Source organism: Acomys russatus, chromosome 6 (assembly GCF_903995435.1).
Source record: "Acomys russatus chromosome 6, mAcoRus1.1, whole genome shotgun sequence".
Taxonomy (NCBI): domain Eukaryota; kingdom Metazoa; phylum Chordata; class Mammalia; order Rodentia; family Muridae; genus Acomys; species Acomys russatus.
Genome location: NC_067142.1, coordinates 59,468,578 through 59,612,756, shown reverse-complemented (window position 1 = coordinate 59,612,756; position 144,179 = coordinate 59,468,578). Strand labels below are relative to the sequence as shown.

The following is a 144,179-nucleotide window of genomic DNA, read 5'->3' as shown; positions in this document are numbered from 1 at the left end:
CTTTGGGTTTTTTTCTTTTTTAAGTTATTTTTGATAACTTGAGAACCTTCAAAAAAAACTTTCCCCTCCCCCGAATTCTTCTTCTTCCTTCCCTTTGAACCTCTGTCCCCCTTTTCTTCCTCTTCTGGCTAGAAGTGCTATCCAGTGACCCCTGGTGCTGATTAAAGTTTCTCGTGTGACCCCTGAATGCATTTTATTACATGGCTGCTCATAAAACCTGCTTAAACTACTGGCTTATCCAAACTCCTGCTTCTCCTGTGGAAAGTCCACAGCCAGTCTAACCTCAGACAGGAAAGCTACAAACAAGCAAACCAAAGAAGAGCCGAGAAGTCTGAAACAGTCTTTGTCAACGCCAGAGAGCTTCCAAGCACGTGGGCAGAATGATTACGTAGCACGAAGGCAGACTCTTGCAAGTGTTGAAGAGATAGCCAGTTTTAAGACAGAATAGCTGGGTGCTGGGTGGTCATGGGAAAAGAGAAAATTATGCTCTTTGTTGTGCTCCACGTTTCCCAAAAAGCAAGGTACAATATTGAAATAGGTTGCAAGGTACCACGATTTGGATCTAGACTACCTCCCAAAGGCTTTGATGCTAAGTGAAGGCTTCATCCTCCGGGTGGAGCTATTGAGAGGTGGGTTCTGGTGGGAGGTCTTTGGTCATTGAATGTGATTGTTAAGTCTTCAGTCCCATAATCAGCATCATTAATTTAAATATTTAACAAAGTTTTATCACTGTGTGTGCATGATGTAAATGTGTGTGGGTATGCATGCCACAGTGTAGAGGTCAGAAGACAACTTTATGGAGATGGTTTTCACTTTCCACTTTTTCAGAGGCTCCAGGGATTGAACTCAGGTCTCCAGGCTGTACAGCAAGCAACTTTACCCATGGAGTCTCTCACTGGATCCCACTATCATTTTTGCTTCCTGACCTTTGTTTCCTGCCACAACCTGCTATGTCATCACTGGCCCAGAGCAAGTGGGCCAATTGATGATGGCTGTAATGTCCAAAACTCTGAGACCAGAGAGCCTTTGCTTTTGATCTACTTGGGTGTTTTGCTATAGTGGTGGACAGCTGACTAAAACACAAGCTCAGGTTAACACAAGACATCTCTTAAAACAATGGCTCCTACGATGAACCCCAGGAAAACATTCATTTGGCTTTCAGGAACAAGAAGTGACCAGAAACACACACACACACACACACACACACACACACACACACACATACACGCATGGGGGAAATACCAGTTTATTTACATAACTCAGATATGAAACCTATGTACAGTTTTGTTGTTTATTTTCCTGGATTGCCATTTGCTGAAGGAGACAAAATCCATTCTGTTGACAGTATTTTGTGGATGGACTTTGTGAGGTAGCATAAGGGATGGTAACACTCACAGGGGGAGCTAAAGAAGTCAGTATTTGAAAGGAAAAGGATGTTATCGGTGAGCAAAATGTATTTAGGCCTGGGCTTCCTGGGACCTGAGACTGGGTGTATGCATGTGTGCTAAATCTAGTTTACCCCTTGAATGAAAGGATATTTAAAATTCCGTTTTTATTCACAAAGTATGAAAATATCTCAACAAGGTAGGTTTCGATGCCTGACACAGAGAAGAATAATAGGCTGAGTATCTGCTGAGTGATGGTCACCTGTTGGCTCTCATTTCGAGTTATGGCTTGTTGCCTCACGGGCCACAGGAAAAGGCTCTGTCTAGACACCGAGTCAGCCCCTGGAAATGCCTTTGGTTAGCCCCAACTGACCAGATGCACAGACCCTCAGCACCCTCCCCTGATCTGGTCCCTATCTTCATGGCTGTAATGCAAGAGCAACCCACACCCTTGCCAGGGCCTTTGGCATCGCCCATCTCCACAGTCGCAGAGTCCTGGAGAGGTCAGCAAATTTTCCTTTCTCCCATAGTTCACAGCCTTGGTCATTCCTTACATGCTGGAAATCTGAGTAAAGTAATTCAACTGCATCAAAGGAGCCATGACGTTAGATTACCCTTCAAATAATTACCTTTAAGTTGGCTTTTGAAACTCTTTAAAAGTGACGCACGAATTGAACAATTAGACTAGAAACTGGCCCTTTCTCTCTCTCTCTCTCTCTCTCTCTCTCTCTCTCTCTCTCTCTCTCTCTCTCTCTCTCTCTCTGTGTGTGTGTGTGTGTGTGTGTGTTTCATCTTTTGTTTTTAACTACATAAAGTCAAACATTCTGTCAAAGACATTTTTTGGGAAAGCTGTTGTCTCAGTGCCTTCCTAAAACAAACTGTCAAGTTAGGTTTCATTTATTTCAGTCTTAGTAATTCAATTCACTCAGAGACTATTCGTTAGGGGATGAAATCTCATAACCAATGGCATGAATGGCTATTTTAGTGGCTTTCTTCACTAGCTATCTTATGTATGTGTAGCTACTCACTGTAGGCAGGGCATCTTGGGCCATGAAATACCTGAAAGCTCAAGAAGACACACCTCATTAGCATCAGGACCCTGACAGCATGTTGCTGTTGAAGGAGTATCTAACGAGCTGAATAGTTATCAATGTAAACTTTGACCATATGGAGTATGCAGTTATTCCCTTTTTTTAATAGATAAGGAGAGTAGGGCTTAGAGAAGTTAAGGATGCACTAGCATTCAGACGGTCACACAGTCTTAAAGCGGTAAAGTTGAGAATTCCTTTCTGGGTAATCTGATCGCGTATAGTACTTTAAGTCTAAGATGCCATTAGTCAACATTTCTTACTTGGCCTTGCAAAATTCCAGTGAAAACACCCAGGAAAAATGAAAATCACAGGCTGTAAAAAAATGCACACTTGATGCTATCCTGTACTTTTGGACACTGAGCCAAGGATGGTTAAGCTACGACACAAGGTATTTCTTCTTTGAAGAGTTCTTGGTTGTGTTAGCTAGTTAGCTTTACAACAACAACATAATAAAGGAAAGACCTATTTAGGCTCTTGTTTCAGACCATGGTCACTTGGCCATGTTACTTTGGATCTATGACAACACAGTGCTTCATGTGAAGAGCATATGGCAAAGAAGCCCAGCTCACTTTATAGAGTGCAGAAATCAGAGAGAGGGGAGGCTGCTGCTGGTTCCAGTATCTTCTTCAAAGTCATGTTCCCTGATGCTCCCCCTTCTCACAATAATGCCATGGGCTAGGGAACAATCCTTCTGTACGATGGCCCTAAGGACCATTCAAAACTCAAAGATAAACACAGGTATTGCTAGCTAATTCTCTGTGTAACGCATCTGCTTCTATTTTCTTATTTACTGTATTTTCTAAGTTTGAAATTTTATATATTATATACACACATTTAGTTGATAACATATAATATATCTTCTTAAATCTGATACATTTTAGCCAGGCATGGTAGCACACACCTGTAATTCCACTGCTCAGGGAGGCAGAGGCAGGAGGATCTCTGTGAGTTTGAGGCCAGCCTGGTCTACAGAGCAAGTCCAGGACAGCCAAGGCTACACAGAGAAACCCTGTCTCAAAACTACAACAACAATCAAAACCAAAATCAATCAAACAAAAAAGTGGTAAATGTTTTAAATTTGAACTTATTTAATTAATCTACACAATTATTTATACATACCAGCTTAACGCACACACCCACTATATATAATAGATTATATGTACATATATATATGTATATAATTTTTACATATGTTTAAATCAGGTTAGAGATGTCCATGCCCTTAAATATTTAATGTTTCTTTGTGGAAAAAATTGAAATCTTGACACATAAGTACCACTCAGTAACTGATTGCACTACCGTGCCGGCAGTCCACAACATGGCCTCCATCTCCAAGCTCATCTGCTCCACCCTCATTCTTCACGACAACTGAGGATTAGGTGAAAGCGGGAGGGAGGGAAGAATGGGAGGACACAAGTGATGGGATAACAATTGAATTGTAATCTGAATAAATTAAATAATCAAAAAATAGGGCTTTATGACACTTAAAAAAAAAAAAAGATCAACGCCCTCATTAAAGCAGCTGGTGTCAACATTTCTGCAAATATTTGTTCGCAAAGGTCCTAGCTAATGTCAACACTGGGAGCCTCATCTGCAGAATATGGGCTGGTGGGCCAGCTCTAGCAGCTGGAGCTGCACCAGCAGGAGGCCCTGCCCCAGCCACTGCTGCTGCTCCAGCTGAGGAGAAGAAAGTAGAAGCAAAGAAGACCCTGAGGAGTCTGATGATGACATGGGCCTTGGTCTTTTTGACTAAACCACTTGTTAACATGTCCAATAGAAAGTTGAACCTGTAAAAAGAAACAAATTGAAATCCTTTCTTCTAGCTCTTTTGAAACACACAATATTCCAGCCCTATTTACAGCCATGTTTCTACACCATGAAAGAGCAGAAACTGTGTCTGCTGTTAAGATGGGGATTCCTTGATCTACTTTTCCTAATTTAACATCTAAAAGCACTCCCTCCTCTCTACTTCCATGAGATTATTTAGCTATACTCTTCATATAAGTGAGGTTGTGTGGAACTCGTCCTTAGCGGATGAATCACTTCACTTAACAACATTATCTCAATTCCTTCCGTGATGTCACAAATGAAAATCTTCCTTTCCTCTTTTTTTTTCTTCCCTTCCTTTTCATAGCCCAGCAACATTCCATTGCATATAAAATACACCACTTTTAAATTCACTCATCAGCTGAGGGATATTTTGGTTGTTCCCAGTTCTTGGCAGTTGTAAGTGGTACTATAATAAACATCAAAGTGCACATATCGCTTTAGCATATTGGTTTAATTTCCTTTGGATAAATTCCCAGGAAGCAAAATTGCTGCCTCATATGGCAGTTTGAGTTTTAATTTTTGAAGACTCTCTATTATGGTTTTCTGTAATGACTACACACAGTTTACATCCCCACCAACAGTATGCAAGAATTCTCCTTCCTCCTCAGCCAGCACTTGCAATCTTTTGTCCCTTTTGTAACAGCCATTCAAACTTTCGAAGGAGCATCTCAGTTGCAGCTTTGGTTTGCATTTCTCTGATGACTAGTGATGTTGACTATGTTCTTCATCTGTCTAGTGGCCTTCTGTGTGTCTTCTTCAGATGGATACTTAGGTCCATTACCCATTGCTTAAAATTGTAATATTATTTTTATTACTGGATTTCTTATGTTCCTACATATTCTGAATATTGACCTTTTGTCCGATGTGTGTTTAAAACATTTTCTTTACTTGTACAGAAGACTTTGGGGTACTGTAATTTCTTGTATCTTCACCTTCAGTTTTGTTTCTTGTTAAGTCCCCAAACAGTCCAATGTCCTGAAGCATCCCAAATTCCTTCTTTTTGTAGTTTCAGTTTCATGTCTTAAATTGTTTTAGGCCTAAATTTTGTAACTGGGGAAAATATAACCTAAATTCATTCTTATGCACCATTCATGGAAGACGGTACTTCTCTGCCGCGTTTGTGCCAACTTTGCTGAAGAACAGTTGGTTACAGACACGCGCTATTGCTTTTACCCACTCAGCAGTCTATGTGTCTATTTCTATGTCCATTCTAGCAGTATCATGCTAGAGTATTGTATTTCCTGCTTTATTCAAAATTATCTGTTTAGAGTTTTGGTGATTCCACATGAATGTTAACACCTTTTTTCTAGTTCTATGGAAGCTTGATAAGCATTGCACCGAATCTGCGTATTACTTTGAATAATATGGATAACTGAACAGTATTGTTACTTTTTCTCTGTTAACACATTTTCCATTTGTATCTATATTTAGTTATTTTCATCAAAGTTTTATAGTTTACTATGTGTCTCTGGTTAATTTACTTCAGATGCTTTTTTTTTATTAAATAAGTAAAATTGCTTTTTTGTTTTTCAGGAAAGTCATTATTGACATAGAGCAATGATACATTTATTTTTAATACCATATCACACAATTTTGCCAAATTCATTTATTGGATCTAATAATTTTTTGTTGGGATAATTGAGTGTTCCTGTCTATAAGATCATCCCACTTATACACAGTGCCAATTTGTCTTCCCTCTAGTCAATTAATGTGCCACTTAGTTATTTCTCATGCTTGATTCTTCTGGATAGAACTTCTATGCTGGATGACGGTGTTGCAGCAAAGATGTCTTGGTCTAGCTCTTAGGATGGTCTGAGCTCTTCCATGCTGAAAATGTTAGATGTGGGATACATCTGTTTGTTTTAAATATCCATATCTGTTCACCCACCCTTGTGCCCCCCTTCAAAAAAAGTAAAAATGAAAATAAGACAAAAAGAAAAAAACAAAGAAAATAATAAGTCCAATGAGTGTTCTCTATATACTCACGGGAGCATGGCCAAACTCTCCTTGGCTTGACACTTAAATAGAACTGCGTCCCTGTTCCCTGCCACAGCCACACACACACACACACACACACACACACACACACACACACCTGCCAGAAACTATTTTAGAACCTAAAATCAAAGTCTTGAGAATATTTGTATAGCCACACTCACAGAAACATCCAGATAGACAAAAATGTGGACATGGCACAAGTGTTATCAATAGATTCACGGATGAGCGAAACGTGGTATACACACTGTCAAACAGACACAGAAAAAATATTCAGACTTAAAAAGAAAGGAAATTCTGACATGAATGACAGGGACATTTTGCTAAGTAAAATAAGTCAGCCATACAAATGGTGTATGATTCCACCTGTATGAGATATTTATGATCATTGCAATCACAAGACAGAAATAGAAGTGTTTAGAATCTGAGGAAAAAGAAGAGTGGAGAGTCATAGTTTATTGGACATAGACAATTACAAGACAAAGAGTTCAGGATCTGGCAGAATTGGTTACCTATCATGCATTCACAGGCACAGTGACATGCACCTATAATCCCAGAACTTTTAGCACCTGGGTGGCAGAAGCAGGGGGACCAAAAATTTAAAGGCCAACCTTAGCTACTTAGGGATTTTGAGACCAGCTTGGACTAGAGGCTGCCTCAACCACAGCAGCAACAACAACATAAAAGTATCATGGAGGAGGATGGTAGGGACGGTTATACAAGAATATGAATATAATTAGTACCACTGAACACTTAAACAGCTATGAGTAAATTTTATATTTTCCATAAAAATTGAAATTTTTTCTCCGTTTTTAAGGCTATCAATTTTTAGCAAGGTGTGGAGGCACATGCTGTAATCCCTGCAATCATTCTGGAGGCTAAAACAGCCGACATATTAATATACATTCAGTGTGGCTAAAGCAGTGCCCAAGGAAAGAATGTACGTGTTTACAGTCCTATATCAAAGCAGGAGAGAGAGTTCTTTTTTGTTTGTTTGTTTGTTTGTTTGTTTTTTGAGTCAGGGTTTCTCTGTGTAGCCTTGGCTGTACTGGACTTGCTTTGCAAACCAGGTTGGCCTCGAACTCACAGAGATACACCTGCCTCTGCCTCCCAAGTGGAGAGAGAGTTCTTAACACAACAATCCACCCTACCTTAAGATGTCACATCAGGGAGAACCAAAGAAATCTAAAATAGCAGAAGAAAGAAATCAATGAAAACTGGAGCAGTCATCTATGAAAGAGAAAATGGATTGATGAAAACAAAGGCTGATTCACCGAGATCAATAGAACTAATAAAAACCTCCATAAACAAACTAATAAAAGATACAAATGACCAATAGCCAAATAAAGTGACTTCCAGCAAGAGAGCTGACTGCAAGTTCCTTGTGTGACCCCCTCCTCTCCTGTGGAAGAGAAAGAGAAAAGAATAAACACTCTCACATCACTAGAAAGACTGAAGACCATCGCTGAGTCAAGTGGGAATGAGACAGACTCTGAAACACTCACCGCAGGTGAGAGTCGAGTACGGAAGCACAGCACATCTGTTGCATCACAACTGCCCCATCATCACTCCGGACCACACCAGACAGTGACAGGCAACAGAGCCCAAGCCAAACAAATGGGTGCTGTCAAACTAGAAGCCAGTAAAGAAAGAGAAAAAGAAAGAAAGAAAAGAAAGGAAAGGAAAAGGAAAATAAACAGCAGTTTGAGGAAAACAGAAGCCTATGGTGGGTGGAGGCAGAGGGAAAAAGAGTTGGGGACAAGATACATTTTTCTAAGGCAGGCCACCCCTGGTCTACAATCTGACAACAAGGGCCCCTCTTTTTTTTTTTTTTTTTTTTAAGCTCATTCTGCTAGGAATTCGTCATGTGACAAGTTCAGTGTCCTCAGGACCAGTTCACCTCTCAGCATCATCACCAGCTGGAGAGCAAGCCTTCAGACAAAAGCCCCACTCCCTTCCCGACCCACCCCCGCCATCGCCTAGAACAGTAAAATGACAACCACAACATTCTATTTTGTATGGTTAGATAAATCTGTTCTGAGAACTGGTTTTTAATGCGTCTGATGGCTTTTCTTACACTCCTGATAACTATAGATTTTGTACTACTTTGCCAAAAAGATTTTTTGGAAAGAATTTAACTGTAACATTTTCTGGGGGGGGGGGTTCTCTTCATCAACCCTTTTAACTTTGATGTTGGATCTTTATTTAAACTGCACAAGAACCTATAATTTTCTTTTCATCTCTTCATCATCCTTTGCACCTTGTTCTAGAAGTTCCATCATTCATTTACATGAGTGTGCATCTGTGAGGTTAAGTAAAGCCTCACACATAAGTGTGCACCGGTGAGGTTTAGTAATACCTCACCTGAGCGTGTTCCAGTGAGCTTAGGTAAAACCTCACACATGAGTGTGTACCAGTGAGCTTTGTAAAACTTTACACATGAGTATGTACCAGTGACTTTTGTAAAACATCACATGAGTGCGTACCAGTGAGTGAGATTTGTAAAACCTCACACATGAGTGTGCACCAGTGAGCTGAGATAAAACCTCACCTGAGGGGGCTGAGGAAATGGCTCAGTGGTTAAGGGCACTGACTGCTCTTCCAGAGGACCAGGTTCAAATTCTAGCACCCACATGGCAGCTCAGAACTGTCAATAACTCCAAGATCTGCTACTCACATAGACATACTTGCAGGCAAAACACAAATGCACATAAAATAAAGGTAAAAATTATTTTTAAAATGCCCGACATGAGTGGGCATCAGTGAGCTTAGGTAACACCTCACACATAAGTGTGCCCTATTGAGCTTAGTTAAAATTTAAGAGAGCTAAATTGAAAGGAGAGAAGATAAGATATGTTAAACAAGGTTTGTTTTTTTTTTAATTTCTCAGTATTTTGAAGAAATTTGGAAGAATACAGTAGAAGAGTGGCGAGGGCTGTGAAGAATCAGGGCACACCATCCAAATGGGGCCACTTTTCTCCATTGGGGGAAAAAAAAACCAAACCTTAAATCTACACTTATAAGAAATTCATTTCCACTTCAGAATACTGATGATTTTCCAAATTATGCTTGACAGCACCGAATGAAGCAAATCAACATGCGTGAGGGAAGAAGGTAACTGCAAGGGTGCTCGGTTTAGAGTTTATAGAGCAGGTGGTACTTTGGATGACGAATGACCATCTCCAATTTGGACATGGTAGGTGACCGTCATCGCTCTCTTTGGATGAGCTCCATGGAGGTGCAAGCACATCCTCCACTTAGTTTTGTGACGTGCAAAGTTCCAATGATTCCATTCAGCATATACAGGACATTTGGCACATAATTTATGAAATGAAGAAACACAAACTTTGGTGCGACTGCCAGAGACTTATGAGTCCATTGGCGTTTGTGAATATATACGGTACTTAAGTAAAGGAAGCTGATGATGGAGCTGTTGAAAATGAGTGAATCGGGATGGGAGGGGAAAGGGAGGACCTGGGAGGAGGGAGGATGGGAGGAGGGAAAATATAATTGGAATATATCATCGGAGAAAAAAATCTATTTTCAATATTAAGGAAAGTATGAAGGACAAGGCACAGTGTCTTCAAAAATACAGACTCTTGGAATTGATTTCAGTGGAGGTAAGTAAAATGTGCATTTTCTTGCTTTCTCGGAGACTAGAACATTTTCAAAATCCCAGCTGCACAACTTTTCTATGGCAAATGAGTAGCAAGACTGTGGATCCTATTTCATGCGAAAGCAGAAAGTTTTGTCCCAACCATGTAAATGTGAATATTTCATAAATGCAAAGCATTGTCCACTAAAGTCCAGGGATGAATTAAAAACAATGATTTCTCATTCCCTCCTTGTTTTCAATGCTTCTCTAAGGGAGTCTTACAGAGAAGGGAAAACAATGAATTCATTGTCCTGTTCTTTACAAATACAGTCTGAATATTACAATACTGAGGAAATAATTGCCTACAACGAGAACTAAAATATGACTTCAAAGTCAGAGGGACAAGAAGCAAAATCAGGTTTTGAATTGCAAGCCTACGTAGTGGTTAATTGGACTCGGATGGATTCTTCACCCTACCGCTGTCTGAGCAGGGCTCTTAATTATAACCTGCTTCTAGTTTTCCAAGATGACATCAAGATGTGTGGGATTAAGCAGACAGTACCAGGGCACACTGTGCAACAATTGTGGCAAATGCTGGGTTTCCTGAAGAGTAGGAGAGAGAATAATTTCCTGGGTAAAAATATTAATGTCTGGAGTTTCAAGGGAGCTATTGTTATTATTCAGAAAATAATAATAACTTGTTATTCTATTTAGTCATGGACCTATTATTAAACTCAAACTATTTTACTCCATAATTAAATTTTTATTAATTTAAATGTTTAATTTGAAAGATGGCTTCTGAGACAGATTATTATTAACTACCATGAGTGTTACCGGGGCCTCTTCTGAAGGACAGCCATATGAGAATACAGCAACACCACACAATTATTTATAATCTATGTGCTTTTAGAGAAAGGATTTGAAGTATGTCACTCTGAGTGAGCAAGATTCAGCCAGTTCTTTATGTCTGAAAACTCAAGGCTCTAGCAATCACGCCTGTAGAATGCCAAACATGGCAATTTTCTCGAGGACTGTCACAGCACTCTGCTCCCAATGGATCTGGTGCCCAGAGAGCTCCCAGCTGTCTGTTTAAAATTGACACTAGGGATACCATGTCTGTGGAATAGAACTTTTAAAAAGTATCACAGCTGAGTTTTTATATTGCATAAGTTGTCCATACAAAAGGCACTCCGGAGGTCTGCCTTGGACTACTCACACGTAAAGAGGAGGGAACTTACATTCATACAGTCAGCTGTCACATGCTGTGCTCAGACTTTAATGCCCAGCATCTCTGCCTCCCAAGACAGAAGCAATATTTTCTTTTTTTTTTTTCTTGTTTGTTTGAGACATTTCTCATTCAGTATATTTTAATCATGTTCCCGTCTTCCCTAACTGATTTTTTTTTAACTCTGTAAATTAGCAATGAGGCTTGGAGAGGTTCAGTACCTTCTCCGAGGCCATCCCCAACTGGTAATGACAGAAGGAGGAGGCTAGTCCAGGACGGTCTGTTTCTGATGCGTGTGCCCCTTCTGTTCCGTCTGGAATGCTTGGAATTCAGATTAAGTTTCTTTTAGTCCTGCATGAAAGATCTGCTCTGGGCATCTCTCAGAAGCCAAATAAAATAGAAGATGGTGAAAGAAGTTGACTCATCTCTTAAAGCACACCTTAGGTAGCAAGGGACAAGGCCTCACTACTGGAGAGCCCATCATGGCAGTACTGAAAATCCTGTCCTGCATCATCCCTTCTTTTAGAGATGACAGGGACCCCGAGTCGCTTTATGTGCACGTGCCTGAACCCTTGTGCAAAAAATGTCACCAAGAAGAGAAAATTACACATGAGATAACTGCACACTCAAGGGTTTTGAGCCTACTCGAATATTCTTTCTTCCAAGAAGAAAGGCAGCTGTGTCTTTGGTGCGCAGCAAATAATGATGCTCACAAACAGAAAGGAGCAGTGGCAGGAAATAGAAGACTCTTTCACTTCACGTTCTGCTCAGGTCTGGCCCTAGACATGGTATTTGGGGGAAAGGGAGGAAAGGCGGTTTTAAGGAACTCCCTCCCCTTGGAGTCTAGACCCTTGCACTGGGCCTGCAGCTCACAGCCCTGTTCTTGATGTCTTCCTGAAGACAGCCATGGTGCCTTTGCCCTATGCTAGTGTACACTGTTTATCTTTTATTATTTTAAAGATCGAGTTTTGGTATCAGGGTCACTTCTGAACTAGATACTTTCATTTTGATAATACAATACATGGAAAATACACTTTGGAGAGGCTTATTCTTACATATTTATCCTTTGGGTTAGCATACAGTTTGAAGTATACATTAAGACAGATATTATAGAAAAGGAAGGGAGACAACTCTGTGAGTTATTCGCCATCATTGGCTTCCCTGGTCCCTAAACAATGACAAACATGGTGTAAACGACTAAAGAATGCACCACAGCTTGTAAGGGTTAAAGCACCAAATTCCTGCCCATAGCTGGTAAAACACAGAGTTCCACTTTTAAAACAAGATTTCTAAAGAAAAATTACCCCCACTTGTCAGGAAGCAGTGTCGAAGGCTGTCACAATAAGACAAACTAAGGGACTTGGCAGCCATCTTGTGCACTGAAAGACGAAGTGTCTGGCTCTGGGCCAAGGAAAGCCAAAGTGATCAATATTACATTCTGAAAGCACCAATGGACCCTTTGTCCTAGAACTAGTGCTTCTGGGAGATGTGCCAGGAGATTCACGTGTGCATGTGTGCACACACGGAGAGTAACGTGATGATTCAGGAAATTCAGTCATATGGGAAGATCAAAAGCACAGCAGGGTATTCCTGTAACTCTGGTATTGGTCAGCAATACTTCAATGTCCACATCCAAATATGAAGGCAGTTTAAAGAGTCTACAGATGGAAGAGAAACAGACTTGAAAAAAAAGCACCAATTTATTTCTCTCCTGTTGTCCTTCCACCTACCATGAGTGATCCTAGTGAACTGTCAATCACTCCCTCGTACCACTTTGAAGTATGACTCGCTCCCTGAATCCTACAGAGTGGATGCCAGCCTGGCCTGAGCTCACCTCTTCAAGCATTTTGCCCTCCTGCACTCAAGTGCTTGGACCATAGAACGGGGGCTGAAGGGAATATGATCCCGGATCCAAGTCCAGACAGCTACTAGGACATGGCATGTGTCTGGCACTGAGCAAGAGTGCATTGCTTATTTAGAATCAAGTAAGTGACCTCGGTTCTCTTGAGAAAGAAGAAAGACATGTGCCTAGTGAGAATACAGTGAAAAGATAATGTCCCCTGTGCAGAAATTTATTTATCTGAAAATCAAGGTCATGTTTGGGGCCAAATACATGTTTAATTCATGAATAGTATTAACAGAAGGGCCTGATCAGGCATTCTCTCTACCCCTGTCTTTACATATAAACTTTAAGAATTCATAGAGCCAAAGAGGAAATGAATATTCAATTTAGAACTTTTTTTATACGTTTAATATCTGCTTCTCATGATGTTTGCAATTTTGACAGTCTTTGTTATGAATAGCTTCTCATCGCATTTCTGAGAGGGAAATCACTGTAATTACAACCGTATGTTATAGTGGAGCAGAAGGGAGTGACTTGGCAAAGGTCATGTGGCAATGCAATGTCCAAGACAGAAAGGGAACATGTATGTATGTGTATATATATATTTGGAAACCATTGCCAGTTGTAGATTCCAGTGTGCATGGCAGAAACAGGGCTCAGAGCACCGAGCCAAAGCACGGAGCTTATGCAGAGGCACACTTCTTGGTCTATGCTGTTGCCAAGAGGAAAACAAACTTTAATAGTAATACCTTGGACAAAAACCTTCTTGGAAGATACATCCTAGTTATCACTAGTCTCATAAGCATAAGTACCATGACAGGGAAGTATGAATTACTCTTTCACACTGTGAGAGTTCGTGCAGTATTTAAATGGCCACAAAATCTATTCTTAGCCGACAGCCTACTTTTTTGCCAAGGTGTTGTGGTGACCCAGGAAAAGATGGCAACTCCTACCTCAGACTCTCCAGATAGCTTTGTTCCAGGATCCTTGTGTTGACTTTGTGATGAACCTATAGTCTAGGATATTACATATTTTTAGAAGTGACACACCACAAAGTTCCTCAGCCTTCCCTTTATGCCAGGTTAATTGATAGACCCTATAAATGAGTCTGTCCTTCAGCTGTACAAGTCACCCTAGGATGCTTCATCTGACGCTCTGGACACAGCAAAGCAGTGACAACCCTGCTAAGTGTCAAAAGACACGCGGACAAGAGGCATGGTGACTCAAAGACTGGATGAATCACACCTTTATAAGTATTACCAAGTTGGTGATTGGGGGCATTTACTACGCATTCCACTCCACTCCGATATTTGGAGTATCCAAAGACCAACGGGAACTTCTCCTACTTTTTCCAGCCACTCACAGAGCTCAAAAGGGATAGAAGAAAAAATCTCCAGACGGTTTCAGCAGGTGTGTTTCTAAGACTTCAGAGTTTAACAGTTCATCCCAGGAGAACACTCTATCAAATTGACCAACGTGAAAGTTGTTAGCCTTAACACATTGTGTAACCTGATGCCTTATTATAAATCACAGGATCTGTTGTTTGTCAACAGCAGAACCCTCAAGAAAGACCCTTAATATTAAAATGAATGGGGTACTAGCACAAATGAGCCAATGCTCGGGCATTTTTTTTTTAATTTAAGATTTTATTTCAGTTTTGGTATATACATTAATATTATTACGTGTAAGTAGAAAAATTATATACAGCCCAGTATCCTTCACGTAAATGAATCCTGTATGCTGATGCCTTTCCTGTGCCTACCTCTAATTCACATTTATTTCGAAACTAGATGCACAATCTTCATTTGGGGAACTTAATTTCCTTTCTTTCCGAGGGTGGCTTGCCAATCAGAGTTTGGGGGTTACCGTGCCCTTCCTTTTCTGTGAAAGTTAACCTCTCTAGAAAGAGGGCTGTGAAGGTGAATCAAGATCAAGGCATATTTCAAGATCCGGTTCTGGTCTGTAGAACATGAAGTTCTAGAGAAAGGGTCAGTACGGAATAAGTGTTAGGGAGTCAATCAGGTCTGAAAGATAGCTTTAAATTTCAGTTAGAACTGTCTCCATGGACAGGTGAAGGCAGCGAGAGGGGAAGAGCTCACAAGGTGTCACGCCTTCCTGGGGATTTACAGGCCATCTGTGATTGCTGAGGGAAGGATGGGCATGTTCTGCAGTGGTGTAGCCACTGGTAAGGTGCCCATGCTCCTGTAAATAAATTCTCTCATGCCTTTCAATCAACTGTAGTGCAATTCACTGTGTCATACCCTCAAAAGACATAAGAGAATGAAGAATGACTGGGAAGGGAAAAAAGATCTGATAGAGTGTAACTACACTGATATTCTCTTCTGGTCTCTACCAGCCTCTGCACTCATAGGTAGATATAGACACACATATGCATATACACATACACACAGACACCATATAAATCACCAATTATGTATCTATATCCTGTTCTTATACATCATACACATACACATAAAAATAGAAGATATAAATCTGTAAAAAGAAATAGACACTTTTATGATTACTTTTCATGATTATGAATATTTAGTGATTTATAACATACAAGTTCAAGCTCATCTTTTGAATAGTCCATGTCATCGGTGACATATTTTACATTAATCTATTCCTTCTCTGACCCTTTCTTACTTTGCATAGGACCCAAATTTCTGGCCTATCATTTTTCTTCTTTTTGATGATTTTCTCTTAAATTTCTTTTGCACGGCAGATCTTCTGGATATGAATTGCCTTATTTGAAGGATATGTTTAGATTAGAAGAGTGTTTGCTTGGCGGGCGTGAGGACCTGAGTTTGAATTCCCAGAGCTTCCAGATCAGATAATACAGTTTAAAAAAAAAATACAAGTGATTAAATATGAACTGCTCATATGAAAATGCAGAGCTTTAGTTTGCACATAAAAGAAAACAGTCTGCCTTTATGTACAAATATAAGTGAAGAAAAAAAAAACCTGATTTTGACTTTTTTCGAGGCAGAGGCTTCTCTCAGCCCCAAAGAAAACAAGCACATTCCCAACTGTGATAGCACTTGCTTTCTGCTCCTTAGACAGCTGACTGTGGAACAAACATCCCCTAAGAGCTGAGCAGTGACAAACAGCAGACATCTCCCAACTCTCAACAAGGAGGCAAGGATTAATTAGAGAAACCTGTGCACCTGCAGCCCGTGAACACAGTGCACTCTGGGCACCTGCAGCCTGTGAACACAGTGCACTCTGGGCACCTGCAGCCTGTGCACCTGCAGCCTGTGCACCTGCAGGGAGAGTTGCCCCTGTTCATCTGTGCACATACTATGGGAGGACAGTCCCTGCTTACCTGCATGCTGGAGGCTGTCCTTTCCTAACTGTAGAGTATGGAGGTGAGGAAGTAACACCCTTACTATGGAGAAAGAAGGCACAGTGTTCCCTAAATTTCCACCACAATTGGCCAATTTCCCAAGATTGAGTCCTATGAGGGCCAATAAAGCCTCTCTAATTCAGAGGTAAGGGGTGGAGACAACCTGTGCCTTTCTTCACTTTAATGAAATATAATCAAAATGCCTCACACAGTTTAAGCCGTTTCAGTTGGTCACACAGTTGACATACACTAGATTAGAGATGCCAGTAAGGTTAGTCTTTCTCTCGATTGGTCCATCTTATACTTACGGCTACTAATAGGATTGCATAATACAGGGTAAGGCTGCAGAGAACGATGGTACCCTGGTTAAGAGCACTGCTGCTCTTGCAAAGGATGGAGCTTTAGTTCCCAGCTCCCACATGGCTCCAGCTCCAGGGGATCCAGCGCCCTATTCTGCCCTCCCCAGATACCAGGCACACAGACATGTAGCCAGGAAAGGTATCCATACACAGAAACCAGAGGAAGTAAACCTTTAAAAACATTTTTTAAAAAGCAGATTAGTGTTTTATATATTGTTCTTTAATGAAACTAAATTGAGTTTATTTATTCTGTCTTATAAATTATCAAATTCTGCTTTTGTAGATCTCTAGTTCTTTTGTCTTTTAGCTCCTTTCAGTTTAAAGTTTTCTAGTTACTTGGAAAAAGTAGATTGCTGTTCATCCATGCCTCCTGGTGAAAGCATCAAGACTATGGATTTGTTGTAAATTCAGTTTGGGTTGCATTTCTAGGCAGGAAAATATCTTTTGGTCTAACTCTCTGTCATCTCTCAATCTAGCTAGCTATTATCTGTCTAGCTGTCTGTCATCTATCATATATATATATATATATACATATATATGATGTATGTATGTATGTATGTATGTATGTATGTATGTATGTGTATTTGGTACACAGGATGTGCTATTTAAATGTACTTATTATTATTATTACTTTACTAAATGCTATATTTGTCATGTGTTCTTCACTCTTCTATTCTTTTTTTGGAAGAATAAAACATGTTGGTCATTACAATGGATTCTTTATGAATCTGTCAGTTTTTTTTTTTTTTTTTTTTTTTTTTTGTAGTTTAAATTGTTCTGAAGTCTATGCCCATGAACAACACTTAGTAATGCTATACAGGTATTTGAAACACCCTGCAAATGCTAGCACACTGATACATTCTTCTGTATCTTTCATGTTTGGTACTATTGTCAAAAGATATGTTGATTGATGGAGCTGTGTATAAACTAGAGCAGGTGTGTAGAAATATATTAGGGAGAGACTATTGGTTCCTAGACTCTTAGCTACTGTACTGTATTCGAAAGCTGGTTTGTTTGTCTGTTTATTTGTTTGTTTTTCCAGACAGAATCTCATGTGTAACAGGCTGGCCTTGAACTCACTTTGTAGCCGAAGATGACTTTGAACCTTTATTCTCCTTCCTCTGGCTCTCTAGTCCTGGGATTTATAGATATGTGCCAACAGGCTTAGTATATGCTCCTGAAGACTGAACCTGGAGTTTTTTGCATACAAGGAAAGCATTCTATCGACTGAGCTGCATCCAGTAGTGACTTTTTAATCCCTTCAGTTATTAATAGTCCACCCTCTTAATTTTCTGTCTATTGGCATTGTTTTGCTTTTAGTGTATCTTTTGTTCATTTTACAATGTTGGATATTTATTTCAAATATTTTCTGTCCAATTTTGACTTTTAATAATGATCATAATCTGTGTAGTAAGTACTGTGAGTGTTGGCATATTTGGTTTCATGTTTTATATTTACTGTGCATCTTTCTATGGTTTTATTCCCATATTGACTTTATTGGTTTTTCTTAATGCTTTATTTTCTTTCAGTGGTGTTTAGACTGTGTATTCAATTTATACTTTTAAGTGGTTAACCTCACATTTGTAATATATGAATTTAATTTAACTTAATTTAAAAAGTTAAAGGTTAAGCATTTCACTATCTTCCTCCCAAAGAAATTAACACAAAACTCTTAGAAGTATTTAAATCCACACTCTATTTTCTACATTGTTTTTCTCTAAATTTTTAGCCTTTAATTAAAAGTTTTCATGATTATTTTCACAGATAATCATCCAAAATTACAAATGTCACAATTAAGCAAACTATTTTAAGAGAAAATGAAGAAAATATGCAAATACTAAAACTTTTACCTTAAGTAATGATAATAAGTCAGTCTTAAAGATATTAAATAAATACAAAGTATTATAAAATGCGCATTAAAATCATTAAGGAAAATAGGCAGAGTATTAAAAAATCAATATTGATCTCCATTGAAATAAAATAATTGACAAGGTGGATTAAAAAATGATCAGGTAATAGATCTAAGGAACTAATTCAAAATACAATAAAAATTTTAAAAATACAGCATATACAAACAATTTAGGATATGTGAAGGATCAACTGTAATCATCCAATCACAGAAGTAGACAAAATACTTTTGACAGTGTGTGAATTATCTACCTTTTGTTAAGGGAGTATTAACCCATTCACTGATAAGGCTCCTCACACTTGCCTAAATACAGAGGCAGCCAGCTCAAAACAGTACTACAGAGCATGTTCTCTGTATGTACTCTAGAAGTTTTGGCAATACCGACTGTCTTTTCTACACTCAGATGTTACCATATGTCATCAAAGAAAACTCAGGGTTGTAACCTTTATTAGTGCAACAGCATTTTGCTGTTCAATTTTGTGAATTACTTTTCTTTCAGAAGCATGTAGACAAATTGAGCTGACTTGGAGCTCCTATGAAAAAGAGCAGAATAGCCAACAGCCCAGGCTCTAAGGTCAACAATTAATCAATGGGACCTCATGAACCTGAGAAGCTTCTGTAAGGCAAAGGACAGTGTCAATAGAACAAAACAACAGCCTACAAACTGAGTAAGGATCTTCACCAATCCCACAGCCGACAGAGGACTAATATCCAAAATATATAAAGAACTCAAGAAATTAAACACCACCAAACCAAATAACCCAATTTAAAAATGGGGTACAAAGCCAAACAGAGAATTCTCAACAGAGGAATGGCTGAGAAATACTTAAGGAAATACTCAAAGTCCTTAGTCATCAGGGAAATGCAAATCAAAATGACTCTGAGATTCTATCCTACACCTATCAGAATAGCTAAGATCAAAAATTCCAGTGACAGCTCATGCTGGTGAGGATGTGGACAAAGGGGAGCACTCCTCCATTGCTGGTGGGAGTGCAAACTTGTATAACCACTTTGGAAATCAATCTGGTGCTTTCTCAGAAAATTGGGAATAGTGCTTTCTAAAGACCCAGCTATTCCACTCCTGGGCATAAATCTGAAGGATGCTCCACCACACAACCAGGACATTTGCTCAGCTACGTTCATAGCAGCTTTATTCATAATAGCCAGAATCTGAAAACAACCTAGATTTCCTTCAACCAAAGACTGGATGAAGAAACTGTGGTACATTTACACAATAGAATACTATTCAGTTATCAAAAACAAGGAAATCTTGAAATTTGCAGGCAAATAGATGGAAGTAGAAATGACCAACCTGAGTGAGGTAACCCAGACCAAGAAAGACATGCATGGTACATATTCATTTAGAAGTCAATATTAGCCCAACATAGATGTCCTCTGAGAGACTCTACTGAGAGGGGAATCAGGACAGATGCTTAGACTCCCAGCCAGACTCTGGGTGAATAGCTGCAAGTTGTATGGAAGGGTAGGGGAATGAGAGGATGGGGAAGTGGGGATGAGTTGTCAGGAGCTTCATTAGGAGACTATCAAGGCTAGTGGATCTGGACCCAGGAGGGCCTGCACAAACCAATGCACCATCCAAGGACATTGCAAGCAGAGGATCTAGAACTCCTGATCAGATGTAGCCAGTGGTCAGCTCGTTCTCCACCTGGGAGGAGGGAGAGTGGGTACTGCCTCTGACAAGAGCTCTTCTGATGCCCACAATTTGATCACTGCCCTTAGGGGACAGGCTCTGTGGGCACACAGAGGAAAGGGAGGCAGGCTATCTGGATGAGACCTCATAGGCTGTGGTCAGCCTGTGGGGGAGGAGGACCCCACTTGTCAGAGGTTAGGGGAGGGGCATAGAATGAAAAAGGGAGAGAAGGTGGGAACAGGAAGATAAGAGTGAGAGGATTACAATCAGGATGTAATGTGAATTAATAATAATAATAATAATAATAATAATAATAATAATAATAATAATAATAATAATTTTTAAACTAAAAAAGAAAAAAAGCATAATAATAAGTAAGGTTTATGTATCAATACCTGGAACATCAGTGTATGAGCCTTTGTTCTAGCCTGTTTTTTCTTTTTCTTCTCCCAAATATAGTAACATTATTTGATTTCTATTGATTTTAGGATGATAGAGAAACTGGGTTGTTCTTTATTTTTTCCTGTAATGCCTAAAGGTTCTTCATCAGTTGATCAATTTTATTGTAGTTTACCACTTTATTTTTCTTCCATGCATGTGTGTGTGTGTGTGTGTGTGAGAGAGAGAGAGAGAGAGAGAGAGAGAGAGAGAGAGAGAGAGAGAGAGAGAGAGAGAGCCTGCGTGTTGCTAGGGAATGAACTCAGCCTTATGAATGTTAGATAAATATTCTATCACTAAGCTATATACCTAGCTCTCTGTAAGTTTTAATTTTGAGACAGAGGCTTCCTCAATTGCCCAGTCTGGCCTATAATTCACTCTGTAGCCCAGACAGTCCTTGAGTTTGTGATCCTCCTCCCTCAGCTCCTGGGTAGCTGTGTCACTACACCTGGCTTAAATCTTGATGACTTTTTTTTTTTTTTTTTTTTTTTTTTTTTTTTTTTATTAATTTATTCTTGTTACATCTCAATGTTTATCCCATCCCTTGTATCCTCCCCTTCCTCCCCCCCCATTTTCCCATTATTCCCCTCCCCTATGACTGTTCCTGAGGGGGATTACGTCCCCCTATATATTCTCATAGGGTATCAAGTCTCTTCTTGGCTACTTGCTGTCCTTCCTCTGAGTGCCACCAGGTCTCCCCCTCCAGGGGACATGGTCAAATGTGAGGCACCAGAGTATGTGAGAAAGTCGTATCACACTCTCCACTCAACTGTGGAGAATATTCTGACCATTGGCTAGATCTGGGAAGGGGTTTAAAGTTTACCTCCTGTATTGTCCTTGGCTGGTGCCTTAGTTTGAGCGGGACCCCTGGGCCCAAATCTGCCTATCATATTGTTCTACTTGTAGATTTCTAGGACCCTCTGGATCCTTTTATTTTGCTGTTCTCCCATGCATCTCTCATTTAGAGTCCCAATAGGATGCCTTCCCCTCTGTCCCAGTTTCCTGGTAAGTGAAGGCTTTCGTGGGACATGCCCCTTGGGCTAGTATGCAGATATAAGTGAGTATATACCATTTGATTCTTTCTGCTTCTGGGTTAACTCACTCATTATGATCATTTCTAGCTCAATCCATTTATCCACAAATTTCGGGAATTCCTTGTTTTTAATAGCTGAGTAGTATTCCATAGTGTATATGTACCACAGTTTCTTTATCCACTCTTCTACTGAGGGACACTTAGGCTGTTTCCATGTTCTGGCTATTATGAATAAGGCTGCTATGAACATGGTTGAGCAAATTTTCTTGTTGTGTGCTGGAGCATCTTCTGGGTATATTCCAAGGAGTGGAATAGCTGGGTCTTGAGGAAGCCCTATTCCCATTTTTCTGAGATAGCACCAGATAGATTTCCAAAGTGGCTGTACTAGTTTGCATTCCCACCAGCAATGAAGGAGTGTTCCTCTCTCCCCACATCCTCGCCAGCATGTGGTGTCGCTTGAATTTTTGATCTTAGCCATTCTGATGGGTGTAAGATGGAATCTCAGAGTTGTTTTGATTTGCATTTCCCTGATGACTAAGGAGGTTGAGCATTTCTTTAAGTGTTTCTCAGCCATTTGATACTCCTCTGTTGAGAATTCTCTGTTTAGTTCCAAGCCCCATTTCTCAATTGGGTTATTCGGTTTGGTGGTGTTTAATTTCTTGAGTTCTTTATATATTTTGGATATTAGACCTTTGTCAGATGTAGGGTTGGTGAAGATTTTTTCCCAGTCTGTAGGCTGTCGCTTTGTTCTCTTGACAGTGTCTCCTGCCTTACAGAAGCTTCTCAGCCTCATGAGGTCCCATTTATTAATGGTTGACATTAAGGCCTGGGCCGTTGGTGTTCTGTTCAGGAAGTTGTCTCCTGTGCCAATATGTTCCAGGCTCTTTCCCACTTTTTCTTCTAAGTGAGTTAGTGTCTCTGGTTTTATGTTGAGGTCTTTAATCCACTTGGATTTGAGTTTTGTGCAAGGTGACAAATATGGGTCCAGTTTCATTTTTTTACACATAGACCTCCAGTTAGACCAGCACCATTTGTTGAAGATGCTATCCTTTTTCCATTGAATGGATTTGGCTTCTTTGTCAAAAATCAAGTGACCATATGTGTGTGGATTCATATCTGGGTCTTCGATTCGATTCCACTGATCAACCAGCCTGTTGCTGTGCCAGTACCATGCTGTTTTAAGTACTATTGCTTTATAGTACAGTTTGAGATCAGGTATGGAGATTCCTCCGGAGCATCTTTTATTGTACAAGATTGTTTTAGCTATTCTGGGTTTTTTGTTTTTCCATATGAAGTTCAGAATTGAACTTTCAATGTCTTTAAAAAATTGTGTAGTTATTTTGATAGGGATTGCATTGAATCTATAGATTGCTTTTGGTAGGATGGCCATTTTTACTATGTTAATTCTCCCGATCCATGAGCAAGGAAGATCACGCCATCTTCTCAGGTCATCTTCAATCTCTTTCTTCAGAGTTTTGAAATTTTTTTCATACAAGTCCTTCACTTGCTTAGTTAGGGTAACTCCTAGATATTTTATATTGCTTGTGGCTAATGTGAAGGGTGTGGTTTTCCTAATTTCTTCCTCTGCAAGCTTGTCATTTGTGTATAGGAAGGCTACAGACTTTTTTGAGTTAATTTTGTATCCAGCCAATTTGCTGAAGGTGTTTATCAGCTTTAGGAGTTCTCTGGTGGAGTTTTGAGGGTCACTTATGTACACTATCATATCATCTGCAAAGAGGGATAATTTGACTTCCTCCTTTCCCATTTGGATCCCTTGATCTCCTTTTGTTGTCTGATTGCTCTGGCTAGAACTTCGAGTACTATATTGAAGAGATATGGAGAGAGTGGGCAGCCTTGCCTTGTTCCCGATTTGAGAGGAATTTCCTTGAGTATCTCACCATTTACTTTGATTTTGGCTATTGGCTTGCTGTATATAGCCTTTATTATGTTGAGGAAAGTGCCTTGTATCCCTGATCTCTCTAAAACTTTAAACATGAATGGGTGTTGAATTTTATCAATGCTTTCTCTGCATCCAAGGAGATAATCATGTGGTTTTTTATTTTCAGTTTGTTTATATGATGGATTACATTGATGGATTTCCGTATATTAAACCATCCCTGCATGCCTGGAATGAAGCCTACTTGGTCATGATGAATGATATCTTTGATGTGCTCCTGTATTCGTTTTGCAAGTATTTTATTTAGTATTTTTGCATCTATGTTCATAAGAGAAATTGGTCTGAAATTCTCTTTCTTTGTTGAGTCTTTGTGAGGTTTAGGTATCAATGAGACTATGGCCTCATAGAATGAATTTGGTAATTTTCCATCCATTTCTATCTTTTGGAGTAGCTTGAAGAGTATCGGTATTAGCTCGCCCTTAAAGGTCTGGTAGAATTCTGCACTGAAACCATCTGGCCCTGGGCTTTTTTTGGTTGGGAGACCATCGATGATTGCTTCTATTTCTGTCGGGGAAATGGGACTATTTAACTTGTTTATATGTTCTTCACTCAACTTTGGCAAGTGAACTTGATCAAGAAATCGTCCATTTCTCCTAGATTTTCAAATTTTGTGTCGTATATGCCTTCAAAGTAGGATCTTATGATTCTTTGAATTTCTTCAGTGTCTGTTGTTATGTCTCCCTTTTCATTTCTGATTTTGTTGATTTCAATACTCTCTCTCTGCCTTTTAGTTAGTTTGGCTAATGGTCTGTCTATCTTGTTGATTTTCTCAAAGAACCAGTTTTTGGTTTTGTTGATTCTTTGGACTGTTTTCTTAGTTTCTAATTTGTTAATTTCAGCCCTGAGTTTGATAATTTCCAGACGTCTACTCCTCTTGGGTGTTTCTGCTTCTTTTTTTTCTAGGGCTTCCAGTTGTGTTGTTAAGATGCTTATGTGCGATGTTTCCAATTTCTTTTTAAAGGCACTTAGTGCTATGAATTTTCCTCTTAGCACTGCTTTCAATGTATCCCACAAATTTGGGTATGTTGTTTCTTCATTTTCATTGAATTTCAGAAACTCCTTGATTTCTTTCTTTATTTCTTCCCTGACCCAGGTGTCATTTAGCAGAGAGTTGTTTAGTTTCCACAAACGTGTAGGCTTTTTGTTATTTCTGTTGTTGTTGAATTGCAGCCTAAGAACATGGTGATCTGATAGGATACAAGGTATTATTTCAATCCTCTTGTATCTGTTGAGGCTTGCTTTGTGACCTACGATGTGATCAATTTTGGAGAAGGTTCCATGGGGTGCAGAGAAGAAGGTGTATTCTTTCTTGTTTGGGTGAAAGGTTCTATAGATATCTGTTAGATCCATTTGACCCCTGGCATTGGTTAATGCTGTTATTTCTCGGCTTAGTTTCTGTTTCAATGACTTATCCTTCAGTGAGAGTGGGGTGTTGAAGTCTCCCACTATTATTGTGTGGGGATCGATGTGTGGTTTAAGCTTTTTTAGGAGATCTTTTACATATGTGGGTGCCCTTGTATTGGGAGCATAGATGTTCAGAATTGTGATGTCATCTTGGTTGACTTTACCTTTGATAAGTATGAAGTGTCCTTCCTCATCCCTTTTGATTAATTTTGGTTGAAAGTCTATTTTGTTCGATACTAAAATGGCTACACCTGCTTGCTTCTTGTGACCATTTGCTTGGAATATTTTTTTCCAACCTTTTACCCTGAGGTAATGCCTTTCATTATGGGTGAGATGTGTTTCTTGGATGCAGAAGAATGTTGGGTCTTGTTTATGTACCCATTCGGTTAGTCTGTGTCTTTTTATTGGAGAATTGAGGCCATTGATGTTGAGAGATATTAATGACCAGTGACTGTTAAGAGTCTTAATTTTGATGTTGTTTCCAGTCGAGCGTTTGTGTAGTTGTGTTTTTGCCATGGGATAGTTATCTATTTCCTGGGTAGTTTTGGTTGTAGCTTGACCCTTTGGGATGGAGTTTTCCTTCTAGTACCTTCTGTAAAGCTGGGTTTGTGGATAGGTACTGTTTGAATTTGTTTTTGTCATGGAATATTTTGTTTTCTCCATCAATGGTTATTGATAATTTTGCTGGGTAAAGTAGTCTGGCCTGGCATCTGTGTTCTCTTAGGGTTTGCAGGATCTCTGTCCAGGACCTTCTGGCTTTTATGGTCTCTGCTGAGAAGTCAGGTGTAATTCTGATAGGTTTACCATTAAATGTTATTTGGCCCTTTTCCCTTGCAGCTTTTAATATTTTTTCTTTGTTCTGCATGTTTGTGTTTTGATTATTATGTGGCGGGCAGTTTTTCTTTTCTGGTCAATTCTATTTGGTGTTCTGTAGGCCTCTTGTATGTTTATAGGCATCTCTTTCTTTAGATTGGGGAAATTTTCTTCTATGATTTTGTTGAGAATAGTTTCTGGGCCCTGGAGTCTGATGTCTTCTCTTTCTTCAATGCCTATTATCCGCAAATTTCTTCTTTTCATGGTGTCCTTAATTTCTTGGATGTTTTGTGTCAGGAGTTTTCCAGATTTGGCATTTTCTTTAATGGTTGATTCAATATCTGTGATTGTATCTTCTAGCCCTGAGATTCGTTCTTCCATCTCTTGGATTCTGTTAGAAAAGCTCACCTCTGTGTTGCTCGCCTTCTTCTCTGAGGTCTCACGTTCTCGTTTTTCTTCTGTCTGTGTGTTTATCATTGAATCCATTTTCATTTTCAGATCTTGAACTGATTTTTTGATTCTTTCATCTGATTTTTTGTATATTCCTGAGTTTCTTCCATTGCCTCTTTATAGGTCTTCAGAGCTTGAACCGTTTTAGCTATTTCTTTCATCTGGTTGTTTGCATTTTCCTGCAATTTTTCCAGTTCCACTCTATGTGCTTCTTTTATGTCTCTCACCTGTTTGTCTGCGTCTTCCTGCATTTGATTACGAATTTTATTTGTTTCCTCCATTATCATCCACATTACTAAGGATTTGAGGTCATTTTCTTGTATTTCCGTTGTATTTGAGTTCTCTGGGTGGTTTTCTTTGGGATAGCTGGAAACTGGAGACGCCATGTTGTTTTGGGGTTTTTTGCGTATGCTTTTTCGTTGTCCTTTAGACATCTTGCCGTCTTTGTTTTTGTTGGGTAGCTTCCAGAGTTGAATGGAGGGTGTCTGATGATAGATTCACTTGTTTTCTTACGATTTCCCTAGGCTGCGAGCTCAAAGCTTCACTGGTGTGGATGTTAGGAGGTTAGCCCTGTTGTTCTGGTCTCTCACAGCCAGTGATCCTCAGTCCCTCTCTGCTGTGGATCCTGCAATTGTTCTGGGTCTCTGAATGAGCGTTGGGTCAGGCCAAGGTATCCACAGCCTTCTGTGTTCCCTGCCAAGTCCAGCCAGGAGCACTGGGACCGAACCACGGGCAGAACTCAGCTAGATTCTCAGGGCCAGAACCGTCTGCCAAGCTCAGCTAGGGATTTTGGGCCCAAAATGCACACAGGGCCCAGCCAGAATTTTTGGGCTGGGACTACACACCAAGCTCCACTAGGGCCTTTTGGCCCAAAGTGCGTGCTGTGGTCAGTTATTGACTCAGGGCCCGAACTGACCACCAATCTCAGCCAGGAATTCTGGATTCAAACTGTACACTGTGTCCAACCAGAGTCTTAGAGCTGGTGGAACCGAGAGCTCTGTCCAGCCTGTGCCACAGCAGGAGAACTGCGGCTGCTCTGAGTTAGCGCCAGTGGTGGAACAAGTGCTCCGCCCGGACTGTGTCCCCGCAGGGGAGCTGCCGCTGAGCTGAGGTGGTGCCTAGGATGGAACCGAGCACGTCACCAAGCCTGCGCCACAGCAGGAGAACTGCGGCTGCTCTGAGTTAGCACCAGTGGTGGGACAAGTGCTCCGCCCAGACTGTGTCCCCGCAGGGGAGCTGCCGCTGAGCTGAGGTGGTGCCTAGGATGGAACCGAGCACGTCACCAAGCCTGCGCCACAGCAGGAGAACTGCGGCTGCTCTGAGTTAGCGCCTGTGGTGAAACCAAGTGCTCCGCCCAGACTGTGTCACCGCAGGGGAGCTGCCGCTGAGCTGAGGTAGTGCCTAGTGTGGAGCAGCGTGCTCAACTACGCCTGCGCCACAGCAGGGGAGCTATGGCCACGCTGAGTTAGTGCCTCAGGCAGAATTGTTTGCTGGGCCGGGCCAATACCCGGGACTCTGGGGCCGAACTGTCCGCTGAGTCCAATCTGGGTCCAAAGGCTCCACGCGACCCAAATCCTGCCCCGAGTCCCCTCTCCCGCAGCAATTCCCACCAGCCACCACACCAATCGCCTCCACCGGAAGGCTATGAGCTGCAAACCTCAGCCGCCGCTGCTGGTGCCGCTGGTGCTGCCGCCTCTACCGCTGCCGCTCCGATCAGAGAAAAACCACGCTCCTCCCGTGTGCAGGGGCACGCAGGTCCTCCGCACCCTGGTCCCTCCGAACCGTGGAGCACTCCCGCTGCCGTGATGTTCGGACCTCGGTGTTCCTGGCTCAGAAATCTGTGCAATTCCCTGAATTGTTCACTGGAGCCTCCAAACGCGGTCCACACTGCTCGCCGCCATCTTGGATCCTCTTGATGACTTCTTAAAACAGAGTTCACATCTCAGAAATTTGCATTAAAAACTTGTGTTCTATCATTGGAAACTCTAAGAAATCCTAGCAGGAAGGAACTTGTTTGTGTCTCTTACATCTGATTATCAAAAGGAAAACAATTCTAGCAACTCAACTAACTCTATTTCTGGAAGTCTATGCAGTGACATGTGCTTCTTTTTGTTGTTTCCATTGTAGCTTATAAGTTTACAGTGAGATAATATACTTTAAGATGTAATAGAAGTAGGGAGAATGGCTCAGTCTGCAAAGTGCTTGTCCTGCAAACATGAGAACCTGAGACTGAGCACCAGAACTTACATGAAAATATTGGACACAGTGTCATCCTGGGGTGGCAGAGACTGAAGACTAGAGAATTCCTGGGACTAGCCTAGTTGGTGAGCACTGAGCTAATAATAGACCATGCCTCAAAGGAAGTGAATGGCACTCCTGAGGGAGCAAGCCAAGGCTGTCCTCTAGACTCCACATACACCTGCATACACACAACATGCACACAAACATAAAAACATGAGCATATAAAATATAAATCTATACATGCTATTTTAAGTACAAAATACAGTAAATAGTTCATAATATAGTAAATCTTAGAGTACAAAAAACTTACATATATGTAACTCTAGTTATTCAGAAATATACATCTGCATAGAGGTGGAAAGGAGAAATAGAAAAGCTGATAATTGTCTGTATAAACGAGGGTGAAACTACCCTGTCAGCCAACTAGAGTGAAGAAAAAGAGAGGAGGAGCGAAGGATTAGCCTCCCAGCCTTAGACCTTCTCCTTGCCTGGCGTCCTTGCTGATTCCACCATCTTTCCAAAAACCCACATTCCCCCCACATCTTTGGAAAGCGGTGGCCTCATGTAACTCTATCCTGAATCAGAATGAAGCGGTAGAAAGAGTTGGCTTGTCTGAGTCCTGAGTTAGCCCGTGTTCTTCTCCAGCCTAGAGGAAAGGCCCTGAAGTTTGCATTCCCCTTTGGTGGAGTCAGGTGAGGGGTGTGGGAGACAGCTGAGCCAAGCTGTTAGATGGCGCATGGAATGTTTGTGAGACGAGACGGGAAACTTCAGCAAAGGTCTGGGTGCTGGGATGCAGAACCCACTTGGCTGAGACTGAGCAGGGATGGATAAGGTTCACCAATGAGCCTAAAAGTTAAAAGAGACTAGAAACACGTCTTACCAACGAGATTGTCAAAGAAGAGCCCAGAATTTGAGCCCCAACCCCTAAACATCTTGTGACAAAGGACCCAAAAGCCAGAGCAGAACCTTCATGCACGAATCACATATTTCTTCTTCCAGCCCCTGTGAGAACTGAGGCACCCTCCATGATAGTCTGAAATGCTAAAATGCCATCCCAGAGGAAGCCAGAAGGAAGCAAGCATGGAAGAAATGCCAGGAGATACAGACACGAAGTTAAGCTACCATCGAAGGATTTGAATATCTAGGAGTCTCAAGTACCGTGAAACACCAAATTAAACTTTCCTTTCAGTCCTGCAGACTGAAAAGCTAGGAAAATAGTTAATTAAAGAAACAGTAGAAATGCTATTTTTTTTTTAAAATTGCGAAGTATAATATCCAAGTATCGATCTTGCAACGTTTTACAAACACCAGTTTGCTTTTCTCTCTTAGCAGCCGTGAGTATTCTATGGGCACATTAGATTTCTTTAAGTCCTTGGGATGGTGGCCGTACATGCTGAATGCAGACTGGCACGAGGCCTTGTTTTTAAAACACACATTTTGGCGGTTACGGTTTTAGATAAACGGACATGAGGAGTACACTGGGGACAGGTCTCTTGTTGACAGGGAACCTGTGACTACCCAGCTTCAGCAAGTACAGAGAAATCAGGCCTTCATTGTTGTGCGAGCTGATTCTTTCTGAGCTTCAATCTCAAATCTCATTTAAAGCAACATGGGCAGTAAAAGATTTTGGAATCCTCACTTCCAGTGCTGTCCACCCCGGTCGTTATATTTTTTATTTGATCTTCCATAAAGCCCTCTTTGTTCTGATGCACGAGTAATGGGTTCAAGGTTTTTATGAGTTCCCGTGCTGCGGCAGGGAGCAGTAGCTCAAATTCTTCTTCAACTTGCAGAAGAGCAGATGTATATCTCAGCTGTAGCTATTATCTCCCAAAGAACTCAGTCCCCCAGACCAGTGCAGAAGCAGTCATGAAACCAGGCCTCCCCTCTGGGTGAGAACAAGCCTTCCTGGATGCTGAGGTTCATGTTTGCAAATGCTGCGCATCCCTGTGTGACATCCCGAGAGCCGGGGGATCCATGGCTTTCAAAGAGTGGGTAAGGAAAAGATGGAGGAGGGGCATGGTCGGGTGTCCTCTGACTTCAGCTGAGTGTGCATTTCGCAACCCCTTTAACATATGTTGTACCCAAAACTTCCCAGCAACCCTTGAATGCTGGATGACCTCTCCTCCTTTACACTGACACAGGAGAAGGAACCAGACTGGACAGGTTCTTTTTTTTTTTTTTTTTTTTTTTAATTTATTTATTCTTGTTACATCTCAATAGTTATCCCATCCCTTGTATACTCCCATTCTTCCCTCCCTCCCCTATGACTGTTCCTGAGGGGGATTACTTCCCCCTGTATATGCTCATAGGATATCAAGTCTCTTCTTGGTAACCTGCTGTCCTTCCTCTGAGTGCCACCAGGTCTCCCCCTCCAGGGGACATGGTCAAATGTGAGGCACCAGAGTATGTGAGAAAGTCATATCCCACTCTCCACTCAACTGTGGAGAATGTTCTGCCCATTGGCTAGATCTGGGTAGGGGTTTAAAGTTTACCGCCTGTATTGTCCTTGGCTGGTGCCTTAGTTTGAGCGGGACCCCTGGGCCCAAATCTGCCTATCATAATGTTCTACTTGTAGGTTTCTAGGACGCTCTGGATCCTTCTACTTTGCTATTCTCCCATGCTTCTCTCATCTAGAGTCCCAATAGGATGTCCTCCCCTCTGTGCCAGTTTCCTGGTAAGTGAAGGCTTTCATGGGACATGCCCCTTGGGTTAGTATGCAGAAGTAAGTGAGTATATACCATTTGATTCTTTCTGCTTCTGGCTTAACTTACTCATTATGATCATTTCTAGTTCAATCCATTTATCCACAAATTTCGGGAATTCCTTATTTTTAATAGCTGAGTGGAACTAAACAGAGAATTCTCAACAGAGGAATATCAAATGGCTGAGAAACACTTAAAGAACTGCTTAACCTCCTTAGTCATCAGGGAAATGCAAATCAAAACAACTCTGAGATTCCATCTTACACCCATCAGAATGGCTAAGATCAAAAATTCAAGCTGGACAGGTTCTTAAGCTAAAGTTATCTTGAGTTATGGGCCCTTTGGTGACATAAACACAGGCATCAATGCAGTTTTGTTCTTGATATTTGTGTTTTGCTTTTGTTTTCCGTTGTGTGGTTGTTGTTGTTGTTGTTGTTTTCTACAGCAGTGGGGCTCAAGGGGCATGAGCTCAAGAAGGGAAGCAGCTGCCCTCAAGGGTAAATTTATTCAAACCTTATATGTCCGTCCAGTTTCATGGCCCTGAACTAGTACTTCTCTGCACTGTAAGAGCTCTCATTCCAGCACAACACCCCAACTGGTGTTTCAGGCCATGGGACCAGTCATCAATGAGGGACAGATTTTAATCACGCTGTTCACACTCATCTAAAGACGACAGAATGCAGCCCTCTGCGTATAAAATTGAGAGCAGTGTGAAAAACTGCACAGCTGGTAGACAATTATTATGAGCTCACGTATTTTAGACAATTGTGTACAATGTTATGATCTTGGTATGTGTCCTAGTTAGGGTTTCTACTGCTGTGATAAAACTGCATGACCAATAGCAGCTTGGGAAGGAAAGGGTTTATTTCACCATACAACTCTCAGGTAATATTCCATCACTGAGGGAAGTCAGGACAAGAACTGAAGGCTTACAACTCTCAGGTCACAATCCATCAGCGAGGGCAGAAATCAGAACAGTAACTCAAGGCAGGAGCCTAGAGGCAGGAACTGAGGCAAAAAAAAAAAAAAAAAAAAAAAAAAAAAAAAAAAAGCCATGGAGGAATAGTGCTTATTGCTTGGTTCTTGTAGTTTCCCAACCTGCTTTCTGATCTAACCTAGGACCACTGTGAGCCATGCCTTCCTAAATCAATCATTAATCAAGACAATATTTCCACGGGTTTTCCTACAGGCCAGTCTTATGGAGGGTTTTTGTTTTTGTTTTTGTTTTTGTTTTGTTTTCAGCTAGCATTCGCGTCCCAGATGTAGCACAGTACATCATTTTAGTGGACCCAGAAAAGAACAGCTGAAATCATATTCAGTGTTAGGCTGTGACTTACAAAAAGCATTTGCTACTTATTAGACCGATTAGCAGGGTGTTAGAAACAGCTTGTTCATGCTCCAGCTCACTCGTGTAGAAACCTTCTAGGGTAGAGAAATGACATCTCAGTAGCAAAGCTAGGCCTTTGATTTCCTGTTTCGTTGTCATTTCTATGAGATAGGAGATGAGATATTTTTGGTTTAGGAAAAGTAATATGCAAAGAAGCAGCTCTTTCATCCTAATTAAGTGATATGTAAACCCTATGCTCTTGCTGGCAGCTGTTTTCAAACATCTTTGAAAAACTATCCGTATTATTGCTAGTATTCAATTTAATTAGCATACACATTTTTAATCTATAATACTGATTCTGGGTATTTGGAGTAGTTTGGCTTTGTTCTAAGTTGTGCTGGTTTGGGGGACTTTTGTTTGCTTGTCTGTTTGTTTTTGTTTTAAGATAGGGTCTCATTTTGCACGTAGCCAGGCTAGTCTTGAACTCACAATCATCTTGTCTCGTACTTCCCACTGCTTAGATTACAGGCATATAATGTTGTTTTTAAATACTGCATTTCTGTTGCGTAGTTACTTAGGAATAGAGGATTCGGGACATAGCATATATTTGGAGCTTGTAGATAATAGCAGTTTTCCAAAGTAGTGTCTGTGTGTGTTCCCACAGCAGCGCGTGAGTGTACTGAATTACCAGCGGGTGTGAGTGCTCTAGGACACGGGAGTAGAGTCGCTATTATTCTGGATCCCCGAGAGTACTAGTTTAGCCAACCATTTTTGAAGAATGTACTATGGTATCTTAATGTTTCTTTAGAATAGGTACGTTACGCTGCTCTTTTTGCATACAAAGAGAGCTATTTTTCTGCCCAGTATATTTTCCATCTCATTGCCCATCCTCTGCATTCAGACAAGGTTATATGTAAGTATTAGCTGTAGGTTCCTCATTCAAAACTCTAAGAGAAATATTCTGACATTTTACCAGCAAGTGCTTATGTGCCAATAGGCTTTTCCTAACTCTGGTTTATCAGAGCAAAGAAATTGCTTCCTATTCCAAGCTTGTTAAGCATGTGTCTGTGTGCTGGGCAGTGCTGATGCATGCCTTTAATCCCAGCCCTTGAAAGACACAGACAGGCAGATCTCTCTAAGTTCAGGGCCAGCCTGGTCTACAGAGCAACTTCTGGGATAGCCAAGGCTAGGCAGAGGAACCCTGTGTCAAAAACCAAAAAGAAAAAATGCGTGCACACGTTCACACACATACAGGCTAGCAGTTTGTTGGTTTTGGGTGTCTTCCTCTATTACTCATTGCTCACCACAAATTTTATTATTGTTGTTGTTGTTGCTGTTAATTTTGATGTAGGCCTCTCACTGAATCTGAATCTCACCATCTCAGCTATACTGGCTACCATTAAGCCTCAGTGATTGTTTTACCTCTGCCTGGCAGTGCTGAGATGGCAGGCACGCACTGTCATGCCCAGCTTCTCACATGGCTGCTAGAGATCCCAACCTGAGGCCGCACGCTCTCAACAAGTACTTTACCCACTGACCATCTCCCCAACTCCAGGAATTTTAAATATTATAATTCAACTATGAATATAACAGAATTAAATTATAGTTAGTGAATTTCACCAAATGCTTTGTCTTTATCATTTGTGATAAACATAACATGTTACTGTTTCACTATATTAAATTTTTGTTAAATTAAACTCACATTGGATGATTTTATAACGTTAAACTAGCCTTGCATTCCTGCAATAAACTCAACCTGATTGTGAAGTGTTTGGCTTTTCATATCTCACTTGCTTGACCTTTCTAAAATTTAAAGTCTACTTATAAAGACTCATTTTTATTTTGTGATTATTTTTCTTCTTGTCTTTTGGTAGTGGTGTTAGGATCACACTGTTCTCATGTAATGTTAAGAAGTATTTCCTCTTTATTTTTCACAAAGTTTTATAATGTTGCTGTTGTTTTGTTTTCTAAATTATTGGAAGAATTCACTTGTAATGACAGCTGAGCCTAAAAGTCTTTCTTTAAAAGGTGAAAAAAAAATTAGTCTTGTTATCTTAAGTCAATTTTGGTGAGTTATGTTTATCTATGGGACTCTCTGTGTCCTCTGAATTTTCATTTTTATTGTAATAACATATTTATAATGATGCATTCAGGCAGGGTAGGGATGCAGTGCAGTGGAGCAGTGCTTGCCTGGCACAGGTGAGCCATGGCTGTGACTCCCAACATCACTACTTTCTTTAAATGTTTACTGTAAGGGATTTGGATCACTGTTCCCAATATCAGCAGTTTCTTGTTCTTTTCAGTTCTTTCTTAGCCTTGCTATGAGTTTATGGTTTTTTTAGTCTGCTCAAAGCATCTGTGTTTATCTTTGAGAATTTTCATATGCCTTTTCCACTTCGCTGTTTTAGTTTTTGAGACAGGGTCTTTCTACATAGCTCTGGCTGTCCTGAAGCTCACTTTGTAGACCAGGCTGTCCTCAGACTCACAGAGATCTGCCAGTTTCTGCCTCCAAAAGTCCTGGGATTAAAAGTGTACATCCTCACTCTCAGACTTACTTTATTAAAATTTCAACTTTTACCTTTATTGTTTTGCTCTTGTACTCTGTTAGTCATTAAATTGAAGACATGTGTCTCCTCTGATAAAATTATATGACTCAAGGTTTTTGTTCTTTTAAAAATATATATTAATTATGCCTCAAATACCATCTGTAAGTTGGGTATATAGGCTATACGACCTAAATTGTTTGTAATTTGCATTTTATTTTTCCCTTGATGAACAGTCTGCGGGATTTAATACTTAATTTCTAAGTATTTAGAGACCTTCTAGCTATCTGTTTTATTGACAAATAGGTTAATCTCATTGGAACTCTATTTAGCTCGACGATTTAATTGACTTGTTTCAATATTTTCAATGATTTTGAGACTTAACTAATGCTCAGCTTTCTAGAACTCCTAACAGATGTACCAGAGTGTGTTTCATGGATTTTCTTCCTCAGCAAACCATAAATGTCAATCTTGATCTTCTTGGAACTATGAAGTTTCCAAAATCATTACTCTAAATTTTTACATAATGGTCTGTAGCCTCTTACCTGAGCTTTCTTATTGGGAAATACTTTTAAGGGAAATTGATGTGAGAGTTATTCTTGCTTGTCTCAGTTCCTGTTATCTTTGAAATTATGCTCACAAACTGACTTGTCATTCTCCAGAGCCATATAATTGTGTACATTGGTACTGTATTTTTCATTCCTTGCTCCTTTTTCAGTCTCTTCTTATATCCTGAAGTGTTGGAGACAAACAAAGGATATAAAGGGAGGGGAGAGAGTTTACTTCACCTCAGAGTATCTTTTTCTGGAATACTATTGCTCAAGTCTTGGCTTCCTCTTGGTATCTGAGGAGATGACAAGGACACAAATATTTCGGGTATTTTATTTGCTCTTGGAGGGAGCATTGCTGGTCTAGTCCAAACAACTACATCATAGCCAAATGTGGAGACTGAACTAACCTTTATTGACTATCTACTGTTTTCCTGGCGCTATTTTAGATGCTCCACCTGTTGTCTTACCATTGCAGAAGTAGCTTGAGATGCCAAAGCTCAGAGTGGGAGGTTGAGAGGGGACTAAGTAACTTCTTTAAGGGTGCTTTAAAAGGGCAGAACTGAAGACATCTGAAACTCCTTTCTTTCCTCCATCTTAGGCTCTACATGGGCCAGAGCAGGATGTCTAGAAGTGGATATAAAAATTAATGGTTAGCTTCCCCTATACAATCTAGTATAAAACAGACATAAATTTTAACATCTAAGGCTTTAGATAATAATTTAATGGAGACCAAGACACACAAATAATAATGACTATTAGAGACATCACTAAATCTGATGTTTGGGTTTGAGACTTTTGTTTGTTTTTTTGTTTGCTTGTTTTGTTATTTGAGACAAAAAAAAAAAAATGGCTATATAGCCCAGGGTGGCCTAAAACTCAGAATCTTCTGGCTTCAGTCTTTTGTGTTTTTAGATGGCAGGCATCCACTATCACGCCTGGTGTCACAGTTAGGGTTCAGAATGTCATACACGTTCTTATGATGAAAGCTTGGTCCCTAGTGCAACAATGCTCAGACACGGGGTGTTGAGAAAGTAATGGTATTCCCAGTAGCCCTAGATATTAAAATAGTACATTATTCAGATTTTTAAAAGTCAGGCTCCTTGATTCTACTCTTTAAAGCTTCCTGCTTATTTGTGGTGTAAAAAGCAAGGCAGGAATGGTAGAAAAAGATACTGATACTGATGGCAACTCAACCGGCCTCACATGCAGTTGCGACTTTTATGCCCAAGTTACATATACATTGCCCACAGCATCTGGTGGAGCCAGGCAAGGGGGAGGGACATCTCCAAATTTTTGTTGCCACTATTTAATCTGTGGCAGAGGTTGAAGTAAGACAGACCCAAGTGTGTTTAGCAGGAGAAAAACATAAAGAGGTGAGGGTAAAAATATATACTTAACCTAGCATATGAAAGCAGAGAAGCAATCTCAACCACCCAGTATTACAGGGTGAAGTGGAGAACTCAGGGAAAAGGAGGAAAGGGAGGCTGAAGTAATTAGAAGTCTATGGGAACATTCAGGGGGGAGAAAACAGGTAGAGAACTGGCCTAGGGTTGACTTCAGATTTCTGAGGGCAAGAATACATGGAAGGTTATAAAACATACCCATGGACATGCTGTAAATCAACATTACGTCAGCTGAAGAGACTAACCAGTTTTGGATGAGCCAGATTCACCTAGGAACAAGGCGTTTTGCATTTCTCCAATGGAAGTCCATGCCATTTTGGCCCAGCACATAACCAGATTTGTGGCCCAAAAGTCAGGGATCTTGCAGAGGCTCTAAGCCAGTTTGAACCTCTATACACATATCTTATGAAAGACCAAGAATCCAGTAATCTTGCAGATCCTTGAATTTCCAGGAGACACCCTTCCCCTCCCCACCAAAAATTAGCTCTCTTCTTACAAGGGATTGCAGGGTCAGTAATGGCTTTCTCGGTAGCTCTATCTATGTGCTTTCACTTGCCTACTTATCTCAATGTTAACATTGTAGTTAAATGTGTTCTGCCATCTCTAAAGGATTAAAAAAAAAATACAGAGCTAGCAAGAATCGGGCCGCTTATTATTTGGTGTAACCCCAAAGAACTTGTAGCCTGGGCCATTTGGATATGAGGGAAGAGACAGAGAAAGGGAGCTAATAACTGTTGGATATGATTATGATAAGTTACTTCCTCTTTGTTTTCTTCCTTAAATCCTCCAGAGTCATATGTGCTCCATCTGAAATGACCTGAGGATAAAGTTTTCCGTTCCTCCAAGGAGGCATCTGCACACATATTTTCCTGAGGGTATTTGGCCATGAATCTTGACTAGAGACTATATCATGTTTACACAATATAAATACACCCCAAATATCACACCTACACACTTTCATTAGCTCCTCTTACTCACCTACTCTGTTATTACTTAATCTTCCTCCATTTCAATTCCACCAGAATAATTGGGATTATTTTGTGTCAAGATCATGGATTGCTACATAAAACTGGTAGTCTCTTTTAAAAAGTTTTAAATTTTACTTTATTTTATGTGCATTTTGTGATATATATATATATATATGTATATATATTTCCTACATGTATCTGTGCACCATATGTATGCTTGTGGAGGCTTTTAATTTTGCTTTATTTATTTTGTGCTTGTGGAAACCAGAAGACAGCATCAGATCCTTGAAATGGAGTTACAGACAGTTGTGAACCATCATGTGGTGCTGGGGAAGGAACCCAGGTCCTTCAGAAGAGCAGCACAGACTCTTAACCACAAAACCATCATTTATGCAGGCCTAAAGCTGGCAAATTGATTACCTGGAGAAGTTAGGGGGTCTTGTCTGAGAGGGAAGAAGCTGAAATAGCTCATTTTCTATTGGGGAAAGAAGATTTCTATAGGCAGGAGGTACTGTTTTGAGTTTTGGAAATGTTAGCCTGGCAGCGTAGCACACCTTTAATCCCAGCACTCAGCAGGCAGAGGCAGGAGGATTTTTGAGTTTGAGGCCAGCCTGGTCTGCAGAGTGAATTCCAGAACAGCCCGGGGCTGTTAGATAGAGAAACCCTGCCTCTAATAAAAACAAACAAAAAAGTTTTGGACATATTAAATTTCACTTTCCTCAATAAGTGTGCATCATAATAAGGGAGACTCTGAGGTCTTTTTATTCTTGAGGTCTAGATAAACTAGATGGGTTAAACGCACAGTCATTTAACTTTTAAAGAAATGTGCAGAGCTGGAGAGATGGCTCAGAGGTTAAGAGTACTGTCTGCTCTTCCAAAGGTCCTAGGTTCAATTCCCAGGAACCACATGGTGGCTCACAGCCATCTATAATGAGATCTGGCAGGCAGTCACACATGCAGACAGAACATTGCATACATAATAAATATATAAATAAGTCGGTTTTTGTTTTTGTTTTTGTTTTTTAAGAAAGAAATGTGCAATAGGAGCCATGATTAGCCTTATGTTACTGACTCTTGAGCTTGGTCCTGATGCCACAACCTTGTAATCAAAGCAGTCCTTGTGGGAGGCTGAGACAGAAAGGCCTCCTGGTGTGAGGCCAGCCTGGGGTACCTCACCTGTCTTATTGTAACTGCTTTATGCTATGTCTGATAATTATCTCTGGGAGGCCTGATCTTCAAAAAGGAACAAAGTATGTGTGGGTGTGGGGGAGAGGGGAGGGGGAGGGGACCGGGAGGAGTGGGTGTGGAGGAGAGGGGAGGGGGAGGGGACCAGGAGGAGTGGGTGTGGAGGAGAAGGGAGGGGGAGGGGACCAGGAGGAGTGGGTGTGGAGGAGAGGGGAGGGGGAGGGGACCAGGAGGAGTGGGTGTGGGGGAGAGGGGAGGGAGAGGGGACCAGGAGGAGTGGGTATGGGGGAGAGGGGAGGGGCAGAGGGGAGGGGGAGGGGACCAGGAGGAGTGGGTATGGGGGAGAGGGGAGGGGCAGAGGGGAGGGGGAGGGGACCAGGAGGTATGGAAGGGGGGACACTGCAGTAGATTTGTATTGTATGAGAGAGTAATAAATTAAAAAGAACAAGGGATTTTTAGATTCATTGGTAAATCTTGTGATATCGCTCAACAGAAGAAACCTTGAAGAGGTAAGAGGGCAAGGACATCAAGGATAGTTTGGGCAAACAAGTAGCAGTGAACCTCTGAGTGGGTATGAAACCTGAGACCAACATGTCTACTATGAAAGGCAGCAAAGACAATGGGCATCGGTCAGGAAAACACCAGCGTTTAAGAAGGAGCAAGATTCTCCATGAAGACCAAGGGAAGCAGTCAGAGACACAGAGGAGCAGCGGGAGTTCCCAAGGGCACTTCTTCGTCCTGTCATTTATAGCAAAGGCTTCTAGCAGAGTAAGGTCTGAGAAGGGCTCACTTGTACTGCCTCAGCACGGGTTTCTCCATGGTATACACAGCTAGTTGATGTCTTGAGAAGCAAACAGGTAGAGTAAAGCTACACTAAGTCCCTGATACTGGCCTCACATACTATAGTAGAATGGACCATTATCAACTCACTGCTGGAAACTGTGCTCTTTTAATTCCTTTCATTACTGCAAAAAATGTTTCGAAACCTTTCAACAGAAATATTAGACAGAGTTGGTGGGTGGGGGCTAAGTCAGAAACATCCCCTCATGGGCAGAAGGAATTTTCCTAATAGGCCAGTTTGGGTTACAGGAAACAGAAATGAAAGTACACAATAAGGTCAAAAATTGTAAGATACAGGCACCCTGCAGAATCCAGCTAGCACTCTCTTTCCCACCTTATTTCTCTATTAATGACTATGTACTAGACTGTCAGTCACCATCAGGAAAGCAGTTCCACCCCCAGCATGTTGTTTGCACAAGGGTAATACTGGGTTCTTTATGTCTCATGAAACCTGTGATTTGTCATGTATGATTATCATGTCAGCAAATTAAAATGTCAGAGAGCACAGCTCCTGGCTTCTAGCTTGGGGGGTGGGTGGGGGTGGGGTGGGGGCTGCTTAGGGTGGGGGGACATCCTGTTAGCCAGATGAGGTGATGCTTTGCCAGCTTCTAGTGCCAGGGAAATCCTGGACAATAATCACTACCAAGCCTATAAGCAGGACCACCCAAGGTTACATGGCTGTTAACCAAAAGTCCTTCTTACCTTGCTCCAGTGTCTTGGCAACTCTCTTTCCTAGCTCCAGTTTTGCTCCCACCAGGGTGGAGAAGGGAGACTCTGAAAACAGGAATTCTTGTATTTATTTATTTTTTAAAATATATTTTATTAATTTATTTATATTATATCTCAATTGTTATCCCATCCCTTGTATTCTCCCATTCCTCCCTCCCTCCCGCTTTCACCCTATTCCCCTCCCCTATGACTGTGACTGAGGGGGACCTCCTCCCCCTGTATATGCTCATAGGGTATCAAGTCTCTTCTTGGTAGCCTGCTATTCTTCCTCTGAGTGCCACCAGGCCTCCCCATCCATGGGATGTGGTCAAATATGGGGCACCAGAGTTCATGCGAAAGTCAGTCCCCACTCTCTACTCAACTGTGCTGTCCTGTCTATTGGCTAGATCTGGGTAGGGGTTCGAAGTTTACTGCATGTATTGTCCTTGGTTGGTGCCATAGTTTGAGAAGGACCCCTGAGCCCAGATCCACCCATCATAATGTTCTTCTTGTAGGTTTCTAGGACTCTCTGGATCCTAACAGGAATTCTTTTAAAGGGGCTAGACCAGAAAGAATGGTAGAAAGAGGCTGTCGGATGCTGGATGGATTGCTGTGAGGAGAGCTCCCTGTGTGCTACATCATCATCCAAGGATACAGGCTTTTATAGATAATGATTGATGGGTAGAAGTCAAAGCCAAAGACAAAAGGAAGCCTACACACTGTCTAACCTTCTTATAAGGATGTCACATGGGAAGACAAAATAGGGCTTAAAGAATGACAGAGGCAAAGCCAGGCCACTCTCTTCTAGGATCTCCTAAGTACTCAGGCCAGTCCAGCAGCCCGTAGTCCCGGCTTCCCTGAGTCTCCTCCTCTCCTGGCATAGTTCTGCCAGATGGTCATGATGTTCTGGAATTCTGAAAGTTCTTGGCTCTACTGGTAATTGCAACCTGAGCCCAGAGAACTTGGTTCAACATTTTTCTCCTTGCTCCACCCCTGCAGCCAACAAGCCATCCTAGAGCCCAAACACAGAGGAGACAGGAGGCAAAACCTCCCCAGCCCTGAGCTGAGTGTGCTTGGTAGAGCAGTGACAATGGGATCTGGGTACACCTTCTCCTGCCCAAGCACACCTTTTGTTAGCTCTGATGTAAATGCTCTTTGCCTTGTCTTGAATTTCCTCCTAAGGCTATTCCACAGTTTTTAATTGTAATCCAGAATCTTAACAAATCACAAATGCCATATGTAAACACCAATCCTACTGTAACTGCTGGGTTAGGGGGGAGGGGAGAGGGAGAGAAAAGACTCTCAAAGGCCTGCAAATGCCTAGGGTAGAGTGGGAACTAGTTCCATGGGGTGCAGGTTTCCTAGAGGGCTTGCTTTAGAGGGGGTTCTCCCAGTGCAGCCAACCCTTCCTCTAAGCTCCCTAGCCAAACAAAAGGGCATGCAGTTGAGGCCTAGGAGATGTTCTAGGAAGAGGAAAAGGTCCGGGAGCCTTTTGAACTAGCACAGCCTCTAAGAATTCTAAACTTGGTTAGGCTGTGGCCCAGCTGCCTGCCTTGCCTTCCCCTGGCACAAAGAATGCAGGTTTCTGTGGAACTCTGCTCCTGAGTTACAGCTTAGAGAATGCTTATGGATTTCAAAAGACACCCTTCTGGTATGTCTCCCCTTGTCACTGGTGTCTAGAGCCAAGGTGGCAGCAAAGGAGGTGAGGCTTGTAAGTGGCGTAGCTGGTTTGCATTTGATATTAGGAAAATATCACACATTTGAATTTGCTATATGCTAAGTGCTCTAATTCGTTACTATTAAACAAATTTGGCTCACAAGTGTTTAGAAATATATGGAAAATTCCTGCAGAAACCATTGGCATCCTAGTTGATCTGTTGCAAGTGGTTGATACAAACATTGGAAAAAGGAGGCAGGTTTTAAAATCTTCCTTCTGCCTGGAGAAAAGGTCAAACACAAAGGAAGGCGTCTGACCATATCTCTGGGGATGGTCCCTGGTCTCTCTCTCTTCCTTGTGAATATTCCCAAGTCACCATCCATACTGGCTGCACACAGAAACAAGGCTACATCTCAGAGACTATGTCCCTTTTACTCAGTATTTGGTTACAAATGACAATTCTGGAGTCTGAAAGAAAAAGAATTCCAAATATGTAAGTGTAGTTGGAAAGTGTGAGTCCTCAGTTCTGGGAGAGACTGATGCTGTGGGGACCTAAGCTGCCTTTAGGAAAGAGAGAAAGGGTGGCGCCTTTCCCCTAACGGGATAGAGAGAGCTCAGGAGACATTGGTGGAAATATGCCACTTGAACCTGTCCTTTAAGTTGCTTCCACCTCAGCATCCTTAAGCTCTCTCAGCCTCACCATTGCCATCTCAGAAAGCACCTCTGGACACCCACGCTCCCACTCTGTCCGGCCCACCCACGCGCAAATCCGTCTGTCCTCCCTCCCCATCCCCCGACGCAAGAACCAGCTCTCCAGGCTTAGGCGCCAGCAGACAAACCTTGGAGCTCCGAGCCTGAGCAACCAGCGCACACTGGCTGGGTTGGGGGTTGAGGGTAGGGGGCACAGAACGAGTGGCTGGAGGGAGACAAGGGGGAGGAAGAATGGAGGGGGCAGCGAGTGGATGGACTAATGATGAAAAAGTCTCCTCCATCCCGGCTCCTTAATTAAATGCATGGAAAGAACCGAGGCGCGCACATCTGGTTTCAATCTACAACCCTTTGATGGCATCAAATGTTCTTTTCCCAGATCAGGGCTGGAAGTTCTGGGCTAACTATGGCCGTTTGGAGCCCAGAAACCATTTGCACACACTGGGACCCTTCCTCCTTTTCAATTCAACCCCATAGCTACAGGAGGAGGGAAAATCTAGCAATCAAGAGAGTGAGGGGAAACGTATGTAAGTGTGCTTAAAGAACATAAAACGCCACAAATAAGCACTTACTACTTTACTTACTGGCCATATAGTAACTCATTCCTAATGAGACTATTAAAGCTGTTACCAGATTCCAACAGGTCATGAAAACACCGCCCAGCACCCCTCTGTCCTCTGTCAAGACGAGTCCAGAGACTTCGACCCCTGGCTCCCTCAGTCTCTGTGTCCGCCAGGACCTCACTGGGCTGGACACAGATTAGCACTGATCCTACCCCCAGCTCCCCCAGCTCTCCTGGCTCCCCAACTCCTTCAGCCAGGGTGCTCCTGTTTGCTCCGAATTTGGTCAGCCTCTGTGCTTACCACCTTTGACTGGGAAAGCGACCTTGGCCGCACGTAAGAAATCAGAGCATTGGCAAGGGTAGGGGACCGATTAGGACGGACTCCTCCTCCCCTCCGCATTAGTAAATATGTAAATTTTCTACTGTCTGAAGCACGGGGATTTCTGGTGGCAGCGAAAGTCTCGAACCCAGTCGAAGCTAAAGACTTCTGGATCTCCCCAAGCCTCCTTTAGATCGTAGAGAGCCTCCCGTTATTATCGCTCTTGTCATTTTATTACATTATTTAATAGGCTGTCTCTACAGAGCCAAAGGAGCTTTAATAGGCTTGCTCTTTTGCCTTTCTGTCTCAGACTCTCCCTGAGCTCTCCGCCAAAACAAAACTGCAGGAAAAGTTGCCGGGGGCGGGGCAGCAGCAGATTTTTATTGTTATAGATATGCATTCTTCTTTTTCCTAACTTGTTTGCCCTCAGCTGTTATCAAAACACGCAAGTGAGATTTTCTAACCAGATCTCAAACAAATTCGGAGGAGTTAATGCTGAAACAAAATAACCAGCCCGTTTTAAAGTGACCGTGGGTTTCGGGCTCTTTTTTCCTCTGTGGCACTACAGCAAGAGCATGATAATTAGACCTTTATTTTTAAAATCCAAAGGGGCTCTCTCCTTTGCTTGCCTCACTGTTCTCTCCCTCCTCCCTCCCTGCCTCCCTCCTTCTCTCTTGCTCCCTCCCTCTCCCTTTCTCTCTGCCTCTGATGTTGGCAAAGGAGTTTTCTTAATCAGACTGTTTTTTCGGTCCGAGGGAAAAGGAGGAAGGAGAGTGTGATGGAGAAAGGGGGTCTGTAAAACGTCAGGCGCCGCACAAAGGCTTTGCCACGTAATTACAGGCTCCTATTAAGTGGAGATCTGCCCTCCCAGGGGTCTCCAATTTTCTTGTATTCCCTACAAAGCCTTCTCTCCATGCCAGTCTGTGCCTTTTGAAGTGCCAGAGAGCTTCTTGATCCAACTGAGAAGGGGAAAGGCTCTCGGCACGGAGAGGGGGAGAGAGAGAGAAGGAAGGGGACCCGCCACCCTCCGGCAGACTCTTGAAGCCCCGCTTCTTTATTTCTTATTTTTTCCCCCTCCTCACGAAAAGTAAAGTGAGAATCCTGCTTTCTAATACATCTGCAAGACATCATTCTCCTGAAATTCTAGTCACTCCCGAGAATCCACAGGAGTGCAGAGAGGGGGAACGCGCTTTCGTGAAGACATTTGAAAGCTGGAACAAGCCTTCTTCTGTTGGTGCTTGAACTCTTGCCGGGGAATAACTTTTTTTTTTTCCCTAGCCCACTTTGATTCTTTTCTCCACCCCTTCTGTCTTCTGTTTGCCTAACTCCCCGGCCTACTGGCCTCCCCTTTCCTCTCTCCCCCTTATTATTATTTTTAGTGTCTGCGTGTGGACGCTTTTTGAGAGTTGGAAGGAATTTTTTTCTTCCTGATTTAAGCATAAGGTTTTTTTTTTTTTTTTAAATTTTAACTTTTCGGTGTGGATTATCTCTCTGGACCGCGCCGGACTTGGTTTCAGCGAAGCAACCAAGGCTGCGGGGGAAAGTTACTGGTGCCGGAAAGTTCTGCTCTTCAGAAGGGGGTCCCTGCCCTCTGTTCTCCTGAGCGCTCTCTCTCTCTCTCTCTCTCTCTCTCTCTCTCTCTCTCTCTCTCTCTCTCTCTCTCTCTCTCTCTCTCCACTCCCCCCTCTTTCTTCCCCACTCGGCTCCTCTCCCCCCTCACGCCCACAGCGTTTGGTGTTGATTCGAGCGGGAAGAGGGGGGTGGGTGGGATTGGAGGGGAGACCATGACCTCCAGCTACGGGCACGTTCTGGAGCGGCAACCGGCGCTGGGCGGCCGCTTGGACAGCCCGGGCAACCTCGACACTCTGCAGGCGAAAAAGAACTTCTCCGTCAGTCACCTGCTAGACCTGGAGGAGGCCGGGGACATGGTGGCGGCACAGGCGGACGAAAGTGTGGGCGAGGCAGGCCGGAGCCTCCTGGAGTCACCCGGACTGACCAGCGGCAGCGACACCCCTCAGCAGGACAGTGAGTGAGGGGCGCGTGCTCCTGGGAATGTGTGCCGGGGACAGCGGGTGGAAGCCCGGGAAGGGCGGCGGGAACGTGTTCTAGGTTTAGGTTTCTTGGATAGGTGAAGAGGAGAAAGTTAAGAGTCCTGGGAAACGTGGCTGGATCGCAGAAATATTGGTGAGAAAAAGAGGGCTCGTCCAAGGGTGTAAGCCAAGCGGACGGATGCTGGAGAGAGGCCCTGGAGGCCCAGGGACATTGGGAGGCCAGGCGATTCTAGGCAGGGACTCTGCAGCCGCCGCCAAGGCTTCATTTAGGTTTTGGGCTAGAGAGGGCACCCAGAAGTCTCACAGGCAGGACGTCCACGCGGAGGTAGGAGAGATCTGGCCAGCGCATAAACTACACAGACAACTCAAGTTAGAGGAACCAGAGGGCAAAGACGCCTGCTGAGCTTGGGAGCTCCTCTCCTAGGCGCCGAGGGGAAAGCACTGTGTGCCAGGGGAACCTAGAAGATGAGGTTCAAGTCGCACCCCATATGCGTGTAGCGCAGGCCTGGAAAAGGCCTAGGGTACCAAGAGAACACCCCAGCCCTAGTCGCACAGGCTTGCTCTCTGCTCCCACCTGTCACCGCTACCTGCAGACTGGTTTGAGACAGCTAAAGGCCCATCTGTTAGGGAAAACCTCTTTAGAAGTAAAATCGGAGATTGTCCAGCTTGATCTCGCACCGCGCTTGTACTGGGGAATCTGGGCTCGAGGGCTGCAGGCCCAAGTCCTTGCACAGCATGGCCTTTAGACCTCCAGAACAGTCTATGTTCAAGCTGCCTTACCCGCCCTCAGTCACTGTCGATCTCTTCCTTACGGAATGTTCATATCGGGCTTATTACTTGGCTTTACAAAAAAACTGTCTGAAGGTCTGTATGTCCTGGTCTCTGAGGATGTATCACACTTGTCACCTGGTTCATCCCAAGTGGCCGCTACTCACATGCACACAGATACTCCCTTCCCTCCTGGAGACAGTAAGAGTCTGGACCTAACAGAAAGCCCTAAAAGGACCTCTTTCCTTGTCATTATACACTGATGGCTCTTTTGTGAAATTGGGAGCTCGGAGGGCCCTCAGGCACTCTATGATTCTCTCAAGACACTGTCCATCTTAGACTTCCAAATAACAAATTTTTAAAGACATTCAAAGCAAACTGACACCAGAAAACAGCTGGAGATGGCTCATGGGCACAGTTGGCTGGAGCCAGGCTCCCTGTGCCCTGTGCCAGGCCACAAGAAAGCCCTGTCTTGTCAGGGTACTGTTGCCTCCTAGTTCCACAGCTTTAGATACTGCAGCCAGCTCGGACTGGATTAGTTCAGATGACCATAAATCTGGGGGACAACCAACTCTGGACTGGGCCTCCACTGAGTGCCACAAGAGCTGAAGGAAGAGATTTGAACTAACCATTTGAATTACAGAAACCACTCCAAACCAGACCCAGGAAGAATCACTGTTCCCAAGGCCTGGGTAAGGGCTAGGTTTAGAATTGTAGTCATTTTGTGCAAGGTTTGGGGGGGGGGGAGTTGATCCTACTGTGCATGCCAGCATCTCATGGATAAAGTAGCTGAAGCTTGAATTCAATGGATTACAAAATGCTACAATTACTTAAAAACCTTTCACTAGGGAAGATGTAAAACAAAAGCTAGGAAGATAGCACCTAGAACCCCAGCTATCGCTGCTTTGTGACTGTCAGGACAGTTTGCAAATGGCTTATTATTGATTCCCAAAGTTATCACTGTTTGAAGAATTCAATGTTGGATACACACACACACACACACACACACACACACACACACACACGACTCCAATAAAAACCAAGCCTTACAGAAACTGCTGTGTTGAAGACCAAGGTGAGCAGGGAGAGGGGGTCATAGTGCTCTTGGCTAGAAAAGAAGGCTGGAGCGTCAGAAATGCAGCTCAGAGACTGGCCTCAGCAAGCTAGAGTGGCAGTCAGCATTCAAAACTGTGAGGCTAGCAGGGGACACAAAGTATGGTTTTTGCTTGTTTTTCTTCTTTAAGGAAGCCATAGGAGAAGGGAGCTTGGGAAATGCTGTGGTCTTACAGTGGGTATAGAGGAAAGCTAGGCTAAGGAAGCCATTGGGGGAGCTAATCTGGAGCACGGGTGTACTGAACATGGTTGAAATTGGGAATGGTTTTTGTGAGACCCAGGCCTAGGGCTACCAATGTCACACCATGCAGATGAGTCTCCTGGGCAAGCTTAAGGTTTTCACCAGAGTTGGGGGATCTTTTGCCCACAGAAAAAGAGCAATGAATCTATGACTCTGCTGGCATTGAACTCAGCCCCATCTCATACTTAGAATGAGTAGAGAGGGCAAAGGAGAGAGGCCCTAAAGAGGAAACCAAGCCCCCTAAGGCTGGCTTGGGGAAATGAACTGCAAACAGGATGGTTGCCAGCTAACACAAGTGCAGGGTAAGGTAAGGGGTATAAGTGACCAGCACTTAGGACACAGAAAGAATTCAGGGAAACAACGCCCAAGCACAGGGCTGACTTTGCCTTTCCTGGGGATGGCCTGCAGGGCTGTACTAAGACACTTGTGTTTTTTGGAAACAGTTTTTCCCCCTTCTCCTTAGAGAGTGATAACTAATGGCAGGACCCTTGTACAGCAGCTCTGTGGATGCCCATCCTTACTCTTGGGCACAGGTAGAGTGCAGAAGAAGTTGAGAGCTACTTGGGAATCAAGGCCTGTGGGGTGACACACTACTCTCCAGCTGAGGGTAGACAGTAGAGCTCAAATTATAGACAAGAAAGAGGGGAGTCTGGGATAGAGGAGGGCTGTTGCTGAGATCTGGCTGTAAGGGATTTAGGGGTCACAGTAGGGGTCACAGGAGATAGAGAAGTTCACAGCCAGTCAGGTGCTAAGAGCTGGGAAAGGAAAATATCCTTCAAAGCGGTGGAAAACAATGCATGGATGCTTTAGTTTCCCAAGTGTATGCAAACCTGGCCTCTCTATCCATCTGGAGGAAATTAGCATGCAGGTAGGGTCTAGAGATGACCTCAACAAGAGATACTTAATTTTGTAAAAAACCTGCATTTTAACCTGGTCAGTTATTGTAAAGAAAAAAAAAAAAAAAAAAAAAAGAGTCCTTCCTAACCTCTCCCATCATATGTCAGCAATCCTGTCCTCTCACACCTGCCCGGGTTGGGAGATGATACCCAATCCATTTTCTTTTCCATGGAAGGTGTGCTTTTTGATTATTTATTGATTCTCTCAGCCTGGCATATATTTTTTTCCCTCAAACGTTTTGGTTTCTTTAACACTGTTAAAAATCTACAGCTAAAGTAGAGGAAGAACCCGTGGCATATGAACGGAGGTGATGGCAGAGCAGGGATGAGAAGGAGGGGAAGAAGGAGTCATAAAAACAGGCAGACCTACTCTTGAGGGAACAGTTCATCCCGCTGTCAACTTCTTAATTTCAACTTCTGCAAACTCTTAAAAAAAAAAAAAAAAAAAAAAAAAAAACCACGCCTGTCTTCCACGTTCCCAACCTCTAAATTAGTGAAACCAGATTGTCTTAATAAGACCTTTTGTTGGAAACACATGTACTCATAAAAAGGTAGACAGAAAGTCAATTAGACACGCGCGCGCGAGCGCACACGCACACATTCACCAGCCGGCGCTAAGTGTGCACCCGGGCACAGCTGGATCCCGGTCCGCAGTGGATGGAAAAGTGGAACAGCAACAGCGGTGCGGGAAATCGATTTGTCACAAAGGGAGAGGTGTAAACGTGGGCAAAGGATGATCGCCCTCCACATCCACCAGCCCCATTCCCGCTGGCCCAGCTCCCCAATTCCTCTAAACCAGAGGAACGCCCAGGAGAGCAGGAACATTCTCTAGGGCGCTCCCCAGTTGGAAACTGCATCAAAATAATATCAATTCCCCCTCTCCCTGCAGCGCCTCATTTCGCAATAGCTGTGGCGCCAGACGCCTCTTTTCGCGGCACCACCCTGGGGTGTGTGCCCCCCGCGCCGTGCTGGCACTCTGAATTTGAATCCAGGCCCCAATGATCTTAATTCAAAATGGAGATAATAAAACGCCTCTTTTTAAGGGTGGCTGGAGAATTCTCCCTTTATAGGAGCAGCGGAAGAAATCCAGGAGCAAGGGGGTCCCCCACAGCAGCCTAATGCAAAGGCTGGCGGGCGAATTGCTTATTTTACAAACGGGCAGAGAGCATAGTGGAGTTCTCTTAAAATTTTCAAAGAGAACGACGATCCAGCAACTTAGAAGTTTGGGGACTAAGGGCAACTTGGGGTTGTAAATGTCAGGGAATTGAGACCCTAGGAGCCAAGGACTCAGGCTGACCAGACTCCTGGAGTCTCCAGATAACGAATTTTAGGCACCATTGTCCTTTTTCCGGGAGACCCTTCCCAATTCCCCTTACATCCTAGTCTTAGACTGCTCAGGGGCCGTCGATAACCTTCCTTAAGAGGCGCTCAGAGCGCTGGGCAGCAAGGCAGGCCCCCAGTGCATCACAGCAACCTCAGAAGTTGCTTTGTCTTTCCAGGGCAATCATTTTAGATTTTACAGCAGGAGTGAATAAATCATCCCTAAACCAACAAATGCCACCTCTTAAGCCCTCTGGGAAAACTGTCTATTCCAAAGCAGCGGGTGCTTTTCTATTACATGGACTCCGGAACCAAGTTTTTGTATTAATTCTGGCCAAGATTAAAGGAAGAATTTTGACCACCACTCCAGGCCAGTAGCACCAAGGAGCCCTATGTACAAACTGGCGGCTGTAGATTTTCAACTAGGAGGGTCCCTAGACCAATTGGATGTATTATTTTAAAGAATTTACAATTCTCTTCCTATGCGGTGTTTATCCGGGTTCACTACCACAGTGAGGGAGCCTCCACCAAGGCAGGCCCCTAACCCTGAGGTGGAGAAAACACTGGGGCTGCTGGCACCCGGTTGCTGCAAACTTTTGTGCGCTGGGTCTTGCACTGTGACCCCAGGGAGCCTCCAGTCTAAGGCTCCATCCTCTTTGCATGCTGTGGAATGTTCGTTTTTTATTAACCCTGTGGAAGAGCCACATGAGGAACCACTTTGAAACTGGAAGGGGTATTTATAGAAAAGGAGATAGGTTTTTGCATTGTGTTGGAGGCAGGCAAGAAGAGATTGCCCCCTACACAGTGTTCTCCCCCTCTCCAACCCACCTTCAGAATAAAACGTATGATATGGGGGGGGCGGCAGGATGGCACAGGCCTTTAATCCCAGCACTCAGGAGGCAGAGGCAGGTGGATTGCTGTGAGTTCAAGGCCAGCCTGGTCTACAGAGTGCATCCAGGACAGCAAAGGCTACACAGAGAAACCCTGTCTCGAAAACCAAGAAAAAAAAATATGATATGGATCTCAGCAGACTCTATCCAACTCTTGGATAGAGAAACATTTATTTTTAAAAAATTATTATTTTTGTTGTTGTTAAGTGCCCAACTCTCTATGGCCATTTTGTGTTCCAACAATCAGAGTTACCTTTAGAGTATTATTATGACTGGCCATCCCTTGCCCATTTCCCTGATCTACTCTGATGTTCTGAAGTATACCTTCCACAGATTTCCTGCCATTTTTCAAGAAAAGGAAGATCTGTGTGTCTTTGGTAATGGTATTGATGCATGAAAATTTGGATTCTTGGGGCAGGGAGGGGGGAAAAACCTTGGTGTGCAGGCTAACAACACTCTAATGAAAAATCAATATTCTGAAACAGAAGTGAACATGTCAACAACTCCCTATGGCTTCTTTTTTTTTTTTTTTTTTTTTTTTTTTTTCTAAATGCAGCTTCTGGTTAAGCCAGTCCAGGTGAAGCTATCAGGGGAAGGACAGCAGGATAGTCATGGATGTTTCTGAGTTAGCAATTTATTTTCACGGAATGATGTCTCCGCTGGTGATTGAATATTAGTAGATTCTTGTCATTAATAGATTGAAGTCTCAAAGAAGTATTTGTGCAGACCTTTATGGGATATGGATTTTTAAAATTACATATTTTATTAGCTTGACATCACTTAATTAAACAAAAACAAACAAACAAACAAACTGAGAAGCTGGTTCTGGAGAGTGACAGCCATGGCAGTTTAGAGGAGTGAAATCATCTCCACAGGTAATCTCTCGCAGGGGCTTTTTATCAACGGAACAAGCTTCTTGCCAACAAATAACACCCACAGTAACCTTTTACAGGAGTCTGAAGATGGTCCAAATTTTATAATTCTGTCATCTCTGGGGTCCTCAAATGCAGGGCAAGGGGTAGACTTGTGACCACATACATTCTTGGGTCCTCAGTGTCGAAAGCCCTTTGCAGCACTGCAGAGTGGGGAAAGCTTGATTCCTGAGAACCCTGGACTCCTTTTTATGATCATTGGGTTCCCTTAGGCTCAACTTCAACGTGAGAAGTAGTAGTGTTCTGGTGTGTGTGTGTGTGTGTGTGTGTGTGTGTGTGTGTGTGTGTGTGTGTATGTGTGCGCGCGCGCACATGCTAGGTACAGAGGAATTGCTTGAACAATTTAAATTTAAATTTAAAATAAAGCAGTTTTTAGCTGCTTTTGTCTCTGCCCAAACAGTGATGCAAACCCACCGACTCCACTTCCACTCCTTTCCTGATAGTCCAAAACTCCCTGCCTTTTGCAGGGTAGGACCACCAGCCTTGCCTGACTGGTTCCTCCTTGCCTTTTCTTTCCAATAGGGGGTGCAGTTCTCCACAGCTGAGGCTGTGAAGCACTCTGCCAAAACCAAAGCAAAGCAATCCAAACAAACAAAACAACAACAGCAACAAAAACAGCTCTAGACCAGGAGACACAACCTGTATCCATCTTCTCCATGAATGGCCAAACATAGGAAGGAAATGTCCATAGGTGAAGACACTGTTAGAAAGACCAGTTCTTCAGTTATAGGCTGCTAGAACTGGTGCCTGGGTTCTATGGAGGGAGCATGTGGAAATGAGTGTAATTGTGTGTGTGTGTGTGTGTGTGTGTGTGTGTGTGTGTGTGTGTGTGTGTGTGTGTACACTTGGCTGGTATTAGCAAGATGTTTCGAGTTGCAATATACGCCCTTGGAGTACCTGGAGTCTTCAAATAGGACAGGAAGTCTGGCACCCTGGAGTGAGGATAACCCTCTTCCCCCAAAGGAAGGCAATAACTGCCTTAATACGTACCCGACACTGAAATTTGAACACGGGAAACTACTTCCAGTCCCTAAGTCTGACCCTTTCTGGCCAAGCTTCGAGGACTTGAGGGTAAATTCTTAGCCCCCTTTGTAAATTTCCTAGTTGTTTTTTTAGTTCTCGTCTTACCAAATGGTGGCTGGAACAAGACGAGCCAATCCTCGGAGCGGCACGACGGAACGAGGCTATTGGTGTCTTAGGGTTGATGGCGGCGAAGACAGACTTTTCCAGATAATCTGACCTGAGGTGTTTAGTAGAAGTAGAAGCGGGAGGCGAGAGCGTCAGCGCGTGAGAGCATTTGGCTCCTGCAGCTATTTCCTCATGCCATTAGATTTTACAGGACCGCGCAGTGCTGGAAGGAGGTATAGTTATACACAAGCATAAAAACAGATGGGTGCTCTTTCGGTTATGTTCTGAGGATGCACAAGGAGGCCAGATCTTTTCAAAGGAGACTTAGAAATACAGCTTCAAGGCCGCAGGGCCCAACTCAACCAAAACCGGTGCCAGGATGTGCTAAGTTCAGTCAGCTTGACACTATGGGCAAAGTGTGGCCAGCAGTAGGGACATGCAGAGAACCACTTTCTCTCATGTTTTCATGCAATCTTTTTATGTTAGTCCAATGCCAGTGGGGATGGCTCGGGCCTGGTGGGTGGTGAGAGACTCTGGCTGCATCATTCTGCTCTTTTTACTCTGCCTGCTTTGTGTCTGCCTCAACAATCTCCATGCTAGAACTTAAAGCATCCCTTAAATATTATGTTCCAGAATCTTTGGAAAGAGACGGGGTGGGTGTTGAGCTTGAGTGTATATATATATATACTCTGCCAGATAGCTACCTGCATTTTTCCTCTCTGCTAATTCTATTATTTCATTTTTAATTGGGGGGGGGGCGGTTCTTGAGACAGGGTCTCACTATGCAGCCCTGAGTACCTGGGAGCTTATTATACAGGTGAGACTAGCTTTGAACTTACAGTGATTCTCCTGCCTCCAGCTCCCGTATGTTAGAATCATGGGCATGTACTACTATACCCAGCCTCTCCCAGTTAGAAACTTGTTGGTTATTATGGTTTGGGAGATTGTTCCTTTTCGGGGTAACTAGTTTACAGAACTGATTCTAAATCTTTGTCCATCGTCATTTTCACAAGTCACAATTAACCCAGAGCAGGGGATGGCAGTACATATAATTATGTGCATTCCAACTTTCTGTCCACTCTCTGTCAGCTTTTCCTCCACAAGTACTACCACGCACAGCTCATGGCAGCAACGACACAACTGGTTGTCTGGTTGTCTGTGCTCACTAGTGCTTAGTAAGCACGTGCCATACCAGGCCTTTCTTATCTGCTGACATGACTAGGCACTCACTCATCTCTCCTACCCGCTTCCGGCTCTTTGCCTAGGCCAGCCCTGCCAGCAGCCATGTGCATCTTATCACTTCCTGTTCCTAGCTAGACAGCTATATTAACGTCACCAATCTATGCATGCAGCCAGCTACTTGATATTCTTGTTCCAAGGTCGCAAAAGTGCTTTGGCCTCAGAAATAACAAAGTGTGGAACCCCTTCCTTTGATCCTCAGATAGGTTTTCCTGTTTTCCTTGGTGGCAACACGTGGCAGAACTGAAGCCCTTCACACCCATCCCGTACTCGCACTCTCCTTCCGTTATGCCTTTGCTGGGCTCCATCTCTAGTTCTCTGCGAGTTTACCTTTAATTTCCACCTAAATCCCTCCCCTTTAAAGTCCCTACCGTGTCTACCTGCACCTCCTCTTTCTTTCCTGCCAGCTCTCCCCACGTGCATGCTTGTCTTTCCCCACGTGTGGGTGGTGAGATGAGCACTGTGGAATAAATCCTTAAAGGCAAACCCACAAGGAGCCTCACCACAGTTTCTCCCACAAATACATTGTTTAAAATCCTTAGCTCCCCCATTTCCTTTAGTATGTGCAATGGCTTTTCAACCTTTTCAGCATCGAGGATGAATGGCTTACCTTGGTCTTTTTTTTTTTTTTTTCCCTTAAAATCATTCCCTATAATCTTTATTTCTATTCTTCTCCAGTAACTTTCCCTGTTCACAAGCCTAAGCCCTGCCTGAAAGAAGCTGGCTTGCTGCCGTGCCCTCCTATGCCTGCTGGGCAAGTGTATTCCTATGCGCCAGCCTCATTTCTGCGTCTCAGCTTTTTATGTGAAAGGAGCTGGTTCTGGAACATGCTACCTGCCAAGGTTCTGGTCCCGTGAGACTTCTCTGTGATACCCTTGCTTAACTGCAGTCCCCGCAAATCTCCCTGTAAGAGCTTTCCCTCAGTGTGTGTTCTAGAGACACTCAGTGCTTCCACACAAACTGTTTATTTATTTTCTAAGTGTTTTTGGATTGTGGATCTACCTTGGGGATTTTCGTAAGATTAAAGACTGGGGTAGGGCATATTTCCTTAGATCGGGTATAGACATGTCTGCGTGGAGGCGTTCTACTGACCTGTCTTTCTCGCTGTAGGGATTTTATTGTTGTTGTTGTTTTATGTTTATAAAATAAAAACAAAGTAGTGTACAAGTGCATTCTAGAAAACTATATTCATGTACACTAAAGTTTTAAATGAAAAAGTAAGGTTGCCATAATTTCACTACCCTGAGGTAAATACAATTAATATTTTGACACTGAAGTGTTTTCCTTTTAGTTTTGTTAATATGATTTTTTGATTGTATGGCATTAACATGTTTGATGAGTGATTGTTCTTTAATCAGTAAAAGAGTTTATAAGCCCATTTTCAAATATCCTGTTTCTTTTAAACAAGAAAACACATAAACATTTGTCCCACTTGTTCTCATCAGTAAAGTCAAACAAATAAACATGCAAAAAGCACACAAAGGTCTCTGGAGGATTATGCAAGCCTTGGCCATCACAGCCCATTCTCAGCTTTCTCAGCCTCTAGTGGAGGCATCTCCAGCCCAAAGTCTTTCAGAATGGCTTCTTTTTCTTTTCTGACTCTTCTAGTTAGGAATCTTCCCTAGACAAAAGCACACATTTCCTGAAGGTGAAAAATCTGCCTCGAATCTAAATGATGCCCCAAACCATGCTCAGAGAGAGGTTTTCCACAGGGCTAATTTTGACATGATTGCTAAGGAGAATGTCCACCAAGTGAGCACAAAGTGGAGATAGATATGGGGTCTTAATTGTAGGTCCTTGGATCTTGCATTTCCTTTTTATTAAATGTTGAAAGGTCCATACATTTATTTCTGCTTCCTAGAATAATAGTCACAGTGGCAGATTCAGTAACCAGTAAAGCATTTTGACAAACAAAAAAGCATTTAAAAAAAATAAGAACAAGGATAATGAATTATATCCAACCACAAAGTTTCGTTTAAAGTGATTTATTATAAGGAAGATAGGAATTGTTATTATGAAGCCTTTTAAAAAACCATTCCAAGGGAGAGTATTATTAAATTCTTTGCCCTGTGACAACAAACATTTTATTGAAGGGAAATATTAATAAGAATGCCATGCTGACTAAAAAAATTTAGTTTATGAATTAGAAGTATTTATATATCTTAATTTACTCTTTCTCTTTCACATTAGAAGGAATACAGCAAGCATCATTTTTGAGAATTAAAAAAAAAAAACAAACAAAAAAACAACCCACATTTACCAAATAAAAAAGTTTCTGGAAGTTCCCCACGTTGCCTTCTTCTGAAGGAGGAAAAAAAGAACACCCAGAGAGAGGCCTGCCTGTAACCAGATGTGCCTCCCAGCTGCTCTAATCCTCAAGACTGGGGGAAGGCCGCAGGATGAAGCCCCAACACATTTAAGAAATAAAACGTAATTTAGTTCATTAATCATGGAACCGAATTTTGCTGTTTAGCTAGACATATTTCAAAGACTGAATCCCTTCTGACAAGAGAAACAGAAAATAATATCTCTGCACACTGGTCTGTTACAATCTGTTCTGAACCGCCCCAGGGAAGGAGCAAGTTTCCCCAAGTGTGATCATTTTTAGGAGCTTTATTTAAATGTTTATCTTCATCTTTCCCTTTACCTCTGTTATTCTGTTTTCTTGAGATGGTACAAATATTTATTTTCTGCTGTGTTTGAGGTTTGTCTGTTTGCTTTTTGAAAGAACAACACTACTTTGAGAGAGGACATGGAGCCTAGGTTGGGTTGGTTAGGCCTGGTAGTGGTACCTGCCGTAACTTACGCTGCTACCTTATTTTACTCAGGTCCTTAATTACTTGCTCGACTTAACTCTGTCATAAGGTATTAATACATACAAAATGTAAAACTGTTTCACAAGTATCAAAGGACACACACTTGCTGCTTCATTCTATAAGGCCAATTCTGAGAAGTAGATGGAGCCAGGGTAATTTTTTCAGCTTACAGATAGGAGGGGTTTTTTTTTTGTTTGTTTTGTTTTGTTTTTTTTAATATATGAAATCTTGGTGCATTACTCACTCTCATGATCCCATTTTAGTTCTTTTTTTTTCTTTTTTTCATTGTACCCCACCGGGACCTTTGATGTCAACCAAATTGTTTTAGGTGCATTACTCGCTCGGGAACCGATGTCAATTAAGAATGAGGACTCAAGCAAGCTACTTCCCAATATGTGCCCAAGCTGTACAAATATTTTAAAAGTAATCACTTTCTTTGCTAGATCAGTGTCCTTTATGGGAATGCAGTAAGCCAAGGAGGAACTGTGCTTGTAAAAATAAAAGAAAAATAAACTGGGCGCAGTGGTGCACATCTTTAATCCCAGCACTCAGGAGGCAGAGGCAAGCAGATCTCGGTGAGTTCAAGGCCAGTGTTGTCTACCTAGTGAGTTCCAGGACAGACAGATAGACATAGTGAGACCCTACCTTGAAAAAAAACAAACAAACAAAAATAAAGTAAAATAAAGGGCTGAACATACATGCATTAAGGGATGGTAAGAGATGGAATCTTTCAAAATTAATTTATCAAGAAAAGATCAAAAATTTAAAAATACAATTTATTAGAGTTATGCCAAGTTCTCGAAATGTGAAGGATCTTTGGAACTGGCAATATAGGTCAATATGAGAGCATGTGATTATTAATATTCATGAGAACAAGCCCTATAAAACACACACACACACACACACACACACACACACACACACACACACACACACGTGCACGCACGCACGCACATACACACAAAGTGAGAGATGCTTCGTCTGGGTCTTAGAGGTATTAGAAATTTCTATGTATTTACTGTGGATTCAGAGAATTCTCTGTTCAATCATGATCCCACCATGCACTTATGACTTGATTTTAAAACAACCTCTAGGTCTCAGTGTCTGTGCCTATAATAGCACCACATTAATATGGATGACCAAGGTTCACTCCTTATTATAAGCAGTGAATGATGCTTTCACCGGGGTTGCCTAAGCCCATCGGAAAACATAGATACTTACATTAACAATTCATAACAGTAGCGAAATTACAATTATGAAGTAGCAATGAAAATAATTTTATGGTTGAGGGGTGGTCACCACATCATGAGGAGCTGTATTACAGGGCCACAGCGTTAGGAAGGTTGAGAATCATTGGCTTCGATAATGAGACTGCAAAGTGCTCAGCACTCCAGTACACTTCCTGTTGTAGGCACAAATACATGCTTGCCTTTTTCTTATTCTGCACTTAGCCCAAACATCTCTGACAAGTGTCATTTATCCCCAGCTTGGTTATATATTCAGTGTGGTTTTCCAGTTAATGCTGGAAATTAGAATATTCCCATACTTTGGAAGTCAAACCCTTCCAGGATGTCACTGACAGGGTGACTCAGGCGATATCCGTTTTTAATCCACAGTTAGAAGCTGATGCCTCTTGACTTTTCTTGTGATGCTCGTAAGGCTCCACCACAAATGCCACCATGAGTGCTAGGTGTGTGTCTGCCTTAGAACTTTCTGGATAGGATCCTCTCTTTCAGGCCCTGCTCACCCTGCAGTGAGTGCTTCAGGGGACACTGGCACTCTTTATCCCCACCGGCTTTGGTCACCGTCATGGGCTTCTGGATGGTACATAGATCATAGGACACACAGCCAGGGCACCAGGTATCAAGACTATTAGGCTAAGGCCTGACTTAGTAAGTTCCTAGGGACACACTGTGACACATTCTCCCTGTGTTGTCGCATTTCCAGTGTAGCTCTGACTACTCCGTCGAGATTTCTGTGGAGCTTGCTAAGCTTTTGTTCAGATGTAACACGACGTTTACCATGACTACACGTACATTTTCCCTTCCCTTACCCAATCTCAGCTTCCCAATGATTTGTGCAATATAAACACTCTACCCACCACCTGATATGTGACCTGCTCTCTTAACGTTCCTCATTGGCATCTAATAAGCCTAGAGTATGCAAAGACAGCACGTCTATGTCACGACGTACCTAAGACACTCTCTCTCTCTCTCTCTCTCTCTCTCTCTCTCTCTCTCTCTCTCTCTCTCTCTCTCTCTCTCTGTCTCTCTGCTTTGTTTTTGACCAAGCCATTAACAATCAGATCTCCCTGGCATTTTCAGGCAGTGGATCTTTATGACTCACAGCTGTGACACATGTGGAGCAAACCAGTTTCTATGGGCGAGGCATTTGGAGAACAGTTTATTGCAAGGCTGGTGTGCCTTCCCTGGTGTGGTCCAAGGAAGCAGCTTGCCATTTCCTCTTTTCAAGAGTGGAGCCTGATTATGCCCCCAAACAGTCTCAGTGACTGAGGCAAAGATCAGCTTGATATGCTGAGAATAAATGGCAGTCTTATTTGCTGAGACTCATTTGTGTGTTTTTTAAATAGTCTTCATTTTATGATCTTTGCGGTATGTGCTAGGGTACACAGCTAATTCAGGGTTACCATTCTCTTCAGAAAGTCCTGGAATTCTTTCTTATCTAGAAAAACCTTCTTTTGACCCTTGTTTTCATAATCTATGTGGTGTTTATATTATCCCAATGCTGGTAATTTCTACTATTCTGAAGAAAAGGAATTAAAAAGAAATGCACGCTCATCTGACTATTTCTCTAACATGGTTACCCTCCTTCCTAGACAAACTAGGTTCCTTGGGATCAGATGATCCAAGAGACACACTTAGGGCTCCATCATATCCAGGGAATGAGGCTCTCCAACAGCACACATTTTAAATGTCACAAGTGAGTTTTTATATGGCACCAAATTTGAAACCACTTAGACAATTTTGATCCATGGAAGTTGGTATCAAGTAACAGAAGGACATTCTTCCTTGTGACAATGGGTGGCTATTTTGCTCCAAAGTGTCAATCTCGTGCCATTAGCGAGATACATGCTGTTTGAAAGGAGGCACATGTTTTATGCCTCAGAGCACCTGTAATGATGCTTTTTCTGTAAGGGTTGCTTTAAAATAGCTATTGAGTAAGTGAAAAAAATTATGCACTCAGCATGCATAGGCACATAGCACTGTTCTAAAAAGGAAAGAAATACACTATAGAGGAATGGACAACTGTCCGAGTGCACACTGTTGTCTCAGAACTTAGTTATAAAGAAGCATGCTTTGGAAAAGTGGTGACCCGACACGCAGATAGTTGCATTTGCAGTTTAATTTTAAGTCTACATAATTCTCAGATGAAAGTGTGCTGCCTTTGGGAAGTGGGCACCCATCCTCTTCTTCTTTCTTTTCAAAAAATAAAGTCTTTCTTCACCTTTGGGTAGTTGTTAAAGGACAGATCTTGCAACACTTTGAAATTTTGATTTGGTTCAGCAAACCAAGTTTTAAATTACTGTCCTTTGGATTTATAAGAAGGCTGTATATGAGATGTCACCATAACTTCCCCCAAATGTAGCTTGTTCCATGGCAACTAAGTTTGTTGCATTAGTGACATACTTGGACTTGGCATATATTAGGGCTAGATCCTCAATGTCCCCCTTTAAGTATGTTCCAAGAATCTTGTCTCAAATTGATCTTCTATTAATACCAAGGAATGCTTTCTAATAAAGGATATGTCTGAGTAGATTGGTCTCCAAACGGTGCACTTGTTGGTCTTTCTTAACTGATACAATGTTGGCCTAATTAGAAAGAATGACTTTTAGAAAAACAGAGTGAGTTTGATTTCAGTAAGCTCAAAGGGAAAAAAAAACATCAAAAGTGGACCCTTAAAGAATGAGATGAGCCAAAAGCAGGGGCAGAGGCCTCCTGGACCCAGGTCTGTAGCAGAGTTTACTACAGAGTTCTAGGCCTCTAAGCCCATCTGGGATCCTGTGGTGACACAGCCTTTGCTCTGGTGGTCTATGACATCACCAGAACCCCCTTGGTGAAATTACAGCTTCATAATTCACAGCTCACTCCTGCTTATTTCACATTTAATCATTTGTGAGCACGCTGGCTGCCTACCCAGGGGAGCTACGTGGTTATGCTTCTGCACATCTCCTGGTTATATAACTAGGTATATCAGAAGCCGCTCACTGCGTATCATGACATCTCATGTCTCAAGTCTTGCAAATACTGGTCTGGCTTATGACTGTCCTGAAGTTAGCTTGGCTAACTGAGCTTTTCAGTGAGTCTTCTTATTTGAGACGGATAGTTACTAAAGCCAGATCCTGGCTTCAGGGCAGTTTTCTGAGTAGCAAGCGTGCTTCCATAGACAAATAATGTAATATTATCTTCTATAACACAACTAAGACACAAGAGTCTATCCATGTTAATCCAACAGGGTATAACATATCAATGGGAGCAAAAAATGCTTCTGGGTAAGCAAGGAAACTCTGGACTTTCCTTCATATTTCTTTGTGTTTGTCCCTGAAGCTCAGAAATAATTCTACTTAACTAGCACCTTTGGAGTTCTCGTTGGGATAAAAGTACTAAAGGAAAGAAACCGATATCTATTGAGCACGAGCACCCATCATGGAATAGACAGTGTGCTGGGTGGTTTATATTAGTTGAGTGTCTTAAGTGTTCATAACAATGTTAAATGGTAGAGATTATTGTTCCACATGTGTGTGTGTGTGTGTGTGTGTGTGTGTGTGTGTGTGTGTGTGTGTATGTATGTATATGACTCTTATACTCAATGGATGCTAAGCCTCTTGCTTGAAGCCCTGAAGCTAGTTATCGGCCGAAATCAAAACTAGTCTTGACCCCTCAGGTACATTAATACCCACTATCTTCCACTATTCTCTACCTTATCTTTTAGTAGCTGAAAAAGTAGTTGAGCTGGGCCTAATTTTTTTGTGGCATTTATTCAGTAGAATACTAAGCTGAACACTGTGATAGCAAGTTATACACTGAGATTACACATTTAAAATTTCAAAGAATCCTTTGAACACTAATGCCTTTGCCAAGAAAACCCCTAATTATTATAGAGGCTTTTATGTCAGGTAAATAGAAAACCTGAAGTTAATTACAGGCCTCAGTAACTTAAATGAATACATTGAGTTCTAGAGAAGAAGCCGAGGTGAACCAGAGAGACTTGACTTTGACCAACAATCTTGCCAACAGCATGACTATGAATATGTCATCAAGCCCTTTTGGGTTCTATCTCTATGAAACAACAGTGACAGAAACAGTAGACTCTGAATATGCCATTAAGCCCCTTTGGGGTCTAGGTCTATAAAAGAGCAGTGACAGAAACATTGTCTTGACAAGTCTACTGGAGGCTAAACAAGATGCCCATGACTTATCCATCACAGATGGATGTAACCAAGCTCTTTATTTGTTTCAGGTCTAATGTTGAGTTATTGAACATTGTGAAGGAAAAATGACATTAAAAATTTCTGGGTATGACTTTTGAGGGAGCTATGATATTTTGAATGTCTTGGACAGGATTTTATTTGACCTCTAACTTGACTGTTTAGATTTGCAAATTCATTTGTCCAAATGTGACGTTCTAAGAAGTGATTAGTTTCCAAGGAAACCTAAAATTATTAGTAAATGTATGGTGTACTTGATCTGTAGTGTTGGTGGGGGCAGCCAGAGTGCTGTGTCTTAGAATGAAATGATTTTGAGGATCCATGGTGAGAAAGAAATGGGTAAATGTCTCCTCTTCTTTGGTGTAGGACCCACACTAAGCCAAGCTTAGACTGTAGGGAGCTTAATCTCGGGATTGTCTTACTCAACAGTCTGTCTTCTGCATCTTCTGTGCACCCTCATAGCATCCTTTACAGAACAGTGTATGGTCTTTTGAAGCATACAGTAGATTTTAGTGCCTTCTTCTTCTTCTTCTTCTTCTTCTTCTTCTTCTTCTTCTTCTTCTTCTTCTTCTTCTTCTTCTTCTTCTTCTTCTTCTTCTTCTTCTTCTTCTTCTTCTTCTTTAAGATTTTTTATTTACCATTATGTATACTATGCTCTTCCTGCATATACACCCACAGGCCAGAAGAGGGCGTCAGATCACATTATAGATGGCTGCGAGCCATCACGTGGTTGCTGGCAATTGAACTCAGGACCTCTGGAAGAGCAGTCAGTGCTCTTACCCACTGAGCCATCTCTCCAGCCCTTCCTACTGACTCTTTTAGAGTTCACTATTAGGAAAATAAACACTTACAAATAATATATCCAATGGTCATCATTTAGATAAATACCTAGTAAACCAAATGAATCCCAGGCTTATAAAACTTACAGACACAACAAAATAGGAGGTCTGGAATCAACCCAGTAATAGTTGTATACTCCCATTCCAGGATTTCTTCCCCTTACTCATGGCTCCACACTGTTGGCAAATATGTCCTCAATACCAGCCATTTCATTCCTTATACCAGGTGTTAAAGCTACAACAGCCAACAGAAAAACTGCCTTTCTTTCTCATAAACTTGAAATTTTCCAGGGAAGAAAAGCAGTTAACAAGTAAATGAACAAATAACTAGATAAATAATTTAGTTATGATGACTATAGGTGAGTTCTCTAGAAAGAGAAAAGAAAAGAAACAGGCTTCTTTGAGCAAACAAGTGGATGAAAAGAAAAGGTAACCATGAGAAAAGGGAAGGAACAGGTATACATGTTCTGTGAGCATCCAGAGCACAGAAGGAAGGTCAATGTGGCCAGATGACAGTGCATGATGGGAACTTTAGAGAGGACAAGGTGAGAAGAATATGGCAGCAAGATGTCTAGGACTTGTAGGCTAAAGGCATGAGGTCTGTTTTCTAAGTATGGTAGCAACGGGAAACCATTGAGCAAGCTGTAGAATTTTATAATGTGATCCTGATTCTTTAAAAGAACAACAATGTGACTTTTCTATGAGACATGGACGTTAGAGAAGGAACACAAACCAGTTAGGACATTACTGTAAAGGTGAAGGAGAGGGTGATGGCAACTCGAAGCAGCCGTGAGGCGTAGCATCTTGAAAAGGCACGCTGGGCAGCCAGAATGTGCATACTGCAGTGGCATAGGAGCAGAGGCAGCTGGTCAGATTAGTAGACGAAAGAGAAATAAAGGGGGCATCATCGGCAGGGCTGTGCAGGATCCTTCCCTCACACCCACCTTCTCCCCATTTCTGTACCTGGATGTTCCCTTCACCGCTCCCGTGTGAGCAGTTGAGAGAGGAGAAGGCGACCATGTGAAATGGGCAGTTTCTGTCTGAAGTCCAGTACTTGAATGATTAGAGCTTGCTTCAAATTCTGCAAAAGCAAACTTCTTTGACATTTATCAAACACTAGCAGATAATATTGCTAAATATTTTAATTCAGATATGTGAAGACTTTTGTAACTGAACCTTCCCAAGAAGTTACTCATTTCCTGGTTGTGAGCCCCTCCCTTTAAGGGGTCTGAGATAGTGGAACCAAAGGTCCAAGATCCATCATATATTTTCTCCCAAAAACGAAACTGAAATCACACCTTGGATAGGCTGAAGCCAGGAAAGTCTGTCTACCAGCGGTCATCCCACTGGCATATTAATTGTGTTGAGCACCACATGAAGCATTTGGGACAACACTGAAGAAATCTATGACATGTCCTCTTGTCCAAGAGTACAATATCTTAGGAAGCCGGGCTTTAATAGTCCTATCCTGGGACTGCTGATACTCTAACTTGCTTTTCTTTTCCCTACCACTCAATGGTATCTCAAGATTTCAGCTAGACCAGCAGTTTTCAACATGTAAGTCATGACCCCTCTGGGGTCACATATCAGATGTCCTGCATATGATGTGTTTACATTATGATTTACAACAGTAGAAAAATTATAGTTATGACTTTTCTACAAAATAATATTACGGTTGGGGTCACTACAACATAAGGAACTGTGTTAAAGGGCCACAGCATTTGGAAGGTTGAGAACCACTGAGCTAGACACAGCTCAAAGCTTCCACACTTCCTCCGTTTTCTTCTTGTCTTGTTTCATTCCGAATGCCTGTGTAGCCTCATTTTCCAGGACAGGTTGTCTCACAGAAAGTGTGCTCAGATTTTTCTGTAGTACTTTCTGCGAGCTTGATATAATTCCCAACTATGTTGGTTTCAAATCTGTAAGATGCCACTAATTTGGAACCATCAGAAGAAACTGTGTAGCTTTCACAGAATATTTGCTATGCCAGATTTCTTAAGCACTCTGCCTCTTTTAGAGTATTTCAACAGAGAAGTAAGAATGTCTTGCTGCCTCTTCTGTCTTGGCATACTGAATCTTTTAACATGCTTTAAAATGTAGTCACTGCTCAGCACAGGAAATTTAATCTATATTTTGCCTAAGGCTGAGAGATCAGCTTTTTCATCAGGTCTTGTTTATTTGAGGTTCATATTTTCAGACTCTGAGCCTTCACAGATGTCTTCATTAATAAAAAATAAAGGGGGAAATTGGGTCAGGATAAGCTAGTTTACACCTACTGTGGCTGGACCACCCTGTTCATGGCCTGACACAGAAGAACATGAGGTGCTGTAACATGGGTCTAGCCTGCAGACTGAGATTGGGATATACTGTCAAAGGGTGACTACAGGCTGGATCAGCAGCTGGCTAGGGCCAGAAAGCTGACTCTAAGATAAGCTTAGTGGGTATGAAAGTATCTTCAGTTACTCTCGGTAGTTTGAAAAGTATTAATTTTGAGACTAAAGAGTTTAGAATTTGGAGTAAAAAATTTAGATTCCAATTCCACTTTTATTTCTGCTCAAGTATGCCAGCACTGTCCTCTACTTCATATTAAGAAAACAAAAAAAATATGATAATGCTTGCTCAAGTTTGTTTAAGCGAAGAGGACTATGTATGGTTTGAGGTCTGATGAAAATTTCTGTATAAATAATAAACCCTTCTACCTGAGATGGTAACTCTTTGTTTGATATTTATCAGAGACACAGAAGAAAGACTTCTTGGAGGAGGCGTCATTTGACTGGGGCTTGAGTATAGTACAATTGTTTTTCTTTTTACAAGTCCAAATGTTGTGCATTAAGAATAATATAAACACCAAACAACTGGTGAGGTATCTGTTGAATCCCATACAAACTCTCCCAGGACTGAGTGGTGTCTTGTGGGTCTCCTTGGCAATAGTTGACTTTGTGCTGTTCTGCCAAACTACAAATGTAGGGCCTTTACCTCTGGCTCTCTTATCTGTGTTAAACTCACTTAGAAATTATTTTCAGTAAGGCTGGGGATACAGCTGAGCTGTTTAGAGTGCAGACTATTCTTGCCGAGGAGTCAAGTTCCATTTCCAGCACCTACAAGGGGCAGCCTGCAACCATCTGTAGCTTCAGGTGGATCTCATCCTTCTGGCTTCCAGGAGTATGTACACTCACATTCACATACACACATACTCATAATTTTAAAAACAAATATATTTTTAAAATATTGTAAACAATAAATATTGACATATCTTTAGTTAAAAAGCACTTAATTTTTATGTTCTGGGTTTTTTGTTTGTTTGTTTGTTTTTACGTATAAGTTAGTGAGTGTATGATTTAGAGAATGGCAGCTTGGAAAAATCTTTTGGCCTTGGAGACCAAGAACCTAAGAAGGTAAAAGCAGGCAGCTTTGTTTTATAATTCACCTTTTCTTTAGAAGGCGCCATTATGGCTTGTAGGGTAGAATGAACAGGAAGGAAGAATGAACCATGCGGAAAAATATTTCTCCTGTGGTTTCAGCAAGGTCAAAAGTCTGAGAGTCCTGCAGTGCCTTGGGGAGTGGGCTAAGAAAGGTGGCTTGCTAGGGTTAGCCATTTCTGACACTTGAATTCTAGCCTTGTAGGGTGGCGGGAGCTATTTGATGAGGTCAGGGGAAGAGGTGGCAGAAATGGATGACATTTAACATGGTTAGACGACAGCAAGCAGCAGTCGTCTGTACAGTGGATTCCTTGAGAGACATTCCAGAACAGAGTCGCCTCCTAATTGCCTGCATATGGATCTCCTACCTCATGAATTCGCTGGCTAATCTACAGTAGACACGTCTTTCTTGTGTGCACATTAAATACTTTCTTTATCTCATTATCAGCCAACACAAAATTGCCAAGGCAAGACTAATCATAAGTGTAAACATCCCAGGAAAATACAGTAAACTAAAGTGAGGAAACTAGAATGCTTTTCAAGCACAAATATAGAACGTTTGGGCTATTGCTTATTTTGAGTAATGGAGCCAGAATTTGTTGAGTTCCTCAGAAATCATTATGTTTTGCTTCTTTGCTTAGGTAGAACAATGAAATATCAATTGGACATACCTCATCTCAAATGCAAATCATTTGAGGGTCTTTTTTTTTTTTTTTGCTAATAATTGCCCTTTTCAGTGTTAAAATGTTAAATAAAAAGCACAGTTTTAATAGAAAGAGCTTAATAAAAGATCATCTTGATCATTTGATTTCCTCTTTTTCTTAATAAGTCAGAATATTATAGGTAAAAAACAATATAAATATTTAACATGAACATTTCAGGGCCTCAAATGTAAAAACTGTTTTTCAAACATTCTATTAAAGGACTTTGAATGTGTATTTTGTGAACAGGTCTTTTGATGTTGCTAGGTAAAACTTTGGACTTTTGTTACACAGGCCTTCTTCTGGACTCTCTTTGGATAACTAGGGATGCCCCAGGACTTTTGTAAACACTCTCCCATCTTTTCTGTCTTAAGCCAACAGTTGAGAGTTTCTCCTCTGAGAAGTTGCAGCACACAGACGTGGCATGTGGGCAGGGAACAACGTTCTTTTTCTGACTCATTTGTTCTGAGTCTCCTTTCCTTTCCCCCAGAAGGAAGACTACACTATCTGCTCCCACCCCCACTTTATGGTGTTTTCATGAACACTGCATGAGCTAATGCATTGAATGTTGTGAGTACAATTCCTGTCCTGTAGAGAGTCCTTGTCAAGTCAAAGTTATTTTATCGTAAGTGCTTGGAGCTCATTTTACAACGAAACAGACACCATGGAGTTCTTTATCACTCATCCATAAAAACTGTGTGGATATTTCCTCGAGATATTTGTAAACATCTGGAAACAATTTAGTGTGAGGACACTTTAGGTAACTAGAGGGACTCGTTCTCAAAATGAGTATATAGTCTCAGAAGACTCTGAGGTCAAAGAGCAAGTGACCGAATATTCTACTCAATCCAAAAAGCTTTGTGGTGAGAGAAAAGGCATAAAGAAAGGAAAAAGGGAGGGACTCTGGAAAATAGATTTCGTGTAAAGTTAAGCCTCAAGGACAGCTTGATGAGAATCTGCTGCCCTCCTGTACATGGAAGTTCAGGCCTATAGGCACTACACCCAACCACTGGTGTGACCTTTGAATTCATTGTTCTATGTGCCAACAATTGTTGCTGTCATCATCATCGTCGTCGTCGTCGTCGTCACCATCATCATCATCATTAACCTAGAGACCTTTGAAAGTAAAATAAATCCTAGACCTCTAGACCTTCTATGGACTTTGAACTCACAAAGTAAAGTAGAAGAGGAACTTAGAGAGACACTGAACACCCAGGTTAGAACATGAGTTAGGAAAGTGTGATTTGTGTAGTGTTAATATTCGTTTCTGCAGCTGGACTACACTGGACTGAAAATTAAATTCTCTGACCAGCTCCTTTCCTTAAAAAGTACTTTTATTTTACCAACCCCTTTGAAAAAAGCAGTCAGATGGCTTTCATTCTTGCTTCTAAAGACAACTTAAAGTCATGCTTTCAGTGCTTTGCAACCTCTAATTTTCCTTGAAAATTAATTTTACATTTATGCTAAAGTTTACCCAGAATTTAGAAACCTATGTACCAGTAAAATTTGAGATTTTTTTTGAAAGTAGGAATTGCTTATGTAGATTAGTGAGGCTATTTAAATAAATCTACAATTTGCTATTTCATAGAACAAATTACTGTATAGCCCTAAAATAATAGTGAATTTCTTTTCAAAATAAAATGAGCATATTTATTTAACTTATGAAAAATGCTATTTGTACCTATTTTTTCCAATTTTATTATGAGACTTGAAAGTTGTCATTGTTCTGAGATGTGTGCACTGGAAATCACCAATGAAGATGTTCTTTGGTTACTGTCATTCTCTGTGTACTGGATAATTTCATTAATACAATGATGGGTATCCTTATTTTTTTCTATTATTTTAAAATTGGATCAACATGGGGAGACTCTGTGGAACTTTGCATAGTTCTTAGAATATGGTCAAGAAATGAATAAGCAAGTGAATCTCATAATGGCTAACACAGGCAACATGGCCTCAGGTTATGTAATACAATTACAGTTACAGTTTGCTTGATAAACAAGGCTTTGAGATCTGGAGTATGTTGGGGAAAGTAGCTCAGGTACTATAGTGTTCATATTATGGAGTGAATGGAAACAAGGTTGATTTCTGAAGCAGATTTATATATAAATCTCATTTGTGACCATATATTTATATCAGAAAATACCTGGGTTTTGAGAAACACTTTTAGCACGCAGTATAAGGTGTGAATATTTATCATCTTGAAAAATCATGGTAGCACTTGCCTATAATCTCTGTGCTTTGGAGATGGAGGCAGTGGTTCAGGAGTTTAAGGTCATCTTTAAGGACAATTAGGAGTTAACATTAATGGTATAGTAACTTCTTTGATTGCTTGCATACTTGCTTTTTTTGTTTGTTTTGTTTTGTTTGAAATAGAGTCTTACTCTGTAGTAGCTCAGGCTAGCCTTATATTTACAATGTAGCCCAGGCTGACCTCAAACTCCCTCCTCAACCTCTCAAACGCTAGAATTACCGGCTTACATCACCATGTCCAGCAGCGGCGTAGGTGTTGCATGTGAGAACTTGAGCAAACACAGATTTGACAAAGCTTAATTTCCTTATTTATCTTCATATATGAGTCTGTGTAACAGTTCCAACTATGATATAAATCGGGCTTTAATATTCAAATATTTTTATTGGGCCAGCTACATTAAATATGGAGATCTAGACTATGTGCCAGAGCAATGTTGCAAGTGTGACTGTGAGAATAAAATGAAAACGGGAAGCCATTCAGAGAGATCGATATTTCATAACGTAAGAGGTTAAAGAAGAAACAGAAGTGAACTTGATTCAGGCATTGCCAGGGATCAGATCAGGGAAATGACGATTTGTTTGTCAGTAGTCCATTAGCAGGGGTTTGATTACAGGGACAAACTTCTTGGTAAAATTTGGGTGTGTGTACTATTTACAATTTGAGCTGAGGGGCAGTGGAGAGAGCAGAGCAAAGCCTTCAAGTGTAGCTCGTATTTCACTCATCACTACTGCTCTCCCAGAGCCATTCACATAACTGGAAACTGTTGCTCACAAAATATTCATTAGCCTTGAATGAACGCATGAAATACCGGCAACGTGTTAGGTGCCAGCAAGCAAACATGAATTGGATGAAAAGTATTTATTAAAAATCTAGGAGTTAAATATAAAGTATTGACTTTTTGGGACCACTGACAGGGAAGCATAACCAACGGGAACGAACTTGCTTTCATAGAATTGCCCTTATAGGGATTTTGACATCACTGAGAAAAATGTCTTCTATTCTTCCCCTCTCTCCCTCTCTTCCTTTCTCAATAAATAGGAATAGCTGTCCTTGATTCATGCTTGTGTTTTATTTTAGAATGTAGCTAACTTTCCCTTGGAAAGGATCACCTTACATTATTATTAAATCATCAGGCATACTTGGAGACCAGTTGAAGCTGTATTTTGTTTCAGAACATTGGAGCTCTCTTACTATTTAACAATTGCATTGATCCTACCTACAGGATCTTATTTTTTCCCTAGAAGTGATAATCTATGACAAATATTGGGAGTTAATACAGATTCACTGAATAACATTCATAGAAACAAGAGAAAGAACCCCATTCTCTCTCTGTCTCTCTGTCTCTCTCTCTCTCTCTCTCTGTCTCTCTCTCTCTGTGTGTCTCTGTCTCTGTCTCTGTCTGTCTCTCTCTCTCTCTCTCCTTCTACCCACCCCCCACACTACTACTACATTTTTCTGCAACTAAGACTTTTGGAATTTTTATAACATCAAGAATGCTTACCTTCTGCAGAAAGTCCTTGACCCAGAGGTACCTTGGGAAATTTTAGGAGCTGGCCTAATCCTATATATATATTCCAGGCAAATTTTGACAGGCTTATTGCTTTTCATCATTAAGTGACCCTGGAACTTTTCCTAAATAGTCAGGCATGTTAACACTAGCGTCTTGATCCAGTTCCAACACAACCTTCAATTTATTCCATTTAAGCTAGTCATAGCATTTTCCCCTACTCTGTCTGTGACCTAAGCTATTCCAGGAGACCTCTGTGTGTGCTGTTAATATTTGTAGAGTTCTCAGGGGACAGAACTCCAGAAGAGCTACATAATGTGGCTTTATTATTATTACTAATCACGGGGCCCCACCTTGAGGGAATGAAAGCAAGAAGAGATGAAAAAGCATTGATAAATGACTTACAAAATAGAATATGCTGTAAAAAACAAAAAGCTCCTAAATCTACTATAAAAAGTGGAGACAGCATGCAAATGTGATTAGGGAGACAGGGTCAGAGGATGAGTGCTGGAATATGGTGCACTTAGGGTCAGGGTGACCAAATTCCACTATGACGTGATTCGTGCACATACCAATCTCAAAAGCAGACCTTGGGAAGGCATGCTATTTGATGTGGCAGTACAGCCGTGCTTATGGAGGAGCGAAGAGAAGAAGGATAATGCTTTGCTTTCTTGGAACGCTGGGATCACACTCTTCCTGTAATCTGACTGCCACTAAATTCAACTCTCACCATCATGAAAAAAAAAATGTCAAAAATATGTGTGTTAAGTAAAACCTGCTCAGCCAGCCTCTTAACAGAGAAGATTTGGCAATAACACACATTTCCTAGGACAAAGAGTATTATGGGAAAGTGGGTAACTCATTTACGATGGCAATTTATTTCTTATGGTTTCTTCAGAAATTTAATCAAAAAGAGGAAAGTTTTAGTTAGGCTTCAAGTCAACCTAGGTTTATAAGATGGGATAAAAGATAAAGGAAATATATTCTCTGAGAAATCTGATCCTGGGGGAACGGGAAGACGTAGTTAGACACAAAGCATCTGCAAACCGTGATGCTTAGGTGGGTTTATGTTAGGGATGATATTTTCATCTTATTGATACCTATCTGAGTCTTATTTTTCATGCTTCCTGCCTACAGGAAGTGAGGACTCTATTTTCCACCAAAAGAGTTCTAAGAAGCAAATAGAATTTTAATTTTTGGAGGCCTTTGTAGTTCCTGGACAAAAACTGCTGCCCAGAGGGACTTTATTACCACATACTCTGCTTTCCAGGTGTAAGTGGGTCCAGACCCCAGGTGCAAGGAGATCCAGATTTCAACACCATAAGTTTTCATTTTCTCACTTGCATTTGCTGTGGTACCGGCCACCGCCAGAAAGGCAGGATCAGTTCTTAAAATGAAATTAGGAAACACTTGTGACTTACAAAACTCTTAACGTCAAGACCAAAAGCGAACGTGTAAGCAACCAACCAAAACCTCGTCTGGAAGCTGGAATTCCTTCTCTCACACTCCTGGTAGTCATAATCCAACCTTGCTTAAAGATTTTCACAGAATGTGCTTTCTCACAGAGCAGTTGTTTCGTTCAGAGAAGGCAAGTTCCTGTGACAAAATTATATGAGAAGTCTAGGTATGCATATGTATAATCCATATGCCCAGCCAGGAAAGGCATTGTCCTACATAGCTGTATTCTCTCTCTCTCTGTCTCTCTCTCTCTGTCTCTCTCTCTCTGTCTCTTTCTGTCTCTCTTTCTGTCTCTCTGTCTCTCTGTCTGTCTCTCTCTCTCTCTGTCTCTCTGTCTCTCTCTCCCCCCCCCCACCCCTTTGGTTTTTTCAAGACAGGGATTCTCTATGGAGCCTTGGTTGTCCTGGACTCTCTTCTCCTGGAATAGCTGTGTTTTCTTTTTCAAAAGCTGGTCACAGGCCTGAGAAACACAGCCATACATATGAGGAAAATAAGACCAAAGTGAGACAGCACTTAACCCTGGGAAATGTGCCCATAGCCTTTACTGCTGGCTTTAGGAGGCATACTTCTTCTGCTAGCACCAAGCACATCTTTTTTTATTGATTCAGAATGTCTACCATTTTACAGCGAGAGTATATTATAAATAAAACAGTACCGATTTTCTTTTTCTTTTCTCTTGTAGCAACCAAATGCTTTCAGCCACCGGCTTCTAATGAGTAACAGCTGTGCTTGAAAGGGTCCTACAGATAAAAATCAAAAGTGTGCTAGCATCTTAGGTTTTTGTTGTTATTGTTGAAATAGGAGCTGGCTTGGGAATTAGGAGCAGGCTAGAAGCATCAAGTCTTCTAATTTGTCATCTAGCTTCTCCATGAAATTTGTTATGGACGAGAATGCCAAGGTCCTCTGACTTGATTTGTAGTTGCTGAACTTGTGGAGGTTGACCTCACTCCCTGGGAATGGTGGGAGAGGCTCTCTGGATATCTTTGGAGGCATGAGAAGTGAGATATTGGATGTTAATATGCCCAAATGCAGTATCTATAGCCATTGGACTATTTGAGGGAAAAGGAGGCAGAGAGGGTATCCCTCCAAACCACTTGCATCCAAACTGAGCAAAGGAAAGCGAGTTGCACGCAGTCCTCTTGCTAGCTTGCAGAACAGGGGCTGGAGTTTGGGTCCCTGTTTACAGCTCATTATATTCCATCAATGGCTTTACCACAGCTGGGTTGTGTTATAGCCATTCAGTATTTTGGATCCTATTAAATGCCGTATACTCAACATTACACACCTAAATGTTCAGTGTGATTATAGATTTTTTTTTCTTCCCTTTCTACCAAAACTACAGTGAAGCTCATTTAGACCTGGTAGAAGATGTAGGTGTTCTGAGTTGAGCTATTTTTTCTTTTATGTTGGGTGCTTCATGAGATTCTCAGCAATAGTCAGCAGAAAGTGGTTTCTGCTGGAGAATTAGAACTAATAGCATTCATGCCACTAGCACTGGGGTCTTTACACTTGGACATAACGCCCAGTTGCTTATATTTTCTACATTTTTCCAATTAGCAAGAAACCTGTCAGTAGCATGTTTTCTTACACGTAATCGCTTGTATGAAAGACATAACTTTGCTTTCCTCCCAGACATGCCTCGACCCTTTTTCTCTCACCCCTTTCCTGAGCAAACCCTTTGCTCTGCTCTGTTGGAAACTTTGCTGGAATCTTTGTTGCAGTCCTAGTCTGTGCTCTGAGAAACATTGGGTGTCTTTTCCTGGATATTCTAGAATCTAGATAGATAATCTAGCACCTAGAATCTAGCTGATCAGTGTGGAGGGGGAAAAAAAACACAAGCGGACTTTTCTTTAAACTACAAGAGCACTATGGTATTTTAGTTTCTTTTGTGTATAGCAATGGATGTGTCCAAAACCCAGTAGAGAAACAGGAGCAAAGAGGACACGCATAGGCCTCACACCTGCCCAGGTCACTTATTTCACAGACAGTGACACCCAGAAGGCCCAGGGTAATATAATAGTAAGGCAAATCAGGCATGTCAGTTTTGGCTGTTCAAAATCCCAGTGGTCGTCACCCAGAAACTGAGAGCAGCATAGACATTCTGAATTAGAGGGGTAAAGGTAGCTGCAGACCTTTTACTTTCTGTTTTATATTGGCTGGTCCCTAGTGTATAGATCTCAGAGGGGGAATATATCGCAGTATTCCAGCAGTTATGAAAAGATAACACTATGGGCAGCTGGGGACCCAGGAGGGATGTGGTTAAGACGTGTCAAGCTTTTTAAAGTAATTTATAAGTAGAAATCCTCTTTCAATGGCTCTTAGGAACACAGCTTTCTGGCTAAGAAAACGCGATGAACTTATTCAGCCATTTGTGCTAGAGGTTGGTGTTCCTTCATTTATATGCAAATTAGACTAAACGCTAGGAAAAACCTATAAAATTTTAAATATTCCACACCAGGGGCTTACACTAAGAGTCTTTGTCAAATAAAATGAGTTCTCACAGATCTGCTTTGAGCTACTTTGCCTCTAAGCACAGTCTCTCTCAGAGGAAGGAAACAGTAAAGTTCTCACACAGAGAGAAAACGTTTACCACTCAGTAAAAATCCCTGGGCCTTGCTGTATGAAAGCTTTAATTTAGCTCAGCTCGCTGCTCCATGAGGTAATTTAGAGTGCCAATAAAGGGAGATTATTTTTGGACTGCGAATCTGCCTGGCACATTCTTTGAACTTAATAGAGCTAAATAAAGCTATCCAAACTCGCGTGATTTTTGGAGAAGGTCGTTCACACAGGATATCCCTGTGATAGTTGTTATGAGCACAGTAGTGCAAACACCAAAGCAAGAGATTAGGGGCTGTACACATGAACGGACCCGCTTCTTAAACATACATTAACTAGAAAAGATAGGAACGCAAAGTAGCTAGTTGATTCAAGAGTAGCCACGCAGGCAGCTGGGAGATACAGAAAGGGCAGAGCGAATGACATAGGCCCCTGCCCCCCCCCCCGCCCCCCGTACAGAACAACTGTGCCTTAGCGCTGCTGGCTGTGGAGGAGAGCTGCTTTCTCCTGGACTAGCCACTTTGCCTCCTTAAGCCTCAGTCACTTTGCTGCAATGGAAACCAGCTTCCTTGAAGAGTTGTAATTGAGTCGGAGCCTATTAGCATGTGTTAAAGCTTCCTGCAAACCCTCATACAAGGCTAATATGTTAGTCTGGGTGATTTTTCTTGTAAATATGAACGGTTTCTATTTTCTTTTTATAATTGTGTGAGACAAGCTCACCATGGAAAATTAGAGAAAACTAGACGAAAGAAGAAAAGAAAATATCTACTGTATCACTCAAAGGTGAACACTTTTAATACATTGATTTGTTTCCTTACAAGATATGGTTTATATAGTTAAGAATATATATGCATGTAATCTAGAAGATTATATATATGATATTTATTTTTAATATGATATTATAATATATACTATTAATCTATATTATATATAATCTTCCAAGTTATATGTATATATGTGTATGTATATATACATATAAATATTTATAAAGTGTCCCTTTATAGTATTAAAAGTGTCCATGAAGGTGACTTTCAGCCCCATATACTCCCCTGCATGTCAGGCTTGCCTTTACCTCTGTCTCTATCATCTGGATTGTCGTGTCCTTAACACCCTGGAACACCATGCATCAGACTGGGTAGAAGTGGTTTACATACATTATGTTCCTTCACCTCATCTTTGGGCATTATTAATGTCGGTATACTTAGATAAATATGATTAAAACGAGTGAAACAGTTACAGAACACTATAGTTAAGCTGGAAATCTCATTGCTGGGAGAGGTACTTCAGGGTCATTTAACTAATGGGCCTGTAACAGTGTGTCAGAAACCCTGATCATGGGCCACTTGGGAAAGCTGAAGCTAAATAGGGATGTCTGTCTGTCTGTCTGTCTGTCTGGCCTGCCTGCCTGCCTGCCTGCCTGCCTGTGTATTACCAATCTCCCTGTGTTTCCTGAGAAAAATCTATTACCATTATATAACCAGTTAAGGAAATGCCCACCCACCCCCAAAATAAAACAGATATTGTTTAAAAATGTGAAAGACTAGAAAACAAACTATTTCTTTATTTTTCTGTTCTGGAGACATTAACTCATTTTAAGGTAGGTGTTAATGTGACCCTGCATTAATTATCAATAGACACCCCTCAGGGGTCGAGAGGTTAATTAGAATCAGTCACAGTAAAGACCTTCTGTTTATTCAAATCAACCATGTTTTCTGTTTAGCCTCTTGGAGCAGTTGAGAGGCATAGCCCCCTATTATCTCATTAACTTCCACAAATCAATCTTGTACTTTTTATTTGCATCATTGGACTACATTTGGAGCAGAACCAGAACCAGAGGAAAATGGCTGGGGACTGGATTCGGCCTTACACAGTGTTCACCTCTTTGCTGGTGCCCCAGTGTCAGCTAGCCTAGGTACAGGGAGAGATGAAATGGGAGGGTCTCTCACAGCTGTAGAGGAGAGTGGGATGGAAGGGCCAGAGCTTCTCCCTTGCCAGTCCTCCCTTCAGCGAGGCCCAGGCTGCCAAGAGTGTGGGATTCCTTGTGCGGTGTTGATGGTCCGTAATCCTTTGTCAGGGTGATTGACAGTGAAGTCTGCACTTTTGCAGCTAATGATAAATAGGGCTTTTAAAGGTTGTAATTTCTTGTTTAACCAATGCCAGTTGCAAATACTTTGTGCTGAGAAATAATTCCTTTCTGCCAAATAAAATACAGTGGACGTCTGTGGTGTGTTTTTCAACTTATTGTTAGTCATAGACTGCCTGACAGAGCACTTTCTACACAGGAGATAAATGCCAGGCTGACTGGCTGCCAACTTCAGCACAGAAAAGACTTTTCATATGAAAGGAAAAGACAGTTTTGTTTCTTTAAAAATATTAATAAAGTTTCTTCCCACTTATATTTTTAACCTTTAACAAAAGCCTTTCAGACGCAAACACTTTCTTTCCTTGAAATGAGGGTTCTCTGAGTGTTGGCCTGTGCTTCTCTGCTTTCCTCATTCAGTTCAGAGGCTTCGATCTGCACAAAGCCCCTCCACATGCAGGGCCAAGAAGACACTCCATAGGCAGCTCACAGAATGGTGGGTGACTGTCGGGTATAAAACAAGGAATAGATTTCTCCAGGGGTCTGCCCATCTGCCCACCTGCCCACCACTAGAATGAATATGAGGTGACAAGGAATGGTGACCAGCAAATAAATGGTAGAGGCAGGCTCCTTTTGGCTCAAAGGGAGATGGCTTGTTTCAAATTAAATTGTTATTACTACTCCCTCATGCACTGAGAAGTGCCAGCGTGTCTCACAAAACAAATAAAAGGATTTCAAGCGCTTTTGCACACATGTCTGTAATGATATTTGAATGTCATTGATGTTAGCAGCTTCAAAACATCCTGTAGTCTTTTTTTTTTTTCAATAAAAAGGAAGTGAATTGCCATATCTGCTTTTATGGTTTTGGAAATTATTTTTTGATGAATTAGGAGCCCAGGAAATTCACTAGGTCTCAGGTGAAATATTAGAGGCCAAGGCACATCCAGCTGGGCTAGAGCCATTGACGGCTTGTGTGATCATTTGTTGCTTATAGAGGTGAACATGGCCCTTTAGATATATATATCTTGACCATTTGAAAAATCTTTCAGGTCTCCTTTGAATTAAAAATAAAATTACAAGCCCTTTGAGTCTTGAGTTCATACTTGGCCTTTTGTGTGTGTGACATAGATACAGACACAATTCATAGGTTGGGATACAACATGACTTTGGAGACTTAAAAATGGCACAGCGCAGAAGAGGATACGGGAGATGACAGGATGATGGACAGGGCCCAGGTAGATATTTGGGGCTCAGAGAGGCATATGCAGGCTAAGCATTAAAGCAGCAGGGCAGAGCACGTTGCGAGTGCTAAACCTCTGTCTGGTCTTACAACAGAGGCATTTATCTCATGCCCAGACAAACCTGAACTCTACCCAGGCATCGTGATCTCATATGGAAGGTAAACGTGCTTGGGTGACTATCTCCTACCAGAACCACTTACTGACTTCCCTGTGCTAAACCGGAGTCTAAAAGCCTGAGGGTTCTGGAAAAGCCACTGCCACCCACCTCTACCATCTCCACCTCAGCTTCATCTTTCTTCCTTTCTTGAAGTTCCCAAATTCTCAGTGCCTGGAAGACTGGAAAACCACCTTCTTGTCTCCGACTGGCACAGCACTTCTGACAAACTTACTTCTCTGGACCTAAAATTAGGACAGTGTCACCCTTTTAGGATATAAATGAGGTAAAAATAAATTTTTAGCAATGAGCCACACTCTTTTTATCAATCTTCTCTACTCATTGCATAGTTTCCCCCCCAAATTAGTCAAAATATGTACTTTCTTTTTCATTGAAAATATAATTCAGTTAGTTCTTCTTTTCTAACATCTAACAAGATGTGGTTGATCTCTCTTCGTTAACTTTGTAGCATTACTTATAATTAAACTCATTGTGGAAGTTACTTGCTGACATAAGTTTTTTTCTCTTTGCTAAACCACGAACTCCTTGTTGGAGGGAACTCATCTTTCATAAGTACCCACCAATTGTTGTTCGTTAAGTGTAAGTTATAACAATCAGAAAGAAAACACAAAATAGAAATCTGAGTTGCGATTTGTTGTTGCTGTTGCTGCTGCTTAGTTTGAATTCCACCAGTTGCAAGCTTGCATACAGCTTGGAGGTGGACTCAGTTTAATCTGTGGGCATCTGTTTGTTTCATCTCTCTTCAAGGCAGATGTTCTCCTTGTATTTCTCAAGCATTATGGTTTCAGCAATTATAGAATTTTCTTGCTAAAACTTCTAAGGAGTAGAAGAATTTTTAGGAGCCACGTAAGAAGTAGATTTATCACACCTTTCCATATGGGTTTGGTACTATGTAATGGAAGTTTTAGGAGGGAGCAGACATACACTTCTGCTAAATAAATGTAATTTTCTTTATACAAAAGGACTAAATGTGGAGCTCTCTAGTCTAGTTTCATAAGCATGGGGCTAACTGGTTCTCAGATCAAGGCTATTATTTATGATATGTTGACAAAAGTTGTCACACTCTGATTTGTTTTCTGTGTTTTCCACTGTTTAACATCTAATCCCTCTGTAAACATGAACATTCTATTTTTTATTTTATAATTGAGATGAAGACAGTCCAATCTGTCTCTCCCATACATGGCGCTGGGAGAGTGTACATTATGATGCTGTGTATGAGGGGTAGGTACTAGGCCTGTGCAGTTAGCTTCTTCCCATTCTCACATTTATGCTCCCATGACTTCAATAAAGGTTTGCAATGTGAACTAGGAGAGAAATGGAAATATGGGCCAGAACTTCAGTCCTCAAAGGCAAACAAAACATGCAAACATATTTCTTAGAGAAATATAAGTTTTATAAAAATCTATGGTCACACCCAGATCAGAGGAAGAAGTTGGCTCAGTGTCTATTTCAGTTTCTGGGTTAAAATGACATCCAATATACTCAGAAAAATTCCTGTCTACTGAAAGAATTTCTTAATTTCCCTCTCTCCGTCTCTCTCTCCCTCTCTCTCTCCCTCCCTCCATTCCTCCCTCTCTCCCCCTTTCCCTCCCTCTGTCCCTCTCTGTCCTTCTCTTCTTTTCCTTTTTCTGTTGTTTGGAGACCAGGTTTCACTGCGCAGCCCAGAGTGCGCTTGAATCTGCAGTCCTCTTGTTTCTGCCTCCCAAGTGCTGGCATTAGAGGCATATACTGCCACACCCAATTTCTTCCACTTCTTGTTAGCTCTTAGGAATGAAATTTTATAGCCTGTGGGTTCTTTCAACATCACTGAGTCCTTGAATGTCAGGCAGAACAAAGCATTTCAGAGCTTGGGTTCTGCAGCCAAACTGCTCACTAGGTATCAGCTACATGCCCTCAGCCAGGATGCTCCTGGGAACCTCACAAAATTACCCTTGGAAATGTTTAGGGTTTTGTTTTCTTCATTTGTCAGTTAATGGACCTGGGCTTTAAAAGGCTATGTTTGCTGAAGTAAGTGATAGATACAGTCTAGCCTAAGGGTTCAGTCTTCCAACTAGTATGAAATCTGCTACAATGTGATAAACTGTTTGAATTAAATAGCAACTGAAAGGAGAAAAATATAATTAATGTGGCCTAGAGGTTGGGAATAAGAAAAAGAAAAATATGTATTGTTGTTGTCTTTATAGGTGGCACAAAGGCCACAAGTGGGCCTCAGAGTCCCTGGGACTCAAGTTACAGGCAGTTGTGAGTCACCATGTGTGTGCTAGGAACTGGACCTGGGTCACCTAGAATAGCCAATCCTCTTAATCACTGAACCATCACTCCAGATAAATTTTAATTAAAAGGTAGAAATAATAAACCTACTCATTGGCTAATTTTTCCAAAAATATTTCTAAGTGCTACTGTTCCCTGCAGTTAATTAGATAAATGTGACCCTGTTAATTGCATTAAAATATATTATCTTAGTCCTTTTTGGGAGGTTGAAATTTTATTAAGTACTCTTTTGTTATAGCAGAAACATTTGGAATATAAACGGAATAACACACGTTTTACGATCGTTGGAAGAAAAGACCTATGGAAACCTGACTTGACAAAAGCTCAGAAGTTGAGAACACAGTTCCATTATGCTTCGCTGATGGGACTCTGTTCCAACCACGTTAATAATAGAGTGGAGGGTGTAGGTCCTGTCGTGTTTTTCTGAGATTCCAAAATCTTGAGGCTGTGGTTAGCTTTTGGCTGAAGACCATGAAAAACATACTCCAAACAGTCATTGTGTCCATAGGTGTAGCTGGCTGCCTAAGAAGTAGCTGATTTATTGGCTCCGGGTCACAGCAGTGATGGTCTGGGGGCTCTCTGCAGACTTGCCTCCTGAGCTATATTATTTTCTTTGAGGAATCTTGAATAGCAGGAGAGTCTTCAAAAAGCCAGTGACATGCATGCTACCTACTGTGCTCTTCGCCCCCACATGTGAGGATCTTGGAAAAACCCCTATCAGAACAAACTAGATGAAAAGCAGGTTTTCCTCAACAGGTCTGCGTGTGTGTCATGCTCCACAAACAAGCATAATGTCAAGTAAGAAATTGGAGAATAAATTGTTTTTCTCCATCTTCTCTAGGAGGAGGCATCGGTTTGGAATCTAACAGGCCTCTATTCTGCTGTGACTGGATGCTTTATGCCATTATTTTTCCAGTTCTGACCAAAAAAAAAAAACCAAACCCAAAAAACCTTTTTCTAGAGGGACCCATAAAACTTACATAGTGGCTTAGCTCAGGACTTTGAAATATACTCCGCAAATGGCTCCAAAGGTGCATATATCATTTGGATTCTAGTGGGTCTGGGATAGTCTCAGTGTCAATGTATAAACACTAAGATTTTAATGGAAGAAGGTTGCCTGTGTGTGTGTGTGTGTGTGTGTGTGTGTGTGTGTGTGTGTGTGTGTGATTCGACTTTAATGTCTCCATTACCTTCAGTTTTTTTCCCATGCTTGAGTTGTACAAATGATTTAAGATCCCATTGATGTGGTACTTGGTCATGCCAACCCGTGCAAGATGCCAGTTGGCTTCACTTGGAACCCTACATACTCTGCCTTGCTTTATTTAAATCTCAAATGTCTGAAATATCTATTTAAATGTTCTTCTGTTTTGAAGCTAAGGCCAGCTGGCAGTGACATATGAGCCGTTATCTGGGAACTCCCACCAGCAACTAATATGTCAAAGTGAGTTACCAGATATAGTTATACCCAACCAGGTAATGATGATAGGTCTCAGCAGCTTTAGTGGGCTATGCAGACAGCCCAAATAAGTAAATCTTTTACAGTGCAAGAGCCTGGCCCTTTCTACCACCGAAAATTGGATCTGCTTTGAGTTATTATATTTATAGCACTGTAGTTACTAGTTCAGCTGTGGATTTTTCTGAACACACACACACACACACACACACACACACACACACACACACACACACACACACACACACTGCTGTGTCCATTTCATGTTTCTCTTATGTCTACAGGTTTAATGCTGACCATTTGGGCTGGGATTACCTAATGGGGGCTCTGGCTAAGATCTCATATGGCTTTTGCAAGGAACCCAAGTTCAATGTCGAGTACCCACATTGGAAAACTCATCCCTATTTGTAATTCTGGCTTTGAGGATGGAATCTTCTAATACTCCGGTGCTCTGCAGGGACCTGCACTCAAATGCACATACGCACTCATACACATAACACATAATTTTAAAAAGTTTTCAAAAAATTATCCTTAGCTGAGTGGTGGTGGTGTATACCTTAAACCCCAGTACCTGGGAGGCAGAGGCAGGCAAATCTTTGAGTACAAGCACAGCCTGGTCTACGGAGTAAGTTCCAGGACAGCCAGGGCCACACAGAGAAAGCTTGTCTCAAAATTTAAAAAAGAATCCTTCCCTAAAAGTAATTGAAAAATAAGAAAGTTTTAATGAGATACTGAAGCTGAGAAAAGGCCCCAGGATATGGAAAGAAAACTGTGTGCCACAGGAGGGAGGAACACCGGAAACCGATGCTGAAGGAATGCCCCTGTGGTCGCTGAAACAGTGACATCCTCTGCTAGCGTTCATTTTCTTTTCAATCAATAAAGCCTCCTATTATAACCATCCTCTACCCTGGCTTCTCCCTGCATGACTTCCTTCCACCAGCTTCCAGATACTTGGGTGTGGATGTGTGGTCATGATGTGAGTCACAGTGACACACAGGTCACTCACAGTCTCCACTCCAGGCAGACAGGATCATCAAACTAACAAGGGCTCCTTTAGGATGCTTAAAACCAGGGCACATGACTCAGTGGAATAAGATTATCTCACATGGAGTTTGGAGGAATTTTGCCCAAATTTAACTTTCTTTTTCTCATATGACCTTAGTGCATCAATTTTCTTACTAGTTGAGACACTCACAAATAAATCTCTCAGGAAAAGATCATCGTATAATTAAGGTTAGGCATGGTTGACAGACAGTCATGTTCCTGTATGTTAGAGAGTGAATTAGCTAGGCTTTTGTACAAGCTTTCCTTGCCAGGGAAAGAGAACAGCAAACACAGTGCCTGGAGATGACTTTGCCTTCTTCAAAGACCAAACTGGTCAGTAATTCTGTACTTGCCCCCATTATCAGAGTCTATCCTTTATTAAAGGCTACAGGGACCATGGTATAAAATTTCATCTGCCTTTGAGGTTCTATTTTTCAACTAATTATTGATCTACCAGATACCTTCTGATGCAAAGCTATTGTGAGAGAGAGGAGGGGATGGTACATGAAAGAGCTGAATAAATGCTAATCCTGAACTCTATGTGCTTTATAGACATTACAGTGAACCTTGGTCACTTTAAAATTTGTTTGTCAAGATTTCTTTTTAATAGAAAGGTGCCTGGAAGAGCTCTGTAATTGGCTCAGTAGCTGGCTAGGTCATGCAAGGTATTCTCACTAACCATTTAATGCATTTCTTCAGTTATCCCAAGGAAAGTTCCTAAATAATGCTAGGTACTATTGCTAGATGCCACAACATCACACTTAATTAGTCAGACAAAATGCTTGCTATAAGGGTTCGTTCATAACGGTTATGAAGTGGGCTAAAATCCTGGGACAGGGGTAAACAATAAAGAGAGGTTTATTGCTTGGTAGAGAAGGTCCTTGCTAAGAGCTGGCAGGAAGCTGAGGTTTCCAATAGGAGAAGAAACCACTGGTGTGAGTATATGGATAAGGGTAAGGCCAAGGGCTCAAAGTATGGAAACAAAGACATTGGTCACCAACCCACCCACCAAAATTTACCCTATGTACATGATATGCAGGGATAAAGATAGAGCAGAGATGGAGGGAATGTTCCAGCAATGCCTGGCCCAATCTGAGACCCACTTCATGGGAGAGAGCCAACTCCTGACACTATGAAAGATATACTGCTATGCTTGCAGATGGCAGCATAGCATAGTTGTCTTCTGAGAGGTTCCAACCAGTAGCGATCAAAACAAATACTTAGACTCACAACCAAACATGGGGAGGTGAAGTGTAGGGAGTCTTGTGGAAGAGTGGGGTTGGGGAGAAGGACCCCAAGGGGACAGGAGCTCCTTAAGAAGACCAACAAAGCTCCCCTGGGCCCAGGTTAGTTTGCTTTAGCAGCCAATGGGTAGCATGACTTTCATGTGTGTCCCCTAGAAAGAAGAGACAGGGCTGTCTCGGACATGGACTCTGTTGCCTGTTTTTCAATCACTTCTCCCATGCGAGGCTGTCTCACCAGGCTACAGGAGAAGAAAATGTGCTCAGTACTGGACTTGATTTGCTTGTGTGAGTTGGTGGCAGGGTGGAGGGCCTTCTTATCTGAGGAGTATGGAAGGGGGGATAGGGGAAAGACAGAGGGAGGATGGGAACAAGAGGAGAGGAGGGATAGGGCTACAATTAGGATGTAAAGTAAATAAATTAATTAATTAATGTAAAAAATTAAAAGAAAAAAAAAAGAAAACTTGATATTGGTCACCATTGGTGCTGTTACTGGAGTGGAGAGAAGGAAGCTCATGCAGATTGTCCCTACCCCAGCACTCACGTGATGTCTCAGCCCTCCGCCCTTGCCTGCTGCTGGCTCTAGTGGCCAATAAGTCACCTGGATATACTTTCTCTGCTGTTATTTATCTGTTGACCTACTTTCAATTTTTCTCTACCGATCGGTGTGACCTCTCCTAAGATCACACTCTACATTGTACCTCTTGCGCCCAGAGAGCCTGCTTCCCCGGTTGGCAACAAGAGATTGGTAGACATTTGGCCTGATAGTGAAAGGATGTGAAGTTCATGATAGGTTGGCTTTGACCACACTTTGTGCCACTAATTTTAGAAGTGGTCTTCCGTGTTTGATAGAAACAATGTTTGCAGCAAGGTGGATGCTCTCTAACTTGTGGGAAGGAGGTAAAAAATGGTGGAAGAAATGAAGGTGGTGTACAGTTATTACTAGTTCCTTTTCGTTAAGCTAAGGGACAGGGCAACTGACTGTTACATTTCTTCCTTGTCTAGATAATAATTGTACATGAATTATTTCTTCTAAAATAGCATTCACATCACTTTCAGTGTGGAAATTTGTCCCTGTGGGATTCTTCTGGCATTCAGGTGTTTGTCAATCACCCAGGATTTCCCCAGGCGTGCTAATAACAGTGCAGCCCCCATATAATTTATAATCCAACCAATGATTTTCTTGAAAAAAAAAAAAAAAGACAAACGAATACATACACTACTATCAGAGAAGCATGATTTAGTTGTCATGTAAAACAACCAATTATTGAAATCTCTCTATCTGGCTAGGTACTGGAAATATAAAAACAACCCCATGACCCCACAGTGAGAGGTTGGTGGTCCTGAAAGTTGACATTGCAGGCTTGGCCAGGAACTCCTTGAATTAGAATCCAACCCCCCTGTTTTCCAACCCACGCTCAATTTCCAGACTTACTAATGGTAACTGCTAAGACCCAATATACTTTGACCAGCTGTTATACCTGGAATCCTCTAACATGCAGCGCGTGAACTCTTTGTGTCAAAGCAGGTCTCCTGCAATAAACACTTGTCCTCACCCCTCCCCACCCTAACCCCAGTTCATGTGCTGTAGTTGTGATATTCCCTGTGACATGTTTGAAGGTCAGGTCTTGGGGAGCTGATTAAACTCAGATGAGGTCATTAGAGTGTCATCCTCATGATAGGATAGACTATGATCCTTGTGACCTCGTTACCTCACGAAAACACAGTCCTGCCCCCCTCCCCACACTGTTATTTTTAAGGAACTGAATAGGCCCATGCTCAGGCTCTACAGCTCCTCTCCAGTTTCCAGGCTGTGAGAGATAAATTTCTGCTTTGTAACTCCCGCCCCCCCCCCACCCCGGGAGGGTACTATATCATGGCACCCTGAACTGTCTGAGATAGCAATATATCTTACATATAAAAATATTAAAACTCAGAGACATTAAGGTGTAGTATCCACTTCCCACCCCGACAAGAAAAAAATTCCAATCTGTGAGCCACTATGTACACCTTTACTTTTCTTGTCCTCTAGGGGGAATTTTAATTTCCTTTCCTTAAACATTATTTTTAAATGTCAGATTTCCTATGTTGGGCACATTAGCATCCTCCTGCCTTCTCATTATTTTGGTACTCAAGACAAGAGTAACCACCCAGAGGGACTTAATCTCCCCTTCAGACTCCTTTGTTCACTGGCAGATACCAACAGTCCTTCCCTCTGTGCTTTATTGTGATGGACAGCCAGCTCTCTGTCCACGTGGCTTCTCTTCTAGAAGCATCTAAAAGCATTTCAACCTAAAATAAAAGCATTCAAGGCAATATGAACCATGCTCTATTCTAAAAGTTCAAATACCATCCAATTGTTACTATTTTTTTTTTTTTTTTTATCCAAGAAGAAGAGCCTCTCGGTTTTATTAGTCCTGTTCGCCCAAGAGCTGAGTTCCTTCATTAACTCTGGACAGCTCATTCATTGCACTCTGCTCCCCTGAGTGCTTTTCTTTAGCTTGTTTTGTTTTGTTTTAATCCACTTTTAGAGTAACATTTTAAAATAATAGAAGAATCATCTTTTAAAAATGATAGCCCAGATGATATCGCCAGCTCCTACGAGGTGAAGCGAAGCCTTTCTCAAGGTGGAAACAGTCTTTACAAAGGAAGAGGGTCACCAAGAAGAAGCAGAAACACACCTCACCCAGAGCGCTCTATGTAGGGAGCAGTCACCTCAGGGAATACTGAAAGTTTAGAAAGCTTTTAAAATCTGATTCAGAATTTACTCTGTTCCTAGAATTTTGCCTTCCTTTATGGTTTCTTTTTTTCTTTTCTTTAAAAAAAAAAAAAAAAAAAAGTCTTTTTAGAATTTCCTCAAATGCTCAGACATTAAAAGTAAAAAGAGGAAGAAAGAAAAGTCACTGAATAAATACTGAGTAATGTGACTTTTACCAACCAAATTAGTTAATGAAAATCAAATGAGCTGGGAATAATTGAATTTTCACAGCCTGTGTGTTTAGCCTTTGGCCTTCTTTTTCCTGTGTTTTTAAAAACACTAACTTCTGGTGAGATTGCTTACAAAAATTGTGCATTCCTTACCTTTTTGAGTACCGGCATTGGCTTGATATTTGGATATTTCTTTCAAAAGTGAATTTTAGGAAGAAAAGTTGGATCAGTGGAAAGCCAGGGGTTAACTAAGGGCAGAAGAGTGTCCCCGTGGGGGGAGGGTCTGGGACAAACTCTCTATTTCCTCAGGCTTAGTCCCTCCTGGTTTTTTAAGCTTTATGAGTCTTTTTCGCTCCCAGTCTGTCTACACACTCATCACACTTGGTAGATCTGTAGTTACCACATCTGGAGTGACTATTGACTTCCTCTGTAGCTCTTTTGTGATAGGATGGCTCATTAGGGACAGGGAGCAGAGGGCAAAGAGAACAAACAGCACAGCAGCTCTGATCAGACCATTTCCAAGGAGAAATCTTGCCAGAGACAGTAGCAGAGCAGCCCTTTACAAATGTCTTCTATGCGCCCCACTGACTGCCGAGGATACATTCCTGAAGGCCTCAGGCAGCCTTTAGAAGTAAGGCTTTTTATCTAGTCTGTTGTTTTGAAAACAGACTAAGAAAAATGGAGCACATTGTCATCAAGGCCACACATAAGAATGGGAAGGGCTTCAGGGAAACACAGTTATTCTTGGTTTCTAAGCTGCTAAACTTACTTGCATGGTTCTACTGTTACCCATCCCTCTCTTCCATTACAGTTAGGTGGGTCTGATCAAGGATTCTAATTTCCTACTTTGTTTGTTATTTTTTCTTCTTTTTCAATATTTCCCATAGAGAAATTGAGGGTCATGTACATATCTAAAGGCATCTCTTATCAAAGAGAAGCTGTTCTACCCAATAACTCAATATCTAGAATATATTGTTGTTGTTGTCATCTGGTGGCACTAGGAAACAAGCCTAGAGCCTTATGCATATTCTACACAGTCCCAGAAGAAGGTTAGAGCTATAACATAAGACTGCATAGGAAGGTTTGTCTGTACTGGATTCTCTCAGCAGTTCTGGTCATAAAGAGACAGATCTTGAGAGTTAAAGCACATGAAAGTGGTATGGGCTGTACTAACCGTTGTAGCAATAAGAAAATACATTTGCCTTACAGAGCTGAAAGAAAATAGAGAAGGTGAGAGATTTAAAGCAATACCATTCACGTTAAAGGTACTTCATAGCTTTTAGTGCTTTCTGTTTCAAAGAAGGTTCACTGTCATGAGAAAGCTAAGCGTGGAGATTGTACAGGCTGCTTGCCTTTAAAGTACCACTAAAAATATATTTCTTAAAAGATATGTTGAAAGAGACAGAGACAGAGAGAGAGACAGAGAGAGACAGAGAGATAGAGGGAGACAGAGAGAATGGTGTATGTGTGTCTGTGCTTGTGAGTCCACATGTAGACATGAGGAGGCCAGAAGAGGGCATCAGATTCCCTGGATCTCAAGTTAGGGGTAGTTATGAGTCACTTGATGTGGGTACTGGGAACTGTAGCCCTGTGCTGTTAATTGTGGAACCATCTTGCCAGCACCCCAGCCCTTTCCCTTTTGTGTTTTTAGGACATCCTTTTTTCTCTAAAGAACAATCACTCATTAAGTGTTTACATATTATTTCATAAGGCTAAGACTGATGCCTATCTAAAGGCGATCCTTTACCTACAATGGCTGAGTGCTTGTGTATTTGTCAGAGACCTACTCTTTCTGCAGAGTGGGTGAGATTCAGTGGTGGAGGACCATGCCAGGACCATGCTGCTGGGGAAGAGTAGACACACTGCCGAACCTGGCTTTGGTCATTAGAATAGCCAAGCTGCTCCGTTTACCCTGCCAACAGTGTCTCCACTTAAGTGGTACCTGAACCACTTATCAGGGCATGTATTAGAAGGATGCTGTCCCAATTTCAGTTAAAGCTAAAGGTGCCCAAAGAAATGCAGATGAACACCACAGTTGTGTTTCACTGCTTTTCATAGGCCTGGCAATCAAAGCAGAACAGTTTTTAGTGGCTTTTGCAATTATACTTCCTTTCAATTTTCTAAAGGTTATAGGGCCTGAACCACACAAATCCCATTAAAGTAAGTAGCTGTTGTGCAATATAAATTGCTTTGAAAACATTCTTCAATGCCCATAAAGTGATCAGCGGTCTGCACTTGAGACCCGCTTGCCTGCCACGATTTCAAGCCAGAGACAGATGACAAGCTTTGATGTGGTGGTTGGTTTCTGCTACCGAAGTTGGCATTTTATCTTCTTGCATCAGATTTCTTCCCAAATTGATGTGACTCAGGCATAGGGAGCACATTTTTACTGTGATTTTTCTTCCTAAAATATATTTTTTACTGTACCTTTAAATTACAGTGGAATGACCCTTGATCTTGGACTTCAGAGCATCCTTCCTTCTAGATGCAGCATGGCAGAAGGTCAGAGAGTGCACGGAAGGATGCAAGGTCTCAGTGCACAGGGGGTTAGCACAGATGCCCGGTCCTGATGCTTGAAGGCGTCACTTTCAAACCTTTCCCCTATATTACTAACACTCCAACCCAATGGAAATGCTACTCTTCTTAGCATTTCTGTCCTGTATGTGGTCCTGACTATTTAAGCTGCTCATTCACTTTGAAGATGCTTTTCACATAAAAGATGAAAACGGAGGCCTGAGCTCTGGCATTTACAAAGGAACAAGACCCCAAGGCTTTTCCTGTGTCTAGATCTGAAGAAGACTCACCATAAAAAGGTTTATTTTTTTCCCCTTTTATATTTAAAATTATCCAGAAACAAAGATGGCACTGACCTAATTAGCTGCTTTGCACTATTAAAACATAACCGAAATTCAGGAATCACTGAGCGCTTCAGGCCTCGGGGTTCCAATTCTTCCAGTCTTGTTTCTACACGATGGCGTAGATCTGACTCTTCCAACTTTTATTGTCCCCTCATCTATGCTGCCTATAGCTCTTTTATAGTAATGGCTGGATGCGCAAAGACAAGAAAATATCCATGTGGAAAGAATGGGACCGTAATTTTTACATAGTATTTGACAAAATAATAACATATGTATGGAGGTTTTAAAAGGCATAGATCAACATGGACTGAAACTCTTGGCCCAGTCTAACACGGGGTGTAAAGTGTGAGATGTGCTTCCTGGGCACATCAGTTTTAATGTGTCCCTTAAAATGAGAGAGCAGTATGCCCATGTGTTTCTGGGGGAAAGAGGGAAGATGGAGGTGTTCTGTTGTGTGTGAAAATAACCACAGGCATGTAAGGGAGCAACTGAAAAGGAAAGCGCAGAACACTTGGCCTCAACAGTGACTAAAGATGAACATATGGCCATTCTGGCAGGAATAATGGCACATGACACACTGATTCTTGTCCACAGACCTGCCTTATAATATTTTTTTATAACAGCTAGCATGATAAAACATTTCCCATGAGTAATTTTCATGGGGAGGTGCGTTTTCCTCGTGGATGGGTTCTTGTTTTCCTCTTGCACAGCATGTATACTGCCCTTTGCCCTTATGAATGGACTAGAATGAGGTGTCCTGGCCCCCAGCCTTGTGCAGAGATCGGTCACAGATATTCGTTGTCATATCTTGAGTCAATCACTTTGCTCTTCTAGGTCCCTACCCCATCTGCAAGATGAGAGGGATGGGTTAGTTCATTTCTTGCACTTTATTTGGTGCCAAGATTTTATGATTCATGATTCCAAAGTGAGACAACACCTGTCCATAAAGCCAGTTTAGTCATCTCACCCAGAAAGTAGCAATAACTACATACTTGCAGTGTACTCAAACATCAAACCTATAAAAGCCATAACTACCTTATATTTACATGGGATTTCTTTAAACATTAAAAATGTATTCACAAAAAAAAATAAATAAAAATAAAAATGTATTCACAGCTCAGGGTTATTCTGAGCTTGGTAAATCCTCCTCCCTTCAGGATGCCAAAGAATGATGCCCATCCCATCAGCCAGTTGGATATTAGCGTCCTTGGAGCACATATTTTGACATTAGCCTTCACTGTAGCTGTCCTAACAGAAAGGTGACACTCCTGCTGTGATAAACACTCGCTGTTTATCACACCGGAGCCCCAATTCTGATAAAGGTATTTATCACAGGTCTTTCAAGTACCCTGAATTTGTCAACTTCAGTAGTGTTTATTTATCCTCCTGCTGTGGAAGACATTGTACCCTGCCCTGTTCTTCAATGGTAGGGAAAACTCAGGCTGTGAGCAGTGAGCAGAGACAGATGAGCTGAAGGCCTGAGGCTCCAGCTGTCTCTGCTGCCTAATCATTGTCTCTTTCCATTTGCCTGGGGTTTTGAAGGACATTTGCCAGAGCCAGACTCCCGGGACCCTTGCTATTTGCATGTCTTTTTTCACCTTCAACATGATCTGAACTGATGTTTTCATTTGTTAAAAACAACAAGAACAGTTACTGGGAAACTTTTGCTGGAATCACTTGAGATCACTGTAGCTATTTATTCCCTGTCATAAACTGTAATCCTCCATTTCCCTGACTCCCATGTCAGGGGACTTGGTGGTTTTATAGTGGACAGTTGGTGGGATTTCAGTGAACAGTGGGAGATTTCAAAGAACTACCGAGTGATTATGTGGCAGGTTGTAGCACTAAGAACAAGACGTAAAATAGTCTTGATCTTGATCAGAGCTTGGCAGTACAAGAAGAAACAGGATTACAAAGCAGAACAAAGCATTAGGAACTCGTGGTTATGCAAGAGAAAGAGTTCTGAGTGAAGAAAACTCAGAGTATTTACTTAATCTGGGGTTTTCTTTATATGACAAAAAAATATTAACTTGTGGTCTGATTGGTGTCAAGTTTAGAAAAGTATAGAAGCTAACGACTCTTTGCACCTTTACATTTAATGGAAACATGAAATTCTTGATAAGGTTTTTCTCAAGGTCCCTGAAGACCAAGAGATACCAGAAGAGCTAGACATGTGGAACTTTGAACAAGAGATCTAGGGGCCGGGGGACAATAAAAACAATACAAATGCTTCCAAACAATTGAAAGGGAGGAAATTGTACATGCTAAAAGATTTTAGGTCCTTCCCATTTGAATCACCGTGGTGATGTCATTGTCAGCTACTTTTTCTAATAGGGAAACTGTACCAGCCATGTTAGCTTCATTGTTCTAGGCCTGGGGAGATCTTAGAAATTAGGATTGGAATGGTTCCATCATCCAAATGAGGCTAATCTGGGAGTCTCAGCTGAGAGTGAAAGAGGCTCCATCAAGGAGCTGAGAGTATCCAAACCAAAGAGGATTGATGGGGCTCATGTATCCACCAGGAAATGGTGGTCAGCCACTTCTGAGAGAAATTGAGTCAGATCTTGTATGTTTTTTTCCTACAGAAAACCTTTTTTGAATACAAGAGAAGTTTCATCTTTCCTGTGGGGGAAAATTAGCCGGTGGCTTTTGTTTTTTTGTTTTGTTTTGTTTTGTTTTAAATTCTGGGTCTTTAACTACCAAGGAGCCTGAGGGGAAAGGAGTATCAGAGTGCAAAGAAAATAGTCTCAGCCATCAGGTGCCTAGAGGTCTGCCCTGTGGGAACCCCCAGCTTAACCCGCACTTTGAACCCAAACATAAATCTAGAATCGGCTCTAATTTGTTAGTTTGTGGTAACAATACTATTACAGCTGAGGTGGGTGTCCATAAGACAACTTGATTCTTGCTAGTAGGTTTGTTGAGAATGCTGTGTTTTTAGCCACAGGAAACCATGATTAGATGTGCTGGAAACGAAGAGCTGAGAGCTCCCTTTTGTTGAGGATGGAGCAAATATCCAACTTCCCCTGGGTCCTCAACTTTACTCCTTGTAATTTACTTTGGACTGAGCCTCTCTGGACAACATGTGCCATAAAAGAATGTGTACGCATGGGGTAATGGTTTGATGATGGTACTAGCATATCTGATCAACACTTGGTTTCCACAATCAATCATTCCTACCCTGGGACTGGATAAGGGTTTCAGGACAGGCCCTTCTTATTCTATGATGGGGGCATTTTGCTCTCTGAATGATTGGTGAACCAAACCAAGATGGCTTTGGGATAATTCGGAGCAAACTCAGTATGGACCCACAGCATATAAGGGGTTCTTAGCCCCAGCACTGAAGATTCTTAGCCCTTGCAAGAATTTGTATAAGAAACATGGCATGTGACTCTAGTACCTTAACTAAGGATGTGAGCAAAAGAAGCAATCTCTCATTATAGACAATAGTAGATATAGGCCACTCAGTACCTCTGGAGTGACCTTCATCCCTTACCACCAATTTCATTTCAGATGATCAGTTGAACTCAGAGGAGAAGAAGAAGAGAAAGCAGCGGAGAAACAGGACAACTTTCAATAGCAGCCAGCTGCAGGCCCTGGAGCGTGTCTTTGAGCGGACACATTACCCAGATGCTTTTGTGCGAGAAGACCTTGCACGTCGGGTGAACCTCACTGAGGCCAGAGTGCAGGTAACATGCTTTGGGTGGCAGGCACCCAGTGTCCCCTGCATAGTGACACATCTCTGAAGATTGTTTATGACTACAATCTTGTAGGTTTGGGGCAGGAGCTGATACTGATATGGGTTGCAAATGTGGAGTAGGACAATGGGACTCATATCTTCCTTTTGGTTGAATTATATTTTTAAAAAAACAAATAGAATGCCATTAGGAAGGGTAAACTGTGCTATAGGGAGGGGCTATCTCCTTTCCATTGTTGGAAAGTTTATACATTGGTGTTCTACACACCATCCACTAGAGGGCTTGCTTCTGCATGCCAGCTCTCAATTTGAATCCTAGAGTGGCCATAGCTATTAACTCTCCCTCACCTGAGCTTTCCTCTCCAGCTTGGGTCAACATATAAACCTTGTTCTAAGTAGTCATAACTATGAATGCTGAGAGAAGACTGGAGATGACTACTGAGAAACTGAGTTAAGAGCACACTTAAAGTAGATAACTTCTTATAGTCTCCAATGTCTCTGTGAAGCAAAACAAGTTGAGGGAGGGTAAGGGAGTCATGGTACCTTCAGTCAGAAGAGAAGTGTGGAAAGGTATCCAACCTAGGGAGGCAGAGGCTTCTCCCAAAAGTTCTCCCCAAGAGACAAGAAAAATTGCAGTGCAAGAAAAGACACCTAGTCTCCTTCTGTGGCCCCAAAGAAATCAAGACAGAATGCTGAGGACACACCGTTGCATTGGCAGTCAGGGCTCAGATGAGTGCTCCATAGTGACACAGCATAGCTCCATAGTGACAACATTTGTTCCTGTTCTTTCCATGCCACCATCTTCACAGGACTGAAGTTAACCTCAGTGCACGCCACCCCAGGCTGCTTTTCACACACTGCTATAAATTCCCTCACTTTCCTAACCCTCTACTTCTCCTGTTTCCCCAATCTCAGCCTGCAGTGAAATGACAACATTAAATGAGTAACCCACACACAGGAAAGAAAAAAGAAGAAAGGAAAGAAAGACATATATTTAGAACTTGCTCTTTTTTTGTATTTTCTTTTCTTTTTTGTTATTTATTTTGATCTTTGGGTTTTTTTTGTTTGTTTGTTTGTTTTTTTTGCTTTTAAGTTTTGAGAGAGAGAGAGAGAGAGAGAGAGAGAGAGAGAGAGAGAGAACATAAAGTTGGGTAGGTAAGGAGGTAAGGAGGATCTCAGAATAGTTGGAGGAAGGGAAAGAATATGGCCAAATCTATTGCATGTAAAAAAATTAAATAAACTATTATCTGTAGTAATCTTACAGTACCAATTTTAATACTCTAAAATTTAAAACAGAAACATAGACAGTACATTGTTGAAACTTGTTTTAAAAATGTAGAAGGGTAACTTTTGAGTTGGGAGATTAATCTTGTCCAGTTTCAATAATTGAATTTCATGCATGCATACACACATGGACACATAAACATACATGATGGGAGAGACAGGAAAATGTCATCTCTGTATCACCTGTGTGTCCATCATATGTCTTTGTTTATCTTCCCTTCACACTACACTACAAACCAATGACTTCTGTTGCTGTGAGCGTTTTCCTGGTTGAGTGGCACAGAATTGTTCCTCTGTGACTTTACTATTTCTCCTTACGTTCCTGGCCTTTCTCACACCAAACCAATCACCTAACTCTGGAACTCCATATTCAGAGCATTTGTCATAATGACATGTATTATATGAAGTAATCTGTGGGCAGCTCCCCTCACTGGGTGATAAAGTTCTTTTGTATGGAGATAAGTTTTATTCATATTTGAAAATTTCATTTCTCCCCCTTTGCTCAAATGCTTATTGGTCAGCTATGGACTTTTGACCTGATTTTATTTGTTGACAATAAATAAGACACTGGGCCTCTTCTTCTCCGAAACAGAGAGGAAAGATATGTAAACCATCGGATAATGGTGCCATCATAAGATGATTCCCCACAGTAAAAGAAACTTTATTAATAAAGTAGAGGAAAGAATGATCCATGCTGCCCAGGGAATAGGAGGGATTATGCCTTTATTAGCTGTACATTGTGAACCAACTATTTATAATCATGTCAGTCATCTCTGATCAACCATGAGACAGAGAAACAGACACATTAAATAACAGTTCGATGATCACTCACAGTATAATATAGTGCAGTACAGTATAATATAGCTGTGGCTTAGTTGGCATTTTTATCAAGCTCTACTAGACGGTAATGTCATATGCCTTTCACTATAACACTTCACAAAGGATGTGAGGTTACAGATACAATAAAATCTTGGGTGTGATACCTGGACAGAGAGAAAGAATCCTGTAGATAGAGGAGGATATCTGGTGTAACCATGTGCATTGGACAAGTCACCTGCTGCGTTGGGGCGTCCTTTGGTAGTCATAAGCCTAAGACACACTAGATGTCATATGCCTTTATGATAAACAAAGAGCTAATTCTTGAATAGTGGTTTTTTTTCTGTTTTAAGAAATGCTCATTTTATTCTTCAGCAGGAAGGCAGTAGGTGGTATCAATCAAGGCACCAGTTATATTTATAATTAATATAATTAATTTATAATTAATATGTGTTGGTCATATTACAAATGAAAGATGTGGGGACTGAGCAAGAAACAATCTTTGCTGGTTTCCATTCAGGTTCTGCCTGCTACACAACTCCATGGGATGGGAGTGCAATGGTCACATGGTATTTTAGATAAGTGTTGTCCCATGGAGCAATTTGTTCCCATATACTGTCTTACTTTCTATAATTTGACCAAAATATTTGCTTTGCATTATTTCAGCTGTACTTACACATTGGCCTTTAAGACATTTCTAACTGCTTGAAAGCAGTGAATAAGTCCTCTATATCTCTTTCTGCCTAGCATTTAGTGCAAGGTCTGCACTGCAGTGAGTACTCCGTGAAGAGTCCTTGAGTGAATATAATGAATAAGTAAAATTATATTACAGTCTGAAAGAATTTTATGGTTGTAGGTTAGCCAGTATATATATATCCTCAATTTTAAAGTAGAAATAGTAAAACCCAATATGCAGAATTATCATGCTAAGTATAAACAATTAAAAACTAGTCTGGGTCAGTTTAAATAAGTGATGTGTTCATCTCAGATGTACAAATAAATGTCCTCCACTTGAATTCTCAGAGTTAGTGCCTGTGCCTTTCTGCTGAAAGTTTATTTATAGAACATAAGTAGGTTTCACTGTCTGGTTCAATATGTTAGAAGTGCTAGAAACTTATAACCAGGAGCCAATGTGCAGATGCATCCTTGAGGGGAGAGGGATACCTCGGGAGATCTGTCCTCTGTTCGTTTGTTCCGTGGATTCCCCATTTCACTGGACTCCCATAGGGGTTGCCAACTAATGGGGACACTCTTTGGTGGCTCTTTCTCTAGTGCATCATCACTCCTCTGATGGTTTTTCCTGCATCTTTTCTATGAATGATTTTCTTCTTAATCCTTGACAGAAGGTGTGGGGGAGATAAAGTGTGGTTTTTTTTTTTTTTTTTATTAATGAACACAATGGAAACAGATAAAAAAAAGTCACACTTTAAAGAATCTTTAAAACGCTCTTAGAAAAACCATTATATCTATTGCCAATGAAATTCTTATTTTATTGAATATAATTGTAACAAGGTTTATAACCTACATTTAGTTTTATTGTGGATTATTCATAGCTCCCATCTCTGGATTCTTAATTACTAGAAGCATTCTGTGGTCCCTTTGTGCTGTACCTTAGACACACTAAGCTCCACCCTGAAGTGTCCCACAGACACGGAGGCTTGATTTTGAATCACACTGCCCTGGGGTAGTTTTTTTTTTTTTTTTTTAATCAAGACAGAGTTTCTCTGTGTAGCCTTAGCTGTCCTAGACTCACTGTGTAGACCAGGCTGGCCTCAAACTCATACTGCAGGTTTAGGAAGGATTCTAGACCCATCCTATATCTTTCTTGGGGTGGCATTATATAGTAAAGTCAACAAAAATTTCATTCATATAACCTATTTTTTTGTTGTTGTTCTTCCTCTCCCTCTTGGCGTCTTTGCCCCCTCCTGACCTCCCAATATTATTCCAGGTGTGGTTTCAGAACCGAAGAGCCAAGTTCCGCAGGAATGAGCGAGCCATGCTGGCCAATAAAAATGCTTCCCTCCTCAAATCCTACTCAGGAGACGTGACTGCTGTGGAGCAGCCCATCGTACCTCGCCCTGCTCCCAGACCCACCGATTATCTCTCCTGGGGGACAGCCTCTCCATACAGGTGAATGACTGGCCCACTCTCCCTTGCTCCGTTTTCCGTATGCTTCTCAGCCATCCATCACTCTCATGGCTGCCTTTGCAGCTGGCTGACACTCCTTACTGGGTTAACCTCTTCAGAGACACTCAACTTGCTGGCATCCCCACATTTTTACAGGAGATTGCTAGTTGCCCCAGGAGCAGGGTTTGGGGCAGAAGAGAGAGGGGCAGCCATCAGCAATCTCCTCTTGGACTCAGGAATTCTTGCCAAGTTTGCAAAACTGGGAAAGAATACAAAAGAACAGATCCTTTGTAAACTGTGCCCAGTGCCCCCTCTTGGAACGATTCTGGAACAAATCTATCCCATTTAAGACACATTTGCTGTGTTATGATCAAGTAGGGAATCGATGTGTAATGCTCAAAGTATAGGACTAAAGCCATTCTTCACAATAAATCTGGTTTTGAATTAAAAAGAAAGGAGGGCAGGAGGGACAGAGGAGTGAGATGAGTGAGGGAGGGAGGAGAGGAGAACTTAGCGATAGAGGAGTTCCTTTTAATCACTTTCATGGCCCTAGTACTTTGTTAGTGGGTAAGGCTTTCTTAAGATCCCCAAATGCTTCTCTCTCTCTCTCTCTCTCTCTCTCTCTCTCTCTCTCTCTCTCTCTCTCTCTCTCTCTCTCACCCCTCCCCCCCTTGTGATATGTTTCTCTCTCTCACCCCTGTGGTACACTTTTCAAAACACACTAAACTTTTATATCAGAAAGGAACTGTTTGAGGCAGAAACTAATAGAAGCCTTTCAATCTGTTGAAGACTTTTACCCTCCACTCAGTGCACTGTTTAAAAAGCACGGGTTCATGCAAGCGCACATAGAATTCCTGTACTTACCATATGACCAGGCTGGGGTGCCTTTCTTTAAACTTCGGAGAAACCCGGGTCAAGGCTACACATTCTGCCTGGCTGATTTCTACAGAACTATGCACATGTTCATTTTTCTATTAAGTGACATATGTTTATTTTTTATCTTAATATTAATTCTTGACCTAAGGAGGGGTTTAAAACTGGTTACAGGAGATTGGGTCCAGATAAAGACATGAAATTCCACATTTATGAAACATACTACAGTCGGTAGGTGTCATTAAAGCCCACAGCCTTACCTAAATGGTCTTTCAGGTCTAAGCAAGTTCTTCAGAGAAACGTCATAAATGCGTTTAGCAGTTTTATGCACATTCCTTGTGAAATTAGCCTGAGGTAGCTCTGATATCAATGGTAGATTCCATGTCTAGGAGAATGAGAAGGACTTAATTCCTGTCCTAGGTCTCCATTAGCCCCACCCTGGCTGTCTTTGGAAGATCAGTCATGTCTGTGTTTCCTACTTAAAACTTAGATGCTTTTCCCGTAGAACTTATTAAAAACACATTCTGGAGACTGTTGTGGAATAACATATTCTTTAATAGTTTAGATTTAATAATAAGCCTGTTTTCTCTACCACTATTAGTAGTCTACAGATTAAGGGAACAGCTTGGGTTTTGGGTGGAGTTCAGAGTCTGGTATGCTAAGATCTCTGGTTTGAATTTGGTTGAAACCAGGAAGCATTGTTCCTTTTTCTTCCTATGTCTTCCTTGGGATTTCTGCCCCCAGCTCTCAACAATCCAGATGGCTGCCATGTGGTCCCTACCCATGGAACGGAACACAGCACACTGCAGAAATGGAGACAAAATTCTTCCTGAACTAGCATCAAGTTAGGCTACCTGAACCAAAGATAGACAAGCCCCAATGTCATGTCGGCATCTAGCCAAAACTAGTAACATGGCTATTTGTGCATGCCTTTCTGGGAAATATTCTATTTTAATTAAAAAATATAGAAATTCTAGATACATTTCAGAAATCCACTCAAAATGTCACTATTTTGATGTAACTAGATAGTTCATTTTATGATTAGAGTTTACTATTTTATATAGGGATAGTCTTAGTGTACATATAATTTTGTATTGTCCTTTTTTTTTTCACTTAAGACTGTATAACTTAGGACTGTTTACTCATTTTGTAGTATGCATTTATTTCTCTTATAAACAGTTTGTAAAAAGTAATTGAAGCAATATAGAACCTAATTGTTCATATTGTGTATGAAGAATAAATTAATATCCAATATAAGTAGAAAAACAAAAGCTTAAGGCAACAATTTAATCAGTGATATATTTCTTTGACCTAATGTTGACTGAAGTGTTTATAATTTGGTTACTTTCTGAAAGTGGCAAAAGCTATTCTGTTACTTGGGGGTTTTTATTCTATGTTTAGAATAAAATATACTGTGATTTTATATTTTGAAACTTGCTAGGAAGCATAATCATTCTTAAGGAAATAAAAAAGAAAAACAAGTGATAAAAGTGAAGGAAACTATAGACTTTGTTGTTCCTATTGGTACCGCTATGTCAAGCTAGTTGCCTCACACGTTATATTCATTAAAAGGCACTTCTCTTGGTCAACCTTTAGAGCACTACTGTGTCACAGCTCTGGCCTTGCCCTGGTTCAAAACAAGAGGAGACAGAACACTTCCAGGTTTAAGTCTTCAGCAAGCACAGTTAGAACAGTACTTCTGGGCCCAGTTTCTACCCAACACATTGGGCCACACGTTCAGCCTACTGTATTCAAATTTACCATTGTGTTGTGTTGGAAGTACTAAAAACTGTAAGACTGGAAACCTATCTAAACTCTCCTTCTTGGTTCAAGCACTCTTTCTTGAGCAGTAAAACCTGCCTGCAGCTGAGGTCTCCATCCCAGGGTGTGGGCATCCAGTGCGATGGCTGATGTCATTATATCATGAAACCCAGGGACACTGAGTAGACACTTCTGTCAGAGAAAATGGTTTCCTGACCTCCATATATCATCTCTGGAAGAAGAAGAGGAAGCAAAGTCATAAAAGCAGTCATTTTCCTACAGTCAAAATCTTAAACTGGAAAGTAACTGATTCTTCCGCCTCCCTATTTTATTCTTTTTTCTTTTTGCTGGATGTCTTTGATATTGAGTGTAAAGATCATGTAACATATCATCTGGACTGGGAAGGATTTTAGAAGGAGGTTAATAGTTACATGACGACAAAGGATAGAAACCAGGATTTTCCCAGGCAAACTAGGACATTTGGTTCACTCTACTTGAAGCTTACCATGACATCACTCATTCTCTTGGGCACATCAGATGATGACGTCAGACAGGCAACCAAGGATCAGAGGAAGCAAAACATTTGCCAGGATGGAAACTACTTTCCTGGCAGAAGTTGCTATTTATTTACATGTAGCTAATTGAAGCAAGCTTGTCTTGGGGACATAAAGCCACTTCTTAGGTGAGAATTATTTTCTTTAAGTGAATTATGAGAGTGAAAATGCACACAAACACTGAAATTATCAAGACCCACTTACCTTACAGTGTTATGCATCTTGGGTAGCAATGATCAACTAAATCCTATACTATTCTGAGATGAAGTAGCCAAGATACCCTTCCCCAGACACTGCTGTTCCTATGAAAGGTAGATAGTGAGTGGCTTGGCTCTGTAGTTCTGGGCAGGCATGCCATGTACAGAGGGAGGGCTGGACTTGAAACTAGTGGCCAGGCAAAGGGAGGCTGACTGCTCTTGCACAGTGTCCCTCCCCTCAGTTCGTCTTGGTCATGGTGCTGCTGACATCTGCTCAACGCATTTGGCTCATTTCTCCCTTTCACACTTTCAAAAATAGATCTTCGTCCCTCCCAAGATGTTGTTTACACGAGGGACTTCATAACGGATTCTAACGGAAGACCCTGAAAAGGTAACTTGTCAGATGGGGAGGAGGGGGGTGCTTTTTGGGGTAGGGCTTAAGGGGGAATTAGGTTTTTGGGTTTTTTTGTTTTTTGTTTTTTGAGAATTTAGGGTTGGCATCCTAGAAATGTAAGCAGTGGAGGTCACCAAGTGGGAAATTAGAAGTCAGAAATGTAAGGAAGCACTCCCAGCTAATGGAGTGTAAGGGTCTAAGGCAGCCTCCCTCCAGCACTGTTATGGTCAGGGATCACTGGGCTGCTCCTCTGGAGACCAATCTATTAAGTCTAGAGTGGGGCTGGGATTCGGCATCTCTTCATAGTTCCACTGTGAAGTGATTCCCACAGTGGTCACATGTACAGACTCCGACTAGCATGGCTTTAGATACCCAGAGTATGAGCAGGGTCTGACTATGCTGCTGCCCCACTTCTGTTGCTTCTCAAGCCAATACCATAGTTGACTTATGGTGTGGCTTTGTATTTAAAATCTGAGCTAGACATACTTTCCCTATTTTATGTCTCACAGGGAATTTAGAACCTAGGGCTAAACAATATGGTGTACTCAGTAGTGAAAAAGAAAGAGAGAGAGAGAGAGAAAGAGAGACAAAAGATCTGGTGGCAATAGAAATATATTTCTAGAAAGAGAAATTAAACATTGTAGAAGGATCACAGAACGTGCAATGGAAACTAAAGCCTAACCAATGAAATGTGGTCTCACATGTCCACTTAGGAAACAAATATATATAAATGCAACTTACGAATATTAACTGCAAGGAAGAAATGATGATTTACACACGCACACTTCCTATGAGATCCCAGTTTAGAAGCAAATTTCCCTAGGAAAACTGAAATTTAATTTTCTTTGATAAGACAAATATGCCTCCAGTGTTCTTGCATTGGCAAAAGAACAAACCAGAGAGATGGTCTCCGACCCCTGTATTTTAGGGTCCGGAAAACTGCAAACTTGAGTCTCTGAAAGACAATGTGGAGTGGGTGGAAATCTGCATTCTAAGGACCACATACACGTTTCTCAGGCTGCTAGAGGCATCTTTAGGCATCTTTAGGATAATGTTTTAAGCAGCTTGTCATCATTTATTCAAAAAGGCTGAACAACAACAACAAAATAGCATTAAAGACAAACTTCAAGTGTTACTTTTCTCCTCTGTTGCTTTGTGATTTATAGGACTGACACTATGGGTCAGGGTTAGGAACCAAACCATTGGAGTATTTGCTATATTTCTTTGGGACTGGCGATTATTTTCACTCAGCTTTCCTTAAAACCACCTTTCGGAGGCAGTTAAATTGGTCACTGGTGACCTGTCTCCAGGGAGCAATTCTCTGCTTCCTCTGCTACCCTGGCAGCAGGGATAGCATTCTGCTGGGGAGCATCTGCTTGGAATTTCCAAATAAGGCTGTGGGAAAGCTTCCTGCTTCCCGAAATGTGTCAGCTCTGTGAAGTCCCATGGCAGACTTGATGAGTCAGCAGATGGAAGACAAGTGTTTCTTTCTCACCCCTAATGTCTCCATGTGCTTTATTTGGCAATGCCGCTTCGTGGTTACAGATACAAAGAGCTTTGTTAAAAATGCAACAGAAATGGTACATTAGCCCAACCTTTTAAAACTCGGTCCCAGGACTCAGCTCTTAATGTGCTCCCTGTTTACAGGAATAAGGGATTCTTACTCAGTGGGAAACTAAGCACTTGAATGTCCGTTGACCAGGCTCTTGGTGGTTGTCCTGTGCTTAACTGATATGCATCGCTGAGTTTCTGTCTTTTTAAATTTTTTTTTTTAAACTCCAGGAAGTTTCATTCTGTGTAGGAACAAGCGGTAATTTTACACAGGCTGAAAGAACCATTAATTCATTGAAATCAATTAATTACTGCTGTAGGTGCCTCTCTGGTGGGAAGAGATTCCAGGGCTCTTTTGTTTCCTAAAGCTGAGTCTTAAAAGTTTCCATGACATAGAAAACAGGTGGTCAGGAAGAGTCTGTCAGGTTGGCAGCCATTCAAAGCTCTCCCGCATCTGTTGTCACTTAAGCAAGCGAGCCTTCCACCTTCCAATGCTGTGTTTAAGGCATGACTAAGCAACTCTTTGGACACCCAGCAATTAATTCTTTTCTGACTGGTAACGGAGTCTTGTTTGTCATGGGTATGCCAAAAAGCTGCCCACTGCTTGCCTACATTGGTCATTTAGCCTGAGCTGTAAAAATAGACCCACGTCAAACACCCAAAGGGAAATGTATAAAATATCTCTGAAAGTCTGATTTCTGGGATTATCTTAGACATTTTATTAAGAGGCAGAGAGTGGAGATGGTGTCTGTGCTTTATAGCCTACATAATCAGCTACCAACTGTTGCTGTAATACATTAGCTCAATCTTTGAAAGCTTGTGACTTTTGCATTTATCAAGAGAAAGTGCTGTCATTTACCAAACCCCCCCCCCCATGGAAGTTCAAACTTCATTCGTTAATGCCAACTGCTTTCTTAATTTGTGGCCATATAACTTGAGGGCCACCATTTAATATTTCCACTGCTAGAGTGTTGCTGTCATCATAGCGGTACCACGGAGTGCAAAAGGACAGTGCTCTCTGCTGAGCATGTGCAGGCAGCCACTGGAATGCCTCGGTGACTATCCAGTCTCCTGTGCAAGAGACTATCCTAATTCTCATTCATTTGGTGTTGAGTGCGAGAGTGGATCAATCCTTTTTACTTCCTGTCAACCTTCCTCAGACAGAAACTCTGTGTTTCTAAGAGATGTGTTACCATAGTAAGTACTAAGGCTATAACATCAGAGAAGATAGAGAGTAGACGATGAAATAACTGCAGCTATGTGCTATGGACAGAATTGATATCAACTCTATAGTAGACAATTCAGAAAAATAGTAACAATAATTTCAGAAAATCAACACATGCTCCTCAAAGTTCCAGTCCCTCCTTTCAATGAGGAAATAGGATATTTTGGTTATCAAAGAAAAGATGGATTTCTATCAATTAGGACCTTGCTGTTCAGACTCTCAACGGATGAGGAACAGCTCTCTTAGAAACTTGGGCCAAGTATATAAAAACAAAATTATTCCACAACAATCTATAATTTACTCTTGGTCATTATTTTCTTTAACTTCTCTTGTGAAGTTTTTGCCTTGTATACTCAGAAGTCACCTAATTTCCTTCTCATATTTGGCAAATGATACAGACACCTTGTAACTCCATCTTCTGTTGCATGTGTTTAAAGTGCTAATAGCTATGGGCCATCTTTAGGCCTTGATATTGGAAACCTGGTTGGGAATGGCTAATTTTCTTTTTCAATAATCCGTGTCTTAGGTACATTCCTCAGATCTGGCTATATCTTTTTCTTAGCTACTAAATTTTGAGTGTTTGTTATGTCCTGGAAAATTCTGAACTATGGCTTTTGGGTTTGCATTGGGTTCTGGTAGGATGTTAGATAGAAGCATGCAATTCCTCTAGATAGCGACTGATATCTATTTGTCTTTTTTTCCTGTCTTACTGGGTTGTCTTGTCATTTGTTCCTTCATAGTTGAGGCTTGCGTTAACTATGGACTCTTCTGTCTCCTGAATGGACAGTGATTTCTAAAAAATCAGTTTGTTTTATTAAGCTTTTATGTATTTGTGTATTTTTTTTTACTGTGAAAAGATGTTTTTATGGATCCAAGAATATGCAATGATTATGCCCTTATGTACCATACTGCATCCTTCTGGCTTTGTTCCTTCCATTAAGACAACTCATTTGACAGAAAGGACTAGTTCTCAAGAGTTAGTGAATTCTTCTTAGAAATCACTACAGCAGGCCTATAGATGTCAGGGACACAGAGCGTAGGTCAGTTTAACCTATGGCTGTTTATCCAGTAAACGGTTTATCGAGTACCAGATGTGTGCTGGATGCAGTGTCAACTCTACCTGAAGACACAGTGATGAAGAAAGCAGATGTGATGACCTGTGAAGCTAGTTAGTAACTAAAAGGGAAATAAGTGAGTTAAGCAAAAGCACAGGGTGTTACAGGGGAGCCCAAGCTTGTCTGAGGTGAGACCCTTAAGACCACCTATCCAGGAATGATTGGGAAGAGTTAAAGCTAGAAAAAAAATGTTGAGTTCTTTGTGAACCTGAGTCTTTTTCTTCCACTGTGATGTAGACTTTGTTCTCATAGTCACTTATATCCATGCCAGAAAGCTTTTAAAAGTTTTGTCTCATAGAAGGACCAACTGATCTGAAACAGTACATTTCTTTAACTCGATTTTTTTTCTCAGTAAGTGCTAGAATTGGAGCTGAAATAGACTACCGTGAGTCCTACCTCTTATCTTGACTCTGTGCTGTCCCAGATAAATAGCCACAGTCTCTTCCCTCTAGCTTTAAGTTCTCCTTCTTTCTGATCTTGTCATCCAATCCCAGAACCACAGACTCCTGTGTGGCTGACAAAATTCCACTGGAATGCAGGCAGCAGCAAAGCATATGTCATTCCATTTCTAAGTCCCCTCCCAGCTCTCTGTTGAAAGGAATTTTACTAATCGTAGAAGCAGCTAAAAACATTTTATTTAGTTCAGAAGACCTCATTTTAACCATTTCACATAGAGTAAAAGATGATTTGCATCCACATCTACACACCATTTTCTACCCCTTTAAAAGAGATTCATGGATGCAATGAATAGAAACCCACTAATGATGAATTCTTAGGTCTTAGTGACAGTTTATGACAATTAAAACTAGCTCCATGTTTCTCTCAACAATATAGACAGTGAAAAACAGTTGCATCTGAAATCAAGAATGGTAAAACTATAACTTGGGAAGTTTATTTGGATGTTTTAGATATTTCCAGAGTAACTCACCCTAATGGTGGTGTGTGCTAGTCAAACACCTTTGAGAAGTTATAAAAATCAAGACCCACTGACAGGAAAATCTTGGCCTGACAATGCTTGTTACTCTCATTCAAGGAATCATGCCAGAGGAGAATGTTGGGTTGTTTAAGGGATTCTACAAACACATCATTTGTTATGGTATTTTTGATTCTCTAAAATGCATTGGAATTCAGGTCAGTTACCTAGAATGAAGTAGCAAAATTCTTTCCATCCACTGTCACATGCTTGCTGCTCTACTTCACTGGTTCCGCAGGCTCTCTGGTACAATTGGAAAGGATTAGGCTCTGTTCTAGCCAGACAATGGAACTCCTGCTCTTGGACTTGAGCAGTCTCCTCGTACCTCAGAAATAAACTATTACATACTGTGTCTAACACAGCAAATACTTCTTCCTCCCCTGTCTCGATGTCCTCTGCTTCATGATGCCCTATAAAAAGATGGCCACCCTTTTCCAAGGACCTTAGACTAATTGAAACCTGGGGCTGTACGAGACCCCAGAGGTCCTCTCTTCACCCCATCGTCCTGCCTGCCCCTGTCCTGAGAGTATATCACCCAGGGCACGGACTTGCAGCTTTGTGAAACTAATGCCTGATATTCTCCCTGCTCTCTCCTTTGTCCCTACAGCGCCATGGCTACTTATTCTGCCACATGTGCCAACAATAGCCCTGCACAGGGTATCAACATGGCCAACAGCATTGCCAACCTGAGACTGAAGGCCAAGGAATATAGTTTACAGAGGAACCAAGTGCCAACAGTCAACTGAGGAAAAAATAATAATTAAACAGGCCTAAGAAGAAATCAAAAACCATAAGACACCTATCCTGTTCTGTCATTTCTTCATCCGCTGGAAAAAAAAAAAAATAAGAGCAAAATCAAACAAAGCCAGAACTAAAATATTGGGACCATGGCGGAGAAAAGCAGGAGAGGAACAAAGTGAAAATTAGTTAACAATTGTTTCTTCTTCCTCTCGGAAACCATCACCAGTCGCTTCTATATGTGTTTATTTTATTTCCTTCTGTCCATGCTTTGCTAAGTATACTCCAAGTTTCTTCAGTTAGGCTCAGCCCACCCATTCCTATAATTGTATGAGAAAAAAAAAACTGAAACAGCCAAAGAAACACATATACATATATGTTTTTATATATGTATATATGTGAAAGATCCCTTCTCAGTAACCTGTTTGACCTCAGTGCCTTATTCTCTCTCCTTTCAAGTCTCTCTAGGAGATTTTGAAAATCCAAAGTCTTTCTGAAGAATCTGTATTATTGTGTTCATGTCTTTTGATCATGGTAAGGTTTTTTCTATCAGCTACAGGACAAAGAAATGCACACATGTTCTGGTCACTGATCTGTCTGATCGGTGTGGTTGTCCATGCCTGGTGAACTCTAAGCTCTAAAATCTAGATTATAGTGTCACCATCAACACCACTCCTCACCTGATTCAAACAATAAACCATCCTAAGTTAAAGATATTTTGTTTTTGAACAGTTGCTGTTACGCATTCTTTGGAAGAAGAAACAATTTTGGCTTTAAAAATGGAGAGAATATTTTTTTTTGTGGGAAAACAAATATTGAATTGTGAAAGGCATAGCCTATATCTCTTTAGTGCCTTAAGGGATGGCCAGATACACACTTCACATATATTTTTTTATATATTATATATAAAGTATTCAAAGCTTGAGTTTGCAGTTTCCCAAACACTATATAAAAGCAAACTTTACATCATCACTACTGCCCTTACCTTCACAATAATGATACATTAATGTGGCATCTTGCTGTTTTTCACACTCTATACAAAATTCTCATTAAGGTCGGGGAGCAATTAGCCAGGCAGCTGTTTGAGAACAGCTTTCATTTTCACATTAGGGCTCTAATGAAATTAAGAATTACTTGATACTATAAAAATGACCTTGAGTTTGAAGCCTGAGGTCAAGTATAAAGTCTGTGTCATCTGATCTGTCACAGGAAACATGCAGAAGTGTGTGTGTGCAGGGTGGTGCATAGCCATTGCTCTTTCTCCACTCCACCATAGTATAAAAGACAATAACATATTTAAGTGAAGTGATTAAAGGTTTCTCTAAATTTCAGAAAAATATAACAATTATACTTTTATATTTTAGTGGTTTTGAAATGAGGTTTAGTATCTAGGGTGGGAGGCATGGCTGGTATTTCTTTGTTTCTCTTTGTTCCCAGCTATGCTTTGGCAACTTTCCTGGTGGACTTGTCCAAACCATGTTACCATACTGTGTCTGGTTTACCTGTTTGTAAAATAGGTTTAACAATTCTTACCTACCTCACAGGGATGTTGTGAGGCTATGTCCATTTGCTTGCTTGTCCTTCCTTCCTTCCTTCCTTCCTTCCTTCCTTCCTTCCTTCCTTCCTTCCTTCCTTCCTTCCTCCTCTCCTTCCTTCTTTCCATCGTTCTTTGTTCTTCCAGCACTTTGTAGCCATGAGAGGAAAGGGACTTTAAGAGCATACAATGTTCATGGACTAACAACGTATCTGAGGTATCTGAAAGCTTCGATTTCTAGCAAGGAAATGCTATCTGGCTGTATATACGTATAACCTAGTATTTGGAAATGATAAATAGGTTTATATTTTCAGATATCTCCACAATCACATAATTTGACCAAAGAATAATTTAAGGCACAAAGTATAGAGATATTCTTAACTTATATCCTCATCAACAGCTTGATTTTAATTACCATAGTTCTCAGTGAATAAAAAGCTTCAGATTGATTTTGGCTAAATATGTCAACTTTGTAATATGAATGACAGGCAAAGTACTTGGGGTATAAGATGCACTTTTAGCACACATTTGTATTTTGCTTGGCATATCTGGTTGAGTTAATGGTGATTTTTTTTTCAGTCTAACAGCCACCAATCTGAAAATATATTTCAAGTGGTTTTGTACTTTGTTTAATAATAGTAATAAGGCCATCTTGTGTCCTTTGATCTCCTAAAGTGATTCCTTCTCAGTAACTACTATTAAAACATTTCTTTCAGAATAGCTTATATGTTCTGGATTAACACACATCACTTGGTTTTAAGGAGCCTTTCCACTCATGTATTTGTCTTGTTGATTGCTGTTTACTATCAAGTTTCAAAGGAACAGAACATCCTTATTGTAAAACCTGTCTTTGATTTGTGAGTACAAGTCCAAGAGACTAGTAAACTTTGCTAATTTAGAGTTTGCAGAGAATAGCTAAAAGATTTTGATTATAGGCAAGGAACAGAAATTATAAAGGAAAAGGCTTTTCTAAGGAGGGAAGAATCTTGGAAGAGAGTCGTATAAGAAAGTTGTTTGAAGTCATTGGAAACCTTCATCCTGACATCCATTTCCTGTGGACGTCGAAAAAGCCTGATCCCATAAACTCAAAGGAGGAAGTGGGAGGGCTTGTCTGATGCTTTATATAAGCAGTTTCTCAGAATTTCATGGAATAACCCATGGAAGTTAGTCATAGGAATGCCTGTTGCTGGTGGACCCATACCAACATCTTTAGCTGAGCACTTATCAGGAAATACACCAGAAACACTAGCACTCAATTGTGGTCATTTATGATCCACTTTAAAAAGGAACATAAGTTTAACAAGTGATTTGGAGGATTAGATTTGCAGCTTGTAAGTCAATTGTCAGAGGAGTGTCTCAGTGCCAGACTCAAGGCCCACACCTCTTGCTCTCCACCAATATACGCAGATGAAGGCATTAGAACTATCATTGTCCACAAGCCCTTCCCAAACAAGAGGCCAATTAGTAGAGTACTTGGCAGGTTAAATTAAACCAGAAGTAATGACCTAATTACAAAAAAAAAGAGACTGACATATGGTAATAAAGATCTCATAAGAAATGTAATATGTAAATTATATCTTGCTTTATGGTGTAAAATATACATTGTTTGTGTTAGAATAGAAATGATTTCTTTTCAATAAAATGAAAGACAGATACTACAATGTCTTTTGTTATAATACACTGGACTCCGGTGATTACTTTTTCTTTGAAATTCCAAAACACAGAACTGCTTGGATTCAAGATGACATTAAGAATCATGAAGGTAAGAATGGCTTATAAGAAAAAGAACCTTCATTAGAGTGTGATGTTATATCTTATAAAAAGAAAATCTATTACCATTCAAAAAGCAAAAATAGTGGGAGGAAGAAGGAATATCTGTGAAATACAATATAATGCAAAGATCAGGGCAGAATTTCTGATAAAAATTTGGCAATTTTACCGGTGCCTTTAGCATCCACAGTTCTAGAAATGACACGATGAGCATTCTGTATGTAAGGCACAACCTTTTATTTTAATAATACCAAAATGAAGCATTTTAAGCAACCATTGTGCATGCCGTGGGTATGTGACAATAAAGAGACTAGAAAGACCACAGTATGAGAAATAGGTTGTTTTTATGCCAATTAATATCTGGTTAAAAAGAAAACATCTACAAGTTTATGCAACGATTCAAGAAAATCAATTAATAGTTATTAAACAAATAGAGCAGATAGAATAACTCAAGGAGAGGAAGAAAGAACACTGAGCTAGAGTGGGACAAGAGGATTTTGGTTTGAAGAAACAGTGTCGAGGAGAGAGGAAGAAGAGGCCGCAATGGGAGAGAAGAAGAAATGGGGTAACAGACGTGAGGAATTTGGATTCATGGGAAGATGGCGTTTCATGGGTAGAATGGAGAGTTTATTTTAAAACTAAGTAGAAAAAAGACTGGCGTTTGATGTTGACCTTCAGTTTTCAGACAAAAGATAAAAACTTTTCTTCAGCCAGGCATGGTGGCACACGCCTTGAATCCCAGAAGCAGAGGCAGGTGCATTACTGTGAGTTTGAGGCCAGCCTGGTCTACAAAGCAAGTCTAGTACAGCCAAGCCTAAGATGGAAAAACCCTGTCTTGAAAAACAAAACAAAACAAACAAACCCAAACAAAACAAAACAAAACAAAAAAACCCTTTTCTTCAGGCCATAGAGATCCATAGCAGGGTTTGAAGTAGGCAGAGCGCGGGACTTGCCGTTTTGTCAGGACACTTCTTGCAAAAGGGCAAAGGTATACTAGGAACATAGAGGTGACATATGAAGATTTAAAAACAAATGATAAAGAAGAAGAGTCTTCCAAGGAGAGACTCACTAAGATTCCCTAGAAAGAAAAGAGTTGAAGACAACGGTAACTGAATCCTGATGACTCAACAAGTCATTGATAAAACTCATAAAAATTAAAAAAAAAAAAAAAAAAAAGGTGAGGTCCAGTCGCTGGGAAAGATGGCTGCAGTCTTAGTTATACTGATAAACTAGCAACTCCGAATGGAAACTCCCAGTGAGCAAGGACTGAAAGTGGGACTGACTGTAAAGGTCAGGGGCATAGCCAGATGTTTAGAATGACAATTGGGTGTACAAATATGAACGGGGTTTTCAAGACGAGGAACTTGGCCTGCAGTAAATAATTCATTTTGATGAATGGCTTTTGGAAGTAGTTTCAACACAGGGATAAGTATTGTGCTTTAAAGAACTGCTACAGTCCAGAAGAGGTCTACGGAGGTCTAATTCTAGGAATCTGCTTGAGGGAAATCAACCCTGTTTATTATCTGGGAGTTAAGACAAGGCATGGTTTAATCCTTGACCATCATGAAAACTACATGGAGGCACCATCTCCTCTCAGTGACAAGAAAATTAGCAACAACTGCTGACGAGAAGCCTGGGTGGGGAGGGTGGAAATCAATATGGAGTCTCCTCAAAAAACTTAAAGAGAGAATTTCCATATCAACTGCAGTAAACATATAATTTGCAGTAACCAGGATGTGGAATTGTCCTGGATGCTCACCAATAGATGGATGAGCTGGAAAGATGTAATATGTACAAAGTGGAGTTCTCATCTACAATGAAGGTTAAAATTATGTCATTTGTAGGAAACTAGGTGGAGCTGGAGACCATTTTGAACAAAATAGTCTTGTGTGTTTTCTCTTATGTGTCACCACTCCAGAGGCGGTGGGACCTGTGAGAATGGAGCAGACTACAGTTCTGCAATAGCCAGCTTCATCCAGAGCCCCAGACAGCTTATACCCTGAGGGTTAAGAATGGTCACCTGAATAAAGTTCTCATGAGTTCAAGCTGCCAGCAGCCACAAGGACAAGCCTCATGTAGCAAACTCATGTTTTTCCATAGAGGCACATAAAGGATAATGTAAACATTTAATTAAATGACAACAGCAAGCAACGATGAGTAATCTGAAGTAAACTAACTCCTATCTGTTACATCTGAAAAAAAAAAAAAACACATCCTAAGAACAATTCTGTGTTTTGAAGAAATTGAGGTCATAAGGCCCTTATCTTGTTTTCTTGGCGCGTTCTCACAAGCACTCAAAATTCTCCTCAGATGACCCAACATGGAATATATATTTCACATCTCTCATATGTAGAACCAAAATTTAATGAGATGTGGTTGCATGACCCTATTCATAGGGAGATGTGAACAAAGATTCTGCGGGGCTACCTGAAGCTGCTCACAGGGAAGCTATAGGCATGCCAAGTTTGAAATTCCCTGGCCCCCAAATCCTCCCAAGCCCACTTTTAGGGACTGCATAGGCTTCTCCTCCTGATCCCAATGATTGACAGCTGGGAAGGTCACTAAAGGACATGGTTGTGCAGATGGGCATGACTGTCATGCTTGTATGCACAGGCTCACTTTTGGTGCAAAGTGTGGCACTGGTGACATTAGAAGTCAAAGCAGACGGTTTTGTTCTTCTTCTTTGGAGTTTCTTTCTAAAACATAAACTTTCCAGAGTCTGAGGAAGGGTTTATTTGGGCTCATAGTCTGAAGGTATATCCCATCATGGTGGGAAAGGCATGGTGGTACAGGGGAGCTGAGGTGGCTTGCACACTTTGTACCCACAATCGTGAAGAAGAGAAAGATGAATCTAAGTCTCTACTCCTCTCTTTTCTTCTTCTCTACCTCTCTATGCCCGGACCCCTGCTACTTAGTTCTAGATTGTAGTTCAAGGAATGGTACATCCCATAATCAGATGCATCTTCTCTCCTCAGTTAGTATCTCTGGAAACACCCTCACAACCATACCCAGATGTTTATCGCCTAGGTGATTCTAAATCCAGCCATACTGACAATGAAGATTAAGCATACAAATTTGTCCAAAGCCTTGTGTGGCAGTACATTCTGTTTTTGAAGAGCCACTGTGACAAAGGATTGTTACTAACATAAGAAATAACTCCATTACCGGTATCTAAGTGAATCACCATACAAGAAAATTAATTTTAGTTTAAAGGAAAGTTTAAAAAGACTATTAAGAAATGTTATCTTCTTTAGATAAGCAACAAAGAGGACCAAGAGAGGATACTAATTCTCACTCTGAAGGGAAAATAGAGTAGACAGCAGAAGCAGTTGAAGAGAACAGGATAGGGGAGTGTGGAGAGAAATGAGGGTGGAGAGCAGAAGAGGTGAGGGGGGATGACAGAGGGCCTGCAGAGAGAAGAGAAACATGGTCAGGGGCATCTGTGTGACCAGCTAGACTTATTACAGGGTAGGCTCCTGAGAGGATATGGGGATGACTCTAGCAGAAACTCCTAGTAGCAGCAGTCATGGAGACTGAAGAGGCCACCCTCTAACTAAACATGACTCCTAGTGGAGAGAGGGGAGCATCAACTCCCCTGAAAAAAACTTCAACCCCAAAATTTCCCTACCTACAAGATGTGCAGGGATAAAGATAGAGCAGAGATTGAGGGAATGTCCAACCAATGCCTGGCCCAATCTGAGACCCACCCATTGGGAGAGAGTCAACTCCTGACTCTATTAATGACATTCTGCTATACTTGCAGACAGAGCCTAGCATAGTTGTCCCCTGAGAGGCTCCACAGAGAAGTAGATCCAAACAACTGTGGAGACCCATAGCCAAACATTGGGAGGAGGTCAAGGAGTATTGTGAAAGAATGGAGGGAAGAATAGAAGGATCCAGAGGGGGCAGGAGCTTCACAAGAAGATCAGCAGAACCAACTAACCTGGGCCTATGGAGGCTTATGGAGACTGATGCACCAACCAAGGACCATATATGGACTCAACCTAGGCCTCCTACACATATGTAGCCAATGGATAACTTGACCTTCATGTGGTTCCCCTAGAAAAGACACACAGGGCTACAGAGACATGAACTCATTTGCCTAATTTTCTGTCACTTACCCATCGCATGGCTGCCTCACCAGGCCACAGGCTAAGAAGAGGCACTCAGTCTTGATGCAACTGGTTTGCTGGTGTGGATTGGTGGGGAGGGTTCCCCTTATCTGAAGAGTAAGGAAGAGGAGATAGGAAAAGAGCAAAGGAAGGCCTACAGTCTGGATTAAAAGTGTATAAATTTTAAAAAGTGTTGTTGTTATAAATATTGATAGTAGAAAGTCATTTTTAAGCATTAAAGGATTAGCTGTTGGTATGTGTTGGTTAGTCCATTTAACTGGAAATTCTTATCAAAATTAAAAGTAAAATTTGTCTGACTTCTGAGATTAGCCTACAGGTAGAATTGACTTCAAGGCCTAAAGGACATTGACTAGGGTCTGAAAAGAGCAAGGATGATCATTGATACGTACTTCGGTTTGTCTTGGTGATTTTGTTTTTATGTTCATTTCGGTATTTCCTAAAAGCTAAACACAATCTCGTATTAGGTGCCAATAATGCTGGTATAAGTTACAAAAAGCAATGATTTCCCAGTATGACACACTGTGCTTATATTTCACATCAATGTGAATTATCTTGTCAAATAAGATCTCATGCTGCATTCCAAGATGACCATTATGAGGAAGCTTGAAGTTGCTCAAAGGATTAAAAAGTTAAAAAATTAGACCTCATACTATGAAATATGAAAGCCAAAGGATAAAACCACAGACTGACCTCAAATAGTTCTACTAAAATAGGGCAAAGGCTAAAGTAAGAATTACACATTAGGCCCTCTCCAGGTGGACGGCATCTCGCAAATCTGAGTGACAAAATGGTGACATCTACATTTTGTTCTGAATTTGAGCCAATCACCTGTACGAGAACAAGTTTCCAATCTCCTCCTTACACTGGTCTTATTTCCTCAAAGACAGGGAGACCTCAGGCCAGTGTGAGCAGATCACCAGCTTCCTGTCATCTTTAAGGTGTTGCCATGTGGGGACACTATGGACTCGGCAACTCTCAAATTTCTTTACCTTGCTAAATCTTTTCATGGAAAAGTCAAACTTGAGAAAAAAAAAAAAAAAAAAGAAGAGAAGAAAAGAGAAAAGGTGAAGCCACCACCCTGCTTGCGGGAGAGTCCATCAGACAGAACCAAGAGTTAGAATATTAGTGGGGATGACTCTGCTAGTTACACTGCAGAATCTGACCTATAGTCCTTAGAGTGGCTTCATGTTGTGCTGCCCGGCTTGAACTCTTAAAAACCTTCAGATTGCTAAACCAAGCATCCCCCGATTTTGCCAAGGAAAATAAATCTATTTTCCTACTTCCTGTGCTCTGTCGGGGTAAAAAACCATAAAAAGAAGCCAAAATTCCTCCACAGTAGGCTCGCAGACCTAAGGAGACCATTATTTTCAATGTAGAAAGGCAAACCATCGTTCTAGAACCAATGTTCTTGCTGACCACATTGAGCATTGGGAAATCAGGGAAACCTTTCTTAAGGAAATAAAATTGAATTGAGGGGTTTGACCTGAGAAAACAGGAAGTGGGCTTCAGTTGCTGTATCCAGTCAAGAACGGCTGGCTTCCCTAGGCCACCCTGCTGAAGGTGTGTGGGTGTAACCCCTGAAGACAGTGTCTCCTTTTGACGCATATATAAACCACAGCAAGACATAAGCGTCCTTCCTCCTATAAAGACAAAGCTAGCCTAATACCAATGGACTCTTCTCCATTTACACTCTTTTCAAGGCACAGGGGCTCAAGCTGAGGAAGGCTAGTTCAACACTTTTAAGAAACATATTTCATCCATTAGGGTAATGTTTTCCTCAGGCTTGTCCAGGAATAAATCCCAACCTTCTCCCCGTAAGATCCCAAGGACACAGCTGATTTGTTTTCAGTTGGGGCAATGAAATGTTTAAATGGGAAACACATGTCCATTTGGTCCGGCGAGGACACGTTAGGAAGCTTCCTTCTTGTTTATGAGGCCTCCTCTCAGCAATAACCTGACAGCCACAGGAAGTCTAAACAAGCAACTTGCAATGAACTCCTAGGAATAATTCTTTCCAGGGTCAGAGTGAATTTTAATTCTATGTAAAATGCTCATTATCTAGTACAAGCTTTAAGGTGTTCTGTAGTTGGAAAAGAAGGGAGTGCTTTTCAGAACCTTATTTAATTTTTGCCTTCCTCTTTCTTGGAACACAAATAATTTGACCTAACTGCTCTACCCACATGCCCATGAGCCCACAGTGCTGTCGTTTTAGATAATGTTTCCCTGTGGGCTCTTCATTCCAGAATAGAAAAAAAAATGTTATTCTGATCTTTTCTTTTTTCTAATTTTGAACCCCAAGCAAAATCTTCTGAGAGAATTACACTTAATAGAGGGAAGTTGCCAAGTTAGAGGAGTCTCAGGAAGTGATGACATGGGAGAGTTTGAGGCTGGCACATTAGCTACCTGGACTGGGGGATGTAAAGTGAGGATCACGGTGACAGCCCTGCCTGTAGCTGCTACCATTGTCCCATGGGTGTCCATGGCTCCATGTGCATCTCATAATGAGTCAGTCTTGTAAGAAATTAAATACTAATAAGCTTAATCTCACATTGTGTCATGTTCTTGAGTAGTGTGTCAAGAAATAATGGAGTTTGGAAGCAGAAATGATCATCCTTAAATTGTTCACACCAGCATATGATTTATCAGCCCTGTTGTCACTCATGTTAGATGACATGACCATCACTCTTTCAATATACTAAAAAATGATGTTCTCGGGTGTTTTCTAGTGTTTACACATTAGCTATATGAGACAGGATTTTTTAAAACAACACCACATTTACTATTTACACTATTTTTAATGAATTTACTAAGCAAATATTTGATAGCACTTACATCATTTAGACATCTATAATAATGAACCAAGAGTTATGCAGAAGGTCATAAGTACCTTCAGAGTAACTCAAGAGACGAGAGTTCCCAAGAATTATGATGTCTTGTTCTCTGAATTCCTAAGATCACGCCTTTCAATTTGAGGCAGCACTAGTTAGTCCTGTGTGAATTCAAGGAGAAACACCATTCTAGTATGTAACACCACGACCTGGATGGTCAGTGCACAAGCAAAGAGGGGGAAAACATTTTGAACTTAGAAGTCAGAGGGGTTAGAGATAGGTCTCCTGCGTGGTCTTGACGAAGCCACCTGGGCTCCTGAGACTCTTCTTACAAAGCAGAAATACTAACACTTAACAGCATTGCTGATAAGATCAAATTAAGGTTAACTCTATACCATTTACACCATTTGATAGACTCAATAAATAAGCCACACTGATCCAGAGAAGAATCATAAATAATATTTACTGAAGTTTGCGTGTCCATATGTAATTTTGAGAAGAACAGTAATTGGGGTAAATGCTAAGTACTATTTATCAAATAAGCAATGTTAGCTACCTACAACCATAAAGAGCATAACGATTGTTAGCAGTCCACTAAGATTGCTTGGGAGTGGCTTGTGCTTAGTTACAAGCGCCCTGCCCTCCATAGGCTAACGAGTCTCTCTAGTCTACAGAACAGGGTCAGGAGAGTGTGCATGGAAGAAAGCATGACGTTTTAGACCTGAGAGAGTTTCCAGGTCTGTTTTAAACTGGGCTCCAGATCTGGAGGCCTTTCTTTGTTCAAATCAAAGTCCTGCTTATTAAGTGGCAAAACATGAAGAGCGGATCAGCTAGAGAAGAAAATGAGAGGTCAAGTGTGCCCTAGAATGCTACCAAATACTCGGTGTCATCAGGACACTCTAACCATCCCATATTCCCAGTGTTTTCAAACTTCAGTCATTTAAGTACCATTTTGTACTCTGTGCAACATCTGCCTACCACCTGGGCTCTTATTTACTTAATATTTTCTTTAATTTGGCCTATTTTGTAACTTAGCCTTGCCCAAAACAATAATAAACATGAAATTATTGATTGATGTGCAAATTATATTTCCCTAAGGCACATTTACATAACTATTACATATATCATAACACATTGGTACATAACTATGACACCAAACAAATGTCCATCTGTGTGCCACCTAGCATCATGCCATTTACTGCTGGCCCACACTTTTGGAAATTGTAAAAAGGCTCTTTGCATTGAGTTCACTAACTAAGCCTGGAGGAAAGGCATCTTGCCTTGGATGTGTGAAGGCAAACAGACCTGTGCAGCCACACATGGCCCCAAGCTCAGAGGGTCCCAGGCTTGTTTTAATGCTCAGCTGTTACTTTCTTGAAATTTTAAATAAGTTTTGAACAAATGGTTCCACATTTTCACTTTTCATCATGTTTTGAAAATTGTATAGCCAATTCTGAGGGGCTACAGGAATATGAAAGGCTGGCAACAAGTATGGTTCAGTGGTGACACTGAAGAATTCTCTCTCTCTCTCCCTCCGTCCCTCTCTCTCTCTCTCTCTCTCTCTCTCTCTCTCTCTCTCTCTCTCTCTCTCTCTCTCTCTCTCTCTCTCTCTCTCTCTCTCTCTCTCTCTCTCTCTCTCTCTCTCTTCCCCTAAGAGCTCCTTTACAATGAATCATTAAAAATCTGTTAGGAAAAATTCTACCCAAACATTACCTAAGACAAATATGGCAGATAAAACAAACAAACAAAAACAAAAATTGTAGATATTTTGCTAGCTAACATTAGAGCTTATTAGATTGAGGGCTATAGTCAGTATTCTAAGTAATTAGATCTAGTCCACACATGAGTCAATTTCATACAGTGGGCTCTAAGTGGGACAGTAATTTTGAAAAGGAAGGTCTCTCTAAGGGCAGAACAGCTGGGGAAGTGGAAAAAGGAAGTACTTGAGCTGTCAGAGAGGTCGTGTGTCTATTTTGGGACTGTATCTGCCAAGCCACGTGAGACCCTACAGAGTCGCATTCCAATCTCTCACTCCATTCTGACCAGTGCCCCCCCTAACATTTACAGAACCCCACCAAGAGCACCAATGGGGGCCTACTTACCCTATTTAAATATTGATATGCTATAAAACCAGGCAACAAACTGAAGACCATGATGCATATCACTCTGTATTGATTCTCCTATCTTTCTAACAACCTGCAAGGCTAGCTTCCAGCTTAGACGTCATGGGATCCAGGAGGTGTGGAAATCTGGCTCCTAATACCAGTCCTGTCACTGTCGGGCCCCTTTCTCCTTCGGTCTGCAACGGGAGGGGCCTCCAGCTCACACACCCATCCTTACTCACAGCCCACAAATAGCTGCCACTCTGAAGAGAACTACACACATCAGCAGTGGCATCTTCCTTTGAGAGCATAGACTTTGGGATGGCCTTTCCAAGTACTCAAGCAAGGCAGCTTGAGAAGGAAATGCTAGATCCCAGGAAATCAGGCTTTGTTCTGCAAAGGTGGGGGCTGGTTCGGGGCAAGGCTGTCATTTTTGCCCATGATGGTTTTGTTTCTTGGAAGGTGTGCAGCTAAGAGAGGGTAGAGCCTGGTCTACTAACATTCAAGGCTCCAGACAGGCACTCACTGCCAATGCACTTGTGTAGTTCCCTCTCAATTTCTCCTTTACTTTTGGAGCGTCTTTGAGCATCTCTTTGCCTTTACATAAACCACAGCCTCTGGCTTCCTTTTCCACTGAGAACATCTACTCTTCCTCTATTTAAATATGGAGTCTTGGTTAAATGCCACCTTATCTTTGAAGCTTTGTAAACTCTCGGAGTCCATCTTTGCACTGAATTCCTTTGCCCTCTTGTCTGGGCTCTCATCATAACCCACTTTACTCTTCCCACTAGGCTGCTTGAGTTCTTTATATATGTTTGGTCTCTTGTGTGAAAAGAATAACTAGTCACATGCACTTCCTTTTACAAATGTCACTCAGAGGAAAAAAATCAATGAAATGGGCTCTTGTGTTCCCTTCTGCAGCATGCTATATGTAGAAGTGTACCGTGCCACATTGCTCATTTTAAAGAGAAGATGCATGAATCTACACCACACCATCCTAGTGAGAACTGGAAACACTCAGTCATCCAGATGTTTGGTGTCATGTGGATAAATCCCCAGATGATTGACTGAATTTTTCAGTTTTCATTGGGATGATTGGCATTGTGTGTACATGGCCTTGTACTATCAGCCTTCAGACCCCCCTCCCCCGCCATCACAGTGGGTTCAAAAGTGACTTTTATAGACTCGAATGCTCAGAAAGCTGCTAATGGGACCCAGCATTCTTCATCCTGTGCTATTCATGAGTAAGCTGACAACTTCAATGCCAAAGGCGATTTTGGTTCGTCAGTCCTCATTGTCATTATCAACTAGTGTTCATTAGGCGTTCACATGTGCGAAGCACATTTTCAAATGAAAGACACCATGACAAACATTAGCTGATGAGAGGTGCTTTTATTTTAAGCCATGGAATCAATGTTCTGGCTGCATGCTAGGCTGTTTTATAAGAAGTCTACCTAAGGAGAGTTCAAAGCAAGTGCCACATGCTGATCATGGAAATTCCACCCAATCTGTGGAAGTCATTCCTTTCCTTAGTGACCTACTCTGCCATGTCATTGTCATTTATCCCAAACTGCATTTACTGGGCATGCATTTAGTTGTGGTATTTTGATACTCAGCTTGCTTAACTGAGAGACAGTAGAAACTGAGGGCACCTTGCAAAAATGAGGAAAACCACTTTACCTCTCCAAGGGTTGGGTTGATTTATAATTAGCAATACTTGTTAGGGGAAGCCCACCAGAGATGACCATTAAAATACATTTTTTAAATTTAATTTTTTTCTTATTTTATTTTTTCTTTCTTTATACTTTAGAACCTGATCTCAGCCCCTTTCTCCCGCCCTTCCAGTTCCACTCTCATGCCCCCTCCCCTCAGTTTCCCCCTCCTACTTCTCAGAGAAGGGGATGCCCCCAAGGGGTACCAACCCACTCTGGCATCTCAAGTCGCAGCAGGACTTAAGGCATCCTCTCACACTGAGGCCTGACAAGGTAGCCCAGCTAGGGGAAAGGGATCCAGAGGCAGGCAACAGTCAGTGACAACTCCTACTGCCACTGTTAGAGGATCCATATGTTGACCAAGCTGCACAGCTGCTACATATGTATAGGGTGTCTAGGTCCATAACGTGAATGTGCTTTGGTTGTTCATTCAGTATCTGTGAGGCTCCTAGGCCCAGATTAGTTTGCTTTGTAAGTCTTGTAGTGTCCTGGGTCCTTCCTGCTCCCTTAATTCTTCCTCTCACTCTTCCGCAAGACTCCCTGAGTTAGGCCTATTATCTGGCTGAGTTTCTGCATCTGTTTCCATCAGCAGCTGGATGAAGCCTGTCAGAAAACAGTTATTTTTGGCTCCTCCTGTCTGAAAGCATAGAAGAATATCATTGGCTGTCTTTCATGGAGTGGGTCTCAAGTTGGACCAGTCATTGGTTTGACATTCCTTCAATCTCTGCTCTGTCTTTATCCCTACACGTCTTGTAAGCAGGACAAATTTTGGGTCAAAAGTTTTGTAGGTGGATTGGTGTCCCCTTCCTTCCACTAGAAGTCCCACTTGGCTACAGGAGGTGGCTACTTCAGGCTTCCATTTTATAGCCAATTGAAAGTCTTTATCCAAACCATCTGGGATTTGAATCCTGAGTGTACAGGCAGAAACCAGTCCTGGCATCTCACTGGGCAGCTTGGGGATAGGGAAGAGATGGGGAGGAGGCCTCACATAATCAAACAGTACAACAGAAGCTAGGTTAGCTGGGGCCTCTTGATCTTGGGTTTCTAGACTACAGTTGATTAATTTCCCATGGGATTCCCCATCAAGACCAAATTCTAATTAAACCTGAAATGGCCTCAGTAAAAACACAAGATGGAAGAACCTCTGCACTGCCTTGCCCTATCACATGTGTCTTTCAGAACTGGGAACATGAATCAGATAATGCGGCAAAGAGTCCTTTGAAAATGCCTAAGCACAAAAATGTTTAGAATTGTTAAAATTTGTCTTATGGATGTATTTGTATTTGATTTGAATGGTTGCCTCAACCTTAGCTGGTATCTGTGGATTATCATACAGAGTGTCCACATGTAAGAGTAAAGCAGTGAAAATCAATAAAAGCTTAATAATCCCTTTGGATGATGACAAAGGTAAACTTTTAAAGCATAGATGAAATAAATATCTGAGGGCTGAAACTTTCCAGAAATTTGAGAGAAGATTCCAGAACTTGGATGCAAATTTCAACACTGTGTGCTACTTCTCTTGCATTGGCCTCCCTCACCATAGTTCTTTCTTAGGGAGTTACAAAGTGATAGCTAATTTTTTAAACGTGCTTTCATGTGGCTGTCGTGATAAAGAACCGGGGAGGGTCAAAGAAATGCTCTAGTGATATTATCCCATGTACAGGACATTGCATCCCTCCTGAAGGGTGCCCATGACTCAACTTTACTTTCCCATGATAGAAGGTAGTCAGCCAACAAATACAAAACCGTCCTTCTGACAGCAGGTTACCAAGAAGAGACTTGATACCCTATGAGCATATACAGGGGGAGGCAATACCCCTCGGAACAGTCATAGCGGAGGGAAATAAGGGGAAAATGGGAGGGAGGGAAGAATGGGAGGATACAAGGGATGGGATCACCACTGAGATGTAACAAGAATAAATTAATAAAAAAATTCATTCAAAAAAACCTGTCCTTCTTCCATGAATCACAGGAAAAGGTACCCTACTGGCTTTTTAAAGCAAATGTATTTGGATAGCCATTTCTTTCAGCTTCTGGAGAAATTTGAGATGCAGAAAAGGACCCATTTAAGCTGAGGATAGGTGAGCAATGACTATGGAATCAACACAATACAGGTCAGAAAAGATTCTCTTGAGATTAGTACTGGTTGAGGGCAGATCGCTAAGGGAAGCAGTTATTTTTAATTGCACAACAATACCACATGGTGGATCTGGAAAGAATTGCATGGAGCCTGAAACATCTAAGGAGAGACTTCTTCCTGTAGCTCCTTTTGCCAAGGCATTGTATGAATCACCAACACAGGTGATGTCAGTAAGAGAATATTTTCTGCATATTAGAAATGGTTTCCAGAATTTTGAGACTTACTTTCCTAACCTAAAAAATAGAGTAAGCACAGTCACTTTGAGGAGTCACGGCAAGAAAAAGAAGCTTCCGGTTGAAGAGTGCCTCCTGTATGTAGAAGAGCTGGTGCTTACCTTCTATTTAGTGTTATATAGATACAGCAAACGTCTGTTTGTAGTTTTCACTTTAAAGGTGCAGTGTTCCTCTTTTTTTTAAATATATTCATTGGAGTAGAATTCTGGCACCCTCTGAGACTGGGAGGTCATGGACCTTAGAAAAGAAATCTTCTACATATTGCTATTTTGCTAGATTTACACTAACACTTTAAAAAAAATAAGTCTTAAAATACTTTCTCTTTTAATACTTTACTTTGTCCTTTGTCTTAATTCATTTTCTGTAACTCTTCAGGGATATACTCCTTGCATTGGGCTGCACAATTGTTCTAGCCTACCTCTCTCCCATACTGTGTTGCTGCACAGTTCAATTTCTGTGCTTCTGGAATTATTAACTACATGCCTACCTCTCAGTTCTCTTCCACTGCATTACTGTATAGCTCAATCACTATACTCCTAGCATTGTGATATGAAAATGATTTCCTCGACCTGTCACTTCATCATCTTACTCTTTGGTCTTCCTCTATTTTACTTCCAAAATTCTTAGGCTTATTTTCTCTTTCACTCTTTATGAAACAGAGTTTTATAATTCTTATTATAGAGTCTGTTTCTAAAGTGCTTTGAAGACATGCATTTGGTATCATAGACCCATTATTCAATGGCTCTGACTGAGAACCTAGAACTTGTTCCTTCCAATGTTTAAAAGAATTAAATTGTAGCAATATTTTTAAATTCCACAAGGTCTGATGATTATGAAGGTAAGGTGTAAGGTGCTAGCCGGGTACACTGATAATACAGAAAATATAAAAACAATACAGGGAGATCATATGAAAATTCTCTGAAAGCAGTGAAGTGCTATACTCACATTAATAATTATTGTTTTTATTCATGTTATCTGGGATACATGGTTCATTAGAATCACATTCCAACCCAGAAGATCCTATTATCTTTTGTTGAGGGAAGGCCCATGCAAGGTAAGTTAAAACCAATGGCACAGCCTGGTACCACGAACCTGCAATTCTAGCACGTGGGAATCCTAAAACAGAAGGACTGCGGCTCAAGGCAATCTTTGGCTCTGAGTTGCCTTCAAAGGCAAGATGATCTATAAGAAGCTATGTCTGAAGAATTTTAAATAGGCTAAAAATATACAGATGAATGCTGCAAAAATTACTATGGAGATTTGTTGGGAAAAGTAAAATGGAGTGGCTGCGTTGGGATAGACAAAGTCAGCTTTGATTATTACCGAATGGAGTTGATACAGAGAGATCTTAAAACAGTATATAAAAGGGAGATGAGAGCCATGATCCCGAGCAAATACCCAGGTAAAATACACACAGTGCAGCAGAAAGAAAAGATTCTGAGAAGTGACAGCACAGCAAGGGTGATCAGGAGTACATTTTAACACATCTTGTTCCCATTTTCCCCAAATAAAAGTCTAAAATGACAACAAAGGCAACTGTGTGTCAATATTTCTTTTGTCTTCCCCAATTACCTTTTAGTGATAGTTCATCTTTTTCCCCTCTTGTCTCAGACACTCTGAGCTGAGGATGATTGCCCTTCAAGAAATATTTGGCAATGTATTTTGGTTGTCACAATTAGGGGCCAATTGCTGGCATTTGGTGTCTAGAGGTCAAGGATACTGCAAACAAAATGCACAGCTGGCCCAGCAGTATGAGGACCCTGACCCCAGGTGTCAATCATGTTGAGACTGGAAATTCTTTTTCTAGGAGAATTTGCTCTCTTTAATACACTTCTGCTGAGAACTCTTTGTCCACCATTTGACTTTATTATCTTCCTTACTTTTTTTTTCCGGTCCTGGTAACCCTGACAAGGCTACTTCGAGTTTGGGGGGGCGGTAAACTAGGCAGAGACAAAGTAGACAAATGAGTTTTCACAAGATTTAGGAAGACCCAGGGTCAGAGGTGTTCACAATGGGGTGGGAGCTACACAAGCAAAGAAGCTTGTCCCTATGATAGTATAACCATTTAAACTCCTTTACCCATTGGGTGGACCACAGGAATGCAAAAGCTGTCTCCACAATGTCTGTGAATTTGTTGGTAGGGGAAGAACAGGGAATTAGACTACTACTCAATTGCTTCTGTTTTATGGCACATTGTCCCAAATATTACATACAGTTTTTTCCTTCCCTGGGCTTATATTCTCACAGTGTTTATGAATAACTTTAGTAGGTGAGTTTATTTGTAGCTAATGAACAGGAGATAGAAGAGAGCATTGCACCCCAGAATTGAACACATCTCATTATATCTTAGGCTTTTCCCATTCTAATATATTTTCATATTTGAGAAGCTTCCATTCGTCCCTTGGGCCACATAAACTGCGCCTGTTCCAACTACTGGCTACCTTATCCATGCCACTCTTTCTTTTCCTCCTTCTCCAAGCAAAGCAATCTCACGCATAAGAATTTATCCATGTGATTGCCCTGGTCACATTCACACTTGCAGATTCTTACTTCCAACCTTAGACTGTTAATTAGAGTATTTTTACTGAGCAAAATAACCTTTCCACGTAAGGAGACTTTGGGTGCCATTTGTTAGGCTTGTAAAAAACAAACAAACAAACAAACAAAAGAGATGAGTTGTGTATGCTTAGAACACAGTGCTGGAATCCCGAGGACAACAGAATTTTGGACACAGTACCGTGGACCATGGATAGCTGTGACAGCAACTAAATGAACTGTCCCCATTGCTTCGACACCTATGTGGGTGGTGGGGTGGAGACTATCATACAAAGAAGTTACATGGAGGAAAAACTCAAGACATACAGTGCTGGCTGTGTGTGTGTGTGTGGGCGGAGATTTATCAGTGTAACTGGAGATTTTCATATATGATTGAGAGGCACTGTGGAAGCCATGAGCAGGGAGACAAAACATTTAGAAAAGCTAAGTATCACTACACTGCTACAATGACAAGCAAGGCTTAATTTTAGCCATGTTGCCTGATACGAATGCTAGATGCTCTGTTTCAGGAAGGCAGAGTCTAGACTTCTCAGTTCGGGATCAGGGGACCTTCCTTGTAACTGTAACACAAGTGCGACTTGTCCTGATGCAGCAACGTTTTAATTTTTAAACTCTTTAAGAAAGTTTTCTGATTTACTGTCTTGAACTTTAGGTGAAGGTACTCAAATTTCTTAATTGCCCATTTATAATTGAATCCCAAGGACAGCTCCAGGCCAGGGTTTGGGGAGTACAGTTTATATGTCTGTGCTCTACAAATGGGTCTCTACTTCATTTTGTAGCCATCATGGCTGCCACACAGCCAGATGGAATCCCAAGTGCTACAGGTGGGTTTATCATGGAAAACAGAGGAGGATCTGGGACTGTGAACAGTTTCTCTCTCAAGCTTGGAGGGCCACCTATTTCTGATGCCTCTGGATGCATATGGCTAAACTAGATTCACTATCTGGATATGAGTCCCTGTCTCTGGCAGGGCCCAGGGAAAAGGACCAAATGAATTCATACATATGTGTATATGTGGCATATATGATACTCCTAAGCACATAAATCAATGTTTGTCTGCTAGATTAAAGCTGTGAATCACTGCCTGTGGAAATATATAAAAATTAAAGAGGCAACATAATTTCCAGATATTTTAAAAAGAGTGTTTCTACCCAATCAATTTCTGACTTGCCTATTTTTCTGTCAACAGCACACACTAAAAGCAGTCTTCCAATTAAAGAAGATGTGTCAAAGCATCAACATTTAACCATACTTTTAAAAGTTAGGTTTTTTTTTCTCATGTAAATTTGAAAAATCTCTGTTGATTATAGCTTATTATTTTGAATAGTCACACTCTTCACACTTACATTAAATCAAACACAACAATCAGTTTTATTTGTGGAGTCTCTCCATTTTCTATAGAGAGATGAGGGAGATACGGATATAAGAAAGCGAACTTTAGTTTACAATAGTATGACCTGGTTCCATACACACACTCACACACACACACACACACACACACACACACACACACACACACACACACACACACCTGTCAAACAAGGACAGTTCGTTTAACATTCAGCCAGCTTTTTGGTTTTCTTCAAATGCAAGGTGTTTCGTCTCTTACTCTAATTTCTTTCACTCTCGTTGTCTATATTCTTTCAGATTAGAATTTTTCTAGCCTTGTTTATTCGTTGTTTTGCCACCTGTGAGTCTTGGCTCCCATGTCTACTAAATACGGACTTTAAACAAGTCTCTTAAACTTTTTCTTCATCTAGGAACAGGGGTCAGCATAGACACTATTCTTATTAAAATGGCTATATTTGTTTATATCAAAATATCCATTTTTTCTATTAAAATTTTGCCTTCAATAAATCACCATTATTCAATCAAAATGTTTGTTAAGTCTGTGCTATGTGGGCACAATACCCAGATAAACTGCTGAACAAATGGACAGACAGTAAGATAGTGTACCTAACCAATGGAAGTTTAGAGTAGAGTAGAAGTTAATAATGACTCTCAAAGACAGAAAATAGACTAAGAAGAGTCAAAAACCCGTGGTTGGACAATTTTAAATTATCACCCAAAAAAAAAAAAAAAAAGAATAGACAAGGTTGCAGTCAGTCAAGAAACTTAGTGAGATGGATTTGGGAGTGCAGAGCACCCATCCTGAGTGCCCAGTTAGGAGACGGACCTCTGATGGCACTGAGACACCTAGTTCAAGGGGCAGCAAGGAAAGGAGGTCAAGTATCTGGAACACAGTGAGTGTGCTGGAAGACAGCTGACAACCTCTAAAGCACTCTACCAGGAGCAGGACAGAGTTAGTCATCTTTCCCACTTGAAATTATTTTTTAATTTGTAAGATAGGATACAAAGTCGAGGATTTTATTACATGTTCATACAGATGTGTCATTATTCTTTATTATAATTCCTCCCTTTCCCACTACCTTTTTCTGTGTCCATTGATCCCTCTCTGCCTTCATGTAAGAAGAATCCCATGATTTTCTTTCCCCTGCTTCTTAATATTTCTTCTTTGTTTCCTCTTCATGAGCATCCCCCTTTCTTTTTTTTTTACTTCTTTCTTCCTTCCTTCTTCCTCTCCTCTTCTCCTCTCTCCTCTTTTCTTCTGTCCTCTCCTCTTCTCTCTGCTCTTTCCTCTCCTCTCTCTCCTCTCCTCCTCTCTTTCTTCTCTTCTCTTCTCTCTCTCTCTCTCTCTCTCTCTCTCTCTCTCTCTCTCTCTCTCTCTCTCTCTGACATAAAAGATGAAAGAAAGAGGCATGAGCCAGGCGCAGTGGCACATGCCTTTAATCTTAGCACTCAGGAGGCAGAGGCAGGTGGATTGCTGTGAGTTTGAGGCCAGCCTGGTCTACAAAGCGAGTCTAGGATAGCCAATGCTACACAAAGAAACCCTGTCTCAAAAAACCAACAACCGAACAAAAAAACCTCAAACATTTTGAGTCCTGGGAAATGGAGGAATGTTGTTACTGACTAACAGAGTCCTGCAGACCTATGGCAGGCTGAAGTTTTGGCATATGCTTTTGTTACTTTAATATGTTAAAATACCATTATTAAATGCAACTTGTAGAAGATAGTTTATTTTGTCTTACAGTTCAGAAGGGAAGCCATATTGACCAACGAGGCAGGAAATGATGGCAGGAGCAGGAAGCAGGTTGATCACAGTTTCCTCAACACATAGGAAGCAGAGAGACCAAGCAGGAAACAGAGTGAAGTTATAAATTCTCAAAACTCATCCTGAGCAATGTACTTCTCCAACAAGCTATACCTACTAAAGGCTCCCCCAGCTCGCCAAACAGCACCCCAACAGACTCCAAGTGCGGAAATTTGTGAGCATATGGGGGACATTTCTCATTCAATGACACTAGAGATTAAAAAATAAATTAGAATTTTTAACAATCTAATTTATTATTTTAAGTGTTCGGGCCTTTTGTCTTCACGGTGTATTTATTATGTGTATGTATATGTATTTGTATGTATGTATGTGTGTATCATGTGTGTACCTGGTGCCTGCATAGGTCAGAAGAGGGCACTGGATCCCATGGGACTGAGTAATAGTGAGCCAACATGTGAATTCTGGGAACCAAACCCAGGTTCTCGGGAAGAGCAACAAGAGCTCTTAATGGCTGAGCCAACCTTCCTGCCGAGAAATAACTTTACACTTATTTAATTGTTATTGTTCTCTTGATTCCCCAGTACAATTTTTACTTCATTTTAGATCATACAGGTTCAATCATGCCAGATATTTCAATGGCCTACATGGTGACATTCTACTGCTCAGTAGCCTCTAAGATCTGACACACTGTTTTGCCCTCCTACCTCTATATCCCCCTTGACTGCTGTGCAACCCATGCTCAGGGATTTCAGATGAAAGCTCGACCATTTCATTCTTTTTTTAAATGTTTTTTATTAATTTATTCATATTACATCTATATTGTTAGCCCTTCCCTTGTTTCCTCCTATTCCCCCCTCCCTCCCACTTCCCCCCTTCTCCCCTCCCCTATGTCTGTGATTGAGGGAGACCTCCTCCCCCTGTATATGCTCTTAGAATATCATTTCATTCTTGTGGGCTCCACTTCCTGCCTCCGCCTGGGATGCTGTCCCTCACAACGGAACGGATGTGAAAACCAGCCTATCAGTAACACTGCTTAATGGTACATGCAACACATTTATAAAGCCTTCTGCCAAATGTTGTATTCATTCCTGGGTTGGTTTTACGGTGTGTATATTTATTTATTATTTTTCTCATTCATGTGATAAAATACCGGAGAAAAGTAACTTCAGGGAGGAAGCATCTACGTGGCTCACAGTATGTGTGATGGAATCGGAGGCATGGCAGCAGGAATGAGTGGTAACTGGCCACATTGCATCCATGATAAAGAAGCAGAAATAAAAGGATAAATGTTGTTCCCAGCTTGCCTCATCTTTATGTGGTTTGAGGTCTCAGCCTCTAGGACAAAGCTGTTAACACTTGGGTAAAACTCCCCACCTCAGTCCGTTCTAGAAACTCTGACACAGAGCTGCCGAGAGGTTTGTCTCCTAGATTATTCTGGACCCGGTCAAGCTGAAAATTTAGATTAACAACAATTACATCTGCATACAAATGTAAATTGAACAATTATTAAAATTATTTTTTGAGCTGGGCATGGTGGCACATGCCTTTAATCCCAGCACTCAAGGAGGCAGAAGCAGGCTGGCTGGTCTCTGTGAGTTCGAGGCCAGCCTGGTCTACAAAGCAAGTCCAGGATAGCCAGGGCTGTTACACAGAGAAACTTTGTCTTAATAATAATAATAATAATAATAATAATAATAATAATAATAATAATAATAATAATAATATTTGTATATCTATGCCTCCAGATTTTAATCTCCTTTAGGCTCAAGATTATATTCCAGTAGAAATAAACAATGAGTCTTATCCTTATAAAATCCATTATGTTTTATCAGTGGTCAATAAACTTTTGTTAATTTATGGCTGTAAGAACAACTTAAGGCTCCCTATGCAGACAGCATCATGCTGGGTGATTTACTGAGTATTTTTTAAGGAAAATATATGCCAATTAAAACTGTATTCATTTATGTTTTCCTATTCAAAGAGCTTCCCTGTTGAAATGAATCTGTGTGCAGAGCAAGAACAAATGGGGTTTGCATGAACCATATAAGAAGACAGGTATGGAGTCATGGAAAGAGAAATAGATTATGATCAGTAACTCAGACCCAGGACCAGCTTGTTTGCCAACGTAATGACTTCTGCCACCTCGAACATCCCTGAACATCTATGTGAATGAGGCACTGAGATGACACAATCTAAAGTCCCATCCAAGGCCACCACTTCATGTTTCTAAAATGCTATGAAATCATCAGATGGTTGTCAGACTCAAGATCAAGTTGCCAAGGAGAGACACTTGCGAATTTCTGGCGTGGTAATAACTTTGACTGAACACTGTAACTGCTCACCAGGGAGAGCTGCAAATTGTACCATTTCTTCTCCCTTTCCAAGGCAAGAGGATTGGTTCTGCAAATCATATACGAGTCTCAGCTCACAGTCCCAGGCAAGTTTTATGCTCAGATCCAGGGAGGATGAGGGCAGAGAAGCTGGACAATGCCCAGCGTCTTCAGTCTTGGTGGAAAATATGTGTCCAGCTCTGTTTTAGGGGGTCCATGGAAGTGATCATCTTCTTAAGTCTAAGTGGAAAATGTGACATAGTTCAAATTGGGCTCCAACCAACATACAGAGAATCACTTCTGAAGCCACGAAAGAGAGAGAGAGGAGAGAGAGAGAGAGAGAGGAAAAATGATCCTGCATCACTTCAACCAAATTGGAACTGATATTTGTTGCAAAGCCTGGAGACTCGCCTCTTGGCAGAAGTAGATTTTTCCCAGTTGGTTACAAGTCTAATGATATAAAAGAACAGCTGGCGTTGTAATGCCTAATAGACTGCATCTGCCCTGATATTTGAGAATGACCGTGACAGCATCCCCAGTGGGGACCCAGCCACAGATTATGCTCCATTCCTTAAAAAAAAAAATCATGAATTGTCTTTTGGGTCTCCAGGATTGTGCCCAGGTTTGGAGAAACAGAGATACACAGGGAAGGCACAGAAGAAACAAGAACAAGCTTTAAATTCTTTAAAGCCCAAATTAAATGTCTTACAAGTCTACTTATTGGTCCGTGACTGATTGTGGTTTTTCCATTTCTATAAAAGGGGTGATGTGCCTTAATGGAAAAACCATGGTGTTTGGCAGCAGGTGGCTCTGGGCTTAACTAGTAGCTCCTCAATTTACTGGCTAAGTGGTCACATAACAGTTCTCCATCTGTTTATTCCTTGGTAAATAGAATCAATTATTGCTATGGCACAGAACCGTAGACATCATAATGGCTAAAGTACCCAAATACTTTGTGTGTGTGTGTGTGTGTGCATGGGTGCTTGTATACATATATGTGTTTTGGTATATATTATATATGCATGTATGTACTCATGTATGTGGAGGCCAGAGAATAACCTTGGGTGTCTTTTTTTTTTTTTACACTGATTTCCACCTTATTTTTTTGGGGGGGGGGACAGGGGACCTTGCATTTCCATTTTGCACTGGACTCTAAAAACCAGCTAGTCAGTCCTGAGATTTGGGAAGCAGTTCAATTCTGTATGTTATTCTTGCTCAAATATAGGCACGTGCGCGTTTGGGATTTGTGTCAATAGATAAAGTTAGCTCTGAGTTGGTTTTGTAGACTATAAATGGACTTGATTTCATACTCACGTGTAAATACAATAAGAAATGAGAATTAGCTCAAGGGAGGGTAGCAGAAACATTTACAGACAAAGGCTTTCGTGTTAAGACAACTAAAGGGTAGTGAACCACAGTAGTTAAAAGAATTCTGCTACTAGACTGTTAGCATTAAAGCTCAGTGCTGCTTCCTGGCTATGTAGCTCTGAGGAAGAGACTGAACTTTATCACAAAATGGGATAATAGCAATCTCAGCAGCAGTAACAGTGCACAGAGAGCTCTCACCACACTGCTGGGCACAGAGTGAGTGACGATAATAATAACTGATTATTATCTACTCCACAGAAGAACAACCAATTCCATCTTCGTTTATAAATAATACATATTTGTTACTTTAAGGGATCTTTAAAAATCCTAAGATAATAAAGACAACTTTGGTGTTTTATTAATTTTATCTTACAAGCCTTGGAATCATGCAATCTTGGAATATTTGATTCATCAAAAAAAAAAAGAATTATTAATAGACAAGTTTAAGTACCTACAGGAAGTATGCAATATAAGCGACTTGTTTGCATTGATACTTGTGGACTTAGGCCAACAACTGTTCAGTAAGTTCCAGTTATATGTCAGGCTTATGCTCATGATAAGTCAGTGACCACATCTCTCTTGAATATCTCCTATAACAGAGAATACAGACCATGTAAACAAAAATTACAGTTACCATATCCAGTACATCTTCATAGACCTATACCTTCTATGAGAGGTAAGTGTTGAGGATCATGGAACCAAAAAGAGAAGCCCTGTCTCCATCCTGAAACAGGAAGGGACCATGGATGGTCTCAGTGAAGAAGGAAGAGCCAAAAAAAAAAAATCAGGATTAATTATATGAAAAGAAGGATGGTATGAGTAGAGATCTGGGGTTGGTTATCAACACTGTACAAAATTCAGTAGGACAAACGTGGACTGTGACGTAGAAGGGTAGTAGCAAGGCAAGAGCCTGAGTTTGTAGCGAGAAGATAAATGATGGATTTTGACTTTGTAAGCCATATTAAAAAATGTAGACATCATCCTAAAGAGATGCTGAGTCATTCAATTGAATTGAGAGAAATAATTAAGTTATGGTTCAGAATATTTACTCTGCTGTCTGAATTCTTGGTTGGCTATAGGAAATTGTGCTTGAGAAGATAAAATTCTGTGAAATAATATGAGAGATGACAAGACTTGGTCTAAGGAAATGACAGTGCTAACTATAATAAACAGACTGCCAACAGATGTCATGGTAGGTAGGAAAAGAGTAAGGACACTGAGAAGAAGCTGGTATGGTCACTAGATTTAAGGGTTGGCTAACATAATGGTTGGTGACCAATCATTATCACACAAGCTTAAGAGGATGGGTAGGATTATTAAGGGTAGTAATGGATTTAGTTTTGGAGATAATGGCTTTGAAGCATCTTTGGAAAAAAATGGAAAAATGTCCCATAGGCAGTTGGGTGTCTGCTTAGGGGTTTGAGCAAGAAGTTTAGAAAAATATTTTGACAATAATTAGTATAATGAATGAAAAGTGAAATTATGAAAGGCAGGGACTTTTAGAAAAGAGAAATTATGTAGGGAAAATGTTTATAGAAAGAAGTCAACATTTGACAGTATGCTGAATCGGAAGGAAGGAAATAGCCCAAGAAGCAGATGGAAGGGATGGAGGAGAGTGTTTTGTTAAGGCATCTAGGGAAAGAAGGTTTTCAAGAGCAGGGATAGCACAGATATTCAAATTCACATTAACACAAAAGGAGAGAAGGTGAGTCCGTGATCACTAAAATGAGCAACAAGGATACGATGCTGCCCTTGGTAAGACAGCTGCTGTAGGGTAGGGAGCCACCATGTCTTTCTTCACAGTTGTGAAGAATGGGAAAGAGCAAGGAAGATAGGAAGAGTCCTGTAGGCGAGGATGGCCACCTAAAACTGAACCTGTGCACACATTCTGCTGAGTGATGGAACTGAAGGGAATTTTCATCACCCATAGCCTAGGACTTACACATAAGAAGGAAATAATGGTGATATATAGTTCAATCGATGAAGATAGGTCCTAAATCAATGAGGCAGCTTAAAGAAACTGAGCAGAAAAGAAGATAATACAGCGAGGCCCTTGCGAGAGTAGATCATAGCCAACATCATTAAGTCTATCTGAATGGCCTCTTCAGTGAGAAATCCTAGGGGGGTGATATCGCTGGAAGAACTGTGGGGTAGCGGGCTGGATGTCAGACTGAAAGGGGAAGGAGTTAGACTGTGTGCAGAACAGGCTTTGGGAAGAAGGGAGCTAATTGGAGGACAAGGCTGCCTGATCAAGTCAGACAATGGATGTCAGCCTCCCAGTTTCTCCTGAAGAATCTCTAAGTGTCTACTCTGTTCATTGTTCCCTTTGTCCCTGTTTACTGTCCTCTGATGTTTTCAGGGTATGTCTTTTGTTATTTTATTTGCTTCAGTTTTACTTTTGGTCGTAGTAGCAGCTTTGGGGTGTGTAGAACACATCTTTATGTGGTTATAGCCAACTTTGAAATGTCCTTATCACTGCCTAGATACTATAAAGACCACATGATAGTATTTTTATTTATATCTGTTTCTCTTCTTGACATTGTAATACATTTTACTTCCATAGATGGTGTAAGCTCTGAAATACATTATTATCTTATTATTAGTAGTAGTAATAATAATTTTATTAAAATTATCTCAGGAGAATTAGAAAGAAGAAATGATTCCAGGTTTGCCTACATTGCCACTACTTTCCAACGCTCTTCCTTCCTTCCTTCCTTCTTTTGGAGGGATATATGCGTCCATTTTTTTGTCATTTTCTTTCTGTCTGAAGGAGTATCTTCAACTCCTTTCTGCAGTGTAATTTCTCCAGCGTTTGCATGGCTAAGGATTTCTTTCTTGCTATAAAGGAATGTCCTTAGATCTTGGGAGCCAATGATTTTACTACATGCAGCATTCTAGTGGGACAGCATTTTCTCATGGTACTGTTGTTGAACTGTGCAACATACACACTGAACATGCACACACACGCACACACTGCTCCTGAGAGCTCTGGCCATGCTTACCTGATATCTCATTTATAACATTTCTTCTTTCTTTGAATGCCTTAATGCCCTTCACTGCATCACCAGTTTTGAACAAATGGATTCACATGTACATCTGTGTAATTTTGATGTTCTACAGTCTGTGGGTCCTCAGTCTTTATCAAATTCAAAAACTTGTTAGCAGGGCTGGAGAGATAGATGGCTCAGAGGTTAATGGCACTGACTGCTCCTCCAGAGGTCTTGAGTTCAATTCCCATGAACCACATGGTGGCTCACAACCATGTATAATCTGATGCCCTCTTCTGGCACGCAGGTGTATGTTCAGGCAGAGCACTGTATACAGGATAATAAATAAATAAATCTTTAAAAAACTTATTAGCAACTGTTTCTTTAAATATATTTTTATGACCCATTTAAATAATATCTCAATTATATATACATAGGTCCCTTAATGTTTTCCCCACAATGCACTGGTGGCCTTGAATTTTGTAACTACTTCCCTTGAAGTTTGCTTTGGGATTTTTATTGTTATGATTTTAAGGTTACTGTTATTTTCTCCTATTGTGTTTCATCTTTATGGTGTCTTATCATACCCAGTGTATTTTCATATGAAACTAGTTTCCACTTCTAGAAGTCTTATTAACGTCTGTATTGTACTTTTGGTTAACAGTATAATAACTGTTTTCTTGCCCTTTTTAGTAATTTTAATGTGTCTTTTCAGTTGTTAGAGATGTCCCTTCTTTAAAGTTATGTGTTCTTCATTCTTTGTGTAAATGTAGTTTTTAAAAATTATTATATTCCAGATGGTTGAGTGTTAGACATTTTACTTCTTGTAAACAGTCTTGGTGTTTATTCTGAAATACGGTTGAATTATAGGAAATAGTTTAAATCTATGGAGTGTTGTTTTTCATATGAATTGGATGGGGTTGGAGAAGCACCATTTTGTAGGACTGAGTGGGACAAGTCTTTTCTGTGTACCTTATTCAGTGACCCCCAAATTAGGATATTTTCTATTCTGCTTGGTGAGACTAGGCATTATTTTCAGCCCTTTATATGTATCATGGACTGTTAGTTCTTTGAATAGATCTTTCCTAGCGTTGAGTACTTGTCGCACATATATGGCTCCAGATCTGAGGGCCGGCGTGCAGTTTCCACTCCTGTACAGCTTAGTCAATTGACCTGAGCACTCTGCCTGCTGTGTTTCTCTGCAGTTTCATCTTCTCTGTATTTTGCAGGAATGGCCTGGATGCTGCCTAGGATTCTGCTTCTGAATCGGGGTCTGGAAACTCCCTTAAGAGAACAAACTTTGAGCACCCACAGCCTGTTAGTTTCCCGCGTTGTGAGAAACACTATCCCTTGTAGTCGTACGTCCAAAGCCTTGAAAATTGTTCTGTGTAGATTCTCCAATGTGTTTTTGATTGTTTCCAGCAAGATGGCAAATCTGGTCCCTGTTAGTTGACTTTGGCAAAAAACTAAATCTCATCCTATTTTAGGCTGTATTTCCTAGTTGGGCTCACGTCTGCTGACTTCAGGAACGCCTCCACAGTAACAGCAAAGGACTTGGTACCCAGGATTTATTTCGGCTAGAATTCCTCACTAGCACAACCAGAATAATTTTTGAAAGTGGTCGACTGAGGTTCCTGGTTTGGAAAAATGATTTGTTACCTTGGGCCACTTTTTCCAATGGCAGGAAGTAAGTATTCAAAGTGTAAGAGGGGTGTGTCAGAGTGCAGGGGTTTCATGGGCCAAATACCATTAGAAGTGATTGCCCTATAAGAATGTATTGTGAAACAGGTAAGCAAATGTAAAGGGTGCATATATACCCATTTGAGAAGAGGAGTCATATTTTCTTTTGCATTCAATAAATAGCATTTTCTTCACACACTAATAAACACAGCGATTATAACTCAATAAAATCACTACTGTTTTCTCTGTGATAAAATTTATTGAGTTTGCCATGTTACCAAAATCTACAAATATTTATGTGAAATAATAATTAAAATCCATATATTCATATGGAGCCACAGTTTACTTTCTAACTATCTGACTTTTTAAAAAGAAAACATTACAGTGGAAATATCTGATTCTTACTATCTCAATAAGTGCATAAACTGCATCATCTAAAACAAGACAGTCTGACTTTTTGTGCCTCACAATGTGACACAAGCCAAAATGCATTGCATCCTCAATAAAGCCTCCATATTCACATCTTTGACCTGAAGCTAATTATTTCTTTATACCAAACTCCTGGCTTATAGGGATAGGAGATAAAAGTAACAAGGGGTAGGACAACCACATGGAAGCAATCAGTTGAGCGAATTCAGGTTGCAGGAACTCTATGAGTCTGGCCTGGTCATTCTTAAGACGTCAGTGTTATTAAAAAGAAAAAAAAGATATGGAAACTGTTCTCAATTATGAGAGACTAAAAAGATTTAACAACCAGCACAGTAGAGACACTTTAATTGGAGGTTTGTTCAGGAAAATAAAAAGCAAAGAGATAGTTGGTAGACAACTGGGAGATAGTTAAATGTAGGCTGATCATACCCAAGGATTTAGATTCAATTTTCTCTACAGCAAGGACAATACTGTGGTTATATATTGTTTAAAACAGGTAAAACACAGGGGCGTTTTATTTTCAGTTGTGGTTATGATTTCTGCAACCTGCCTTGAGGCGGATGGGCAGCTGTCCCATCTACAGCTTCAGTACCTATGACGCACTTTATTACTCTTTCTATTTTTGTATATGTGAACAGTTAAATTTTCTCATGATACAATGTTTGGTAGAGGAGAGAACATGTTTATAAAATGGTGTGGAGAGCAGGGATTGACTCTGACATGAACTCTGATGCCCCCTATTTGACCACTTCCCCTTGGTGGGAGGCCTGATGGTGCTCAGAGGAAGGGTAAGCAGACTACCAAGATGAGACCTGATAATTTGTGACCATATGGTGGGGGAGGAGGTCCCTTCTGCCACAGGCCTAGGGGAGGGGAATAGGGTGAAAGAGAGAGGGAGGGGGGACGGAAAGATACAAGTGGGGGGATAACAATTGAGATGTAATCTGAGTATATTCATTAAATAAAATAAAAAAATGATTTGATATCTAAAACACCATCCTAAGTAATGAGTCATGAATGGTGGCAGAATTTAAACCACTAGAATGCTCCTAATGAAATAACTCAGACATTAAATTTTGTAGTAATTATTTTTAGTAAATGCAGCTCTTTATATGTACATAATGCAATATATAGATTTACATTTTACCCATATGAATTTTATGTATAAATGAAGTAGGTTGATATTATCAACGCCAAAAGATTGATTTTGACATTTTATCAAAGTTGACTCTAAAATGTATGTAGACCAATAGACAGCAAAGATAAAAGAGCATGCAATTCTTTTCTGAAGAGGCAGAATGGAAGAAAAGGTTTGCGCTCAAGTCATGAAGGCTGTAAACCTACTTCAGAGCTAGAAAGTATGGTGTAGGGGTGGACTGTTGATACAACAAAAGAGAACACTCACACTACCATGGTATTTTGATGCCCCATATAAGGAGCACGGAAAATGACTGGGGAAGAGAGAAATTGTTTAGCACATTGCAGCAGGAACAATTGTAATTCTCCTGAGGAAAGTAAAACTAGAGCTCTATCTCAAGCTAGTTACAGGAAATGATTCCAGACACACCAATAGCTGGAGGACACCAGCAGTTTGGGAGTTGTGGCCTTGCTTTAAACAATAGGAGAAACAGCAACTTAAAGCAGCTACCAGAGATGGAGATGGAGAGTTGAAGGGTGCCCTGAGCAAGCAACTGCAGTGGGCAGAACAGGACGGGCGAGGCTCCTTTCAAGCACAGGGAGCAACTAATGAAGAGAAGGAACTGGGTTGGTGGAATGGACAGAAATTGCTTTGAGAGGCAGTGGTCTCATTTTAGAAGAATATTTTGTATTCTTTGAACATTTCAGAATGTGTACAATGTATTCGTTGGACCCATCACCCTCCCCACAGTCCCTTTCAGGATTCACTCAGGCTCCTTCCCAGCAATTTCTTCTCAACTTCGTGTTCTTTTTAATTTTTATTTGGTTTTTAATTAATTAATTTAATATATTTACAGACAGATTAAAGCCCCCTCCTTCATGTCCTCCCAGCCCCACCCACCCTCACATCCCCTTTCCTCTATTCTCCCTTTCCCTTCTCCTCAGAAAAGGGGAGACCCCCCCCCCCATGGGTACCAACCTACCCTGGTACATCAAGCCACAGCAGGACTAAGCGCATCCTTTCCCATTGAGTCCAGACAAGGCATCCAGCTATGGGAAAGGGATCCAGAGGCAGGCAACAGAGTCAAAGACAGCACCCATTCCAATTGTTAGGGGACCCACATGAAGACCAAGCTGCACATCTGCTACATATGTGCAGGGGCCCTAAGTCCAGGCTATGCATGCTCTTTGGTTGGTGGTTAGTTTACTCTGTAGGTCTTCTTGTGGTGTCCTTGACCCTTCTGGCTCCCTCAATCCTTCCTCACACTTTTCCACAAGGCTCCCTGAGTTAGGCCTATTGTTTGGCTGAGGGTCTCTGCATCTGTTTCTATCAGCTTCTGGATGAAGCCTCTCAGCTATGCACACATAGCAGAGTACCATTAATAGTGTCAGGGGTTGTCTCTCTCCCATGGGGTGGGTCTCAAGTTGGGCCGGTCATTGGTTTGTCATTCCCTCAATCTCTGCTCCAACTTTATCCCTACACTTTTTGTAGGTAGGACACATTTTAGGTCGAAGGTTTTGTATGTGGGTTGGTGCCTTCTCCTTCCACTAGAAGTCCCACCTAGCTACAGGAGGTGGCGGCTTCAGGCTCCATATCCCCTGCTGCCAGAAGTCTCACTTATGGTCCCCTCACAGACCCCAGAGAGCCTCTCCCATCCCTGAGATGCAACTCCCACCCCATTTCTGTTCTCTCCCATCCACAATCTCCTCACAATTTCTGATTTCCAGTACTTTGAATACTTACGTGCCTCTGCATTAACCACGGCACACTTCAATATGAAGCTTTTTTTTTTTTTTTTTAACCAAGTTTGGGAGCAGCACAAACCCGAGAATACAAATGTGCGTATTGAGAAGACAGTTTAAAAGAAGCGATTGTTAACTCAGTTGGCGAGAACATGGTGTTAAGGGAAGGCCCTCTGACAATATAACCACTTAGGAAAACATTAATACATAACCTGTGGCCTCCTTAGCCATGGGTTTTGATGGACAGGTACGAAAGAGACGGTAACCTTTCCTTACTTGGATCTGTGACTTTTGCTCTCAGGCTTCAGAAACATGTCTTAAGCTAGGAGAAAACTCTGTATGACTACAAGTCAAACATAAACTCCTCAAGCCTGAAGCGTATAGAAATCACACAGAGATAAAAGGTAGGATGCCCTGTGTGCCGACAGAAAGGTTGTCTCAGAGAGAATCCATTAATCAATACCATTTGCTCCCCGTGTGCTGCTGATGTCACTGTTTCTCTCCCCCTAAACCTTGACACTAAGGCATTATCCTGAAAGATACATATCTCACGTGACAAAAAGTGGCATGTGCCAGATATGGAAGGAAGCTAGTCCTTAAAAAAACAAAACAAAACAAACAAACAAATCCAAAAACCAGCATCTGGTTTCGTGCTGTGCTTACATCGCTTTGAAGCTTAGCTCGAGGTACTTGGTGTCTGGAGCACTGGCTGCCTCAATAAGGTAAAGGTTTCATTTGTTTACCTTCTTCTGATCACAAGTGGAAAATGACGGCGGCAAATGAGAATAGGCCCTCATGGAGAGAATGTGGCGCAGTCCACGAATCAGGGGAAAGCTGAAAGAGTGGGCTTAGGAGAGCAGAAACCAGCCCAGCTCTGGACATCTGAGGACGGAATGGTAAATAGCTTCCCAGAACCCTGGCCTCTGGGTGGACAGTGCTCGGAAGCTTCTGCCTTTTTTTTTTTTTTTTTTTTTTTTTTTTGGATAAGCTTAAGATTCAAGTTCTATAGAGCAGCCTAATTTGATTGCCTTGCTTAGTTTTCATCCAGAGCAGCACAGGCCATCATGATCCATCAAAGCTGTAGATGAGCCTCACTAGGATGAAGATGTGGGGTAACTGCTTTGTGAAAACCTAAGTGTATCTATGCTCCATGCCTTTGGTGACCTAAGTGTCCACAGATGTATTCCTACACCTCAGTCTTTGGCAATAAACAAGCAAAGTACATGTCTCTTCTCTTCAGAGATGAACAAGCCCAAACCAGCTTCACTTCCAAGCCCAAGTTTCTAAGTAATGCCGCTCTGTCCTTTAGCTCTCTTGCCAGCCTGTCTCTGGGATCTGCTGCCTGTGTATTTCAACAAAACCTCACAACACAAATAATCATGAGTTTCTGCTGTAGAGCGGGGTGTTTACATCAGTGCCTCTGTGTCTCAGAGGTCTTCCGTTGGCAGACACGGAAAGAGACATCCAGAATGGTGATGTTCTTTATCCAAAGCAACCAGGAACTGGGTTATCAGGCCAGGGTCAGAACCACAGTTTGTCCACGTTAGAGCCATCTGTTTCTGTTAGGTGTCTAGGAAGTTAAAATGGCATCAAGTACATATCCCTCTAGGGGAATCTTAGTAGCCACCAACTCTTGCAGACACAGCAGGGGAGTGTGGAGGCCTTTCAAGGTGTGGAAAGCAAAGGGTGGGAGGCCTGGGGTAGAGAGTTACAGGTATGGGGTGATAGGTATATATATTTAATAGAGTGTAGGGGTGAGTAGGACTTTCCTGTCTTTAAGGACATCTCCTTGCCATATAACAATTATTGGCAACTTTTCATCCAACCATCTTTATACCAATATAGTGGTTTAGTCTTATTAATGAAGGCAATGAGTGACACTATTAGCAGGCCACATGGGTATCTGATGATCTCACTACTGCTTTTTTGTTTGTTTGGTTGGTTGATTGGTTGTTTTTTTGTTTTGGTTTTGTTTTTACCTTTTGACGTATATTAAAGCAAAGCATCTTTCAACAGAGGTAGAATGATGGTTAAACGTCACTATTTCAGGAAAACATTAGATTCTTGCCTTATGGCTAAAGACCAAATCAAACTGGAGAGAAGGCTCAGCAGCTAAGAGTGCATGCTGCTCTTGCACAGGACCCGGGTTTGCTTCCCAGCACCTACATTTGGCAGGTTAC

General features: G+C 41.3%; 1 protein-coding gene across 2 annotated transcripts; it reads left to right on the top strand.

Moving 5' to 3' along the window:
- Positions 1–45,494: 45,494 nt before the first annotated feature.
- Prrx1 (paired related homeobox 1) lies at positions 45,495–109,443 on the top strand. 2 transcript variants are annotated; one of them, XM_051147721.1, is made up of 5 exons: positions 45,495–46,063; positions 94,414–94,589; positions 98,646–98,827; positions 102,529–102,600; positions 108,075–108,217. In XM_051147721.1, the coding sequence occupies exons 1-4, from the start codon at positions 45,823–45,825 to the stop codon at positions 102,581–102,583; spliced, it is 654 nt and encodes a 217-aa protein (XP_051003678.1). In that variant the 5' UTR covers positions 45,495–45,822; the 3' UTR covers positions 102,584–102,600; positions 108,075–108,217. The 2 variants fall into 2 exon arrangements, with proteins under 2 accessions (XP_051003678.1, XP_051003677.1); XM_051147720.1 differs by lacking the exon at positions 102,529–102,600 and having other exon boundaries at positions 108,075–109,443.
- The last annotated feature ends 34,736 nt before the right edge of the window (positions 109,444–144,179 follow it).

Coding starts and splice junctions, on each gene's coding strand:
- Prrx1 (XM_051147720.1), top strand. CDS start 45,823: ATGACCTCCAGCTACGGGCACGTTCTGGAGCGGCAACCGGCGCTGGGC. Junction 46,064..94,413: donor CGACACCCCTCAGCAGGACA/GTGAGTGAGGGG, acceptor ATTTCATTTCAG/ATGATCAGTTGAACTCAGAG. Junction 94,590..98,645: donor TCACTGAGGCCAGAGTGCAG/GTAACATGCTTT, acceptor ATATTATTCCAG/GTGTGGTTTCAGAACCGAAG.